The following is a 129,374-nucleotide window of genomic DNA, read 5'->3' as shown; positions in this document are numbered from 1 at the left end:
AAGTGGAGACCTGGACTCTTGCAGAGGGCATGAGACTGGGATTTCCCCAGCTATCTTGCAGCTACCCAGAGAGGTAATGGGCAGGAAGTGGATGCCAAAGAGGGTACAGACCCAGTGGCAGAGCCAGGAACCTCTGGTATTGGGAAGCCTGATCTATGTGAAATTCCCCTACAGTAAAACTAAACACTGAGTAAGCACCTTGGCATAGGAAAAGAGCCAGGTTGATTTTTTTTCCCCACTACTTTCAGATCTGGGACAAGGATAGGGGAAAAAGGTAGAAACATGAGGAATCAAGAGAGGTGCTTTCCTCTTTTACAAATTCTCTACTCCACTAAGGAAAAACCCATGTTTCTTTAAATGCTTGTTGTTTATATGGTGGTAAACACAAACTCTGCCCTATGGAGTTTTTTTTAAAGCTTATATTTATTAATTATAAATTTATGTTTTAAAATGTTTATTGTATAAGGTTTAGAAAAGAAAAAACTTAAAATACCTATAATCCCACCCTCCAGAATTTATTTTTAACATTTTGTATATCCTATTTTTCCCATAAATCAATTACTTAAAAAAAAAAACCTGGACTCTTAGTATATATACTGTTTTGTGGCAATCTTTTCTACTTAATTTGTTATTAACATGTCCCAATGTCATTTAATATTTTTCTTCCGTGTATAATTCCATTACGTGAATGTGCATCCAGGTGGTATGTACAAGAGTAGAGAATTGTCCAACCAATTCTCTACTCTTGGGCATTGAACTTGTTTCAGTTTCCTAAAAAGATTCATTGATTTAAATGGGCTGCTGCTTTCTCTAAATGACGGTGCTCCGGGAATGTCTACTGAACCAATGGCAATGCCTACTGGCTCCACCCTTTCTTCATGGAGACTGATAAAGTGGCCAGGCATTTTTTTTCTCTATGCTCTGATATTACAGAGCTAAGAAAGGTGAAGATAGTAGCCTGATAGCTACTGAAGGGTTTCCCCTTACCCTCTGTCTCCACAGAGTTTTCTATTCTTTAACCTGAAGAAAAGGTGTTTAGCTGAGGAGCCAGGGTGGGGAGGTGATATGGAGGGGATGGTGGATGGAAATCAGAGTTTGTATTAGTCCATTTTCACACTGCTGATAAAGACATACCCAAGTCTGGGCAATTTACAAAAGAAAGAGGTTTAATTGAATTTTCAGTTCCATGTGGCTGGGGAAGCCTCACAAACATGATGGAAGGCAAGGAGGAGCAAGTCATGTCTTACGTGGATGGCGGCAGGCAAAGAGAGAATGAGAACCAAATGAAAGAGGTTTCTCCTTATAAAACCATTAGATCTCGTGAGACTTATTCACTATCATGAGAATACTATGGGGAAAACCGCTGCCATAATTCAATTATCTCCCACCAGGTCCTTCCTACAACAGTGGGAATTATGGGGGATACAATTCAAGATGAGATTTGGGTAGGGACACAGCCAAACTATCAGGGCTCCATCAGTAAATCCTCACAAAACTCCTGGCATATGTGTCCCCATTTACAGATGAGGAAAGTAAAACTGGGAGAGATAATTTTTCTAAGACTGCACAGCTAGTTACAAAACCAGAGTCTGACTCTTAGCCTTTGTTCTAAGCTCTTCCCACCATGCACTGCTCCTAAAAACTTATTGATATAACTTCATTCTTCTTTTCTTTGGAAAATTTGTTGTCAGTCACCTAAGATGTATTTATCTGCTCCCTAAAAATAAAATTAAAAAACCCCTCCTGACCAGGATTTTCTTCTGCCTATGGGCTTCCCCAGTCAGCTAGCTCTTGAGTAAAAGAACATATCCTCATTCTTTGATGAAGACTCAGATAACATAACTTTTCTCCTACATACATGCGTATTTTCTTAAAGAAGTGACCTCACTGTACAAGTTGGAAGGTCAAACTCATAAAAGGAAGTCTTTATGAACCCTGCATCAACTTAAGAACATTACACACATATTTGTTTCCTTAGCTTTGGGGATTTATGAAATATTTTCTATATAGCAATAAGCCTATTTTTCTGGTATGGTTTATACACTGGTTCTGACGTAAGTTCTGAAAGAAGCTTCTCAGAATTGTTGACACCCATGAAGCATCTTTGAAATGGGTGTGTAACCTCATAATATAACACTTAGAAGGCAGTGACACTTACGTGGAAGTGTAATTTCTAGAATGTCTCATTAAAGCCTCTTTACACAATCTAATCCAAATCAGTATCAATCAAGGTATATGTTTCAAATACTTTCCATCCTCCTCATCCTATTCACAGACACACCACACCCCTAACACACTACCAACACCTTAGCCCAAGCTACCATCACCTCTTGCTGGCATTTTCTCAGTAGCCTCCTAACAAGTCTTTCTGAATCCACTTTTACTCTCTTCTAGGCAGCCAGGGGTGGGTGATATGGTAGAATACCTTAGTGATTGTGTCACAAGTCACCCCCTACCACTCCCTAGCTTAGAACAGTGGCTTCCCATTGCTCCTTATAGTGACCCTTCCTTCTCCCTATGATCATTTGGCCTTCACACATGTGTATTCCCTACCTAGAATGCTACATCCTTCCCCTCCGTCTCTTCTTCCTCCCTTCCCCACTCCCTGCCCCTTAGTCTAATGCTTCCTATTCAACTTTGATATTTATTGAGTGGTCATTCTCCTGGAAAAACTTGATCCTACCTGGGTTATATCTCCTAGGTTAATTACATATTTTCAAGGCACCGTGCACTTCTTCTTTATAGAACTTTACACAAATGTACTTACACTGTATATGATCTGTCTCTCCATTGGTCTTCAAGCTCCCTAAACATATGGGCCCTGTTGCTTTGGTTTACCCCTTGTCCACAATGTCCGGCATTAGGTGCTCAATTAATATATGTTAATAAATGAATGCATCAAAAAAGAAATAGATTAAATTTCCTGTCTTTTTTTTTTTTTGCTAAATAGTACTTTTTGTGTATAGATTCACACAAATAAATAAGTACATGTCTTTTTAAAAACATTTATGCCTTTAGACCCTAGGAGTTTACAATAAAATGTGATATATATAAACTTATAAGAATAATGTTAAATTTTATGTGTGGACTGAAAATGTTAGCTCTGAAAGAAACAGAAATCATGTAGCTCAACTCCCTTATTTTATAGTTGAGAAAATAGAGGCTCAAAGTAGACGAAAGAATTGCTTAAATACAAAAGCAGTTAAAGCACAGAATGAGAATTGAAGTTTCTTATGTATAGGGTAAAATCAACCTTCTTAATTGTTTTCTCTTGTTTTCTTCCAGAGAAAAACAGATGTAACACGCAACTGGGAGGCCTTCCTAGGGCAGTGAAAGGCTGGTCCTAGCAGATAAGGTTCCAGGGGCTGCACTAGGTAGAGAAAGGCATATGATTACTTAGTCAAAACAAGTGCCAGGCCACAGATGCTAGTCAGCTGAGATGACATGAAGCCTAATGGGTCTGAAAAATAGAGAGGGGAAAACTTTTTAAGAAATCTAAAACCGTATAAAAATCACAACGGAGAGTAAAGGCTATCTATTTAAAGATGAAATCATCTTAAACTTCTAAACTAAGCCCTTCTATGTAAAATACTTTTTCTTTGGGTGTAAGCATTTTGGAGGCTACCTGAGATTCTAAGGGGCACCCTTTTTAAAAATGTTCTCTACTGGCTTTGAGAGCTGTTGTTTCTATAGCAAGTTATAGTTGTTATTTTATGTCTAGAGAGATGCTACTTTTTTCCTAAAGAGCTATGATTCCAACATGAGTGAGACAAAGTTCTTTATGTTTCCCATTTAAGTACTCACAGAATCCTTATAAAATAAAATCCTTATAAAATAAATTTAATAAAATTTATTTTTATAATAAAATTTAAAAATATAAAATTTAAAATTAAAATTAAAATATAAAATTTAAAAATAATAAAATGTAAGAAATAGCTTGACTGGCTTCATTTATTAGTAACTTTTGAAATAAGGAATGAAGAGAGTAAATAATTAATTGTTTATATCATCAGTCAGTACCAACCACTAAATTCCAGTCTCTGCCAGGTGAGTGTCCTAACTAGTTTTTGATGTTGTCACTCTGTGAGGTATCAGATAAGAGGAATAGATAAATTGCTGTTTGCAACCAGAAGATGTAAAAATCAGATAGGGAAGAAAAATCACTCTCATATGATGTTCTCTTTACTAAGTTACGACTTATAAAGTGAGTAATGGCAAAGGCTTCAAAGCTTGGTAATTCGAAGTAAGATGATGTTTAGATTGCTAGGATCCTGGATCACTATCACAGCTGAAACAAAGAAAGAACTGCAGTGCCAAATGACATACATGTCTTCACCATCAGAATACCAACAAGTGTATAAAGGCCTGGCATTGATATATTGCTAGAGTTTCCCTTCTGTAGATAATTGTTTTTACACACAGCAGGAAAGGACCTGTGTTCTCAGCTCCAAACCCAGCTATATTCGGTAAAACAAGAATAGACCAACCTCTAACAAAATATTATGGAAAATGCTTTCATTTCTTTTCTTCTGAAAAAAGGTAACTATAGCATATTCTCTTTTCCTAAACTCATCTATTTCCTTATGCTTTGCTGCATCTCTGCCCTCTCTAAAAATGGGAGACAAAGGAGAAAAAAAAAGGATAAAGAAGAAGAATAAGTAAAGTCTTCAGAAGTGTACAGGTTCTGGTCTCAACTAGCAAATCAATAAGTAACGAATTATTCATTGAATTCCTCCTAATGTTCAAGAACTTGTGTTAGGAATTTTGAAGGAAATGAATTAGTATTTTTCGTGCCTACTATAAACAAGTCACTGTGCCAAGTACAAGAGATATATAAATAAATTAAACATCCTCCTTGTCCTCAAGGTCCAGTAGGGGAAAGACTAACTCAAGTGTTTATTACAGTCCAACAAATACAAGTGCAAGTAGAATGAGTAAGGGCTCACAGAGTATTTTGGGGTGGAAAGGGAGTGCGTAAGTGCAGGGTTGTAATAAGTTTAGATATTTGATGGAAGAGGTGAATTCTGAGCAATGTTTAAATATGCACAGAATTTCCAGTCAGAATTGCATAGTAGGTTTCCACTGTAAACATCCAGCAGTATTAAATAACATAAAAAGAAAATGCCCAAAATATATTCTAGGGTTCGAAAACAGTATAAACATTTCCGTGGACCAAAGACAGAATAGAAACACAGAGCCAAAGCCCTGATGTGCTCTGAGACCAAAGGCCGCTGTAGAGGATGCTATTTCCACTCCTCCCAGGTAGCACGGTCTAGCATGTACTACACTAGAAGGTGGTTGCTTAAGGGATGGGGCTTCCTGTTTTGAAAGAGGTTGGGAATCCTGAACTGCTGCCATTGCTGCCTGGGGCAATGGCATATCTCAACCAGCAACAGAAGAAGAACTCAAGGACATTAGACGCAGTCTTTCCACTGGAAACTGGCCTGGAAGAAACAGTGGAGAGACTGAAGATACTGGAGATGAAGTGCTGGAAACCTGGTGGGGTCAGAGGAGCAGGGAAAGCACAGTCTTTGAGCTCATTCTTCTAAAGTGGCCCTTTCTTGGATCACATTTTAAAAGAAATACATTGACATAGGTTTAAAGACTCTGATAATGGAAATTAGAGGGAGCGGTATGAAAGGAACTCTGTGACCATGGAGAATTAGTCAATGTGAAGATTCCTCCCAACTAGCAGTATAGACTTGCCTGGCCCCACCCCCAGACTAAATCCTTGTGTTATACCCTCCATGTGTCATTTACAGAAAGAGGTGGGATTGGAGCACAGTAACTACCCTGCTGATTTCCCAATACTGGCTAATTTTTGAAATTGTCTATCCATTCTTTCTTGGAAGAGAGTCACGTTTTTTTCGGCTCAAATACCCTCATTTGTTGCTTAGAAAATACCATCTATCAGCTGGGTGTGGTGGCTCATTCCTGTAATCCCAGCACTTTGGGAGGCTGAGGTGGATTGATCGCAAGGTCAGGAGTTTAAGACCAGCCTGGCCAACATGGTGAAACCCTGCCTCTATCAAAAATACAAAAAAAAAAAAAAAAAAAAGAAAAGAAAAAAAAAATTAGTCGGGCATGGTGGCATTCACCTATAATCCGAATTATTCAGGAGGCTGAGGCAGGAGAATAGCTTGAACCTGGGAGGTGGAGGTTGCAGTGAGCTGAGATTATGCCACTGCACTTCTGCCTGGGCCACAGAGCGAGACTCCATCTAAAAAAAAAAAAAGAAAAGAAAATACCATCTATCGCTACAGACACAGGTAAGAGAAATGAATGTAGCCTTGAAAAGGAAGTGAAAGAAGGCCTGAATGATAGAAATGTGGTCTGGGCTTTTCTTAATTGTTGTCCAAGGGGGCACCTTCCTAGGACCCAAAGAAGTTTAAAACAAAATGTGGGCAATGAGGCCTGGAAAACCATTGAGGTGACACTAGCTTTGGTAAACTCACTATGTGTAAGGTTTCCCACTCAATTTTGTAGACTCAGAAGCTCAGCCCACCATTTTATAAGCTATAAAAGATAATGATTCTATTGTTTCCAAGGTTTTTATGATGTATCTCCTTGTTTTTTCATGCACCACCAAATATAAACTCACTATTCCAATCACTGTAAATTTTGAAACTATTACTAAAAAGTGGCTTGGTGCCCAGCAATTATCTCCCAGCAATCTCTAATCAACCATTCTTATAAGTTACTGTCATTGAACCAAATGGAAATATTTAATTCAGTTTAATATCTGTACAGATACCCCATTTTATTGCTCTTCACTTTACTTCATGCTGCAGATACTGCATTTTTCACAAATTGAAGGTTTGTAGCAGCCCTTTGTCAAGCAAGTCCATTGGCACCATTTTTTTCCAACAGCATCTGCTCACTTTGTATCTCTTCCACATTTTGATATTCTCAGGACATTTCAAACTTTTTCATTATTATATATGTTATGGCGATCTGTGATGAGTTGTCTTTAATGTTACTATTGTATTGCTTTGGTGTGCAATGAACTACACCCATATACTACATCAAAGTTAATTGATAAATGTGTGTGTTCTGACTGCTTGACTGACCAGCCATTCCCCCAACTCTCCCCATTTCCTCGGGCCTTCTTATTCTCTGAGACACAACAACATTGGAATTAGGACAATTAATAGTCCTACAGTGACCTGTAAGTGTTCCAGTTAAGGGAAATCACATGTCTCTCACTTGAAATCGAAAGCTAGAAATGATTAAGCTTAGTGAGGAAGGCATGTTGAAAGTCAGAGAGGCTGAAAGCTAAGGCTCTTGCACGAAACAGCCAAGCTGTGAATGCAAAGCAAAAGCTCTTGAAGGAAATTAAACTCTAGGGAACACACAAATGATAAGAAAGTGAAACAGTGTTATTGCTGATATGGAGGTTTTAGTGGTCTAGATAGAAGATCAAGCTAGCCACAACATTCCCTTAAGTCCAAGCCTAATCCAGAGCAAGGCTGTAACTCTCTCCAATTTTATAAAGGCTGAGAAAGGTGAGGAAGCTGCAGAAAAAAAGCTTCAAACTAAAGAGAAAAAAGTTGGAAGCTAACAGAGGTTGATTCATGAGGTTTAAGGAAGGAACGTGTCTTTATAGCATTAAAATGCAAAGTGAAGCAGCAAGTGCTCATGTAGAAGCTGCAGCAACTTAGCCAGGAGATCTAGCTAAGATCATTGATGAAGGTGGCTACACTAAACAGATTTTTAATGTAAATGAAACAGCCTTCTATTGGAAGAAGTTGCCAACTCGGACTTTCATAGCTAGAGAGAAGTCAATGCCTGGCCTTTTCTTATCTTTCATGGCCTTGATATTTTTGAAGAATAGACATTATTTTGTCAACTGTCCCTCAATTTTGAGTTTGTCTAATGTGTTCTTGTGATCGAACTCTAGTTATGCACGTTGTGTGAGACTACCATGAAATGATGCTATGTCCTCACTGCATCGTATCGCAGGGCTCATGATGTTGATATCTTATTACTGGTAGTGGTAACCTCGATCACTTGATTAAGTTGCTTTCTGCCAAGTTTCTCCCTGGTAAAATTACTGTCTTTCTCTTTGTCGTCAATATTTTAGGGAAGGTATTTTGAAATGATTTAAACTTTATTTCGACTCAAACTTTCACCCACTAATTTTAGCATCTCTTGATGGAGGATGTCTGCAAGAGTTATTATGGTGGTATTTAGTGAAGACTTTTTGTGTTTTTCCTTCATTTTACATTTATTAATTCAAATTCTATCACAAGGAAGAGCTGTCCCATCTCCCCTATTTATTTATTTATATCAGTATGAATTCATGGAAGCTTATTATATTTTATGGTTTATAATCCAATACTATACAGTTGACTCTTGAATACCATGGGAATTAGGGCCACTGACCCCCATGCAGTAAAAAAATCCACTTATAACTTTTGGCTCCCAAAAAATTTAACTACTTCCAGCATCCTGTTGGCCAGAAGCCTTCCAGAAAACGTTATCAATTAACACATATTTTGTATATGTATGATATACTGTATTCTTAAAATAAAGAAAATAAAATGTTATTAAGAAAATTATAAGGAAGAGAAAATATGTTTACTATTGATTAAGTGGAAATGGATCATCATAAAGGTCTTCATCATCGTCGACTTCACACTGAGTAGGCTGAGGAGGACGAGGAAGAGGAGGTGTTAGTCTTGCTGTCTCAGGGTGGCAGAGGTGGAAGGAAATCCATGTGTATATGGACCCTCACAGCTCAAACCCATGTTGTTCTAGGGTACACTGTATTTATTTTGCTGCTCTGATTGTTCCAGGTTTGGCAATTAGGAGCTCCTTAGTGATTGGCTGCTGTGTTTTTGTTTGTTTTTGTTTCGTGGAGCATTTTCTTACTCTCTGGCACTACAAGATATTCCAAGATCATCTTGTTTATTACTCGCCCTAGCCCTGGAATCAGCTATTTCTCCAAGGAAGCTGGTTCCTTTTATTGCAGAATGGTGTTTGAAAACCAAAATCTGAGCATTAGGTGTGAAATTGGCTAAAATTTCTGACAATTTCATGTTGGTGAGAATGCAAAGTAATAAGCTCATAGGAATTGGTAAAACTAATTTGGAAAACAATTCGGCATTAGCTGTAAAGTTGTAGGTAAGTACACTTCATGAACCAGTAATTTCATTCCTAGGTGAATACCTTGGAGAAAGTTTTGCATATGTACAGCAAGAGTCATATACAGCTTTGTTTATGATAGCACAAAACTGAAAATCACCCAAAAGCCCAGTAGTAAGAGAACAGATGAATAAAATGGAGTACTGTAAGCTGTGAAAATGAATGAACCACAGCTACACACATCAACACGGATAAATCTCAGATACATAATTTTGAGCAAAAAAAAAAAGAGAGAGAATGATTTCATTTACATAAAGTCCAACAATATGCAAATAAATAATGTATATATTTGTAGGGATGCATAAGTGATAAGATGATACAACTAGAATGAAAAGGAAAATTATTACAAAATCCAGGTTACAGGTTGGGTATGGCGTGCAGTTGGGCTTCAGAGATACTGGTAATATTACTTAGCTGAATGGTGGGTTAATCACATTCATTTTATTTAGATCATATATATGTGTGGAATATTGCATAATGAAGAAGGAAGTGAAGAAAAAGTAGGGGGGAGCTAGGGGAAAGGAAAGAAAATATAAAGAGGGAAGCAAGAAAAGAAGGGCAGGAAGGACACAGGAAGGGAGAGAAGGAGGGAAAGAGAACCAAAAGAGCACTCCTGTATGTGCTGTGGTCTTCGGATCCGGTGAAGTTCAGATTGTGACACCAAATATATGTGTGTCTTTAGATGAGCCACTAAACTCTAATAAGCCTTAGTTTTCACACCAGTTAAATTAGAACAACGTGCTCTGGCCTGTGTAGTTTACACTGTTATTGTGAAGATAAAATGGAATATTTACATCTATTATATTTATACCTATTATATCTATATAATAGCACTTCAAAAAGTGTCCTACAATGTAAAGCAAAAAGAAAAGTAATACATCAAGTTACCATCTTGATTCCTAATGCCAGATATGGTGTATCTCGATATTTACATGTAATTTCATATTCAGTGACTATTTAACTTACATCCCAGTCCTTTCTCAACTAAAATATAAAGAAGAAAGCAGACATTTTGCTATGCCTTTCACAAAGGTTAGTTTGCTCTTCTGACAAAATTTATAGAAGAGCAGCTTACCGAAAACATTCTGAACTCTCAGGCTGTGGAACCTGAGGTATTTGCTCGTTCTGGAAGGGTAATGTTGGTCTGCTCTCTGGTGGTCAGAGAAGAAAGCACATATGAAGGGGTTGTCAATCCGGTCTCAGTTTAAAAAAATACATTAATAATCAAGATAGCAGCTACCATAATTTATTATGTGCCAGGTTCTGTGCTAACTACTTAGTTCTCATTATCTCGTTTAGACCTCACAACAACCCTGAAAGATATACTACATCACATTAGCCTCATATTTTTAGGTGAGAATTTAGGGTCACAGAGATTTGAATTAAATGGCCCATGGTCACCAAGTGAGTGATGGACAGATTGCCTCCTCAGAGGTGTCTGTGGCCAAAAGCCCACACTCAGCATCCACCTCAAATGTCTATTGGACAACTGAGATCTCCTTAGAGATCTTAACATCTTGTGGTACTTTAATTGTCTCATTGTCCCTCTTCTTTACTTGGAATAATCATCTTCCCTGTATTTTGACCAGACCCCAAACTGGCTACTTCTAGCCTCCAACTTCTCTAATTACTGACTCTTTATCTTTTGCTTGCTTTATCTTCTATTCTATTAATTAAATTCATTAATTGATTCTTTTATATTATGTAAATAAATAGTATTTACACCATATAGTATTTACACTATAGAATATTTAATATTTAGCTATTCTTTAATTTCTGAAATAAAAACCTACTTGGGCACAGTATATTTTCTAAATATACTGTTAGATTCAATTGTTACATGTTTTATTCAGGATTTCTTATCTATTTTTATTTGAGAGCCTGGTCTGTAATTTTCAATGACCGTTAGATTGTAATTCTAGGTTATTCTAACCTTGTGAGATGAATTGCAAAAGTTCTTGGTTTTGATGCTTTGACATAATTTGGATATCATGGAAATGATCTACACTCTGAATGTCTGATAGGGTTTTTTTTTTGCATAGTCATTCAAGCTTAGAGATGTTTTATAGGGTAGATCTTTTCATATGCTTTTCACCACCTCACCTTTTCCCTGACCTCTGCTGCTAGCTGGTCTATTCCTGTTTCTTATCTCTTCTTGAATCAATTTTGTTAATTTGTGTTTTCTGTATAATCAGCCATTTCATCTAGATTTTCAAGTTTATGGCACCAAAATTTTATGTTGTATTTTCTTACAATTTTAAAATATCTGTTTTCATTGTACTTATAACCCTTTTGCTATTCAGGTTGCCATCCTTTCTTATTGACTGCAGTAACCTCCTGACTGGTCTCCCCACATCCACTACTTTTCTCTGTGTATCTACCTCATCTTTTATCATTCCTTGCTGAATCCATCTATAGTCAAATAGAGCTATAAGATCTTAACTGCAAACCCACACATCAGAGAAAGCTATTGAAGTAGCAAGGTGGTTGTAGTCTCTTGCTAGCAGATCTGTACTACAAATCACAGCTGGGAGCTGTGGGACAGAGTCCTGTGCCCATTCTTGGGTATCCAGAGTTGTCATTATGTCACTTTCATCTCTAGCTCTTCACACACACACACACACACACAGACACATATGTACACTTGCCCTTCACTGCTCCCTGCTGTACCCAGCCTAGCTGCATCTATCCAATATACCCTGCCTCCATAGCTCACCTCTGTTACTGGAGGAAGTGAGGAGGTGCTGTATAGGTTATCTTGGAAAAAACAAGTACAACACCTGATGACCAAATGGGAGTCCACAGTGCTACAAGCAAACCTTCAACCATGTGACAACCTTCACTAAACAAACCACTAAAGAAACTCCAATCCAGTTCTACTCAGGCCCACTCTGAAGGGAGGTGGATAAATCCAGAGATAGTATGCATGGCCTCTTGACTGCTTTAAAACTACCCCCAAATCAGCAAAACATATCCACCTTTTAGAATTTCAGACCCCAGCCTGACTCACCTCATGCATGTACACCTCTCTTTTTTCTCTTAACCTCTTTCATCACATATTTACCATTTATAGCTCTTAGACACCATGACTTTGATGTACAAATCAGCTCTTTCTTGGCCTCTAGCTAGAGCTGCTTTTCATGTTTAATCCTGAGCAGTATTCATCCTTAGCAACTGAGGAAGTTGAGCTGTATACATACACAATGACTGTGTCCTTACAGTATGAATTATTTTTTTAAACATACAATTGAGGATGTATAGTCATAGAGAATGTGCTTCTTTCAACAAACAGGTTATGTATGAAGTAATCAGTAAAGAAGAAAACAATTGAATCCAAATAGAGTATTTTTTCTCCTTCTTTGTGGTATGCAATGCCATATACTTGAATAATTTATATTGACTCAGTTCAGTGGTGTAGTGTGATATAATACACAAGCATGGCCTGGAGTCAGGAGACTTTAGTCTACTCCTATGATCTGTTACAGTGGCTGTGTGACCTCAGGATAAGTCCACACGACCTTTGGCAATCATTTTAGCATAGTAGTTTTGGATCCCCAAAAGTGCATAGGTGCTTATTCTTTGTTGAATAAGCAATACGAAAGAGATACTGTCCTTATTCTCAAGAACCTTATTATTTTATGAAAATACGACTTATTTTAAGTAATTAACTATAAGGAAACATTTTCTCTCTTTTACCTTTAGGTGTCAAGCTCTTCTAGCCCCTTTTACAGTTAACTTTTCTCCATGTATTTTGCTATCTTTCTAGCCCTCAGAAAAATAAACATGGTATAATCATGGTTTAAGAAACCAAACCAAACCAAACCAAACCCTGTTACCCATGGTTTATTATTCACATCTCACTTCCTTTTTTTTCTTCCAAAGTCAAAACCTTCAGCGGATATAGAGAAAAACATTCTATTCCATTTACTGCTAGGATTATGATGGACTAGATAGAATGACTCTCCCACTATAATATGACTGAAGCCTGGATGAATTTCAAATATAATTTTTAAAACACTGCTACTGAGACATTTATTCCTCCTGATGCCAAATACATGGTGTCTTTTCCAGTATCACTTCTCCAGCTCTCTGGACACCAGCTGAGTGTCCACTCATTCAGTTCAGTTCTAACACTAACAACCCAGAGTTAGTGCAGACGCCACAGGTTTCGAACTCAGTACTACAGGACTACCCCTCAACACAGTCTTCGGATGCCAGCCGTAAGTCCCAGGCCTCCCATCCTTCTGAGTGACCAGCTATAAATCAGAGGTTCTCATGACCACCTCCTCAGGTTTGATGATTTGTGAGAACAGCTCACCAAATTCACTGGTTTATTATCAATGCTACCACTCTGGAATGGTAAAGTGAAGGAGATTCGTAGGGCAAGGTTTGGGATCAGGGGTATGGGGCTCCCCTGCCTTCTCTGGTCATGTCACTCCCCCAGCATCTTGATGTGTTCACCAACCTGGAAGCTCTCCAAATGTCATCATTTAGGGTTTCTTATGGAAGTTTTATCTGTGGGCAATGATTAAATCATTGGCCACGAGCAATCAATTCATTCTCCAGCTTCTTTCCCTGTGCTAGAGATTAGAGGGAGGTGGGTGGAATGTTCCAAGCTTCTAATCAAGGCTGGTTTTTCTGGAACAGCCACCCTCCTGAAGCTACCTAGAAGCCCACAAAAAGTCATGTCACTAGAACAAAAAATACTCCTATCGCCCTTTATCACTCAGGAAATTCTAAGAGTTTTGGGAACCGTGTGCCAGAAACCAGGAACAAAGGCCAAGTATCTTTCTATGATATCACACTGACTGACAAGAAATAAGGAATATCCCCATTTGCCAAAAATAGAAAATGAAAAACAACTAAAACTGGAATGATGAACAGTTTAAACAAATGAAAAGGCTAGGATTACCTTGGGGAAAATGTCAGTGCCAGCACTGGAATTCGAAGACTAAGCTCTGGGCTTTCTGCAAAGAAAACGAGACTCTCTCATTAAGCCAATATCTTTGAAGAGCTCTAGAGTAGTCCCAGATGAGTGCTTCCTCCTGGATCCATAAAGCAAATGCAAATTCCGAATTTAAGGCCTTCTGATTTGGAAATATTAAATTCAATGAAATATAATGTATAATAAGATATTAACAAATATATCATGAACAAAATTAGGAAAAAACAAAAACACACAAGTTCTTGAGAATTTAAGATAATGAAATTATTATAGTAAAAAGCAATTATCAGCAAATGTTTTAAGATATTAAAGATGGAATAAAAACTGAAAAATGATCAAAATATAAATCTAATTTAAAATACCAGGCACATTTGAAAAAAAGAATGAATTAAGATATTTAGAAATAAAAATATCATTATTGAAATCAATAACCCAATAAATTAGCCAGCAGAATATACAAAGGAAGAGAGAATTAAATCTGAAGGAAATACTCATAATACAGAGAGATAGGAGATAAATATTAAAGAAGCTAAATGTTAGGCTACTTGGAGGATAGAATGAGTAAATATATCATATGTAAGTGCAGTTCCAGAAAGAGAGAATAGAGAAAATAGAGGAAAGACAATATTTGAAGATACAAAGCCTGAGAATTTTCCAGAACTGAAGAAAGGTCATGAATCCACAGATAGAAGAAACAAGAGTCCAAGGTAGACTAGATAAAAAGAAAGCCACTCTCAGATATATTTTAGTAAAACCAAAGACTATTTAAAAGCAGGCAGAGAAAAGAGGTAGAAAATTTACAAAGGAGGAAAAATGATGTCAAGTTTCTCAGTAACAGCAATGGAAGCCAGAATACAGTGGTAATAAAGACATTACCAAAAAAACACGTAGAAATTATTACCAAGAAATCTTTTCTGAGCAAACTTTTAAGAAATGTATTTCAGAAAGAGGAAATAGGATTCTAAAAAGTTCAGAGTATTCACATGCAGAAGAATACAGTTGGACTCTAACCTCACACCATATACAAAAATTAACTCAAAATGGATCAAAGACCTAAATTTAAGAGCTAAAATTGTAATATCCTTAGGAAAAAAACATAAGGGTAGACTTAACAATCTTGAATTTGGCAATGATTTCTTAAATATGACACCAAATGCACAAGCAACAAAAGAAGAAGTAAATTGGATTCAAAAGCTTTTATTCATCAAAAGACATTACCAAGGAAGTAAAAAGACAACATAGAATTATTTGCAAATTATATAAATGATAAAGATCTAGTATCCAGAATATACAAAGAACTTTTACAGCTCAACAACAAAAAGACAAACATCTCATTTAAAAATGGGCAAAGGACTTGTATGGACATTTATCCAAAGAAGACGTACAAATGGCCAACAGGCACATGAAAAAATGTTTAGCATTGTTAGTGACTAGGGAAATGCAAATTGAAACCATAATGAGATACCACCTCATACCCACTAGAATGGCTATCATCTTTCTAAAATGAAAAATAATGTGTTGGCAAGGATGTGGAGAAATTGGAGTCTTTGTACACTACTGGTGGGTATTTAAAATGGTACAGCCACTGTGGAAAAGAGTTTGATTTCATAACCTACTAATAGATTGTAACAGTTTGGTGATTCTTCAAAAAATTAAACATAGTATTGCCTTATGAACCAGTAATTCTGCTCCTAGGTATATACCCCTAAAGAACTGAAAGCAGATATTCAAATAAGTATTTGTACACAAATGTTCATAACAGCACTGCTCACTGTAGCCAAAAGGTGGAAGCAGCCTAAATGTCTATCAGTGGATAGATGGTATATTCATACAATGTATATTCATACAATGAAATATTCAGCCACAAAAAGGAATGAATAACTGATACATGCTACAACTTGAATGAATCTCAAAAACATGCTAATTTAAAGAAGCCAGACACAAAATGCCACATATTGTATGATTTCATTTATGTGGAATATCCAGAATCCATAGAGATAGATAGCAGGTTACTGATTTCCAGATGCTGTAGGGGAGGGAGGAATGGAAAGTGATTGCTTAGTGAATAGGGAGTTTCCTTTGTGGCTGATAAAAATGTTCTAGAAATAGATAGCGATGATGGTTGCACATCACTGTACTGAATGCCACTGAGTTGGGGTTAAATGATTAAATGGTGAATGTTGTGTTTTATGAAAGTTACCACATTAAAAAATTTCACAGATGCAAAGAAATTAGCAAACATGTAGGTAAATACAGACATTGTACATTGTATATTATGAGAATAAATGATTATAATAACATCTCATTTGTGTCGACTTAAAAATAAGAATAAAATCGTGCACACCATGAACACACAAGTTGAGGAAGGGGTAATCAGAGTTAAAGCATGTCCAAGTCCCTCTGAGGACCTATGAAAGCCATCTGCTCTCAAGTACTCTTGACTGATCCACAGTAAAAAAATATTTTACATTTCCACACAGTGTACACACATATATTTATGACTGAAACAGGAATTTCATGAAATAACTTGCCCTAACCTTATGAGTGTTGTCCACTGATATTTTCTAATCTAATAAATTTAATTTCAAAAATGCTGATTGTGGCCATTAAGTTGATTGTATAACTCATAAGTGGATTGTAACCCATAGCTTGAAACACAGTGGTATAAAGAGCATGTGGTGGCACCCAAGTAAAGAGCTAGGCAAGAAGAGAAAATAGAGGAAAGGGTTTTGGTAGTTCAATATCCTCTCTAATGCTCTATAAGCAAGCATAGCAAATGGTAAATTGGCTGTTTTCCACAACCTTTTGAAGATATCTGTCTGCTTCAGTATTATAATCTCCATGGGGCAGAAGAATATTTCCACTAGTGCACTAGAAGCCTTTTAAACAATTCTGTATTTGAATAGTGTTCTGTGAATTGCCAAGACAAACTTTTCTTGAGTTATTCAATATGGATGCAGCTCATGGAAAGCATTTTAGATTCATACACATTGTAAACAGTCTACTTCAATTTGAAGAAATCAGATCTGATCTGTGGTCTTACACCTTTTTACCTTGGACAAGTCACTTCATTTCTCTTGGTTTTAGTTCCCTCATTTGTAAAATTAAAGGGAACTTTTAAGTTCTCTTCCTAAAATAGAAATCTGTAATTCACTCTAAGTCTACACAGAGCCCCAACTTCACACACATACACATACACAAACAAGAATGCACTGCATTCAGATGAAGAAAACTTAATGTAGATTTATTATTGAAATACCCACAGCTTTGCAATAATCTGTATTAAAATAAGAAGTGATGAATCAGATGATTTATTGAGCATATTTCCCACATATTTTCAGATACATAATTTTTTTATTTATAAGACATTTATTGTTTTTTAATTAGTTGCTGACTGGGTGTGGTTTAGTTTACTTATTGCAATGTCAGGAGCGTTACCAAGTTATGGAAGGGGATCATACTGGTCTGAGCCTGTACCATTAAACATGTCCATATCCCATGGTAGCTACATGGCTCATATTTAAATTCTTTTTCCAATTGTTGCCAAGTACTTCAAGTAATAATATTTGGTAAGTTATGTTTACACTTGAGATACAAACGTCTGTTTTTTCCACCACAATTATTTGTTTGTGTTAGCTAGTCATTGTAACCATCCTTGCTGTAGAATCAGATGTGACTAAGAGATTTGGTGTTTTCAGTTCACCACTGTCTGGGAAGATTCCTATGAAATGAAAGAGTGGAAAACACACTCTCTGCTCCAGCCATACTGAACTATTTCCAGTTCCCTGAAAGCCTTTTGATCATTTTTCCTTATTGTCTTTTTTAAAACTTTTTTTTTGTGGAAAATTTCAAGCATACATAAACAGAAGAATATAAAGGACATCACTCATCACTCAACTTGTAGTATCAATGTTCTGCCTCGCTTCTTTTATCTAAACCTCCACTCCCAACTCCTCCATCTGATTGTTATTGTTTTTACAGTTTTTAAGGTAAAATATACATACATTGAGATGCACAAGTATTAACTGAACAATTTGAGCTGTGTGTCTATACCCTCACCATATTTCCATCTCGTAAGAAAAAAAGTCCTCCCTTGGGAGCAATGCCCCAAACCCTCAAAGGCACTACTGAATTTTTTCACCTTAGATTAGCTTTACCTGTTCTAGAACTTCATATAAGTGGAAACATACAATATATACTCTGTTGTATGCAGCTTCTTTTCTCAGCATTATGTTTTATTCATGTTATTGGATGTATCAGTACAGTAATTCATTCTTTTTAATGCTAAGTGCTAATATACTACAACTTGTTTACCCATCCTGTTGTTCATGGACATTTGGGTTGTTTTCAATTTTTGACTACAGTGAATAGAGCTGCTATGAACATTCTTCTACAAGTCTTTTTGTGAACATGTATTTTCACTTACCTTGGATAATTACCTACAACTGCAATTGCTGAATCAGAAGATGTGTTTAACTTTAGAAGAAACTGCCAAACTTTTTGTCAAAGTGGTTATATCATTTTATACTTCCATCAGCAATATATGTGAGTTTTAATTGTTCTGCATCCTTACCAATACTTGATACTGTCAGTCTTAGATTTTAGCTATTCTAGTGGGCATGAAGTAGAATAACATTGGGGAAATCACCACTTCAGACTCAATTTTTCCATCTACACAATGGTGCAGTAAGACTTAGAAGTCAAAGGAAATAAGTATTTGAAAGGGCTTTGTAAAGTGTAAAGCGTTGATCAATACAAAATATTCATCTTGACAGAAGCCAAGATACATGATGCTGAATATACCACACAGTCCTCTGGGTATAAATATAGGTTGAAAAAGATTAGACTGGGAAATAAAATGTTTGTTACTTTGTAACCATTTCCTTTTTGTCATATTATTTTCTTCCTGGAAAATTATATATAGGAAGACAAATTCAGGTAGTTAATTAACTGGAACCCCCAATCATTCATTTTAATCACCGATAGGCATCCAATAAATGTTTAGTTAAGCAATGAAGTATTTAGTTACACATTTCTCATAAGTACATGAATGTTGCTTATATTGCCCTTTTAAAGAACTTATTATTTCTTTGAGGAGATATAATCAACACATCTTCAGACATAATCTGCCTTTGGTCTGTTTCTGTTCAAGCAATGCTGCAGAGGCTTTTAGCTAGCCTGCTACTTCCAATAGCTGTGATCTTTCTTGAATTTTCATAATTTAGCTAAATATTTACATATATTGACTATCAACAAAAACATAGCAACCACATCAATATATTTTATTTGAAGCAAAATATTGTACTTGTAGATTTTTTTTCTTTTTGTAATTGGTATTCAATGATGCCTTTTTGTCCTCACTTATCAAAAGGAATCCTTCTTTTAGTGAAGTTAATACATAAGGAAATCAGCTTGAAAACTTCATGAGAACCAGTTTTCTAGAATCAACATCAACCATTATCTCTTTGTAGCCCCCTGGAACCTTCGAATGGAGCGGGGAGGATTCTTTTCCTTTACCCTCCCCCATTTCCCATTTGGGCAATACAAATAGCCCAAGTCTTAGTTATTCATTGAGTTTGATGTTAAGAGGTACAAAAAGCTTATAAGGCTCGCATTCAAGGGGAAACTGGGCCAACTATAAAATCTAAAGAGAAAGAACGATGTGAAAATTGTATCTGAAGGATAAAAAAATGTGTCTCACATATATTTGAATCAGATGAATAGTCAGCTACTTGGTTTCTCTAAGAAAATTAGTATAATATTGTTTTCTAGCATAGTAGGATACTTCTGTGTATAATAAAAGACATCCTCAGTGTATTGGTGTTTTGGTTTTACTCACTCACCTTTGCCCATTTTGGGCAACAGAAATGGAAAGCAAGAGTAATTTTGCTGGAGAAAGAGAGATGGCTGATGCTGGTATGTGGATATGCATGTATGGACATGTAGACCAAGGAGTCTCCTGTGTTCCCCGCCCTCCATACTCTCCTTCAAACACATTAACACGACAATGAAAGTATTCTGGCAAGTTTGGGTTTGTGGATGTGTCATGGGTTGATAAATTTGGTAAGTAGTTTCATATAATATTTTCATAGGTGAAGAATCAGAAGATTATCAAAAAATTGAAAGTGTCAGAGTTCTATAGCTCAGGAATCTCCTGGCATCCATATACCTTTTACTTCCCTATCCATTTAAATATTTCTTCTAAAATCCCAATGTCAAACCCAGAGATTAAGACCAGAAGCTTGATCTGATAGCCCTCCTCAAAATACTTATCTTCCAGGTACTTTAAGGTTAATTTCACTGATGCCGTCTAGTGCTACAGTTTTGTCTCATGATACTTTTAGAGAAATGCTTGAGGTTGATATATGCAATGCAAAGACATCTACTGGCCCAGTCACAGGTCATCTAATTTTCCATCTTTTTGCTACTCAATTCAAAATTGAAGACTTTGTAAACTCTCTGTAACCAATTTCCTTGTAAACGCAACTCATTTCTTGCCCTCCCTTTCCCCATGCCTTCTTTCCTGAGAAAACTGGGGCAAGTATTCATAAACATCTGTTGTGGTTGTTCTTTGATTCGTTGCAGATTTATTCTGTGTTCTGTTATGTTCTTTGTCCTGGGAACCTGACCTCTAGGTACTGTGTTACCGAGGTTCCCTTGCCCTCTGGCCAGTGGGAGGAGAAGATGTTGGAATATTTATTTTCAATATATCTCTCCTCACCATTTATTCCCACTCACCATCTGCTTCACCGTGGTTCTATCAATGGCCTCATCACTCAAACTATAGCTACCGTTGGGCAGCCCATCTTGACTCTAACTCTTAGCCAGTCTCCAAAAATTGTGTTTTCTCCCCCTACTGTTCAGGCCTGGGGATCATCAGAACTCTCTGCTATTCCTAGTGTCTGGGCACCTCAACATCCCTTGCTAGTTCCTCTAACCCGAACCACACCTCTAAATATTTCCTTTATGAAAAAGCCTCTACACAACAAAGCTGAGTGTGCTGTCTCTCTTGCTGAGAGGCTGATAGAGCCACCTGTCTTCAAGTTCTTCACAGTTCATGAGACAGTGTCAGACTTAGGGATCATAGACTCCCCTAAGCCTGAAATTTAAAAAGTACCTGAGCACACAGACTCACATTTCCCTCTGTGCACTCACAGTACTTAGAGGGAAGCATGATGTCAGGAATAAAAACAAACTGAACTAATTAAATAGGAACATTTTTCTGAAACACCCTATGCCGTTTGAGTTAGAAGCCCATAGGAAAATATTATATTTGCATTTTTTTCGGTCAAGAATGATATTTTCTGGGGACAGAAACAGAACTTGGGAAGATATGACCGTTTGTGGAGCTATTGGGATGTGTATCAGCTATTGCCACAAAAATTCTGTGTCACAAACCACCCCAAAACTCGGTATCTTAAAATAGCAATCATTTAATCTCACAGAGCTGCAGGTCAGCTGGGTGGCTCTGCTTCATCTTCTTCATGTGCCTTGGACCAGTGACTAGTCAAGACACACTCTTCTCGTTGCAATGATAGGGGTGCAAGAGGCCAGGCCCAACCACTCAAGCACATTTCAACCCCCTATTTGTGTCACATCTGCCAAGGCAAGCCATGCAGCCAAACCCAAAGACAAGGATTTGGGGAAGGATATTTCCCTTGTAGAGGTAAAAGGGGGAAGGAGTGAATATTTTTGAAAGTACTCTACCACAGTGGGCCAGCTACAGAAAAGTCATTCAAGAGTGGGCTACAGTTTGTTCAATTAAAGGCAGGAGAATTTTTGTTTCAGAGTTTTTCTTCTCATTCTTCGTAAGTGAACAAGAGTGACTTTACAGTGTACACTACTCGGGTGATGGGTGTACAAAAATCTCAGAAATCATCACTAAATAACTTATCCATGTAATCAAATACCACCTGTTTTCCAAAAACCTGTTGAAATAAAAAATAAATAAATAAAATCAAGCAAAATATCTTGGCACCCAGAAACCTTTTTAAAATTTAGAGATAGTATTGCCCTAGAAATAGAGGCATTTTGGGGTTTTAGATATCAATCAAATGTTATTATGAAGATTTCATTATCTGTTCATGGTTAAACTGGCATTTCCAGACTTTGAGACCCTAATCAAGCTTTGTCTATTTTTATTTTCCTGCAAGGTTCAGATCCCAAAAGAATTACTCTCATTCTGAATCCTGTCTGAGACTCAGTACACACCAATGAGTATGCCTATTGGTAATTCTACAATCTGGATATCCAAAAAAGTGGCCAAATGGTCCAAAACTGATACTCCCTTATCTGTACAGGAGTTCCCTAATTAGTAACTAATTTGTGCTTTAACTAAGGTTTATTCAAGCCCCTCAATTTGGAAGGGGTTAAAGTTGAAGATTCCAACAGATTTCACCAAGCTTAGTATCCACCAATTCTTTCCTATCTTAAGAAGGGGAGGAAAATATTTTCCTTATATAGGATTGAAGAGGAACAAAAAGCCCTTAGTTATATTGATCATCTGGAGGAAGGGGAAAAAAACTATTTTAAATGGTTTGAAACAAAGGAACAGCAAAGAAAATAGGGAGCAGAACAACAGGAAATGTCCATTATGCTGCTAGCACAGTGTGTGAACCAAAGAGTGTCCATTAATGATGGTTGACATCAATAGAAACATTAGCTTGCACCTCCAGTTCTTGAAGGACAGTACAGAAATCCAGAGCAGGGAGAAACAGTATGATTTGCAATCATGACAAACCTCACAGATCAGATAATCCTAGCACTGGAATTTAAGAATAAATTGGTTTGAATAGATGAAGAAGAAGGAAACAGCGCTAGAAGACAGAGAAAGTATATGAGAAAGGTTTTGGAGTTAAGAATGAACAAGAATGTTTAGGGAATAGTGAGACCACCTTAGCCCATATAGGAAAGTGGTCAGAAATTAGATGGGATAGAGATCATGGTGCCAGATTATGAGGGTCTTAATAGGCCAATTAATCTAAATTGTTATGCGGTAGATGTTAGAAGCTGTTGGAATTCCTTGGTGGAGATATTTAGTGCAAACAACTTCAGTTGTCACAACAGGCTAGTCTTCATTGTGATTCTTGGCTAGCTTTTGACTTGGAGATAGTCATGATCACAGTGGACAAGAGGGGATGATTCATGTGTGTTTCGACTCCTTTACAAATTTAGTTTTAGCCTGAATCATAGAAAGACTCTATAGCCTTTTCTCATGCATTTGTTGGCAGCAGCTGCTTGTTCCCATGGGAACATACACCACTTACCTACTCAAACCTTCCTTTTGCCCTCAGCTTTTATTCATTGAAATGTTTCATCTTTTCTACAAAGGATATTTACACATAAGCTTAGAGCATCATCTATTTTTTTCTTCCACAACTGAGAATTCATTCTGAATATTTGCAGATACATAAAACTCCAGGTGTAACTCCAAGCAAAACATGATGAAAGAGGGAATTTGGATAAACCATGGAATGATGACATCACATTGAGCACCATCTGGTATAAACATTTTTGCTTTCTGCAGTGACCAGATGAAGGAAATATGGTGCCGTGTGCTTCTTCAGTGATTAATTCAGGAAAGCCTTTGCTGAGCTCAAATCCAAAATAGGAAGAACCCACCTTCCACATGTTCAAGAAGCTTGTGATCCCAGGGATGACACTGCCCTTTTCCTCTGAAGGAAAGAAGTTTCCCCTGACCATAATGCCAAAGCTACAAACACTTACATACCTCCATAATTTTGCACTGAACTCTGCTCACATAGTACAGAATAATTTCTGCACTACTTTGTTCCTGTTCCAAATTCTAGTGGCTTGAAATCCAAAATAGAGGAAGTTAAATCATAGCAGTTGTACACTTTAGAGAAACTTTGAATTTGGCTACTAGAGATTTTCTAAGGTATTGCTTTTCTTAATTTATATGAAAACTATTGAGCTAGGTTCTAGATTAAGTGCTGGTGATTCAGACATGAGTAAGTCATGATGCCACCTCTGGAGTGTTTCAGGGAAGACAGTTACATAAAAACTAAGCTGTAATAGAATTTAATAAGTCCTTTAATAGAGGTGCAGAGTTCTGTGGGAACGTAGAAGGAAGAATAATTGCTTCTTCAGTTTCAAGGAGGACTTCACAGGGCAGAAGGCATTTGGGCAAGTCTTGAAGGATAAGCCAGGACTCCCCAAGTGGGGTGAGGGCACTTGAGGTGGAGAACAGATGAATTAAAGCAGCAAATGAATAAAAGCATCAAAGTGCAGTGTTGGTTGTTACTTCTTTTTATTCCAGATGAGACAAGCCAGGAATCAGGGCATACAGGGATCTGGGAGGCTGCTCTCTGTAAGCACAGCCTTCTCAGCACACATCTGCTGCAAGCCGAGATTTCAGGACTGCAGAATCAGGCTGACTGAATCATAAGGGTATTATGACTTCCTGGGAAACAAAATATTTGCAAACTCTTTCTTTTTTTCTTTCTTTTTTTTTTCCTGGGACACGGTCTCACTCTGTCGCTCAGGCTGGAGTACAGTGGCGTGATCAGAGCTCACTGCAACCATGAACTCCTGGGCACAAGTGATCCTCCCGCCTCAGCCTCCCCAGTAGCTGGGACTACTGCGCGCCACCATGTCCGGCTAACTTTGCAAACACTTCCATGGAAATGGAACAATGGCCTAAAAATAACTACAGATATTTCAGACTATCAGGATATGTGGTTTCTGGAAGAGGAGCCATATTTTTCTAAAGGGAACTTGAAGGAGATTACCCCCAAAGTTTCGGGGACTACAGGTGGTCTTAGTCTCCCTAGCCACATGAATACATCATTGTGTTTTTCCAGACCATTCACTCTTCACACGACTAAAATAGGAGTTCCCACCCTGTATCAGTTTCCTAGGGCTACCTTAACAAAGAACCACAAATTTGTGGCTGAAAACAACAGAAATGTATTCTCTCACAGTTAAGTAGGTCAGAAGTCTGAAATCAAGGTGTCTGCAGGGTTGGTTCCTCCTGGGGGATCTGAGGGAGAATCTGTTCCATGCCTCTCTCCTCGCCTCTGGTTTCCAGCAATCCTTGGCCCTTGTGGACACAGCACTCTAACTTCTGCCTCGTGCTTCATGAAACCTTCATCTGTGCTTCCATGTGTCTCAAAGTTCCCTCTCTTTTGTCTTAAGTATATCAATCAGTGGATTTAGGGCCCACCCTGAATCTAGGATAATCTCATCCCAAGATCCTTAATTATATCTGCAAAGGCCTCCTTTCCAAATAAGCATACATTCACAGGTTCTGGGAATTAGGATTTGAACATATCTTTTTGGGAGGACACCGTTCAACGCACTATGCACCTTCTTTGTTGCACACATCTTGTGGCTTACTGCTAAGGTTGTCTTTTGAGTATCTACAACTGAGCTGTTTGACCTTGTCCAGAAACTAGATAAACTGGATACTAGGACAGAAAGACGCAGTGCCTTAACTCCCATTATCTAGGGGTAAAATAGAGGTCCTGATTATCCAGCTTCAGGTCTCCAAGAGTTTTCTTACTAGAATCTTTGACCAGAGGCTCATGAAGGGATGTGAACTCCGCTGTAAGACACCTAGAGTAAGACATGTTTACCGGAGAAAGGTGGAGCTACTTCACACACACCTTCCTTGCTTTTTATAGTCCCTGTGATTGTAACATACTCAGCCTCTTTTAAACTGGAACAGATAATTTACCACTCTTACAGTTAAAGGACATGTTGGGTTCTGATTACTTAGCTAGTCAGTGGTTACAGGGTCCACCAGAATCAAGAGACTCAGAGAGGAAAGCCAGCTCCCAACATTTATGGAGGGTAAACAAGTTTCTGCTAGCCCTCTATTCAGTTTTGGCAAAGAAACCCCTTCAAAATGGATTGAGTAAAGCAACTTCTGCTTTGCTTTCCCATAAATCTCTTTTATCTCACTTTGCTTTTAACATATTCTCAAAACTCTTGGAATTCAGGATTATTGTCTCAATAAAATTTAATTTCTTAGCCAATAACTACATAATGTCTTCCTGGAGCAAGGTTACATGTTGGAAGTTGGACATAAAGCATACCCAACCTTGGTTAAATCTATTTCTCCTCCACTCTGTGTCTGCACCCAAGCAGTTGAACATGGCTGGAGAAAGACAAAACCCTGCCGACTGCCCTTAGGCCACTCATCTCCCATGACCCTTTGGTGCTGCTTGGCGATCCTTCTCCCTGTTCCTCATCTATTCTCAATCCTGGATGATTACTTCCCACCTTCTCCATTCTCCTCAATACTCCAACATCCCCTCTGCCCCAATCATCAGATATCAGCTGACTTGCTTGTTTCTGTCAAATTTATCAGAGCTCAGAAGAGAATTTCTACACACTTCACCACCTGTCTGCATCTGTGGTGGAGTGTGTAGACCCTTCTGCCTTCTCTCTGTTGCTATTGACAAGTGGTCTCTGCTTCTAAGGAAACTTCCTCTGCTTGTGCACAAGATCCCATTCCCTCTCACTTATGAAGGATAACACTTTCATAACTATCCTTCTTTTCCCTGCATCATCAGTTTTTCCCTCTTGACTGAATCAATCCCATCCACATACAACCATGCTACAACATTTCCCATCTCAAACTCTCTCTCTCTCGACATGCACACCCCCTACAGCCACTGTTTTATTTCTCTACAACCAACTATTTGAAAGAGTTGTCTATACAGGCTGTCTCCAATTTTACTTCTTTGGAACTCACGCCCTATCCTGATCCACCTCCGTAAAACTGCTCCTGTCAAGGTCAACAGTGGCCTCCAAGTATCTAAATCCAATGGTCAATCTTCAATCCTCACCTTATTTGACCTTTCTGCAGCATTTGACATGGTTGATTCTTCCTCCTGCTTGGATTCTTCCTCTCAACTTGGAGTCCAGAACTCTACTCTCTTTTTTTTCACTGGCCTCTCCTCAGTTTCTTTTCCTGGTTCCATCTCATCTTCTTGACCTCCAAATGTTGGAGTGCTACAGCACTTTGGTGGCCAGACCCCACCTTCTTTCTAACTTCACTCACTCCTAGGATGACATCAGATACTCTCATGCTTGGGTGCCCCACTCATAGTCCCTCAAGACTCACCTCTGCACACAGAAGGCTGATTACTGGGGGCACTTCAGATTCTCTGCCTTGGGGCCTTTTCTTGACCCAGGGAGCTCTGGACTCTCTTGCAGAGAAGCTGGAACTGCTGAAGAGTTAAGCCCCCAAAGCAGGCCTTGGCCAAAGATGGTTGAGGTTTGATGGATAATTATCTAGCTTTCTGGTCCCTCAGTTAGGATAACTTTAAGGCCTCTTCTACACTCTCTCCCAGAGTCCCACAATGGAACTAAACATCTGTTATCTGCAAGAGTAACTTACTTCATAATGCACCGTTTATTGACGTCCTTCCTTTTCCTGACTCAATTCCCCATTTCTCCACCAGTATTTCTTGGACTCTCCTCCCAAATAAAGTATTTACACTAACATCCTTGTCAGGGTCTGCTTCTAGGGGAACCCAAGGTAAAACAAATACTACTGATATGCCAAAGACTCCCATGTTTATATCTCTAGCTCAAATATTTTCCAAATTCCAGAATCATATTTTGCTTACTAAAGTACCAGAAATGCTTCTAAATGCTTTATCAATGTGAAGTGATTCAATCCTTATACTAATCCTATGATGTGGGTTCTATCATTGTTCTCATTTTACTGATTAAGAACCTGAAGGACAGATAGCCAAGGCGACATGCCCATGTCAGCACAGCCAGAAGGCAGAGGAGCCAGGATTCAAGCCACACTTTGGATCACAGTGCTGTACTGTCTCTATGAAAAAAGGGGTACATTTGAGGCCAGGTGTGGTGGCTCATGCCAGTAATCACAGCACTTTGGGTGGCCAAGGCAGGCAGATCACTTGAGGTCAGGAGTTTGAGACCAGCCTGGTCAACATGGCGAAACCCCATCTCTACTAAAAATACAAAACTTAGCCGGGTGTGGTGGCACACACCTATAGTCCCAGCTACTCGGGAGGCTGAGGCAAGAGAATTGCTTGAACCTGGGAGGCGGAGGTTGCAGTGGGCTGAGATCACACCATTGCACTCCAGTCTGGGTGACAGAGAGAAACTCTGCCTCAAAAAAAAAAAAGTGGGGCGGCGGGAGGCACATTTTAGAAAATGAGTTTTTTAATGGGTGAGGGCAATGGAGAGGGGTGGTACATTTCAAACATTAATAAACAGTATTCACAAAGAGTAAACCATTCTACAGTAGAATTATTTTCATTTTTGATAGACTTTCTAGACTGGAAGATGAAGTGAGTGCCGCAAAAATTGTAGATGTGACTTGAACAAAGTATTTGGCAAGATATCTCATGATTTGTTTTAGAAAATATGTAATAGGCCGGGCGCTGTGGCTCATGGCTGTAATCCCAGCACTTTGGGAGGCCGAGACGGGTGGATCACAAGGTCAGGAGATCGAGACCATCCTGGCTAACACAGTGAAACCTCATCTCTAGTAAAAATACAAAAAATTAGCTAGGCGTGGTGGCAGGCATCTGTAATCCCAGCTACTTGGGAGGCTGAGGCAGGAGAATCGCTTGAACCCGGGAGGCGGAGGTTGCAGTGAGCCAAGATCAGGCCACTGCACTACAGCCTGGGTGACAGCGAGATTCCATCTAAAAATAAAAGAAAAAAGAAAAAAAGAAAATGTGTAATAATATGAACTGGATTCTAGATCAATTAGGTGAATTCACATCCAGTTGAATGACCATACCAAAAGAGTTCTGTTTAATGAATTCTCTTTCAACCTGTTAAGAGGCTTCTTGTGGCAGGTCACAGGGCTCAGTGTTGTCTCCTGTCCTACTTAGGCTTTTTAGCAATGTCTTCAATAAAGAACATCACTGGAAAATCAATCTAATTTGAAGAAGATATGTGCAGTGGTGATGGAACGGGATAGTTAATGTGCTTAAAGGCTACAATGAAGAAAATGAATCTAACAAGATGGAATTTACTGGGTATGAGAGGTCCTTTACTCAGATCTAGAAAAGCAAACAGCTCTCCAAGATCTGGGTGGGGAAGAGATGGCTCAGCAGCATCACATGGAGGAAAAAGAGGCTCAGGGGTTTCCTTTGGCTAGAAGCTAAATGAGTCAACAGCAACTTGTGGCTGCTATACCAAACCAAACCAAAGAAAAACAAAACCCCGAAGAAATCTTTAGCCCGGAAAAACAGAATTTTTGCATCTAAGCCAAGAGGAAGAAGCCCTTTTGTTTCTCCTTCATTAGTCAGCTCATATCTGAGGAACTGAATGTTGTTTGAGGTATTGCATCATAAACGGACAGAAACAAACCATAGGTGTCCAGAAGAAGAAAACAGGAATGGATAAGGATGACACCATCTCATAGGAAGAATATCTGTAGGAATGGGGAAAGAAATTAATGGGAGGATATACTATGTCTTCTTTTAGCAGGGCAGGGAGGGATAGCCATGGTGAGTGTTTATAAGGACAGATATTACTTACTCTGTGCCACTCTCTTGTGTAGGAAAACAACAGAGAGGGAACTTGATATTGAATATCTACTCTGTGCCAGGAAGTGGTAGTCATTTTAAATGTGTTGTTCTATTGCATCCTTCCACTAACTTTCTCAGACAGCTGATGGATTTCTAACACCTTAGCAACTTTCTAATAACTCTATTCCTTCTGATGATTAAGGAATGGGGAAGCATATGCTTGTTAATGTAAATGCGGTGTTTTGATACTGGACTCCAGCATTCAACTTGAAGGTTAAGTGATCAGCTCCAGAGGTAAAGAACCCTTGGCACACAGGGTCTGACACAGAGGTATACCATTCACTTCCTATACTCAGACCAAGATCAGACTGGGATGGGGTAGTGGGTGGACTTCAGCGAAAGAAAGACTTATTGGAGGATGCCAAATTCAGAAGTGGTGCCTGAGTAACAGGGCCCTGTCTGTTCCCACCTCAACTACTGCTGACTGGCAGATGCAGCAAGAATTTTGGGCTGTCTCTTTCCACTAAGTCCCTCCCATCAGAATGTACTGATAGTTACCCCAGTCACTGCTGTGCTTCCCAGCTCCCTTCCCACTGTCCCTTAGTGGAGTCTTACTCCCAATTCCTCTATCTTGAGGTTCAGTTTATAAATAAGAATTTAAATAAATTATTTTTAAAACACCAAGGGAAATATTAGAGTTTCAATCAATCTTTCTTATGCTGCCTGATATGGTTTGGCTGTGTCCCCACCCTAATCTCATCTTGAATTGTAGCTCCCATAATTCCCACATGTTGTGGAAGGGGCCCAGTGGGAGATAATTGAATCATGGGGACAGTTTCCCCCATACTGTTCTCATGGTAGTGAATAAGTCTAATGAGATCTGATGGTTTTATAAGAGGAAACCCTTTTCGCATGATTCTCATTTTTCTCTTGTCTGCCACCTTGTAAAATGTGCTTTTCGCCTTCTGCCATGATTGTGAGGCCTCTCTCAGCCACGCGGAACTGTAAGTCTATTAAACCTCTTTTTCTTTATAAACTACCCAGCCTTGGGTATGTCTTTATCAGCAGCTTGAAAATGGACTAATATACTGCCTTAGTCTGTTCCTGCTGCTATAACAAAATGTCTTAGATGGGGGAATTTATAAGCAATAGAAATGTATTTCTTACAGTGCTAGAGGCTGAGAAGTCTGAGATCATGGTGCTAGCAGCTTCAGTAATTGGTGAGGGTGCCTTCTTGCAGCATCCTCACATGGCAGAAAAGGCAGAAGAAGCTAACAGGTTCCTTCAAGTCCTTTAATAAGGGCACTAATTTCATTGATGAGGATGGAGCCCTCGCTACCTCCCAAAGACCCCACCTCTTAATACCATCACCTTGGGTGTTAAGGTGATCACATCCAACATGTGAACTATGTATGCAAACCATAGCATACGCCTACCTATAATGTATAAATCCTGCCACCTTGTGTCCAAGACTTCAGATATTGGCCAAGTATGTTTTTCAGGCTTTGTTTTCCATTATATCTCTTCATAGATTCTTTGTTTCGTCTAAATTGGATTACTCATTTTTAGTATACTGCCATACCTTTTCCTATTGTTCTCTATACTCAGAAATAATTTTTTCTGTATATCTTTCAAAACCACACTCAGCATGTCAACTTCTGTTTAAGTATAACCTGTTTCATTAAGCTCTCTTTGAACAGCAGCCCCCCATGGCCATGGATGAGACATTTATTTCCTTCCTTGAGCGCCATAGTGAATGGCTAAAGCTCCTGTATGGCATTTATGTTACTACTCCCCAGTCTCCAAAACCAGTTCACATATTACGGTATGCAGAATTAATGTATTTGTGTTTATAAAGGACAGAATGTCTAGTAATTTCATATTCCGCAATAGCTTATTTTAACCCATTTCCTAAATGGAAAAAAAAAGAACGAAGAGGCAGCAACTCCATTTTGCACTGCAATACTTGTACAGCTTGTTATTTGAACTGTCTGTAATTGGTAGTGAACAATGAGGAAACAGCTATTTTTCTTGCACCACTGCCTTCAAAAATACCACTGGGGCCAGGCATAGTGGCTCATGCTTGTAATTCCAGCACTATGGAAGGCCAAGATGGGAGGATCACTTGAGCCCAGAAACACAAGACTGGCCTGGGCAACATAGACATTGTGTCTACAAAAATGAAAAAATTAGCCAGGCATGGTAGTGTGCCCCTGTAGTCCCAGCTACTCAGGAGGCTGCAATGGGAAGATTGGCTGAGCCAGGGAGGTTGAGGCTGTAGTGAGTTGAGATCACACCACTTCACTGCAGAGCAACATCTTGTCCCCCAACCCCAAAATACCATTGGTTCTCCTCTCTTCCCTGTTCCTTGGAGATATCATAGGCAATCACTTTCCAGCCACTATTGTGTGTTAAAACAATCTGACTTTTCAGGTACTAAAATGTACTATCTGGCTAAAAACTTCAAACTGTAATACGTTTCAACATGTTTCCCCTCCCACAGTTCAGAACTGATTTTTGGTTGATGGATTTAACAGAGGGAAGAAGGTGTGTGGTCTGTTCTTTCATTCTCCTTGCTCTTTGCTTTCTCCTCCCCCAGCTTGTCCTGGTATGGATAGCTGGAGCCACTGCTAATAAACTGCTAAAATAGCTCCTTGCAGCTTGGAAACAATTATGTCTGCAGTAAATGAGGTAGAGATGCTGGAAATTCCTTGGCAGAGGAAGGGATCTAAAAGTTCAGAAAGGCAGGCATGTTAGAACTGATGTATTGTGAGACACCAAAGAACCACTAGATGATTATGTTTCCCATGAGGACCCAGAGGATGCTCTCTTTACTAAAGCTATAAGGAATAAAGCATTCATAAAGGAGGCACTAGTACCTTGAGAAACTCAATGTTGTGTGTCCTCTGTAGGTCAAGATTGATAGTAGGAGACACTCTCAGAAACTGGGCTCCCTGGTGTCAATAAGAATGATAGGATCTAGAATAGCCAGATGACAGCATAAAACTGTCGAAAGGTAGGATTGTTGAAATTAGCTGCTGTGTTAATTTCCACAACAACCTTGCAGGAAGACAGGTATACTCAATTACCCTAATGGGTAACAAGGCCAGAGTAACAACTAGGGAGCCTAAGAGCCTAAGACTAATAAACTATGGTATCCTAGCAGCTACATACATTAAGGTATTGTTTGATTAATAATCTGAAAAAGACCTTGGGTTGGTCAGCACATGATAGGGAATCATGATCTCTTGTCCCGTTTTAAGAACTAAGGCCATTTTAAGACTTAGAATACACTGATTAAAGGGCCATGTCCCCTTGGGGAAGTGCCAGCAATGCCATAGCAAGTAGTTAAAGTAGCTATTCACAATCTTTCCTCAAGTAGCTACTTGCTGCATCCTGAAGTGATTTGTGTCTTCCTCAAACACTTAAAGGATGCAGGAGTGATTCTCCCCATGAAAACCCATTCAATTTACCAGTTTGGTCCTTGCTTGAACTAGACAGATGATGGACCTTGATCACCTGGACATTCTGGTCATTGTTCCACTATTTTGATGAGATCATGCCAAGCAGACCTGGTAGCAAAAAGTGACTAGATTTCTGAATGCCTAAGTAAGGCATCTGCACCTCAGGTGATAGAAGATAAGCCCTACAAATATTCAAGGGCATAACACATCTGTGAAATTTTTAGAGGTGCCTTGGTCTAGACCAGGGATTGCCAAACTATGGCCCATGTATCACATCCAGCCTTTGGTATGGTTTTTACTTTTTTTTTTTTTGGAAAAGGAGTCTCACTCTGTCACCCAAGCTGGAGCGCAGTGGTGCCATCCTAGTTCACTGCAACCTCTGCCTCCTGAGTTCAAGCGATTCTCCTGCCTCAGCAGTAGAATCCTGAGTAGGTGGGATTACAGGTGTGCACCACCATGCCCAGCTAATTTTTTTTTTTTTTTTGAGACTGAGTCTCGCTCTACCGCCCAGGCTGGGGTGCAGTGGTGTGATCTCGGCTCACTGCAACCTCCGCCTCCTGGGTTCAAGCGATTCTCCTGCCTCAGCCTCCTGAGTAGCTGGGACTACAGGTGCAATGTCACCACGCCTGGCTAGTAGTAGAGATGTGGTTTCACCGTGTTAGCCAGGATGGTCTTGATCTCCTGACCTCGTGATCAGCCCACCTCCGCCTCCCAAAGTGCTGGGATTACAGTCGTGAGCCACTGTTCCTGGCCTAATTTTTGTATTTTTAGTAGAGATAGAATTTCACCATGTTGGCCAGGCTTGTCTCGAACTCCTGACCTCAAGTGATCCGCCCACCTTGACCTCACAAAGTTCTGGGATTATAGGCGTTAGCCACCGCGCCCGGCCAGTTTTTACGTTTTTTAATAATTGAAAAAAAAAAATCTAAAGAACAATAATATTTTATGACATGAAAATTATTTTAAATTAAAGCTGAATATTATAAATGAAGTTTTACTATAGCATAGCACACTTTTCATTTCCATATTGTCTATGGCTGCATTTGAGTTTCAACAGCAAAGTTGAAGAGTTGCAACAGGGACCATTTGTGAAATCTTCATCACTTCTTACTGCTGCTTAGTGAGTCGACTTGACAGTGTTTCAAGTGCCAAGCATACTTGTTTTACTTTTATTTTATTTTATCAGTGCATATCTTTCATGTCAAAACAAGAAAAGTCAACTTCAAATGTTGCGCTTTTAAGTTACTGTGGCATCTGGCTTTTTTTTTAATTGAATTAGATCGGAAAGCATGTGTTTAGTATGCACTGACACTATAACTATGCTAAAACAACAGAATATATGTCAACATTGCCAGACTAAGCACTCATCACAATATGTCCAATTCACAGGAAAGCAACAGGCAGAACAATTAGGAAATTTAAAATAGAATATCTTATTATAGTGGAATTTCTTCACAAGAATTACAAATGTAAATAAGGCTGCAACCAAACTTAGTTTCCAAGTGGTTCATTTGTTAGCAAGCAAGGAAACCCATTTATCAATGGTAAGCTAATTAAACTGTGTTTTTATTAGCTGAAGAAATGTGTCCGCAGAAAATAAACTTGTTCAAGACTGTGAGTCTTTTGGTAACAAAAGTTGATTGAAAAGTTGAGGACATTGGGAGCAACATCAATAGTTAAAGTTAATTGTTCTGAGTATCTTTCCTTGTCTCTTGATGAATAGACAGATGCTACTGATACTGCTCAGCTGTTGTTTTTTACTTGAGGTATCAATGCTAAGTTTGAAGTAACTAAAGAATTAGGTTCTATGAATAGTCTGTATGGAATAACTACAAGTGAGAATAATATTTTCAAAGAAGTTGGTAAAATTTCTAATTCAGTATAATCTGAAGTAGAATCTGCTAAGATGTGCTACATGGTGGTAAAAATTTGTGTGAAGCAGACAAAGGGTTACAAGGACTCATTTAAAAGCTTGTGAAAAAGTAAGATGTTAAAACCTGTAATCATTCATCAGTAGGTACTTTGCATAACATGTTTGATTCTATCATATGTTATTGAACAGGTCATGTCCAAAATGGACCTTATTCACTTTTGTGGTGTAAACATCTGCAGTTCTATGATTTTTTTGTCAAAAATAGAAGCTGAATATCCTGAATTGCCCTATCAACAAGAATGTAATGGCTTAGCAGTGGTAAAGCTTAATTGTGATTTTTTTGGTTTTTGCTCAGGCTGAAACTAAAATTTTTCTAAACAAGAAGAGCTACTCTCAACCACTATTATTCTAGTCTGAATGACTTTGGAAATTTGTTTGCTAAATTTTGCTAATTTTTAGGTGTGACACAATAAGTGTTCTTATTTTTTAAAGCTATGCACTGTCATTGACAGATAAAAGGATATGATGTTTAGGATTTGTTTCAAAATAATCAGGGAAGTAAAAAAGTACAGATGAAATAATATTGTCCATAAATGATACTAAAGCTGAGTGATATGTACACTACATTCAATACACTATTCCCTCTAACTTTCTATATGTTCAAAATTCCTATAATGAAAAATTAGGAAAAAATCAATATCCATTATTATAGCTGACAAAGAAGGAAGTCATCTTATAGATAGGTTGGCCTACAAAGATGTCCTAAGAATCAAGAGACAACCAGAATAGTCATCAAAGTGTCCATTATGGCAGCCAATCCTTCAGGCAGCTGAGAGCCTGGGAGTCGCTGCAAACTGGCTTGGAGCTAATGAGCCACATGGGAGTTAAATCAGAGTGGGGCAGGGGTGAGGCAAGCAGATGATTTAGGGTGAGAAGAAATAAAGAGTCCACAGAATAAGGAATGAAAAAAAATCTCTAGAAATCCTCTAGCTTGTGGGAATTAACAAAGGAATACTCTGGGTTGGCCAAAGACCCAGCTGACTGAAAACAGTGCAATCAAGAGCCAACTTACCCAGGAAGCAGATGTGCAGGAATTCCAAATTTCCTGAAGTAGTATGGGAAAGTAGAGTAACTGACTCCCAAAATTTTTTACAAACTCAGAAAGGAGTGAAAAGAAGGTAGGCTTTGGAGAACTCCTGGATGAACATCTTGCTTACAGAAAGTTCACATGGAGAATCAATGGCAGGAAAGGTAAGAAGGGCATTGCTACATGTGGCGTGCTCATTTCAGACAATGAGCACACAGCAACATCCAGGATATTCTCCTGCCTTAGAAGGAATCACAACAAACTGTAAAATACCAGGAATGAGGAGATTCGTCCAGTAGAGATACGTTGGGGCAGTCACTGAAAGAGTGAAAATAGCTGCCTGGCTTGAGAAAGCCGCCTATTTGAAGCCATTCTCATCTAAAAGTATAGATCAGCAAGTCCAAAGTTATAATCATCACTCCATCCCCTACAATCATCGTGAGTGATTTTTTTCTTCAACACTCAAGTCAATTCCACCAACATTTTGCTGACACTGTATTGGGAAGTGTGGAAGATAAAAAATACGTATTACCGAAACGTGGACCCTAACACAGGGACACTCACCTCTAAGTGGAGAATGTAAATGGCCCGTGCAACAAACTGACCCTGAACTCCTTGACCTTCAACTTTAATGTTCTTCTTCAGTCTTTTTCAGCCACACAAAACCATAGCCACTTCTTTGGTATTATCCTCCCTAGTACTCCTCCATCATCAAGATCTCAAACTCTGAAATTCTTCTAGACTACAAACTATTATTCTTCTGTCTTCCTGGTACCTCATCATTTTTTCTGTTTACCCTCGTCGTGAACTCCAGACCCCTTGAATGCTTCTATTCAAGCTATGTCTTGGTTTCACTTGCCCCCTTCGTAGCCTAGACACCATAGACATGCGAAGCGACTAAAGACCACTAGGTGGCAGCAGAGCCCCAACTAGACTGTCCCCCAACTTGGGCACCAAGTCAGATTATTAATATTTATAATGAAAGCCTGAAGTTTGAAGGGGTAAGACAATAGTGGAATTAAACAAAAAATAGCAAATAATACAGGGAGGTCAGTCAGCTGGGGCCAAGAAGATCTTAAGCCCCATGCAAGTGTAAACCAGAGAAATGGTGAGACCTCAGCCATTGGGGAGATGACAGGTTACTCTCAGGTTAATTGTCTATAATCATCTCCTATCTGTCTACATGGGTAGCCTTTCCCCTGCTTTGAAACATTTCCTGCTAAACAACCCTTAACGATTTTCTATTTAAAGATCAGTTAATGTCACTAGGCCTCCTGGAATCCTTTGTACTTAGGCAATTCCCAACACTAGATAAAATCAAACTTCTTGGCCAGGCATGGTGGCTCACGCCTGTAATCCCAGCTCTCAGGGAGACAAGAGGCGGGAGGATAGCTTAAGCCCAGGAGTTCGAGACCTGCCTGGGCAATATAGTGAGACCCTGTTCTCCACAAAAAGGAAACAAGAAAAAAGACAAAAAAAAAAAATCAACCTTCTTATCTCTCTTTCTCTGGGCAGCCAGGTGCTTGGCAGAAAATTACAAAAGTCTGCACAGTGACTTAATTCTAAATATGTGATATGTAACCTCAGTGGTGACTTCAATGTTCAACTTTCATTCTTCATGAACTTCTTAGGGGATTCCTCATGGAAGTATTCTAAGCCTTCCCCACTCCCTGAAATCCCTTACCACATTTCAGCTTCCCCAACTGCAGCAGTTGAGCTCACATCCTCCTTTATCTGGGGGGCTGAGGTCATCCATCCTGTCCTCTCTGAAGCCCTTCTCTCCTGTAGAAAGAGCATAGGAGCTACAGAGTCTTTCCGGGTAGGTGTACCCAGTCGGATGGAGAAGATAGAAATTCCACCCTCTTCAATAGAAAGTAATAAAAATGGATATCCTGTAACTCATCTCTGAATCAACTTACTCCCCCAAAAGATGTTACAAACATTACTAACTGGAGTGTTTTCTAAACCATACGAAGGAGCCTGAGGTGACGCCTTTTACAAATTTTATCTGGAAAGGCGATGCTTTCAAACTATACTCCAGCAAAATATGCTCCCATCATTAAACTTCAACTGACTTTATCCTATCCCGATGACATGTGGTTTGTGTATTCAGTCCTTCATTTGATAAAGACTTACTCTAGAGACAAGCCTCATAGCTGATACACATACTGCCAAATACAGAGATGATGGAAGACTCGTATGTCTGATAATGAATATTGAAAGGGAAGAATCATTCATCCAGAATTTATGAGAATCTCCCTCCACAACTATCAAAAGAGGATCTACCCACTGGGCTGCAGGCATATGGCAGTGTGCTCTGTCCTTAGGATCAATCAAGATGGTAAGTGCCTCAGGCTTAAGTTATTTATTATAATCACTCTTCTGATATGCAAATCATTTTCAAAGGCTTTCTGGCTACTGAAAAGATCATATATGACCAGCAGGCAGGTGCACATATGTTTCAGTCGGCTTAATGGATATATCTCTCTGAATAGTTATGTAAGATTCTACTATATTTATCAGTTTTTTAATGACTAGATTATTATGGATCATCCCCGATATTATTCCTGAGTGGACTAACAAAAATACATTTTTAGAAATAATTTTTTAAATTTCAAAAACTGTAGACTGGACCTTGGTCTCAAAATGACCCTACTAAGGTACTGACAGCCTAAAAGATTCAGCTGGAGCCTCCTGTCTTTCTCTTGTTATTCTTTTTTTTTTTAAAGACGGAGTCTAGCTCTGTCGCCCAGGCTGGAGTGCAGTGGTGCGATCTCAGCTCACTGCAACCTCTGCCCCCTGGTTCAAGCAATTCTCCTGCCTCAGCCTCCTGAGTAGCTGGGATTACAGGTGCCTGCCACTGCGCCCAGCTAATTTTTGTATTTTTAGTAGACACGGAGTTTCACCATCTTGGCGAGGCTGGTCTTGAACTCCTGACCTCGTGATCCACCCTCCCCAGCCACCCAAAGTGCTTGGATGACAGGCGTGAGCCACCGTGCCCGGCCTTCTCTCTCTCTCTTAAAGCCAAGGGTATTAAACACACATCCATTTGGAACTGTATTAATTGAGGTTATGTAATTTAATTGATGTATCAATATTAGTAAACTAATAAATCAATTTTTAATAAATTGAATTTAAAAATGAATTTAATTTGTGGAATTTGAACTGTATCCATTAATTGGGGGTATTCATCAAAAACAATTGGGTGTAACATAGGAATATAAGACCTATATCAAATATTTGGAGGGCTTTCATTAGGAATAGGAAAAGACCCGTTCCGTGCCGTCACTGCATGCAGAATTGAGATCTACAAATGGAGGATAAAGGAAGATGGCATTTTAGCTGCACGTTAAGAAAGACTTGCTAAACACAAGATTTTCTCCTAAATATTCGTTGGGAAGTGAATTCCTGATCCCTAGAGGTGTTTAAACATTAGCCAGACTGTGTGTAATATTGAAGATCTAGAAGACCTCCAGTGCCTCTGGGCCCTACCAACCTCGAGTCTATGATTCTGTAACTAGGCAACTTAACTTCAAAATGCATTTTAAACATTTTTTTTCCTTTCTCTTGGATTTCAACATATAACCTTGAAGCAAACTGCAGAAGCCTTTTTCCTTAGCCTTAAAATGGACTCCACGTCCCTCTTTCTCACCGAATATAGTCCCTTCACATTTATCTAACTGCATGCTAGTGTCTAAAGCCACATAATTATTATGGGGCTAATTTTTAGGCAGACCAAGTCTGGAGACCCAGCTACAGAATTCCAGAGATGACTTCAAGGTGACTAGTCAACAACCCAGCCATTGTTAAGATGATGCCAGCCTGAGATCCAGGTGGCCTGGGACCCAAGACAGCCACCAGAGCAAGACACACAAGCATTGGAATCAGCACAATTCCTGCACGCCTTCCTTACCAAGTTTTCCCATTTTGAACTCTTGCTTTCCCCGCTAGATACAAAGCAGTTCCTTTGGATAGGAGGAATCCAGCAGCTTCCCCTTTTCTAGTGTTGGTTAATAAAGTCACTTTCTTTCTACCAGACCTCGCTCTTGTTAATTAGACTCCGCAAGCAGCGAGCATGCGTTTGGTTCCACTTCTAGACTGGCAGGCACATGCTAAACCTCCTAAATCAGCCACATCCCTTTTCCTGCAGCCTGAAGCCTACGGCTGCATGCTAGCCTTGGAGTTACCTTTTCTACCAGCCCTAGCTCACTTCTTGCACAGAAAAAGGGCAGGGCTCCAGTGAGACAGAGCTGTTACTTTATCGGCCTGTAGAGCTTGCCGCTATGAGTGTGCTGCTTTGTACCTAGTGAATGCATAATGGGTGAAATTGCAGCTGATAATATGACGATGAAGCAAGTGTTTAAAGTCCTTGTCTGGATGCTTGGTTTCCGGCTTGTGGGTAGAACGGAACTAAGTTACAAAACATTAGGACACACCAATTGCAGCAGGATTTTCTGCTTTAGAATATTAACTGTTTGTTTATAAATAAATCAAGTGAAGCTAACCGGACAGAAGCTGCCCCTTTAGTGTTGGAATCAGAGGAGACAAAAGGAGCCGAAAGTTGTATTTTCCCGAGATCACTTTTTCCCTCTGAGAGCTGAAGCAGAAATTAAGGAAGCAGATTCAAGAGTTCCAGTGCCTTTAGGGCTAGCTCCAAATTGTTGCCAAGGAAAAGTATAGGGTTCAGAAAAAGCCTCTTCTGACGTTAAATTATCTGAGAGGCAAGCAGAAGAGAGGGAACTTTATTTTTGGCAGATGTGGGGATATTAATACTTTAGGAAGGGTTGTAGTTTCCAACTTTACCAATTTACTAATTTTCTGGGATTGTGTACTTTTAAGAAAATACTTGGCATGTGGTTTCTTCTGAAGAGTATACATAGGAGATGTGGGACTTTTTTAAAATAACTTTTTTGGGACTTTTTTTTTTTTTTTTTTTTTTTTTTTTTTTTTTTTACAATAACTAGCGCCAGGAAAAGAGGTTCTCAAGAGAAAGAATGAGCTGGGGACATGTGGCTGTTTCTGATTCTCACAAGCCTGCTCTCCTCCAAGAGTCCACAGCCCTGGCCTTGGTGGGAGAGAGTGACAACGATGTATCTTGTACAAACAAAAGTCAAAATCCCAAATCTAAAGACAGAGTGAGCAAGGTGTATCTGCAAAGTCATGGTGCCGGGAACTCAGCCAGCAAACTTAACATTTGATCAGACCATATCTGGACGTGGAAATCCAAACTGCACAGAACCAACCTGTGGAAGTCATTACAGTTTATTTAAAAAAAAGTAGAACCTTAAATGTGTGTCTCAGGTGATGATTAGAGTTTGATAATGTTACTAAGACAATTAAAAAACCTAAGCTTGGGTGATTTTTGTTTTTACAGAAACCAAAAGCTAGACCCTGTGTGTTGATTAAGTGTTGAATTCCAGGAGAAACATGAATGATCAGTAAATATTCACTGCTTATGAAATGTTTTTAAAAACTGTTATAAACCCCTGTTATTGCCACATAAAGGAAGGTCATTGTCTTTCTGTAACCCTGGGACCATGACAAAACTCTTGACGTTTCTGTATACTTTTAAAAACATTTATCACCTTCTTAATATACTGTAGAAACAAATACTGTTTTTCTGTCCTTCTGAAATTCTGCTTTGCCATTTTGATACACTGATTGTCTGAGAACTACTCAGACAAGTTTGTTTTTGTTTCTGTTTTGAGACAGGGTCTTGCTCTGTGGCTCAGGCTGGAGTGCATGGTTATGCCTCACTGCAATCTCCACCTCCCGGGCTCAAGAGACCCTCCCACCTCAGCCCCCTGGGGTAGCTGGGACTACAGGCTGACACCACCATGCCCAGCTCATTTTTGTCTTTTTTGTAGATACAGGGTTTTGCCATGTTGCCCAGGCTGCTCTTAAACTCCTGGGCTCAAGAGATCCTCCCTCCTCGGCCTCCCAAAGTGCTGAGATTATAGGCGTGAGCCACCATGCCCAGCAAAACCAGTTTTATTACTCACATTGATTTAGTGACGTTGCTTCCCAGTTAACAATTTTTCCATTTTTGCAAACTGATTTGGTAAAGGGGACAGACCCTTATGTTTGGTGTTTTTTTTTAATGTTCAACATAAAATAAAATGGATTTTAAAAAGAATATGTAAGATTCTTCCCCAAATCATTTCTTTTCAATTCTGCTTTGTATCTAGTTTGTCTTTTTTATTTTCTTTATTAAGTAACTAATGATTCTTTTTTTCTCTTTTGGATAATTTCAGAAAAAAATTTCAGGAAAAATTGCAGAAATTGTACAAAGAACTTTTTTTCCTTAGTAATTTGAGAGTATTTTACCAACATGATACCCCATCACCCTTAAATGCATTAGTGTGCAATTCTTACGAAGACTTACACCTCTTACTATATTTAAACCATTGAAATGAGGAAATTAATTCTAATACATTACTATCATTTTGTTTCAGACATCATTAAATTTTTTTCAGTTGCCCCAGTAATATCCATTTTAGCCAAATGATCCATTTTAAAATTACATATTTCATTTATCATGTCTTTTTAATACTATTTGATTTGGAACCATTTCTCAGTTTTTCTGATTTCATAATTTTGACTATTTTAAACACTACAGACCACTAATTTTGTGGGATTTATTTCATTGTGGGTTTGTCTGATGTTTCCTAGTGTTTAGATTCAAATTATACACCTTTAGCAGAGATATCACAGATTTGAAGCCCGATTCTTCACACTGCATACTATCAAGTGGTACACAATTTCAATTTGCCCTATTACTAGTAATATTAAATTGATCACTTGATTAAGATTGTATGGTAGGCAGAATTTTAAGATGGCCCTATGACCTTGGCTCATGATATTACTCCCATGATGGTGTTATATTGCAAACGGACAATTACCGAAGTAGGCCTAATCTAAATAAATCCAGCCTTTAAAAGCAGAGAGTTTTTGAGAGCTGATGGCAGAAGTCAAAAATATTCGAGATGTGGCAGAGATTCACCTCCAGAGAAGCTCTACCTTGTTGAGATGGAGAAGACCCACAGCACAGAACGGTGATTGGCCTCCGGGAATGGAACACAACCACCATCTGACAGCCAACAAGGAAATAGAGACTTTGGTCTAATTGCAGCAAGGAACTGAATTCTGGGAGAGGGATTCTTCCCCAAAACCTCCAGAGAAGAGCCCAGCCTGGCCAACACCTTGATTGCAGCCTTGGGAGCCCCTAGGCAAAGAACTCAGGGGTACTGCCTGGACTTCTAACTTACAGAACTATAAGACCATAAATGGGTTGTTTCAAGCTGTTATGTTTGTGGTAATTTGTCATGCAGCAATAGAAAACTAATACAAGTGGGATCTGCCAGTCTCTCAGTTGTAAAGTACCTGCTTTTAGTAATTAATAAGCATTTTGTAAAGAGGTACTTTGAGATGAGACAGATATCCTATTCCTCATCAAATGTTTACCCACTGGTTTCAGCATCCATTGATGTTTCTTGAATGGATATTAATTATTTATATGGGGGAGGCAGAGCAAGATGGCTAAATAGAAGCCTACACCATTCGTCCCCACAGCAGGAACACCACGTTTTAACAACTAACTGCATGCACAAATACTTTCACAAGACAAGTACCCTAAAACTTAAAGTATAATAATAATAATAATAATAATAATAATAATAATACTCTCACAAGAACCAAAAATCAGTGAGCAATCACATTACCTCATTTGAAATTCGTATCACTGAAAGAGACAGTGACGTGAGCAGGAAAGACAGACTTGAAGCATTGATGCCACCCCTCCCCCACCCCACGGCAGCAGCTGTGTACAAAGAATCTGGTCTCTTGGGAGAGAGAGAGTGCAGCAATTGTGAGGCTTTGCATTGAACTCAGAGCTGCCCTCTCATAGTGGAAATTAGATCCAGGCTGTATTCAGGTGATGTCTGCCCACAGACGGAGCATTTGGATTGGCCCTAGCCAAAGCAAAGTCACCCAGCCCAGCAATCAGAGCTTGAGTTCCAGCAAGCCTCGCCACTGTGGGCTGGAGTGCTCTGGGACCCTAAGTGAACTTGTGGGGCAGTCTGGGCCACAAGGACTGCAATTCTTAGGCAAATCCTAGTGCTGAGCTGGGTGCAGATCCAGTGGACTAGGGGGGCATGTGACCTACTGAGACTGAAAACCATACATTACATGGAAATTGAATAATCTGCTTCTGAATGACTTTTGGGTAAATGATGAAATTAAGGCAGAAATCAAGAAGTTCTTTGAAACTAGGGAGAACAAAGATACAACATACCAGAATATCTGGGACACAGCTAAACCAGTGTTAAGAGGGAAATTCATAGCACTAAATGCCCACATCAAAGAGTTAGAAAAGATCTCAGTGTAATAACCTAACATCACAACTAAAAAAACTAGAGAACTGAGAGCAAACCAAACCCAAAGCTAGCAGAAGACAAGAAATAACCAAAATCAGAGCTGAACTGAAGGAGATTAAGACACACACAAAAAAATCAAAAGATTAACAAATCCAGGAGTTGATTTTTTGAAAAAATTAAGAAAATAGACCACTGCTAGACTAATAAAGAAGAAAAGAGAGAAGATTTAAATAAACACAATTAGAAATGACAAGGGGGATGTTACCACTGACCCCACAAAAATGCAAATAACCTCAGAGAATATTATGAACACCTCTATGCACATAAGCTAGAAAATATAGAAGAAATGGAAAAACATCTGGACACATACACCCTCCCAAGACTGAATCAGGAAGAAACTGAATTCCTCAGTGGCCCAATAATGAGCTCCAAAAGTTTCCTACTGAAACTTTTCCAAAAAAATGAGGAGGAAGGACTCTTCCCTAACTCATTCTATGAGGCCAGCATCATCCTGATACCAAAACCTGGCAGAGACACAACGAAAAAAGAAAACATGAGGCCAATATCCTTGGTGAACATTGATGCAAAAATCTTGAACAAAATACTGGCAAACCAAACCCAGCGACACATCAAAAAGCTTATCCACAAGGAGCAAGTAGGCTTTATCCCTGAAATGTAAGTTGGTTCAACATACACAAATCAAAAAATGTGATTCATCACATAAACAGAACTAAGGATAAAACCCCTTGATTATCTCAATAGATGCAGAAAAGGCTTTCAATAAAATTCAACCCAAATTCATACCCAAAGGAATATAAATTGTTCTGTCATAAAGACACATGCACACGTATATTTATTGCAGGACTGTTCACAATAGTACAGACATGGAATCAACTCCTTTATATTAAAAACTCTCAATAAACTAGGTATTGAAAGAACATAGCTTAAAATAATAAGAACCATCTATGATAAACACACAGCCAACATCATACTGAATGGGCAAAAGCTAGAAGCATTCCCCTTGAAAACCAGCACAAAACAAGGATGCCCTCTGTCACCACTCCTATACAATATAGTATTGGAAGTACTGGCCAGAGCTATCAGGCAAGAGAAAGAAATAAAGGGCACCTAAATAGGAAGAGAGGAAGTCCAACCATCCTTATTTGCATATAACATGATCCTATACTTAGAAAACCCCATAGTCTCGGCCCAAAAGCTGCTTAAGCTGATTAAAAAAAAAAAAACTTTAGCAAAGTTTCTGGATACAAAATCAACAGTCAAGCTGACAGCCAAATCAGGAAAGCAATCCCATTCACAATTGCCACAAAAAGAATAAAATACCTAGAAATACAGCTAACCAAGGAAGTGAAAGTTCTCTACAAAAAAAACTACAAAACACTGCTCAGAGAAATCAGAAATGACATAAACAAATGGAAAAACATTCCATGCTCATGGATAGGAGGAATCAATTTCATTAAAATGGCCATACTGCCCAAAGCAATTTATAGATTCAATGCTACTCCTATCAAACTAACAATGACATTCTTCACAGAACTAGAAAAAACTATTTTAAAATTCATCTGGAATCAAAAAAGAGCCTGAATAACCAAGACAATCCTAAACAAAAAGAACAAAGCTGGAGGCATCATGCTACCCAACTTCAAACTATACCACAGGGCTACAGTAACCAAAACAGCATAGTACTGGTACAAAAACAAACACATAGACCAATGGAACAGAATAGAGAGCCCAGAAATAAGTCTGCACACCTACAACTATCTGATCTTTGAAAAAGATGACAAAAACAATGAATGGGGAAAGGAATCCCTATTCAATAAAGGGTGCTGGGATAACTGGCTAGCCAAACACAGCAGACTGAAATTTGACCCCTTCTTTACACTATGTACAAAAATCAACTTAAGATGGATTAAAGACTTAAAAGTGGCCAGGAGCGGTGGCTCATGCCTGGTAATCCTAGCACTTTGGAAGGTTGAGGCAGGCGGATTGCCTGAGCCCAAGAGTTTGAGACCAGCCTGGGCAACACGGTGAAACCCCGTCTCTACTAAAATACAAAAAATTAGCCAGATGTGGTGGTGTACACCTGTAGTCCCAGCTGCTTAGGAGGCTGAGGCAGGAGAATTGCTTGAGCCTGGGAAGCGGAGGTTGCAGTGAGCCAAGATCATGCCACTGCACTCCAGCCTGGGCGACAGAGCGAGACTCAGTCTCAAAAAAAAAAAAAAAAAAAAAAAAAAACTTAAAAGGCAAAACTATAAAAACCCTGGAAGATGACCACGGCAATATGATTCTAGACATAGGAATGGGCAAAGATTTCATGACAAAGACGACAAAAGCAATTGCAACAAGAGCAAACATTGACAAATAGGATCTAATTAAACTAAAGAGCTTCCGCACAGCAAAAGAAACTACCAACAGTGTAAATAGACAACCTACAAAATGGGTCAGTCGCGGTGGCTGTCACCTGTAATCCCAACACTTTGGGAGGCTGAGGCAAGCGGATCACTTGAGGCCAGGAGTTTGAGACCAGCCTGGCCAACATGGCAAAACGCTGTATCCACTAAAAATACAAAAAATTAACTGGGCACGGTGGCACATGCCTGTAATCTCAGCTACTCAGTAGGCTGAGGCAGGAGAATCGCTTGAACCGGGGAGGCAGAGATTGCAGTGAGCTGAGATTGCACCACTGCAGTTCAGCCTGGGCGACAGAACGAGATTCTGTCCCCCAACCACAGAGTCACAAAAAAAGAATGGGAGAAAGTATTTGCAAACTATGAGTCTGATAAATGTCTAATATCCAGCATCTATAAGGAACTTAAACAAATGTAGAAGGAAAAAGCAAATAACTCTGTTAAAAAGTAGGCAAAGGACATGAACAGACACTTTTCAAAAGAAGGCATACATTAGCTGGGCATGGTGGCATGTATCTATAGTCCCGGCTACTCAGGAGGCTGAGGCAGGAGAATCACTTGAACCCAGGGGGCAGAGGTTGCAGTGAGCTGAGATCGCGCCACTGCATTCCAGCCTGGGCAACAGAGTGAGAATCCATCTCAAAAAAAAAAAAAGGCACATTACAAAATATAGCATTCGTGTAAAGAAGGCATATCTCAGGATAGACCGAGAATGAAGGAAACATACCAATATATTAAAAATAGTGATTTTTGAGTGCTGGGATTACTGATTATTTTAATTTCTTTTTTTGAGCTTTTCTGTTTTCCTACATATTCTACAGTGAAGTTTATATTTGGTACTTAGAAAAAAATTTACTTTCAATAACAGTACCTAAAAATCTTGAACTTTCACCTGAGTTCAACTGAGACATGGGGGAAAATGTATTAGCAAGGTGATGCAGTTTGGCTCTGTGTCCCCACCCAAATCTCATCTCTAACTGTAATCCCCATGTGTCGAGGGAGGGACCTGGTTGGAGGTGATTGGATCATGGAGGCGGTTTCCCCCATGCTGTTCTCGTGCTAGTCAGGAAGTTCTTGAAAATCTGATGGTTTAAAAGTGGCAAGTTTCCCCGGTGCTGTTTCGCTCTCCTGCTGTCTTGTGAAAAAGGTGCGTGCTTCCCCTTTACCTTCCGCCATGATTGTAAGTTTCCTGAGGCCTCCCCGACCATGGAGAACTGAGTCAATTAAACCTCTTTCTTTTATAAATTACCCAGTCTCAGGAAGTATCTTCATAGCAAAGTGAGAACAGACTAATACACAAGGGTTGCTTGTATTATCGTACATTACAGTTTTTAAAACATTTTACTGGATCAAATCATATCATTTTTCACTGGAGAAAAAAGTGCTAAAATATAAATCTTTTTCCTTTTTCCCACAGTTTCTTTCTCAAGTTGTCTTAGTGGCTTTTTTTGTTATTTAATGCATTTTAAGTATAGAAAAATTAAAATGTTAAGTTTTTAAGTTTTTAGCATGAGTTATACTGTTTGTCTTTATATTGTGCAATACCAGTTTTTACAGAGTCACCAACTTTATACAACTCATATTTTGGAGCTCATATATGTGTATATATGTTGTTCTTAGAAGAGTGGAAACACTGTACAAAACTAATTCAAATTCTTTTTTTTGATTTTTTTTTTTGGTTTGTTTGTTTGTTCTTTGAGATGGCATCTCACTCTGTTGCCCTGGCTGGAGTGCAGTGGCACGATCTCCACTCACCACGACCTCTGCCTTCCGAGTTCAAGTGATTCTCCTGCCTCAGCCTCCCAAGTAGATGTTATTACAGGCATGTACCACCACACCCGGCTCATTTTGTATTTTTAGTAGAGACGGGGTTTCTCTATGTTGGTCAGGCTGGTCTTGAACTCCTGACCTCAGGTTATCTGCCCACCTTGGCCTCCCAAAGTGCTGGGATTACAGGCATGAGCCACTGTGCCTGGCCCAAATGTTTTTATTTCATTTCCTGATGTGCACACAGTCTACTAATATACTTTATTTTTGGCTTACTGGTTGGTAAGGATGTACTGAAAGGAAAATAAACTATGGTTTCCCCTATCTTTTCATTTCTTCGATGTCATTTTCAGAATATGGGGTGTCCAATAAACAGAGGTAACATAACGAAGGGCTCATGTGATTAAGTCAGGCCCACCCCAATGATCTCCCCATCTTAACATCAATTGATCTGAAACATTAATTACATTTAAAAAAATTTCTTTTACCATACAACGTAATAATCACGCCAGTGTGATCATGTTCATCACAGGTTCCGCCTATTCTTCAAGGAAGGAGGTTACATAGAGCAAGATTACGCAAGGGTCATTGGAGGTTGTCTTAGAACTCTGCCTACATTTTCTTTGTAATAGAGAATGGCTGGCTATCACTATCAGGGCCTCCACTCAGCCTGGCTTTAACGAGCAAAATGCCCCTAGGCCAGATAGATAAAGGCCCAGTTAATCCCTCCAGTCAGATCAGGCAATTTGTTTCTTCCACAAGGTCAGTAAATGTCAATTGTGGGACTAAACTGCTTGAGTCCAAATTTCCATGTCAGAGAGCACAAATGCAAAGTCATGGTGCTGGGGAAGCTGCCAACACTCTCAGACACAACTGAGAATGCTTTGCTTTGGATAAAACAATGAGAATCCAGGGAGACTGGAGAATGAATATGTACAGAAACAAACAGGCTACTGAGAAGAGCAGTGGCTAAATATGAATCAGATTATACCAAGAGATGCTGTTTTAGCTACTTGGGTAATGAATGAATGAGAAAGTAAGTTCTGATAAAAAATGTTGGCTGAGTACAGTGGCTCACGCCTATAAGCCCAGCATTTTGGTAGGCTAAGGTGGGCAGATCACTGGAGGTCAGGAGTGGGGCACAAGTGCCACAAGCCCTGGGGCACAAGCACCAGCCTGGCCAACATGACAAAACCCAATCTCTACTAAAAATACAAAAATTAGCTGGGCATGGTGGCACACACCTGTAATCACAGCTACTCAGGAGGCTGAGGCAGGAGAATGGCTTGAACTCAGAAGGCTGACGTTGCAGTGAGCCGAGATCATGCCACTGCACTCCAGCCTGGGCAATAGAGTGAGATTTTGTCTCAACAAACAAACAAATAAACAAAAGTCCCTAAGTATATACTCATAAATATTGAGCATTCAGCTACAAGCAGGACAATGTGTCAGACCCTATATTGGGTGGAATCATGTCCCCCCAAAGTCCATGTCCACTCAGAACCTCAGATTGTGACCTTATTTGAATATAGAGTCTTTGCAGATGGAGTTAGTTAAATTAAGATGAGGGCATTCTGAATTAAGGTGGATCATAAATCCAATGACTTGTGTCCTCATAAGAAGGTCATGTGAAGGCAGAGGCAGAAATCAGAGGGAGGCAGCTACAAGCCAAGGAACCCCAAGAATTGCCAGCAACCACCAGATGCTAGGAAGAGGCGAGAAGGATTCGTTCCTGGACCCTTCAGAGGGAGTATAGCCCTGATGACATGTAAATTTTGGATTACTGGCCTCCAGAATTATGCAGGAATAAATTTCTGGTGTTTTAAGATTGTGGTAATTTGCTACAGCCATGCTAGTGTTATGGGGTGGGTCTTTGTTCCTAGAGCTCCCAAGATGGTGGTGGGCTGCTCCCAAGATGGTGGCAGCCATGCCCAAGATGGCAGCAAGCCTTTTGTTCTCTGACCTGGGGTTCTTGGTCTCACAGATTCCAAGGAATGGAACTTTGGGCCATGTGGTGAGTGTTATAGCTCTATTAGAAGCCGTGGGTCATGGAAGAGAACCGTGGAACCCAGTGACTAGTATTCGGCTTGATTAGGATGAACCCAGACACTTAGCCACACAGGAACAATGGCGAGCCTCTAGCCCGAATGGGAGCGGCAATGGGTGCCTCATTGGATCAGAAATGCAGCAGACCCCCTGCTGGACCCAGAGAGGTGGAAGTCAATGGAGGGTCTGCGACAGTGGCATTCAGCAGTGGTGGACAGTGAGCAAAAGCTCAGATTGAGCCAGAACAAACATGGACCAGAAGAGTGTGCAGTTGCAAGATTTAATAGAGTGAAAACAGAGCTCCCATACAATGGGAGGGGACCCAAAGCGGGTTGCCACTCCCTGCTCGAATGCCTGGGTTTATACCCCGATCATTGTCCCTCCCACTGTGGTCTCAGGTGATATATGATTTGACTATTTCTTTATCTCCTGCTTTTAGCCTAATTTGTATTTTAGTGAGCCCTTTTTACTACTTGATTTGTTGGGTGTGAGCTGAGTTACAAGCCCCATGTTTAAAGGTGGGTGCAATCACCTTCCCCAGCTAGGCTTAGGAATTCTTAGTCAGCCTAGGAAATCCAGCTAGTTCTGTCTCTCAGTCCCCACTCTCAACAGGAAAACCCAAGTGCTGTTGGGGAGGCTGGCTGACGACTGCTCTAACTGCTTCCTGCTGAATTGGGGTGTAGCAGGGGTTGTGCAGTTGAGATTTCCTCGGGAGGGGTGCCTTCAATGTCATTAACATCGGAGCATGGGCTAGCTCGCCAGTCCAGGGGTCCACGGTAGATCTTAGTCATGCACTGCATCTGGTGCTCCATTTGAAGAACCATTTGTAGTTTTACAGCTTTGATTCTGGAAGAGACAAACTTAACAAGGAAGTTAAAGGTACAGGGATTGAAATGTAGGCCTGAAGTGCAGGGACATATGGGTGTCGGCAGTGAAAGTGGGGTTTCCTTTAGAAAAACTCCTATATGATGGGGCATTGATATTTCCAGGAAGCCGCATTCTCCACAGAAGCTCTTGGTAAGGGGAGCTACTGGTAGTACAGTGGCATAGAGGAGGTGCAGTGAGAGTAAAAGGGGATAAGAGAACAGTAAAGAGAAAAATATGAAAAGGGAGGGCCATGGGGATCTATGATTCAGTTACTTTCCTCACAGTTGTCACTTGAAGAGCAGGCACAGATCCTCTAGAGGTTCACAGGAATAGCTAGTGTTGTCTCCTGGATTTTCGGGTTCCTTTGGCACTATCCAGGGTTTGACTCAAGTGTGATGTATCCAAGACTCCACTCCAGCCACTTTAACCATGGTTGAGGTACATAAAATGACTGGGTAGGGTCCTTCCCAGGATGTGTCTAGGGACAGGGAATAAGCGAGAAGGGACTTGACTAATACCATGTCACCAGGGTGGAATAGTTCCTTTCCCTCCTCTCAGGGACAGGCTCCTTGTAATGTTTTAAGAACTTGTTGATATTTGTCTAAGGAGGTGATGCCTGCAACTAAGTTGGCCATCTCTCAGTCGAGCACAAGGTCATTGGTTAGGAAGGTCCATACAGCATCTCATATGGCTAAGTCCCACTTTTTGGGGAGAGTTTAGGATTCTTAGTAAGGCTATAGGCAACAGAGCAGGCCATGCAAGGTGGGTTTCTTGGGTTAGCTTTTTTAGATGTTGTTTGAGTGTTTCGTTCATTTTCTTGACTTTTCCTGAGAATTGTGACCTCCAGGGGCAGTGTAAGTGATATTGTATGCCTAACACCTGGGATAGTCCCTGGGTTACTGCAGCCTTGAAAGCAGGGCCATTGTCACTCTGTAAGCCTCGGGGAAGTCCAAATCTAGGAATTATTTCATGAATTAGTGCCTTTATTACCTCTTGGGACTTTTCTGTCCTACAAGGGAAGGCCTCCGCCCAACCAGTGAAAGAATCTACCCAGACTAGTAGATACTGAAATCTCTGAGATTTGGGCGTGTGGGTAAAACCTAGCTGCCAGTCTTCTCCTGGGTAATGGCCTGTCCTTTGTTCTCCTGAAGGAGCTTGGCGATAAGGCAGGGGATTGTTTCTTTGGCACATTTCACAGGCCCTGACTATCTGCTTCATAGTTTTGAAAAGGCCTGGTCCAGTAAATAATGATATGGCCATCTGATGGGTGCTATCAATGCCTAAGTGAAAGGTCTGGTGAAGGGTTTTAAGTAATTCACATTGGTTAGCTGCAGGCAAAAGTATTTTTCCTTCTTCAGTGGCTAGACATCCTGAGGGGAGGAAACTATGTCCTTGTGAGGTTCCCCCTTCTATTTATTCTGCTGAGTACTGGGGCTTGGTTTCCTGGAGAGGATTACCCCATACTAGGGGTCCTTCTATAAGCATTTCTAATGGAGGGTCCCACCTTGCAGCTCTTTTGGCTTCAATATCCACTTGGCAGTTCCCTTCTATTTCCCTTTCCTTTCCTTTCTGATGACCCCAGCAGTGTAAGACTGCCACCTCTTTAGGTTTCTGTACAGCCAATAATAATCTCCTAATGGCTTCCTGATGTTTGATAGGTGTTCCCTTGGAAGTTGGGAATTCCCTTTCTCTCCATATTAGTGCGTGGGCATGGAGGACTAGGTAAGCATACTCAGAGTCTGTATATATGTTCACCCTTTTTCCTTCTCCTAATTCTAGTGTATAATGGCACCTACTTTTGCTAGGATGTCTCTCCCTAACAAAGGAATGGGGCTTTCAGGCATAATTAGAAAGCCATGTGAAAAGAGTAAAGTTCCCCAGTCACAGCCTAGTGGCTGGGAGAAGTATCTAGTGACTGCCTGTCTTAGGACCCCTCGGACAGTGACAGAACTGGAGGACAGTTGTCCAGGACAGAAGAGTATGACTGAGAAGGCTGTGCCAGTGTCCAGGGGACAGTTAACCTCCTGGCCTTCAATGATCAAGCATACCCGGGTCTCTATGAGAGTGATGTCATGGGCTGGCACTTGCCCCAGGCACCCTCAGTCCTGCTGCTGGATCATCTGGTTAGTGGCTTCTGACTCAGAGGACCTTCATCCCCTGGGGCAGTGGGCCTTCCAGTGATTCCCTTGATATAAGGGGCATGGACAAGGGGGTGGCTTATTTCTATTCAGACAATCTTATTTAAAGTGTAATTGTAAGCCTCACTGGAAGCAAGCCCTATTAAGCATTCAATTTGCCCAGCCTTTCCCTGTTCCAGAGCCTCCAAGGTCTGCTTGCCTGAGGGCCATGACTAAAGTGGTGGCCTTTTTCTTATCCTGTTTGTCCAGTTCTGCCTGCTCCTCCTGATCTCTATTATAAAAAACCGAGGTTGCCAAGTTCAATAGGGTTTCTTAGTTTTGCTCTGGGCCTAAGGCAGGCTTTTGAAGTCTTTTCTAATGTCTGCAGCTGAATAAGTGATAAACTTATCCTTTAAGATTAGTTGGCCTTCAATAGAGTCAGGTGACAGAGAGGTATGCTTCCTCAATGCCTCCCATAGTCTCTCCAGAAAGGCAGTAGGATTTTCTTCCTTTTCCTGTGTTATAGTGGACATCATTGAATAATTCACAGGCCTCTTCCTAGTTTTCCTTAGTCCTTCTAGCACGCAAGTTAGCAAATGTCTGTGGCAACATTCTCCATGTTCTTATTCTGCGTCCCAGTGAGGGTCTACACTGGGAACTGCCTGGTGGCCTGTGGGGAATTGTTCTCTTTCCTCTGTTGTCATCCTATCATTGACCTGGCTGAGAAACCAGAGATTGCCAAACTCTTGCGCTGCAGTTATGGTGGCACTTCTCTTGTTTGGGGTTAGTGTCTGATCTAGCAGTAACATTATATCTCTCCATGTCAGATCAAAGGATTGTCCTAACCCTTGTAAAACATCAATATAGCCGTCAGGGTTATCTGAGAATTTACCTAGGTCTATTTTAATTTGCTTCAAGTCTGAGAGGGAAAAAAGTACATACACTCTGACTAGGTCAAATTATCCAGAATACATCTTAGGGGCATTTTTGCCTTGGGGGGAACATTTCTGAAAAAAGAATGTAGGGATGCCAGCACCCCTAGTCATTTTCCAATGAGCATTAGTCCTAGAGCATCCTCTATGGTCCTAATGCTTATTCCTTTCTGTTGGGAAGAGGCCCCCAAATCTGGCTATAAACTGGCCCCAAAACTGGCCATAAACAAAATCTCTGCAGTACTGTGACATGTTTATGATGGCCATGGTGCCCACACTGAAGGCTGTGGGTTTACCGGAATGAGGGTAAAGAACACCTGGCCTGCCCGGGGCAGAAAACCAAGTAAGGTGTTCTTAAACCACAAACAATAGCATGAGCGATCTGTGCCTTAGGACATGTTCCTGCTGCAGATAACTAGCCAGAGCCCATCCCTTTATTTTGGCCCATCCCTTTGTTTCCCGTAAGGAATACTTTTAGTTATTCTATAAACTATAGAAACAATGCTTATCTCTGGCTGGCTGTCAATAAATATGTGGGTAAATCTCTGTTTGAGGCTCTCAGCTCTGAAGGCTGTGAGACCCCTGATTTCCCACTCCACACTCTATATTTCTGTGTGTGTGTCTTTAATTCCTCTAGTGCTGCTGGGTTAGGGTCTCCATGACTGAGCTGGTCTCAGCACCTTTCCAGGGTGCATAACCACCCATGGACCTCTGCTTATTGGATTAATTATGCTCACCGATGAGGCAGTCCTGCACCTGTTTTCCCACCTTTCTTGACCTTACAAAGAAAGGGGTCCAGGCTGCTGGATTCTAGTGGTCCTTTACCAGCGTGCCCAATATTGCCTTTGTGCTCAGGGGTGAGTCCTAGAGCTGGGCTGGGTTCCTGAGTATTTCATAACAACCCAGCTGCCCCATCAGATGCATTCCCATAAACAACTGTTCTTATGCAAATTCATTTCAGAGAGGGTGTAGTAACCTTTTGAGTCAGGATTGAGATAGAGTTTTGATTCTTTAAGTACTTTAAGGCTTGGCTGAATGCAAAGAGCTTGCACGGCTGAGCAGACCAGTTATTGGGCAATTATCCCAACTCTGCTTCCACAAGAGTCTCCCTATAGTTTACTGAATACCCATTGTGATTTTTTTCTCAATCACCCAGGAGGAACCATCTATCATCCTATCCTGAAGGGAGTTCCTCCTAGGTCTTGTTGGACCTTTGTATGGTAATTAAAATTTAAATCCCCTGTTAGGAAACCTACTGGGTTAAGGGAATTCTCAGTGGTTAATATTAAATCACCTTCTTCTAACAGAATAGCCCCATACTTTAAGATTTTTGAGTTAGTAAGCTACCTTTTTGCTTTTTTTGACTTAGGATAGCTCTGAACTGGTGAGGTGTGCTCACCATGAGGTTTCCTCTAAAGGTTATTTTTCTACTTTTAGCAAAGCAGTTGCTGCTACCAACTGAATGCATTTGGGCCATCCACGGGTTACTGGGTTAAGGATTTTTGATAGGAACATTATGGGTTGTCAGTGGTCTCAGTGTTTTCAGGCTATGCCCTTGTTTGCACTGAAAATTAGGTAGTATTGGAGTGTGTTATAGGGTCACGGAGAAGACCTTCAATTATCAATTATACATTTTAAATTTACCCTGGCTTTTAAAGGAATAGGGTACACTGTTTTTTTCTTTACTACTTCTATTGTTCTCTTTCTTTCTCTCTTTGACTCCCTCTTTGTCTGTCTGCTTCTTTCCCCCTCTCTCTCTTCTTCTTCCCCCCCCCCACTCTGTCTCTCTCTCTCTCTCTCTCTCTCTCTCTCTCTCTCCTCTCTGTCTCTCTCTTCTCTGTCTTTGTAGATGGATTTTGGAAACACAGTGGAAGGATGTTCGCTCTTTGCCCGCATTTGCCACTATAGGAATATGCGCCTCCCTTTCGTTTACTCAATTTGTTTTCATTCTGGTCTATTATGTTGTTGTAGACCCAGTTCCAGTTGTTAAAGTACTGGGTTATGAGTTCTAAGGCCCCAGCAAGGGTGGTGGGGAATGGGTCACACATAACTGCCCATGTCAAGAGCTGTATGCCTAAATTGGGAGGGACACCAGGGATAAGACTCCCTGGATTCATAGCCTAGATGCCTAAGGTTGCAGCGTAGAACTTCCTTAGATCCCTTTGGAGATACAACTTGCTCTAATACTTGGGAGAGGAAGTGAAAGTCTGAAGCATTAGTACCTAGGAGGCAGGGATCGGAGGAAGTAGATTCAGAGGTAAGGAGAATTTTGGCGCTACGCTTTCAAGAAAGTAATGGTTGGGACCCGGGAGGTATGGGTCAGAAGGAGAGGTAGGGGCACACGCATGGATGACTTTTGAGTAGAGACTTTTGACTGTGCCATGATCTTGACCGGCCAATGCCGGGAGTTCAGGACGACAGCTTTCTGCCTCTAGTCGACCCTCGGCTTCCCCAGGAAAATTGTGAAAGCGGTAGCTGGTTCCAGGCAGACCAACGCTCCCAACCCAGAAGGGTTGGGAGCTGTTAGCAAGCCTTTTCCCAGGAAGCCTCACACCTGAGTCTTTAGTCCAGCAGCCATGCTAATCATTTTTAACCGACCGACAGGTTCCAGGTATTTTCCTCCAATTCTAAGGAAGGATAGGACAGAACAGCAAGCAAAAGTGGCCCGATATTAGTCACTGCTTTAGAGAATCCCTGTACAGGCCACCAAATGTTACGGGTGGGTCTTTGTTCTTAGAACTCCCAAGATGGTGGCAGCCACTCCCAAGATGGTGGCAGCCACTCCCAAGATGGCAGCAAGCCTTTTGTTCTCTGACCTGGGATTCTTGGCCTCACAGATTCCAAGGAGTGGAACCTTTGGCCATGTGGTGAGTGTTATAGCTCTATTAGAAGCCGTGGGTCATGGAAGAGAGCTGTGGAACCCAGCAACTGGTGTTCAGCTCGATTAGGACAAACCTGGGCACTTAGCCACGCAGGAAGAATGGTGAGCTCTAGCCCAAATGGGAGTGGCAATGGGCGCCTCGCTGGATCAGAAATGCAGCAGACGCCCTGCCTGATCCAGAGAGGTGGAATTCAATGGCGGGTCTGCGACTGTGGCGTTCAGCAGTGGATGGTGAGTGAAAGCTCAGCTTGAGCCAGAACAAACACGGACCAGAAGAGTGTGCAGTTGCAAGATTTAATAGAGTGAAAACAGAGCTCCCATACAATGGGAGGGGACCCAAAGTGGGTTGCCACTCCCTGCTCGAATGCCTGGGTTTATACCCCGATCATTGTCCCTCCCACTGTGGTCTCAGGTGATATATGATTTGACTATTTCTTTACCTCCTGCTTTTAGCCTAATTTGTATTTTAGTGAGCCCTCTTTACTACCTGATTTGTTGGGTGTGAGCTGAGTTACAAGCCCCATGTTTAAAGGTGGGTGCAATCACCTTCCCCAGCTAGGCTTAGGAATTCTTAGTCGGCCTAGGAAATCCAGCTAGTCCTGTCTCTCACCAGGAAAACTAATATAGACACTAATGGAGAAATAAAAACTAGAATAATGAGAATATTGCTATTCATAGGAAGAAAGCAAGGTTGTGAATTCTGCTTATCAGTAAATATAGAGGAACCATTATTTTTTTTAGTCTTCAGGATTATCCCAAGGTTGAAGCACTAGGGTATAGTTTTTTTCCAATCAAGACAGCCTTTAACTATACCCCAGGAGTCTGACATATAGGCTGCCTTTACCCCTGCTTTTCACTTGAGCTGTCAGCATCCCTTGGTTCATGGATAGCAGTACCATGGCTGTTCTCTGCTCACTGCTTCTCAGGACTTCTGAATGCTGTGTCCTAGTAGAAAGCAGATCCTGGGACTATATGCAAGCCATATTCAACCCACACTTAGGAAGGAATTGCTAATAAGAGCAATGCACCATTTTCTACCATGGAGTAGAACAAACAGAATTGAAAGGAGAGAATATTAGTGGTGCCTCAATTCCTATTTTACCTCTCACTATTAGACTTCAATGAGAACAGAAGTAAAACTTCAATCATGAATTAAAGATTGACATTCTCCACATATCATCCCTGACTCCAAAATGATTATCTCAGTTCCAGTTCAAGGATGTTATATAGTCTTTGCAATTTATGACTAGCAGTAGAGTTCATGAAATTACTTCAGATTATGTGAGTAGGCATTATGGGTTGTAACAATTAAGAAATCTAGCTTCAGTTTTTTTTAAAATCTGAAATTGGAGTTAGAAAGTAAAATTGGAGTAAAAACACTTCCCATCCATCTATCCTTCCAACTATCCTTCCATCCATCCATCCTTCCATCCATCCATCCATCCATCCATCCATCCATCCTTCCCTGCTTCCATCCATTTATCCATGCCTCCCTCCCTCCATCTATCCATCCTTCCAACCACCCTTCTATCCATCCATCATTTCATCCATCCATCCCCAATCCCTCTATCCTTCTACCCATCCTTCCTTCCATTCATCCTTCCATCCATCCTTCTTTCCTTTCATCCATCCTTCCATCCTTCCTTCATGTTTCCATCCATCCATCCATGCCACCCTCCCTCCATCCATCCATTCATCCATCCATTGTTCCATCCATTCCATCTGTCCATTTATTCAACAGATATTATTGAGAATCCCTTCTCCCATAGAGCTTACATTCCAGTGGGTAGAAACAGGGTAAGCAAGCAAACAGTAAATATTTAAAATACATAACATATTGATAAATGCTAAGGAGAAGAAGAAAACACAGAAGGGCAAGAGGAAGTATCAGAGGAGATGGGTTAATTTTAAATAGGGTGATGAAGAAAGGCCTCCCTTAGAAGATGATAAATCAGCAAAGAAATTAAAAATACAAGTCAGAGAATTATTCTAATATCGGAGGGCAGAAGATCCCAGGCAATGAGAATAGCAAGGGCAAAAGCCCTGGGGCACAAGCACCTCTCTTGTGTAATTTTTTTAGTAATGTTCAAGGTTCTCGTGGTCCCCACCAACTCTCCCTAACTTATCTGGGGGTTGATATTTTTCAACCAACAAAAGTGCTGGAAGGCAACACTATAAGATTTTAAGGGTGCAAAACTTTCATGAAATTTCTGGGAAAACACTGACAACAAATGAGGAAAAACAAATGAACTAGGTAGAGTTTAAAATTAAATGTAATCAAATTCCACTGCATTGTACATTCAGAATATGTATTTTCTAAAATTGAAAGGCTTGTTAAATGAGAATAGTTTCAAGTAAAAGTGTCTCTTCCATTTGGTTTTCCCAGTGGATGTATAAAATAACTAATTGAGCTAAATCTCTGCTATTTTCTAAATCCTTAATGCCTGTCTTGATTGTAAAAGTGCATTTCGTATTGTGGAAATTTTGAAAATTATGTAAAAGAATAACAAAAAAACCTGTTGCCATACAATATAGAAAAAAACCCTGTTAATATTCATATCTTTCTAGATATATTTTCCTTTTATTTCTAAGTTTTGTTGGTTTGATAGTGAAAAAAACTTATTTTAATTTGCATTCTTATTACTAGTCAGTACAATTTTTCATGTCATGTACTGGTCAATTTTTATGTACCAATTTTCTTTTTGGCATCTTAGAATTTTCTTATTGATATGAATAAGCTCTTTTGATTATATGAAAATTGCCAAATGGTTTTGTTCAAGTTTGTTTATCTCCTATTAGTTTGTTTGTTTTTGTTTTTGTTTTGAGACGGAGTCCCACTCTGTCGCCCAGGCAGGAGTGCAATGGCACAATCCCGGCTCCCTGCAACCTCTGCCTCCTGAGATAAAGCGATTTTCGTGCCTCAGCCTCCTGAGGCATGTGCCACCACACCCAGCTAATTTTTGTATTTTTATTAGAGGCAGGGTTTCACCATGTTGGCCAGGCTGGTCTCAAACTCCTGACCTCAAGTGATCCACCCTCCTTGGCCTCCCAAAGTGCTGGGATTATAGACGTGAGCCACCACTGCTGGTTAATTTTTGCATATTTTTATGTTCAGAATTTACATGTCTATAGTCATGCACACACATTAAAGCAAAAAAAAAAAAAAAAAAAAAAGGTTATTTCCAACAATCTTCACTCTTCAGGGTCTTTCAAATTTTACTGAAAACTATTTTCTACAGAAGCCTCTCTCATCTGTACATTTTTAACTCTAATGTACAGTTAAATCTCACAATAATGCAATAAGTAGTTAAATCTCACAATAATGCAAATTTGTTAATTTAATATTTCATATAGCAACAGTCTCACTATGTTGCCCAGGCTGGTCTCGAATTCCTGGCCTCAAGCGATCCTCCTGCCTCGGCCTCCCAAAGTGCTGGGATTACAGGTGTGAACCACCAGGACTGGCTGGGTCCAAATTTGTAATCACGTAAAGTGCAGAGTTGTTGCAAGGTTGTTGAAATGACTGGAGCAGCCCTGGACAGTCAGGCATTAAGGGATCTGGCTGGGAGATCCAAATCCCTTTAGGTCCCAGTTATAGTTTGGCATCATCTGCCCAGCATTTGCCAGATCTCACTTAAATACAAAAGGGCAAGTCTAGCCCTCTGAACTACCTGGGCCCGGCAGGATGGTCACAGTGATTCCAGAATCTCCATGCTAGTTGCAACCCATTTTTCCAGCCCTCTCTTAGACAATGAGTAGAGAGAATACTTGAAACACAAGAGCTTCACTCCTTGCCTCCCTACTTCCCAGGACAAACTCCCTTCCTTTTCCACACTGACCTTACTTACCATCTTCCCTTCTGTGGTTATTCCCCTTCTTTTCTCTTCATAAGGCAAGTTCCCTACATTATCATAAGAGTTATTTAACACACACCTGTAGTATATATCTTAGATTCTCTCCCCTTAATGGCAGCTTTGGTTTAGTTGATGATGATGGTGGCTTTATTTCTGAACAATTGAGACAAAATTGTGAACAAATTTTAGGATGGATTCATTGTATTTCTTACAGTTGTGACATTGAGGACCCCAAGGCCTGCAAGGTTCTCATTACTTGAGATATAAATGCTGAAAATATAATCAGATAACTGGCTGTGTGAGGTGGCCCATGCTTGTGATTCCAGCACTTTGAAAGGCAGAGGTGGGAGGATCATTGAGACCAGGAGTTCGAGACCAGCCTGGACAACATAGCAACATTACAAGATCCTGTCTCTACAAAAAATAATTAGCAGGACATAATTAGTAGTCCCAGATACTCAGGAGGCTGTGGCAGGAGGATCATTTGAGCATCAGTAGTTAAAGTTTGCAGTGAACTACACTCATGCCACTGCACTCCACTCCAGCCTGGGAAACAGAGCAAGACTCCTCTACAAAGATAAAAAACAGAATAACTAAGAAGCTGCTTTTTAAAACACAGAATTTCTCCACATTAATTTTTTAAATTTACCTCTGTTTGGTTAAATACAAGTGAAACAAAGCAAGAAAAAGCCACATAATAGAAACCCAACCATTTTATCCCCAAACCTAAGCTTTTTATGAAGCAAATCATAATCACAGTCACGTGAAGAAGAAAACTTTCACAAAGTGCTCACTAAAGAGATATCACTGGGATCTGGGTTGAAATTGCTTCCTGTGTATCAATTGTATACATTTTATATACATTTTAAAAGCACCCAGTCTATGACATTGTGTATGGATGTGTACACATATACTAAAAATACAAAAATGTGGTTGGGAAGTATACCAGTGAAAGGTCCAGCCAGGAGAAAAGAAACTACACTAAGATTTTTAAATACTGGATATTTGATTCAAATACTTGGTTATAATAGGTGATCAGTTACATGTGATGGAAGAGCTGGGCTATTGAAAGGAGAAGATGAGGCAACTAGTTTAGCAGCAGCAGGAAGAGATCCCTTCTCCTAAGGAAGAAGGACAAAGAAAGAGTGCTGCTTCCTCATCCCAGAAGCTTTGTCTGGTAGGAGATAGAATCAAGGTGGAGGCTGCCTGGGAAAAAGCTGAGCCCACAGAGGAATGTGGCTTCTACTGGAGATGCCACTCAAGGTCAAGAGACAGGGAGAGAGGGAGAGAGAAATGCCTGGCTCTTCCCTTCTCCAGCCCTTCAAGCTCCTAACTGTACCTCTCACTGAGCAAACCCAGGGGAAGTCATAACATAGCAAGGAAGCTTGGGAATTAGATGTACCCCCAGCCCCAATCAGAGGATGCGGGGACTCACCAATTTAGGATAGGCATTTGCCTCTTGAGAGGGAGTCAGGGGAATGGGGATGGGGAGAGGCACAAAGTGGTCCTCGACTACATTGGTAACCCCTAATTTCCTAATTTTTTTTAAAGATTTGGAGCCAATATGGCAAAAGGTTAGCATTTTTTTTTTTTCCAGACAGTCACTCTCTGTCACCCAGGCTGGTGTGCAGTGGTGCAATCTTGGCTCACTGCAACCTCCACCTCCCAGGTTCAAGTGTCCCTCCCACCTCAGCCTCCAGAGTAGCTGGGACTACAGCACAATACCCGGCTAGCAATTGTTAACATTATAATGTTGGCGGCCAGATGCTCATTAGTTTATTTCCTGTATATTTCTATATAGTTGGAATATTTCATAAGAAGCAATTATTATAGGACAAACAGAAATGTTCCAGATTAATGGCAATAGTAAGTATCTTTATTGTTTTTCCACCCTACTTCCCAAGGAAATGCTGCACCTCTCTCAATGAACACTAGCATCTTTGTGGAGTTTGCAGGTTCTGCCATTGACTCTTTGGCACGATGGTGTATTGAAGGCAAGGTGGGAGAGCATGATAGGGAATGAGTGGAGAAAGGCAAGGAGGAGAGGTGGCAGGAAAAGACTCAGGAGGAAGGGATGACCATCGATTGCTGTGAGCTGGATCCCAGAGCCTGCCTGCCTTTGAAACTTGGTTCAGTCACTTACTACCTGGGTGGCCTTGAGCAAGGTCCTCCTCCCTCCCTGCATCTCTATTTCCTCTTCCAGGAAATGTGAATAAGAAGATGTTAAAAGTACCTACCCCAAAGGGGTTATTTTGAGGATTCAGTGAATTCACCCACAGGAAAACACTTCAAATTGTGTTGGCGCATAGTACACTCTCAATACATGTTGGTTACAGTCATTATTTTTTATTATTTATCTTTACATCCTCAGTGTTGGCAGAGTTTCTGGTGCTTAACAAACATTTGATCAGATCAGATAAGTGGAAAAAATTGTCATTCGCTTATTCAGGCCATGCTTTTCTGTGATATTCTGATCCTAGTTGAACACACAGAAATACATGTCTAAAACAGCACCTCCATTCTGGTCTACAACAGGACAAAGTTCACTGTGATCTCAGATAAGCTTGGCTAAAATAGTTCTTGAGTGGAGACAGTGACACTTCAGCGAAGAAAGAGAATCCCCTGTGTAATCTCACCAGGAGATTCAACCTCAATATTCTGCATCGAAGGGAAAGTCCTCCAAATGAGAGAATCTAAAGAGAGAGAGAAAAAAAAAAAGAAACTGTGTTCCATCAAAGCAACAACTCTCGCTGAGAAGGTATTCTTCTCTGGTGGACTCTGTGGTATTTGTGGTCTCTCAGCCTCCTCCCTGCACGAACACAAAAAGGGTGCTTACACCTTGACCTTCCCTCAAATCGATATGAGGGTTTTGCTAGGAAGGAGGGCAGACAGTGAGCAGGGCAGCAGAATAAACTCGTAATGACAACTCACAGTAAGCCTGGTGTCAGGCGAGGCGACTGACAAGTCTTGTCCCAATCCACTCTCACAACATCATGAGGTAGGAAACAACAGCAGAATTGACAGCTTGGGGATTGTTATGAGTATTAAATGACATAATACCACCGGAAAAGGGCTCAGGACCCTGGCACATTCTAAGCTAAGGTTCAATGGATGTTAGCTGCGATTAGTATTATCATCCTACTTTATAGGTAAAGAAACCAACTTAGAAAAACTAAGAAATTTGCCCAATGTCACACAGCGAAGAAATCAGTGTTAGAGTTGGATTTGAGGCCAGGTGGATTTACTTCTGAGTCCACCAACCCATTGCCTACACCGGAAATGATGCTCATAGGAAAGTAAGTGTTTTAGTTTGGGGGAGAGTCACATTTTATGTTCACCCTTCCTTTTTACTCTAAATAGCTGCTACTTTGTTAAGCATGGATGAAACTAAGCCGTTGTAAGATGAGGAAAGGCTGCTATGATACTGAGGGTGGGCAGGATAGATATGGAATATCATGACATGCAAGCAACGCTTGAGATACTGAAATCATTTTTAAAAGCTGAAAAATCATTTTTGGCTACACAAATATTGGAAGAAATTCAAATTGCCATTGAATTGCAGACCTCGCAGTAATAAATGCCAGACAACTCTATTTGATATATGTAATTAGACACATTAATCAGAAAGTATTGATTCTAAAGAGATGATTTAGAATTCCCGCCTAGCCAGAGTGAAAGATTTTTTTTCAACAACTTATCTGAGATTTAAAGTAAAGTTAGCACCACCTCCTTTAAGAGGCATTTGGAGATGATTTAATCCAGCCTCACTGGCCTTCTTGCTTGAATGTTCTAAACACAATCCCACCTCAGGGACTTTGCACCTGCTGTTATCACTGCCAAGAATGCTCTTCCCCCAAATATACATATGGCATATCCCTCACAGCAAAGCTTCCCTTGACCCAACCCGTATAAAGGATCAGTCCCACTACCACCTACCACTTCCTGTCCACTTTGCCCTACTTTACTTTTCTGTCTAGCATTTGTTGCTGTCTGACATCAATATTTTGAGTTGATTTATTTCTGTTGTCTCTTCTTCCCTCCCTCCCTAAGCCTGTGGAGGCAGCAGCTTTGTACAGTATGATAACCCAAGCACCTAGAAAATGCCTGGCACACAGATGACCACTAGATATTGACTGAATGAATGAATAAATAAATGTTCTGCCTCCTGCCTATTGATAACACACCTTCTCTTACAATTCTAGCTCTACATCCAGAAGTTCAGACAATAAGCAGCAATTAGAGATGTGTCCCTTACAGTGATTCCCAGGTACCCAAATTTTAACTTTCAAAACTGCCCCAAAATAGTATTTGAAGACACAAGTAGTCCCAACAACCTTCTAATTCTTCCAACTAACCCTCTACCAGTTTAGAAAAACTCCTGGCAATTCTTCTAGTTAACTCCATGCCACTTACTCCTTGAAGTCAAAGGCCCTCCAGTTTCTGTTGAAGCTGAGTATGGTTGCCATCTCCTCATCACTCAATTTAAAGTCAAAGACCTAGAAAGGAAAGAGTTCCAATACATTATCGGTAAGGCTGTTACTGCTGTGGCTGGAGACTACCGGCCATTCTAGCAGGGAGGGAGCTCACATTCACAGCACAAACTGGCCATAGGAGTTTTTCCCATTCTGTCCAAGGGATACAAATTTTTCTCTAAATTAGGTCCTACACAAAGACCACAGTATTTGTAGTGCTCAGTGTTCTGGGGGGAGGGAGACCAGGCTCACAGGCACTAAACCCCAGGCGTGCACAGGCCCTGTGCTCCATGACAGGTGCTTCTAGAGGACACTTCTCCAAGGACAGTTCACACCTCCTCTGCTGCTGGGAGGTGAGCAGGGAGGCCAGGACAGTCTGCTCTTGTGTATGGCCCAGGGCCTAGCTGCTCAGGGGCAACTGAGGGTCTTCTCAGTGGTGTGAGGCACAACTGTGCTCAGACCTGATAGGGCTTCACCAGGCACTGCCCCCAGGATGTCCTTAGCCCATGGGTCATTCACCTCAGCTCTACCGAGCCTAGCTCCCTGGGCTGGAAAATGATAGGGTGGTGGGAAGGGAGGGGGCCAAAGACAGTGCAGGGATGAGGTGAGAAGCCTAGTGAGAAGGTCTGCCTGTCCCCCACTCCACTGAGGAATACCAGGCCTGACCAGCCGGAATCTTACCTGAATGTTCTCAACAATGTGTGCTGGTGTCATAGACTTGGGGATCACTGTCACATTCCTCTGGATATGGAAACGGATCAGAACCTGTGCAGAAAGGGGACATCATGTTTCCACTCAGCTACAAGGACCCCTCCTTTTATGGAAAGGAAGAATGAAACATCTCTGCAGCTCACTGTGGCTTCAGGTACAATCGCTAATAATTACTGAGCCCTTCACAGCTATTAGACTTGTGCCAGACCCCCACCTCTTTCTCTCCCTTCACCTTAGAGACAACCCTGTGATCTTCCTTTTTTAGGAATAAAGAAAGTAGCTTGGGGGTCATAAGGCTGATCAGAGGTAGAGTTGGCATCTGCATCCATATCCCTAGACTCCAAAGCCATGCTTTGCCACTGGGCTGTAGGGCTTGACAGGAAGCTGTGAGACAGAAGCTATCTTTGCTTCAGTGACAGCTCTTGTGTTTCCTAGAGGTTCCAACAGACTTCAAAGGAAATACTTTAGAGGGCTTCAGCTCCTGTGTTCTTCCCCTTTAAGGAGTCAGTTGAGGACAACACGAGAAATGAAACATGAGACTGGAAGCATGCGTGGTTGGATAACAAGAAAAATAAAAATATGGTACCTGGGCTGTGGTTTTTTTGTGCTTTGCAGCAATCTCCTTAATCTTGGGATCCTCCAGCAGGGAAGGGTCCTCTGGTTTGGCCCTACGGGCAGAAAGATGCTGATGTGAATAATCACCATGGCTACCATGTACAGATGGATACCACTCCAATGAGGGTCTCAAGACTGATCATCAGAGCCTCTCCATTTGGGAGACAGGCAGGAGGACCTGGAAACTTGGGTCCTTTCCCCGGGCTCTGAAGCCTCAGCATTTTGCAAGCCTGGTTCACCCTTGGGTGGCTGAACTGGAAATATTCCCAGAGGATCAAGCATGTCGCCCTTGTTGTTGCTGTTGTTTAATTCCCATTTTTTCCCACTGTCATCCCATTTGGGTGTACCAAACGTGTTACCTTACACACATTTTTCTTTCCAGTAACTTATGGACCCATACCAACATTTACCAATTATAAAATGATGTTTTTAAGATTATCAAGAGAAAGACCCACCACTTCGAAGCCTCACCAAGGTCTATCCGGAGAGCCCAGGGGGCTGTAGGCCGTAACGGTGATGCCCTTGGAGTGGCAGTACTGGATCAGTTTCTCCTGCGTGAGGTATGGGTGACACTCAACCTGCAACAGCAAACAATCCTCATCACAGGGAAAGCCGGCTCTGTTTTGCGTTGTTCCTAGGGAGTTCTACACACAAAAAAAGTCCGCCAAGCAAAGGCCAAACAAGTGCGCACTGAGATTCTTGCTAAATCACCCATGAGATCAGCCTCACACCTCCCCAAAGTGTCCTGATCACTGACCCCTGAGATAAGACTCAGGGCATAGCATTGAACATTCCCCCCGCAATGTTTAAGAAGTAATAGGGCAGGACCCTTACCCTTAAACTGAATAGAATTTACCTGGTTAGTCACTGGTTTATATTTCAGTCCACGTTTGTTCAAGAGCCTCTCGATCTGGGAGTGGTTGAAATTGGAGACCCCAAGGGCTTTCACCAGCCCCTCATCCACCAGCTCCTCCATGGCCTATCATAGAAAGGAATACCTTATGGGCAGCTCCAGAGGGACTACAGGGACCCTGGCTTCCCTTAGTCCTCCCTGGGGCAGAAATTGCTAAACGATCCACTGCAACAGAGTTAGCCAAAGCATTCACAGGAAATTTCAGTCCAGGGCCTGGGTGCCCATCAGTGATTGGTTCCAGCCCTACTGCCCCTCCCCAGTCCAAGAAAATCTAAGACTAACAGGTACAGATTTTATGTTCTTGCCACTCTCACCTTACACGTAAAGAAACACATAAACAATTATAGTTCCATACACCATGGAAATATGAAAGTTTTATCATGAAAAAAATAAATAAAAATCAACATTTGTAAGCTTATGAGATGATTTAATTTTTAATGAATCCAAATGATAGCAGGGAGCTACTGTTGAGTGTGTACATTGTACACCCAAACCTGGGCAAGCTGTGTTAGTCAGGAAGAGGCTGCAGCATACGGAGAAGCCTCACATGTGGGTCCTGAGTCACTGTCTCCCACACCAACCATGGCTTGGTTTGCAAGAAGGTCATGCATATAAATTACGCCCTAGCAGGGGCACCCGGCCACGGAGTTGTGTGGGGCTAAAACCTGACCCACTGTTTGCATATCCAGCCATGCTTCCTGGTACAGAAACTGCATGGACCCCCAAGGAAGGGAAGCTTTGTATAATTTTTAGCCTATATTGGGCATTTTCCAAACTTGCCCAAAGATATCATATATGTTAGCAGCAGCCTCCAATGCAACATGTATTTAGTAGCCATCTATTACATGTTCTAGATCCTGCCCAGAAGTTGTCAGGATGTAAAAGTATACAATGTGCTTCCTTCTTCTGGGATTCTTACAGTCCAATTAAAGTGCTAGAGTTCCCTTCTATGGAGCCATCAATCATGACACTGAGGCTGCCTCAGATAACATGACAGTGGCATAGACAGAGTCAGAAAGGGCAGAGAAGGAAGAGATTCACACAGCCCGCAGTTGTCAGGGGAGTCCTTTCAGGTAGAGTATAAGCTGGGCCTCAAAAAACAAACAAACAAACAAACAAAAACCCCGAGAGAGAGAAAAGAGGGGAAAAACATGAGCATATGACACAGGAAGGCAGGAAGGCAGGAGCAAAGCTCAGAGGCAGGGATGAGCATGACATGTTCAGGGAACACTTTATGCAGCCCTTCTCAATTTTGGCTGCAATTTGGAATCACTAGTGAGCTTTGAAAAGTACTGACGGGATGCAGTGCCTCATAACTAATCTCAGCACTTTGGGAGGCTGAGACAGGAGGATTGCTTAAGGCCAGATGTTCGAGTCCATCCTCGGCAACATAGCAAGACTCTGTCTCTACTAAAAAAAATTTTGTTTTAATTAGCTGGATGCGGTGACGTGTGCCTCTGATCCCAGCTACTTCGGAGGTTTACTTGAGCCCCGGAGTCCAAGGCTGCACTGAGCTATGATCATGCCATTGTACTCTACTCTGGGCAACAGAGCAAGACTCTCTCTAAATTAAAAAAGAAAAATGACTGATTCCTGGATTTCATCCCCCAGAGTCTCTTACTGATTTTGTCTGAGTTGTAGCCTAGACATTGGGGTTTTTAAATTCCTCAGGTGATTCTAATGCCCAGCCAACGTTGAGAACCACTAGCATAGATTACGTTATTCAAATTGGGAAGTAGAGTTTGGAAGCTATGAAATCATAAGTTTCCCGAAAACTTCTGATTGAGCAATTAGATAATTTAAAAGCTTTTGTGCATCATAGGTCAGGTTAGTTTTCCCGTATTAAAACTTAACTTCTTTATACTTTTTTCCTCCCCTCTGCTTCAGGGTAGTCAATGAGGTTTCTACTGAACTGGTTGTGGGTCTACATAAACATCCAATGCTTACGTATTCGAGCATGCTCGTTTCAAATCAGAGCCTCTGAACTTGATCAATGATATCTTTTCATGCCTTTCAAATGTTTTCTTTAGCAGTCATCCTCATGTTCATTAAGAAAACATAGCACTGTGAGAAGCAGGGTACATTGACATACTTGCCATACTTAATATCATCATAGGAGCTAAGGCAAAAACACAGATCAAATGTAATGCAAACAGCCTGGTGCTATAGCTCACGCCTGTAATCTGAACACTTTGGGAGGCTGAGACGGGTGGATCCCTTGAGGTCAGGAGTTTGAGACCAGCCTGGCCAACATGGTGAAACCTCATCTCTACTAAAAATATAAAAATTATCCATGTGTGGTGGCATGCACATGTAGTCCCAGCTACTTGGAAGGCCAAGGCAGGAGACTGGTTTTTACTTGGTAGAGGGAGGTTGTAGTGAGCCAAGATGGTGTCACTGCACTCTAGCTTGTGTGACAGAGTGAGAATCTGTATCAAAAAAAGAATGCTGTGCTTGTGGATTAATGCTTTTGAACAAACAATACACAGAAAAAACTACATTTAATTGAATCATGTCAATTGTAAGCATTTCAGAAAGGTGAGGCTTAATATATTTTCCCCTGTAAAACACAATACAAACTCGCAACTACATGCACCCCTACACAGACAGCTGCCAAGATAACATGATTAACTCTTGGAGTCATATGCCACTGTTCATTTATATCTTATTTCTCCAATTTGTTCTCTATTAGCATTCGCAAAAGGACATAATGGTATAATAAAAAATGGCCAGAGAAAACATTCATCCCTTAATTCATTTTCAGTATGAAATGATGTGAAACAGGTCATGGTTTGATCTGAGAAGCAGGGCACTCAGGCTCCCTGATTTCTTTTTTCTTTTTTTTTTTTCTTCAAGACGGTGTCTTGCACTGACGCCTGGGCTGGAGTGCAATGGTGCAATCTTGGCTCAATGCAACCTCCACCTCCCAAGTTCACACAATTCTCCTGCCTCAGCCTTCCAAGTAGCTTACATTCCAGGCACACACCACCACACCCGGCTAATTTTTTGTATTTTTAGTAGAGACAGCGTTTTACTCTTCTAGCCAGACTGGTCTCGAACTTCTGACCTCATGATCCTCCCACCTCGGCTTCCCAAAGTGCTAGGATTACAAGGTTCCCTGATTTCCGGATGTGTGTTCACTGCTTACCAAGCACCATGCTGATGGTTTTGGTGGTTGGACTTGCGATTCAGATGAGTCTGGGTCTAATCCCAGCTCTGCCACACACATTGTGACGTGACCTGGGCAAGTCACCTACCAATCTAGGTTTCAAATGTCATTATTTATAAATGGGGATGTTAACCCTGTCTCCTAGGGTTAGATGATTAAATGGGCTTTATGACTGATGTTCCTGGCACGTAAACCATCTTAAGTTTTATCACACCCCGAAAGATATATATTAGTAGTATGTATTATAAGACCTTTTTTTTTTTTAAAGAGAAAACTGAGCCCTACAAGAGTTACAAAACTGACCCTAGGTTACTCAGCTGCTATAAGCAAACCCAGGCCCAAACCCCCTGTTCCAAATGCCTCGCCCTGGTTTGAGAACAGCATGTGTAACCCCCAAAGTGGGGTACATTGTATTTCCAGTCTTATTTGAAGACTCAGTAGTAGCCTTGAAATATAAATAGTATCAGATGCACCCAAAAGCCAAAGGTGATGAGGAAGATATTAGAAGAGCTAGAGAATCACAATGATGAAATTAGAAAGCATCAGGCACACGGCCTCTTTCATATCAATGGGAATCTCATGGATAACTGAGGATTTCTCTCCCAGCACACTTAGACAAAGCTGGAACCTACCTCCCAGGCATCCAAGAACGTTCCTTTTCCACTGATCATATTACCTTTATCATCTTTGGGGAAAAAGTCATCCCCAGTCTGTAAATACAGAATGAAAAGTTTACTGGAATCTGCATCAGGACACTTGGTTCTGTTCAACAAGGTTTCAGGATCCTGACTCTTGCTAAATACCACATCTGCATACTACTTTTTCAAGCTCTGGAGTACGTACTACAAGAATGTGAGTTTAAATAAAATCTCTATATCTACTGTAGCATATTAATCCCTATATTTTTAGAAACTACTGGATTGACTTTAAGATCCTCTGTTAGTACATTCCAGAAGCCACCATTATCACCATGGACATTAACCTCACACACCTACATCCTATACACACCCAAGGGCAAACTTTCATTTCAATATCACTGGATAAGGATTAGATATCCAAGCTGTGGTTTTCTGGAGAAGATATTGGCCAACTTCTATACTTGCAGCCTCTAGAAGAGGCGTGGAATTAGGGGTGGCAGGCCATCATCACTCCAGTTGGTCAGGAGGGGAGAGAGCTGGAAATTTGTCTCTCCCACCCCTCAGGAGCAGGTAAGAGCAGAGCCCCAGGCAATGGGTGCTGGGATCACTACTGGCTTCCTTCCAGCATCACCATACTTGGGCTTTTCTCCAAGATGCCACTCCCGGGAGTGCTTTGCTTAATAAAATAATTAAGCCCTGGAATACAGTTATGGAAGAATAACCCAAGAGGTTTCCTGGGAGGGCAACCCCAGGGCGTGGAATCTAGACAAAGGTGATATGGCAGTTACAACTTGTCTGGGCTGCCAGAAATCATGGCTTCTCTCAGACATAACTGCAAGATAACCCAGGCATGTGAGCACCTCAGCAGCGCAGATGGCCTTAGCCTCCCTTCCAGCCAGCATCTTTCTGCTCCAAGATCTCTTCCTGACCACCTGCCATTCCCAATTATGAAGTGCAAGCTCTCCTGCTCCAGTCCACACCACTCTGCAGCCCTGGTGCAGCTACTACTTTCTGGCACCTGCTCAGTATTGGGTGAATCCACCCCTGATAATTCATCATTATTTCATGTAGGTTCTTTTCTATTTCCCTAAGTGTTGGCTGGTCTGAGAAATAAAGGGAAAGATTACAAAGAGAGAAATTTTTAAAGCTGGGTGTCCAGGGGAGACATCACATGTCGGCAGGTTCCATGATGCCCTCAAGCTACAAAACCAGCAAGTTTTTATTAGTGATTTTCAAAAGGGGAGGGAGTATACAAATAGGGTGTGGATCACAGAGATGACCTACTTTACAAGGTAATAAAATATCACAAGGCAAATGGAGGCAGGGCGAGATCACAGGACCGGGGCAAAATTAAAATTGCTAATGAAGTTTCGGGCATGCATGGTCATTGATAACATCTTATCAGGAGACAGGGTTTGAGAGCACACAATCAGTCTGACCAAAATTTATTAGGTGGGAATTTCGTCATCCTAATAAGCCTGGGAGCACAACAGGAGTCCGGGGCTTATTTCATCCCTTATCTACAACTGTAAAAGACAGCCGTCCCCAGAGCAGCCATTTTAGAGGCCTACCCCTAGGAACGCATTCTCTTTCTCAGGGTTGTTCCTTGCCGAGAAAAAGAATTCAGCGATATTTCTCCTATTTGCTTTTGAAAGAAGAGAAATATGGCTCTGTGCTGCCTGGCCCACAGGCAGCCAGACTTTAAGGTTATCTCCCTTGTTCCCTGAACATTGCTGTTATCCTGTTCTTAAGGTGCCCAGATTTGATATTGTTCAAACACACATGCTCTACAAACAATTTGTGCAGTTAACGCAATCATCACAGGGTCCTGAGGCGACATTCGTCCTCAGCTTACGAAGATGATGGGATTAAGAGATTTAAGTAAAGACAGGCATAGGAAATCACAAAAGTACTGATTGGGGAAGTGATAAATGTTCATGAAATCTTCACAATTTATGTTCAGAGATTGCAGTAAAGACAGGCATAAGAAATTATAAAAATATTAATGTGGGGAATTAAGAAATGTCCATGAATTCTTCACAATTTATGTTCTTCTGCCATGACTTCAGCCAGTCCCTCTGTTGGGGGTCCCTGAATTCCTGCAACAGCTCAGAAACTAGAGGCTGAGAAAGGGAGTCACTCAAACCTTGAATCCCTGTGGCCAGTGAATAAGATAGACGTCCAGATAGCTCAGCTTCAGGTCCTTGAGGGTCTTCTCAAAGGCTTTCCTCACAAGGGGTCTCTCAAAGAAAGTGGGCCACACCTGCAAAGAGTGTAGCAATGAGCTATTAATACTGGGAAAAGGAAGGGCCACATTATACTCATTGTCCCTGCTTTTTGATTTGCATCCTGATCTAACCTGGCTCAGGCCATCTATAACAAAGCTGATTAAGATCCATGATGCAGTGTGGAAGATCGCCAGGGCTCAGCACCTCAATGACATGTCTTAAGTTTTAAAAGCAATTGACTTTTTCAACTCTCCTAGTACTCTATATGTGTCTCAGATCATTTAAGTAAATGTGGCCACAGATTTGAAATTTGTTTACCTGTCTCAGTCTCTTCCTCAGCTGTGGGCTCTCTGAGAGCAGGAATTGCATGTAGCTTTTAAATGTCAAGCATTCTTAGGCCTTTGGGAATAGATGGCCCTTTATCTGACCCATCTGATAGGTCCCTTATCAAGCCTATCAGGACCCAAGTGATAACTTTAAAAGGGCTTTATCCAGACTTGGCTGCTACACAGTGGGGTCTATTTGTCCCACCAGATGTAAGCATTTTCCAAGTATGCAGAACTAGTGTTTTTTTTTTTTTCAGCAACTTGCATATAATATAGATCCAGTGATTCTCAACCCCCTCACACCCAACATCCTTTTCTTTTTTTATAACATTGTATACCTCAACTTTTACTAGACTGAATAAAGAAAATCACATGTGATAATAGAAAAGTGCTCCTACTGTTTTCCAAAATACCCCCTGGCTGAGAACCTCAGGGGCACAGTCGCTGAGACCACAGTGCTGAGAGGGAGGCTGCATATCAAGCCCTGCCTGCACCCTTGGCCTGTGACTGCCTCTGGGCAGATGGTAGATCCCTCTGATGGGGAACAGGGAGGCCCAGAGGGAGCCAAGCCCACTATGGGAAATCCAACCCGCAGGCATGTGGGGCAGCCACGACATGTTCAAATATCAATAACGGCTTGGAGTATGGATAGTATTGTATCCACAGATGTTATCAAGGCAGAGATGAAAAGGGGTACCCGTAGAAAAGGCTGACAGAGTTCTTGCTGCCAACCCGATCCAGATACTTCTGCATGCCTTGAAGTGAAGGCCTCCCACCAAATGCACCATTGCACCTTGCTGACGATGAACAGGTCCTCCCGCTTCACAGTCTTCTCTTGGATCTTCTCTTGGATGGCTTCTCCCACCTCATGTTGATTCTCATAGAAATAGGCACAGTCAATGTGGCGATATTCTGCATCAATGGCCACCTTCACTGCTTCTTTCACTTTGCCGAAAAGAGACTGAAAAGCAAAAGAAAAGCCCATCACACATGTATTTTTTTTTTAAGAGATGAGACCTTGCCATGTTGCCCAGGCTGGCCTCACACTCCCAGGTTCAAACAATCCTCCCAACTCCTGAGTAGCTGGAATTACACCACACTCAGCAACCATCATATTCTCTTATCCCCAGACCACCTTCACCTGCCCCACACGGTCCAGTTTCTCCAAACCAAGGCTTTGCTGGGGTCTTCTTTGCCAGGGAATATCTGGGAGGATACACAGTTTAGAAAAGTTTTCAAAAGAAAGGAAGGAAAGTGAATTAATTTTATGATTATGCCCTTTTGTCCTATCCTAGCTAAAAGTCAGTTCCCTTTTCATCCAGGTTAGTCCTGAAATGTCTTCAGGTGTGTCGTGGTGCAGATGGCTCCACTACAACTTTCTGAAGACCCAGATGAAAGCTTGACTCTAAATAACCCAGAGGGATTTTCAGACAATTTCCCCAAACGGTGATAAGGATCTGGATAATGGTCATTACAGCATCAATCCGGATTCCAACACTTACTGGGTGTGTGGGTCTAAGCAGGTGATTCAATCTCTCTAAACCTTGTCTGCAAAATGGAAAAAAAAATAGCACCAGCCGCATGAGGCCTTTGTGGTGATGACATGCTGTAATGAATGTTAAGTTAACCACATTACCTGACACACAGGCTCAGTACAGGCCGTCCATTATACAATGATCATTTTGGAAAAAAAGGAGAAATAGAGAAGCTTATAGGAATAGAGTTTGTTTTCCATTCCTATAAAAAGAAAGAGCGAGGGAGGGAGAACGAGAGAGAGAGAGGGAGAGAAAGAAGGGAAGGAAAGAAAAGAAAAAAACGAAATACAATTATCACATTTTGTTCTAACCTAGCCAAGCCAATGATGGGGGCAAAAAGCACTTAAAACTTGATCTCTCACAAAATAGTCTTTTAAACCTCTTCTATTGTGAGATAACAAACATTGAAAAGTACACAAAACAGAGATGCACAACTACCCTACCACCTGGGCAAGAAACGGGCTGCCACCTGGCATCTAGAAGTAGCCCTGTGACCCCAACCGCTACACTACACCCTTCTTCACCTCCACTGCTAAGTTCATAATCCTTTAATCTATCATCCCCACGTGTTGAAGGCAGCTCCCTTCATAATTCTTACATTCAATTCCAAAATTCTGAAACTGTCTAGTAAACTTATGAAGGGTGAGCAGATTCCCTGGAGATCTGGAAGTGATTATTTGTTCCATTTATATAGGATTAAAGCTCTGATTTGGGGCAAATCTTGCTATTCAAGCAAGAGTCACTATGTATGAATCGAGCTGGAAGTGATCTGTTCGCCCAGATAGACCAAGACTTTATCCTGAGAATGACCCAGTGCTGCAGCAGAGGGTCCTACCCTCCAGCTCGGCACAGGAGAGGGAAAAAAGTCAGTGTGCACAGAAGGAAAGAGAGCCAGAGGCAGAAGTCTGAGCAGGGAAATTAGCCATGAGGGACAGGAGAGAAGAGGAACTCCAAAGACTGCTTCTCATCACTAGTTAGGGTAGTGCCATCATGGATGGAAATGGCAAAGAAGGCAGAGGGAGGCGGTGATGGAACAACTTCAAACTTAGCCTAACAGAGGCCCAGGAACCTGCCTCGCTGAGTCCTCAATGTGCCTTAGCGTGTTTTGCCAGCTGTCATAAAAACAGCCGGGTGGAGCTCACGACTCCCAGCCCAGGCTCTCTGCAGTCCCAGCATGTTGCAGATTTCAATGTGTACAGGAACCACCTAGGGAACTTGTTAAAGTGCAGATGCCCGTTAGGTAGCCTGGGTGAAGCCTGAGACTCTGCATTTTTTCTCTTTCTTTCTTTCTTTTACACAGGATCTCACTCTGTTGCCCAGACTGGAGTGCAGTGGCACAATCACTGCTCACTGCAGCCTTGACCTCTCAGGCTCAACACTCAATCTCCACCTCAGCCTCCCAAGTGGCTGGGACTACAGCTGCATGTCACCATGCACAGCTAATTTATTGATTATTTGTAGAAATTGGGTCTTGCTATGTTGCCCAGTCTGGTCTCCAACTCCTGGGCTTAAGCAGTCCTCCCGTCTGGATCTCCCAAAGTGCTGGGATTACAGGCATGAGCCACCACACCCAGCCAGTTCTGCATGTCTAACAAGCTCCCAGGTCATAGGGATGCTGCTAGCCCAAGTCCCACACGGTGATCTGCAAAGGGGTGCCAGGGACTTCTGGCTCTGCATCCTCTCCACAACCACCCAGCCCACAACAAACCCACAGCCAAGACTCTGGGGAAACCTTGTGCCCAATTAAGTGTCCTAGAGCCAGAGAGAGAAACTGCCCTAGAAAACAATTTTAAGTCCAACTCTGCTTGAAATTTGATACTTGCTAGAGGAGTTCTCATCACTGCTGGGAAAGCCAGTCTTGCAGCATTGCAGCTTGAATCAGCTTTGAGAAAAGAAAGCAACCCGAGTCCCAGCTCCAGGACTGAAATTCACCTCTCCAAACCCCTACCCGACCTCCAGGCTTTTCTGGCTGAATGTAGAAAGAGAAAACACCCAAACAGCCCTCCAGAGAAGAAAGGTGTGCAAAGATTTGCATATTTACCCCCCAAGTGCCCAGGCCCACAATGGGCATCTTGGCTTTGGTACTGAGCTCCACAAACGTGGCCATGGTTGGTGCAGAAATGATTCTGAGTGAGCAGGTAGAAGTCTCACGTCCTGCTGTGTCCAGAGTTGGTTCCTTCCAGAGGGTTCGTGGTCTCGCTGGCTTCAAGAACGAAGTCGTGGACCTTCACAGTGTGTGTTACAGCTCTTAAAGATGTTGTGTCTGGAGTTTGTTCCTTCAGATGTGTCTGGAGTTTCTCCCTTCCGGTGGGTTTGTGGTGTCGCTGACTTCAAGAATGAAGCCGCAGACTGTCGTGGTGATCGTTGTAGCTCTTAAAGGTGGTGTGGACCCAAAGAGTGAGCAGCAGCAAGATTTTTCGTCAAGAGGGTAAGAACAAAGTTTCCACGGTGTGGAAGGGTACCTGAGCGGTTCCCTGCTGCTGCTGACTGGGGTGGCCAGCTTTTATTCCATTATTTGCCCACATCCTGCAGATTGTTCCATTTTACAGAGTGCTGATTGGTCCATTTTACAGAGTGCTGATTGGTGCATTTACAACCCTTTAGCTAGTTACAAGAGTGCTGATTGCTGCGTTTTTACAGAGTGCTGATTGGTGCATTTACAATCCTTTAGCTAGACATAGAGCACTGATTGGTGCATTTACAATCCTCTAGCTAGACAGAAAAGTTCTCCAAGTCCCCACTTGACCCAGGAAGTCCAGCTGGCTTCACCTCTCAATCCCGCATCTAAACAGGATACCACAACTGCTGTTGGGAATTGGGTGATGACCTCTCTAGCCACTTACTGCTGGATAGGGGTGAAGAAGGGGCCCTGCAGTTGTAGTGTCCTTCAGAAGGGAACTCTTTAGGCCAGTCAAAGGGCCAACGGGTTGGTCCAGGGGTCCTCGGTGGAAGTTGTTAGTTGAGTTCACTTGGGGTTCCATTTGTAAGACCATCTGTAGCTTGATGGCCTCGATCCTAGAGGAAACAAATTTGACAAGGAGGTTAAAAATACAGGGCCCAAAGGTGAGTAATAGCAAGATGGCTTTCATGGGACCTAGAAAGGGGAGAAGCCATGTCGCCCAACTCCAGAGGTTGGTGTAAGAATTAGAAAGGCATTGCCTGATTTCAGAAGCCTTTTCCTGTAAACGCTGGGCAGCATCTCGTATTATCCCTGACTGGTTAGTGTAAAAACAATACTCTTCCCCTAAAAAGATGCAGAGCCCTCCTTTCTCAGCAGTGAGGAGGCCTAGGCCTCAGTGGTTTTGGAGAGTCACTGCTGTCAAAGAGTCTATTTAGAACTGTAGAGTAAGGATAGATTTTGTTATTTCTTGCAAACTGTCTGAGAAATCCTTTGAGAGTGTGTGATAGTAGGATAATGAAGTAGATAAACTGGCTATTCCAGTTCCCATAGCAGTAGCCATTCCTAACCCTATAAGCAGGGGTATTAGCTGCATGGCTCTGTGCTGACGGACTTGAGTTTTGAGGGGCACTGATAGGGTCTGATTTCCTGGGGCAATGTTAATGTTGGGACATAGGAAGACTAAGGTTGCAGGTGCCTGTCCAGTTGGTCGGGAGGCAGATATAGGTTGACATTCCACAGAAGAAGAATCTGCCTTGGCTAGGTAGTCAGAACTGGTTGTGTATGTTAAAAAGGTGTGTGAGTTTGTTGTTTTCATTTTCCCATACTCCTAGAGTACTTGCCAAGGTAGCTCTGGTAAGCGGCTAGAAACGGGTGTTGGGAGCAAACTGAGTGGCTGTTTTCTGTTTTCCCATTGGAGAAAAAACTGTTTTGTATCTACTAGGAACCATTCGTGAAGTGACTGAAAGATGGGATGAGATGGGATGAAAGATTGGTACATTTTTACAGAGTGCTGATTGGTGCATTAACAATCCTTTAGCCAGACACAGAGCACTGATTGGTGACTTTACAATCTGCTAGCTAAAGAGAAAAGTTCTCCAAGTCCCCACTCAACCCAGGAAGTCCAGGTGGCTTCACCTCTCACTGCTTTTTGTTTGTTTGTTTTTGAGACGGAGTCTTGCTCTGATGCCCAGGCTGGAGTGCAGTGGGGTGATCTTGGCTCACTGCAACCTCTGTCTCCCAGGTTCAAGCAATTCTCCTGCCTCAGCATCCTGAGTAGCTGCGATTACAGGCACCCACCATCACTCCCATCTAACTTTTGTATTTTTAGTAGAGACAGACTGGTTTCAAACTCCTGACCTCAGGTGATCCACCCACCTCGGCCTGCCAAAGTGCTGGGATTACAGGCATGAGCTGTGCCCGGCCACATCCTGCTTTAGAAGGCTTGTGCTAGATGCAGTGGGAAGAGCTGGAGCCTGGCCACAGTAGCTTCCCTGCCCTGTCCAAACAGAAAATCCATTCCAGGCTTTTGTGAGATTGAGGATTCTGTGAATGAATTATTAAACATGACAACCTTTTGCAAAGTTCTCTTGGGTAACAGTATCATTGGAGTTTCTGTTTGTTCATGATGAGTCAACAAATTCAACACAGCCCAAAGTTGGAAAGTAGGGAGGGAGAGAGAAAGGAAGGAAAGAAGAGTTGGGGGAGGGAGGGAAGGAATGAGGGAAGAGTAAGGAATAGAGAAAACAGACAGAAAAAGACAGAAAGAGAGTAAAGGAAGGAAGGGAGCAAGGAAGGAAGGAAAGAAGGAAGGAAGAAAGGAAAGAAAGAAAGAAAGAAAGAGAGAGAAAGAAAGGAAGGAAGGAAAGAAAGAAAAAAGATTAAGAAAGAAGCCTGGCCAACATGGTGATACTCCCTCTCTACTAAAAATACAGAAATTAGGTAGGTGTGGTGGTGAGAGGTGTAGCCAGTTGGACTTCTGGGTTGGGTGGGGACTCGGAGAAATTTTCTATCTTACAAGAGGATTGTAAGATGCACCAATCAGCACTCTGTAGCTAGGATTGTAAAATGCACCAATCAGTGCTCTGTGGCTAGCTAGAGGTTTGTAAAATGGACTAATCAGCACTCTGTAAAATGGACCAATCAGTGCTCCGTATAATGGACCAATCAGCACTCTGTAAAATGGACCAATCAGCGCTCTGTAAAATGGACCAATCAGCACTCTATAAAATGGACCAATCAACAGGAAGTGGGTAGGGACAAATAAGGGAATTAAAGCTGGTCACCCCAGCCCCCAGCAGCAACGCTTAGGCAACCCGCTTAGGTACCCTTACAGGCTGTGGAAGCATTGTTCTTCCGCTGTTCAAAATAAATCTTTCTGCTGCTCACTCTTTGGGTCTGTGCCATCTTTAAGAACTGTAACACTCACTGTGAAGGTCCGCTGCTCCAGTCTTGAAGTTAGCCAGACCACAAAATCACTGGAAGGAATCAACTCCAGACACAGTGGCACATGTCTGTAATCCCAGCTACTTGAGAGGCTGAGACAGGAGAATTGCTTGAACCTAGGAGGTGGAGGTTGCAGTGAGCCAAGATTGTGCCACTGCACTCCAGCCTGGGCGACACAGTGAGACCCTGTGTAAAAGAAACAGAGAAAGCAAAGCAAAGAAGGAAGAAAAAACAAAGGCTTTCTTTCCCTGTGATGGTTTCCCTGTGAAATGGAGTCTAGGGAGGAGAGGTGAGAAGCAGCGTTTCAATTTTAAAAGTTACAATTGCAGGTTCAGTGCAGAGATGGTCAAATCCCGACCTGATTGGAGTCAGCTGTAACTAGTTGGTAGTCAGCAGTCTAGGGAACATGATATAGGCCTGTGCCATGCTGTGACACGCCATGACAGGCCAGGGCCACGTCACAGCATCTGTTTCAGCCTGCCGGTAGTGGGTTTTTCTGTCTTTTACATGTTCTTGTTGATGAGTTGGCTTTGGTTGAATCTTGAAATGGAATTGAATCTCTAGGCTGTGGCTTATGACAGCTCATAGAAGGCAATTGGCATGATATTTTGAACCTATGAGTGAAAAATCTTAACACTTCATTGATGTTTGTTAAATTATCTACTTCAACATTAATAATACATGCATGGTCCGGGCATGGTGTCTCACACCTGTAATCCCAGCATTTTGGGAGGCCAAGGCAGGTGGATCACTTGAGCTCAAGTGTTTGAAACTAGCCTGGCCAACATGGTGAAACCCTGTGTCTGCTAAAAATCCTAAAATTAGCCACATAGGTGGCTCGTATCTGTAGTCCCAGCTGCTTGGGAGGCCTGAGAATCACTTGAACCTGGGAGGTGGAGATTGCCGTGAGCCAAAATTATGCCACTGGAATCCAGCCTGGGTGACAGATAGAGACTCCATCTCAAAAATAAATAAATACATGCATGCCTCATAATCTGGTGGCCACAAAGTCTCCTGGATCTGCACATGGGGCACCTTATTTTCCCAGTGTATACTGGATGATATGCAGTGCTAGTATTGTTGAAATAGTAAATCCTTTGTGACTATAAACCTAAATAAGAGAGAGAGGTCCCTAAAAGAAAAATATTTCTCTGGGAATAGACCACTGCAATGGGAGTATGCATGCCACAGTAAACTATGTGTATATTTGGGAAAATAAAGGAAAACAAAAATTTTTTAAGGAAAAAATGAGGATTATCTAATTTCTTTGAATTAATTAGCCTTGGCTCCAAAGATCAATCACGAAAGTGATGTTAGTCTGAGGTTGGACAGGCAGTTGTTCAGAGGTCCTTGCAGAGTATGTTTTGTGTTCAGTTGCAATGTCCTTTGCTCAAGGTTGTGGTGGTCGCCGTCTTTCGTGGTACTTTTGGTTTTCAGGTGTACAACCATTAGAACCCTCTTTTCATGGTCTTCCCAGCTGTATTTGTCAGAGTCTTTTGTTTGTTTTTTAACATTAGTGACTCCATTTTGATTCTGACCATTTTCATGTGATGCACAGAATAAAGAAATGTGTATTATTCATAAAAATATTCCTTCTAGAACCACTTAGCTATGAATCAGTGAGGAGGGATATCTTTTTTAGATAATTGAGCTTAAGATGGTATATCTATTAGCTGTTTTCGTGTAACAACCCAACTGGTTATTACAGCAACCATTTATTTGCTCCTGATTTTGTGGGTTGGCAATTTGGGCAGGAATCAGCTGATAAGCCGATCTCAGAACCACGTGGTATCAGCTGGGTTTCCTCACCTCTGTGGGCCTCACTGGGGTGGACTGGGTTGTCAGGGAAGACAGGGACCCTCTTTATGTGTTTTCCGTTTTCCATGAGGCTAACTTGGGCTTGTTCATAGGTAGCAGCATTGTAGGAGGCCTACCCTTGGAATGTGTGCAGTGTCACTTCTGTCACCTTCTATTGATCAAAGCAAGTCTCAAGGCCAGGACGGGGCCAAGGAGTAGGGAAATAGATTTCACCTCTTGAGGGGATTTGTTACAAGGAATTTTCGCTAATAGTTTTTTTTTTTTTTCTTAGGTGGAGTCTCGCTCTGTCACCCAGGCTGGAGTGCAGTTGCCCAATCTCAGCTCACTATAACCTCTGCCTCCCGGGTTCAAGCGATTCTCCTGCCTCAGCCTCCCAAGTAGCTAGGATTACAGGTGCACACCACCACACCCAGCTAATTATTGTGTTTTTATTAGAGACGAGGTTACACCATGGTGGCCAGGATGGTCTCAATCTCCTGACCTTGGGATCTGCCTGCCTTGGCCTCCGAAAGTGCTGGGATTACAGGCGTGAGCCACTGCACCTGGCCTAATTTTGGCTACTCTTAATCAACCCCAGAAGGTTTAATAAGAACTTTGATTAGCTACTTTCTAGCTTCATGAATTTACCAAGCTATTCCTGGTTTTGCACCTTTAAGAAACTCTCATTTTTTAAATCTGATGAATATATGTCCATAAGAAGCTTTACTTGGTTAAAATTAAATACATACAAAATTGACAGAAAAATTATTTTGTCAAAGAAAAATGAACGAAGAGTAGTGTCATTTTTCAGTCTCACATTCATTTCTCTAAGAAATGGATCTGTCCTTCAACATCTCCTCCTAGCCCATACTGTTTGAATATAGAAGGCTCTTGGGCCATGGTCCGGGGATTATTTATAATCAGCAACAAGGGGTTACAGTGTCATGGCTTACAATTTGGTGGGGTGGGACCAGGGACTAGTTGGAGTTTTTTGTTTTGGTCGTCATAATTTATTTGAAGCAGGGAGCTTGGCTCTCCACCCTTTGTACTTATTAGTCCACCAAACATCTGCCCAGTCACCACTGGGACTTTTAACACTCCATACTTATACATGCTTGATTTTTTGTGGTATGGACATAGACACTTATCAACATGGGCTAGCTTCTTTTGACCTTGCTCATCTCCACATGGGATGACTGAACAGGCATCAAACTGAAGGGTTAAAAAATGACTAGCCTGAGTTACATTGATGACAAGATGACCTTCTGTTGAAAAGAAAAAAGAGAATAAACAAGTGATTATTAAGCTCTTTTTAGAGTTAATTTGGTGGGGGTGGGCTGTGGAGTGACAGTTCATGATTCTGGAGGTGGCGGCACCTTCTTGACTCGGGTGTGATGAGTCCATCCTCTTTCTGTTGTCCAGACTGCAGTCTCAGTACTTAGGAGCACTAGGTAGGGTCCTTCCCAGGCTGGTTCGAGCTTCCTTTTCTTCTACCCTTGGATGAGAACATGGTCTCAAGGCCAATGCTGATGTTCTGGAAACTCCAGGGGTGATGCCTGTGCTAGGAGACCTTTAGTCCCAAGGGAAAAGAAGGTAGAGGATAGACCAAGTATATAATTTTTGAGGAAATGATCCTTTGTTTCAAACATAGGGATGTCAGCAGTGGAGTGTAAGTAGGGCATTCCATAGAGCATTTCCTCAGGTGACAGGCCAATATCTTTCCAAGGGGCAGTCCAGATTCTTAACCAAGCAATAGGAGTATATTTAGTCCATGGCAATTGAGTTTCTAAAACTAAGTTAAGTGGTTTATTAGAGTCTGATTCATCCACTCTACTCTTCCTGAGGAGGATGGATGCCAAGGGGTATGGTATTCCCAATGTATATCTAGTACCTGTGCTAACTTCTTAATGACATGCACAGTGAAATGGGGTGCATTATCTGAATCAGTATTTTCTATTAGTTCCAATCTGGGTATGATGTTTTCAATTAGTGCTTTAACTACATTACTGGAGGTTGCACGTGAGAATGGGATTGCCTCTACCCAGTGGGTAAAGTGGTCTATTATTACTAATAAGTATATCGACCAATTGGAGGCATTTCAGTGTAATCGATCTGAACACTTTGAAATGGTCTCAGTGCTGGATTTCTTCCACCAAGGTGCAATTTCCTTAGATCCTGCTTATTAGCTTTTTTTACATATTAAGCAACTATCTATAACTTGTTTGGCCAGGGTGTAAATTCTTATACACCCATAAACCCGGAGAACTGCATCGCCCATTGCTTGGGGTCCCCAATGGGTCCCTTGATGTAATTGAGACAAGACTTCCCTCATGAGAGGTTTTGACAACATTTCCCTTTGATCTGATAATATCCATTTCCTATCCGCATTTTCTTTAGCTCCTATTTTTATCAACTTCTTTTGTTCAATGGAAGAGAAAACAGGGGTTACAGTAGGAGAAGGAGGGCATGGAGTTAAATGGAAGAAATGGCAACTTGTTTTGCTATTTTATTGTAACCGACCGAGTTATAGAGAGAATGCCACAGTCTGAGACTAATTCAGTGATCCTTTATTGCCAGCAACCGAGAGACGGCTAGAGCTCAAAATTCTCTCAGCCCTGAAGAAGGGGCTACATATCTTTTTACACCTTGGTCTAAAGAGGGGAGGAGGAGTGTAGCTGAAGCAATTTTTTACAGAAGCAGAACCGGCAAAAAAGTTGAAAGATAAATGGTTACAGAAACAGTAATAAGAAAATAAACAGTTCCAGGTGCAGGGGCTTAAATTATCACAAAGTGATAAACGCAAATGCTTTGGGCACCGTCAACCGAGTGCGTTCCCAGGAGCTGCTGGTACAGCTTGCCTCAGTATCTTATCCGTAAGCGCATTCTTGGATGTGCTTGGAGTCAGCTTGCACCAGTTATGTCCTTAAGGGAGGGGGACAAGGGGCTGCAAGTGAAGAAACCAAAATGGAGTCTGTCCAGCTCTCTCAGCTAAGAGAGAGTCAATCAGGTTAAAAGAAGTTAGGGTATCACATTTCCCACTCGTGTTTGGGGGAATCAGATCATTGATTCCTCGGTTATAACAAGGGTGTTATATTGGGTTCTAAGATACATAAGATTGACAGAAGCTATGCGTTGCTTTACAAAATTAAGAAACCAATTTAATATACAAGGCCTGAAGACTAACCCTAACAAGAGGAGGAGAAGGGGGTCCCGCCAACCCAGTAATTAGAGTAGTTAGCCAGGGATTCCAGTTAAACGTGCTTTGGTACTTTGGTACTCCAGGAATGAGAAAGGTGGTGTTACTTTCTTGTTCCTTCTGGCATCTATCTAGATTTTCTCGAACTCTTTGAAGAGTATTTTTTATGACTCCAGACTGATTGGCATAGAAACAACAACTTTCTTCTAGAGCTGCGCATAAACCTCCTTGGGAGAGAAATAGCAGATCTAAGCCTCGGCGGTTTTGAAGAACTACTTCAGCTAGAGACTCTACCTGGGCATGTAGTATATTTATGGCTGATTGGAGATTGCTTAAATCAGCATCTACCTGTTGAGATAGTGATATTAATCCAGTTTCTCCTTGAATCAGGGCAGTCGTAACAATAGCTGCTGACGTAGCTATGCTAAGGCCAGCCAGAAGGGGTACAAGGAGTAGGGCAGCTCGGCGAAACCTGAAATGCAATTCAGGGGGAGCGATGAGAAGTTGTCCTTCTGGCCCACTGTACATGTAGATCTGGGGGAGTAGATGAATCAACATGCATAGGAGAGGTCCAGGTTCAGTCCCATTGATGCAGCGAGTGAGGCCTGAAATGCAGGCCAACCAGGTATTTTTGGGTGCCTGGTAGGAGACTGAGGGGTTTAAGGAAGTAAGGAGAGACTCACTACAAGTAGCCTGAAAGGGAGAAGCAGGTAAGTTATACCTTGTGCTAATTAGACAGAAGGCATTCCCTGACACATCTCCTAGTGTAAGGGCATGGGGGCACGTATGACAAGAAAGACAGTCCATTTTGAGCATGGCTTCTACTCCTAATCCAACATAATATGGGGGTTTGGCCTTTAGGCACAACCAGCAATCTCAGGCTAGTTTAGGCTGGGTGAGATTAAGGAGGTGATGTACCCCGTCCAAAATGGACATCGGGCTGGGTTGGAGGTATTGTCATTGCAGCTGGGGTCTCAGAACCAGGAATGGCAGTGGGACAGTTAAATCGACTCTCTCTGGGTGTTTTTGGAACATAGGGTCACCTAAATCAGTTAAAGTTCTGATTGGCTTCATGGGACCAGGAATTTTTTCTGGATGGTGAACATAGTTCCAACATCAAATCCTGAAATATAAAGCCTTAATCCCCATGACATGCTGTAATACCATTGAGTTAAACTAGGGTTACGGACAGTTATAGTAAGAGGATTACAATTACCTATAGTACACGGCTTAGGATGGGAAGCACAAGCTATGGAAAGGGTTGAGGATCAGGTTCATCCTCCAGAGTAAGTGGCCAAGGTTACACACATGCAGTAAGGGCAGAAAAACTGGTAAGAATCTCGACAACTAGAGTCAGGGTGATTTCCAGGACAAAGGTAAAAGTCAACGCTCTGGAGCCTTTTTTCTGCACCCTTAGAGCTTCCACATCCAGTTTGGCTTCTGGTGTGTCCGAACCCTGCAGCAAGGTCAGCGTTCCCTGCTCTCATGATCGGCAGATTGCATTGCTCTTCAAGGGTATGGGCAGGGTCTGGGAACAAAGCACATAAACCAACTACAAAAGAGACTTCCTTGGAGGGTCCCACCTTCCAAGTGGTGTTTGCAAACACACGTCCTGTCATGAAGGAAGTGAGGAGAAAAGAGTAGGAAGGGGCAGAGGACATGACAGATGGAAACAGACAGAAAAGGTAAATAAAAAGAATTAATTCGATAGCTTTACTCAACTTAGATGCAGTTTTAAGGGGCCTGGCCTAGGCTTGGGGACCCATTTTTTTTGCTGGGCTTTGTTGGCCTTTTTGATGCGAGAATGATGAATCCAAGCAGGAGTGCCGTCCACCTTCAGAGCCGTTGGTGTGGTGAGGATGACAGTATGAGGTCCTTTCCAGGCAGGAGTCAGTCCTTTTTTCTGGAACTTTTTAACATACGCTAGGTCACCCAGCTGGAAAGAATGGCAGGGCCCAGTCTGGTCAGGAACTGGGCTGGGGTGTGCTCCCCTGACAAGCAGCTGGATGATGTCTTGTACCCTTTGGAGAGACTGCAGGTACTGTATCAAGTTAGCTTGTGAGATTTCTTCTAAATGGGTATCCTTTAGCTTAGGCAAGACAGGCGGAGCCCTTCCATACATGATTTCAAAAGGTGAAAACCCAGCCTGGTAAGGGGTGCATCTTACTCTAAGAAGGGCTAAAGGAAGGAGCTTTACCTAGTTTTCACTGGTTTCTAGGATTAATTTTGCAAGAGTACTTTTTAGGGTGGGGTTCATGCATTCTACTTGTCCAGAGCTCTGGGGTCGATAGGCACAATGGAGTTTCCATTGAATGTTTAATGCCTTGCTGACCGACTGAGCTATGGACGAGGTGAAGGCTGGTCCATTATCAGACCTTATTACAACAGGCAGTCCATGTTGAGGGATGATTTCATTGAGTAAAAGCTTAACTACCGTGGTAGCAGTTTCGTTTTTGGTGGCAAATGCCTCAGTCCATCCAGAAAAGGTGTCTACTAGCACCAGGAGGTATTTATACCCTGCCAAGTGTGGTTTTACCTCTGTAAAGTCAATTTCCCACCTTCCTCCTGGCAAGCCTCCCTGGAGGCGGTGGCCTGGGCTGGGCTTAGGACCTTGCTTGGTGTTTACTTGGGCACAAGCCGTTTACTGGAGAGCTGCTTGGTTAGTTAAGTCCTGAAGGTGGGGGATCTTGAAATGACTCCTTAGAAGCTGGGCCAGTTTTACTCCTCCTAAATGGGTGGTAGAATGTAGATGATTGATAAAAGTTTCCCCAAGGGCTTGGGGCATGAAGATTCTGGAAGCAGGAAGAATCACCAACCTTCCTGATTTTTACTGGCTTGAAGATCCGAAGCTTGTTTTTCTTCCTCTGGGGAGTATTCTGGGTAGTCTGCCCAGTCAGTTGTGGAAAGGACACAGAGGGCAGCAGGGTTAAAGGCACGACCAGGAGCTGAGATGCCTCTCAAGCTGCAGAGTCTGCTCTTTGGTTACCACGAGCAATGGCCATGTCTTCTCTTTGATGTCCTTTGCAGTGAATTGTAGCCACCTGTTGAGGGAGCCAAACAGCTTCAAGCAGGGCTAAAATTTCTTCTTTGTTGTTGATACTCTTTCCTGCTGAGGTGAGTAGCCCTCGCTCTTGATAGATGGCTCTGTGTACATGTACAGTAGCAAAAGCATACCTGCTGTCAGTGTAGATGTTAATACATTTGTCTTTACCCTATTGGAGGGCCTGAGTCAGGGTTACCAACTCAGTCCTCTGTGCCAAGGTACCTGCCGGCAGTGCCTGGGCCTACAGTACATCTGTCTCCATAGTAATGGCCACACCAGCCTTCTGTACTCCCTGTTCAAGGAAGCTGCTACCATCTGTAAACACGGTGGCATCCACCTCCTTTAGAGGCACATCTTGGAGATGAGGTCAGCCAGTTTCCATAGTTTCTAACAGTTCTTGGCAGTCATGGACAGGTGTGGTAAGGTCTGGATCCGGGAGCAAGGTAGCTGGATTTAAACACCTTGTGGGAGAGAAAGTTAAACGCGGCTGATCTAACAGTAAACTCTGATACCGCAAGATGCGAGCATTTGACATCCATTTGCCAGAAGCACTTTGTAGCAAGGTCTCTACAGCATGAGGAGCCGTAAGGGTTAAATTCTGGCCCACAGTCAGTTTATCAGCCTCCTGGACCTGGCTTGCTGTTGCCACTATGGCTCGCAGACAACTTGGCCACCCAGAGGCCACAGGGTCCAGTCTCTTAGACAAATAGGCCACTGGGTGTTGCCATGGCCCTAAAGTCTGAGTAAGTACCCCTTTAGCGACTCCTTGGTTTTCATGAACAAAAAGGTGAAATGGTTTTGAGATATTTGGGAGGGCAAGAGCAGGGGCCTCAGTTAGTGCCTTCTTCAGATTTTGAAAAGCCTGTTCTTCTTTGTCAGTCCAAACTAGCAGGGTATTCCCTCCAGCAGTGGTGTACAGGGGTTTGGCAATTTCCATGAACCCCAATATCTATAGGCGACCATATCCCACGGCGCCCAGGAATTCATGTACCTGTCTCTTAGTGGTGGGAGTGGGGATTTGAAGGATGGCTGCCTTTCGAGCACTGGTGAGTGCCCTTTTTCCTTCATTTGTCTCATACCCTAGGTAGGAAATGCTGGGAAGAAAAAGCTGGGCCTTCTTGGCCGGGACCTGATACCCGAATTCCTGAAGGAGGTAAAGTAGGTCCCTAGTATGTTGCAGGCAGCTGTCAGTAGTTTCAGTAGCCAATAACAGGTCGTCTACATACTGGAGAAGAGTGCGGTTAGGGTGACTGGCTCAGAATGGTATAAGATCCTGTTGGAGGGCTTCCCTAAAAAGGGTGGGGGAATTTTTAAAACCTCGGGGTAACCAAGTCCAGGTTAATTGGGTGGTGTCTACCGAGCCAGGATCTGTCTGTTCAAAAGCAAAGATAGGTTGACTTTTGGGGCCAGAGGAATAGCAAAAAAAAGCATCCTTGAAGTCAAGGACAGTGTACACCATATGTTCTGGCGGGAGCAGGCTGAGTGAAGTATAAGGGTTAGGGACAGTTGGATGGACAGTGACTGTCCGCTTGTTACCTTCCTGCAAGTCCTGTACAGGCTGGTAATCATTTGTTCCGGGTTTCTGGACCGGCAAAAATGGAGTATTCCAGGTGATCTCACATGGTGTGAGTATACCAGCTTGTAATAGTTGCTGAACATGAGGATTAATTCCCTCTCTAGCCCACAGAATCATAGGATATTGTTTGACCTGGACCGGCAGGGCGGTGGCCAGGAGTTCTACAACAGCTGGCAGATGGTGGTTTGCCAGTCCTGGGAGGTATGAGGAAACAGAGTCTGTAAAGCCAGTAGGAGAGGATTACTTTTATTCTCTGGCAGTTGTGAGGGTGAAACTAAGAGATATTCCTCTGACCGAAGGGTGGTTAGCAGGAGCTGAGCAGTAGGGGGCGTTGTGTCCCCTAACATGAGGTGAGTTTGTTGGGCCGAGAAGGAGATGGACGCCTGTAGCTTATGAAGCAGGTCTCATCCGAGGAGGGAGAAGGGGCACTCTGGGACCACGAGGAACAAGTGGGTTACTCTTTTCTGTCCTAAACTCACCTCTCGTGAGTGGGTGACAGGATATTCCTGAATAGCTCCAGTAGCCCTTTACTCAGTAACCTTTTTATTAGACACTGCCTAAGGGTGTCTGGAGTACTGAGTGTTCCACCCCGGTGTCAATTAGGAAGCGTACAGGCTGGCCCCCCACTGTGGTGGTCACCATGGGTTCCCGGGGCCAAGTGACAAAGAGCCCTGGCCCCGTCAATCATCAGATTCCTCTGCTGTGGGGCAGGGTGAGGACCTTTTTCTTTTCTGGTTTCTCCTCTGGCTTTAATGGGCATTCCTTTCTCCAGTGTCCAATCTGCTTGCAAGAAGCACATTGGTTTCTTTATAGGGGAGCCCGCTTACGTTTCTGGCCTTCCTGGTGGGGACTCGGGGTCCCCTGGTCAGTGCTCTGTGATGGGGGCCCTTCCTTTTTGGCTTCTTGGATGGCAGCCACTAAGATTTTTGCCTGTCTTTTTGATGCTTTGTCTGCAGCCCTTTCAGCTGCCTGAGCTACCTGTTTTTGCTTTTCAAATTCTCGATTGTCGAAAACTCTCTGGGCTATCTCTAAAAGCTGGCTGATGTAAGGAAATACTTTCTGGCTTCTCTTCAGATATGGTCCCTCTCTTCAGAGGTGAAAAGGGATAAAAGGAGTTGCTGACACTCATCCCAGGTGGGCCGGTGAGTCTGGAGCACAGACTCCATCAGTGAGGTTAAGACCTGGGGCTTTTCAGAAAAGGGGGGATTATGAGCCTTCCAGTTGTACAGGTCAGAAGTAGAGAAGGGGACATAAACTAAAAATGGAGCACAACGCTCACTGCCCAAAGGGATTTGGGCCTCTGTCAGTGGGAGGAGCGGGGCCACCTCCTCCGGCCGAGGCCATAATTGGGAGGATATAGGCAGAGAGGCCACAGGGGATGTAGTTGAGGAGACAAGGGAAGATTCTGGGGGAGCAGGAGGGTTATAGGGTGGTGGAAATGGGTGAAGAAAACTTTCCTCTTCTTCAGAAGGAGGCAGTACAGGAGGAATCGAGGGAGCTGAGGGTCGAGGCAAAAGTGAGGTCTGGCTAAAAAGGACCTTGGAGGTAGGATCACGAATGGCTACAGAGTTTTATCACGAGTGGAGCCATGAAGGAGAGCTCTGGACTAAATCTAGCCATTGATCAATGTAGGGAAACTGATCGGGGTGACCGGGAGTTCCAACAACGACCCACCACACAGCCTGAACAGCTGTGAAGTTTAGTGACCCTTCTGGGGGCCACCCAGTTCCAAACTTTGGCCATTCTACTTCGCAGAGTGTCCAGAGTTTGCCTTTTTTAAGGCGGACCCCATAATCATCTGAGAAGCCTAGAGAGAAATTCTGCAACATACACTGGAGAGGACTCCAATCTTTATGGGGCCGGGAAGAAGAGTTTACTATTCTGGAGGCAATTAACAAGGTTTGAACAAAAATATTAAACCCAGCATGGACAAAGATATTCACGGCCTGGGAGGCTATGGTATCAGAAGAACAGAAGTATTATAGCTAGAAGAAGTAGGAAAACAACTATAGCCAATATTTCTTGCCACATAAGGTCTGTCTCCTCAAGCTTCGAGATCTATGGAGAGGATAAGAGGTGGGTCCAAGGGATCCTCAGCCAGTGGGACTTAGGTGACCCCCCCTTCTTGACTTATATCCCAAATAACTTTGGTGTCTCCACGACTCGAAAGCAAAATGTTCAAACTCGGTCCTTTCCTTCAAGGGTTTAAGGAGGGAGAACACAGCCAAGTCTTAGAGACGCTGGACTTGCTGCAACACAGGAAAATGAGATGTGCAGGGTAAGGGATGGGGATGAGGAGGAAAGGGGCCACTTGGATTTCCCTAAAGGTTGGAGAGTAGCCAAAAGAGGCAAAATAAGAGTCCAGACAGAGTAGAGCAGTATGGGTGTAGGTTTCTCTGCACAGTGCCTTATTTAAGGGCATGGGAAAAGTTATGGGATGACAGAAAAGGTGAGTAAGGAGGTCAGCAGGGTGGCTATTTTGGATCCACCACTGGTCTAAGGAGAAGGTGGACCAGTCGTTGGGGCGTGGGGTATGGCAATCCAAACGCCAGCAATCTTTATGGTGCCAGAAATCCTAAACGGATGAATGTCTTCCACACCCTTCCCCATAACAACACCTAATTTGTTTCTGACAGAAAAGGCAGGACTGGGATGGCAAGCCCAACTGACTAATGAGGAATTTGACCTCCTGGGATAGAAAATCTGTACTAAGGACCTTGAAGAAGTCCTTGCCCAGTCATCTTGGGCAGTATCGACGATCCGACATATGAAATTTAGACAGACACTAAACAGGACAATAGGCACTGGGGTATATAAACAAGCATGGCAATTTTTATAAACAGACAAGGGGAGGGGGTCCCGTGATGGGATCAGTCAGATGCCCTCCTGGCTGCTCCCCTTTCGGGGACTTAGGCTCCTCTTGGCATTGGCAGGCTGGTATAAACCGCTGGCTTGGATCGAGCTATGCCTGATGCCGCCCTAAGCCTTATGAGGTCACCACGGAACCACAGGTGAGGGCCTTCTCGAATTCCCTAGCTTTCACCCTGGAGCTACAAACTGGAAAGTCAAGCGCAAGCCCTTGAACTCCACATTCACTCACTCACTCACTCACTCAGGGTTTATTACAATTTTTATACCCATTCTAAAACAGAGGTCTCCCGGAGACCTGAATGAGAGAGGGAGAAGAGATAGAGAGAGAGAGAGACTAGACTTAACAGAGAATCCTGACAGAAACCAGGACTCTGTCCTCCAGTGTCCTGGAGCATGGACAGAGTCTGAGGGAGGACCTTCGTCAGGGCCGTTTCCCTCCCAGAGAGACAGAGTCAGATCTGACTTACCTTCCCGGGCCTAGAGACTGAGGACTCAGAAGTTGAATTTGGCTGGGCGCACCGGCAGTCGATCCGTTCCCCTCCAGAAGACAGTGGCCTGTGGAGCCCTGGAACGTCTTCAGGTGGCCCTGTAAGCCAGCTGTCTGTCTGGGGAAGCCCGGAATGAGTCAGGTCTTCACCCGGTGGCGAATCTCTCTGGAGCTTCCAAATGTCGTAACCGAGCAAGTTATAGAGAGAATGCCACACTCTGAGACTAATTCAGGAGTGCTTTATTGCTGGCAACTGAGAGAGAGCTAGAGCTTGAAATTCTCTCAGTCCGGAAGAAGAGGCTAGAGTTCTTTTTATACCTTGGCCTAAAGAGGGGAGGGGGAGTCTAGCTGAAGCAATTTTTTACAGAAGAACAGGAAAAAATTAAAAGATAAATGGTTACAGAAACAGTTACAGGAAAATAAACAGTTCCAGGTGCAGGGGCTTAAAGTATCACAAAGTGATAAAAGCAGGGGCTTTGGATACCACCAACCAAGTGTGCTCCCAGGAGCTGCTGGTACAGCTTGCCTCAGTATCTTATCAATAAGCGCATTCTTGGATGTGCTTGGAGTCAGCTTGCACCAGTTATGTCCTTAAGGGAGGGGGACGAGGGGCTGCAAGCGAAGAAACCAAGCTAAGACTCTCTCAGCTATTGACTCTCTCGATATTGACTCTCAATTGAGTCTCCCAAGCTATTGACTCTCTCAGCTGAAAAAGAGTCAATCAGGATAAAACAAGATAGGGTATCACAATTTGATCTGCAAGATTATTTCCTGGACTTGTGAAAGGCGAGTCCTTTTGGTGCCCTGGGACATGTACAATAGCTATCTCTTCTGGCAATTGGAGATTGTTGAGGACACGAGCATCAGTTCTCTATGAACTAAATCTTGGCCTCTACTATTGATAAGAGCCCTCTCCATCCAAATTTTCCCAAATGTGTGTGCCTCCCCAGAGGGATACTTAGAGTCAGTATAGATAGATTTTCTTGGTTTTGTAAATGTCCTAAAGCTTGGCTGAGTGCAAACAGTTCACACCCTTGGACAGACCAATTATTAGGCCCCCTTCCTGATTTTACTTTTTTAACAGTCTTTCCATTAATCACTGAATACCTATTATGTCTCTTTCTTTTAATCACCTGGGAGGTTCCATCTATGAATAAGTGCCACCCTGTCTTGAAGGGAGTTTTTCCTAAGTCTGGTTGAACTTTCCTATGGTAATTAGTTCGATTTAAACACCCGTGCTCTCTCGTTTTACGTTTGGATCCCCCATTAAAGAGCCTGCTGAATAAAGTGAATTATTAGTACTTAATATTAAATCACCTTTTTCCCAGAAAGATAGCCTCATATTTTAAAATTTTTGAGTTGGTGATCTCCCTCCTTGCGTTTTGATTTAATATAGTTTTAACTTGGTGGGTTGTGGCCTGAAGCGGCTGGGGAGTAACCTGAAACCTCAGCTGAAGGGACAGCACAGGCTGGGGCATGGCCTGAAACAGCTTGGGAGTAACCTGAAACCACAGCCGGAGGGACCTGAGAGGGGAACCAAAGGGGCAGGATTGGGGGCGCTGAAGGAAGGAAGGTGATTTAGAGGATCCCATGTCTTGGTAGGTATGGGTTGTCTAGGCATGGGAACTCTTTCCTTTTTAGAAAGGTTGGTTTCTGATTTTCTCCCTCCAGAGTCTAAAGGGTAAGGGAGAACTGGTCCCTGCCGCCAGCAGAGGGCGTAATCGATTTTTCCTGGGACACAGGGCTCTTACTGTTAACATATTTGATTAACAGGTGACAAATTCGCTCTTCATTAGACTTAAATTTTGGCCAGAAAAGTGAGGGCTTAAGGATGGGTTCTCAAACTTAAATAAAACAACAATATTCTATCATCTGCTGTTTTTGTTTATACTTGGTTCTCTTATTATTTTTTCAATACTTTAGCATAAGCCCCAAGGGGCTATCAGAAGGAAATTCATCACTCTCTAGACTCTTTAGTTTTCCTGTCTTACTTGAAACGTTCCCCATCTTAGGGATTATGGGGAGGGGGCCCAACCCCTCCTGTGAGATTTCTACCCTCCCCCTTCCTGGAGGCTTACTGAGGCTTTGGGGAAAGGCTCCAACCCAACCTGTTTGGATTTCTACCCTCCCCTTCCTCTTTGTCTACTCTGTCTGTTCCTGACTCTAGTTGACAGATGGCAGCATGAGGCCATAGAGAAGACTCACTCACTCCACACAACCACCATACTTAGTCCCATTTATACACTCTCAGCCTCCAGCTTATCCCAACCACCTGGGAAATACTTTGTCACCTTCGCGAAGTCTCCTACCTTATTCCATGCACAAGAATTTCCTGGTCCTCTTGTTGCTGCGGTCTTGCAAGCCTCTCCTCCCCGCTTTGTTGAGAATCCAGACTTATTTGTCAGAAAGCCGGAGGGGGGGGGGCCCTGATCTCCCTCACCCTAGGGGCACGGTAACTAGACAGTAGGATGCGTCCCCTCCGGGTGGGGTGACCGAAGGCCCCCTTCCCAAAGGAGAAGATTCGAGCCCCAAAGTTGGGCTCCAGAACTGTTAGGAATAACGCTCAAAACCTTAAGGAAATTGAACACTTGAACAAAGGATTCTTAGCAAAGCAATTTTACTTCTGCGCAGAGGGGTGCCTCCTTGGCCAGTCGCCATGAGAGCACACCTGAAAAGGGGCACGAGAGCCTTTACTCCTGACACAAGTACTGCCCCTGTACCCTTTCTCCATTGGCCAGGGTCAGGTCGTACAATCTAAAGTAATCCTGGTTGGCTAAACATTGGATTTTTTTAGATAAGGTGGGCATGTAAAAAAGGCAGAGAATAAAGGGGAAGGGGTGTCTGTAATGAGCTAAAAAGTTAGTCCTCTTTCCAAATAAGGAAAGGAATGTGAGCAGGTACTAATAACACCTGGTACTGTGGCATGCCTGGGCATGTAACAAAGGAAAAAAGGGAAAAAAGGAGAAAAAGGAAAAAAGGTGGAAGGATTACTATAAATTAAAGAATAAAAGATTGATCAGGTTATCTGAAGAGAAACCTCATCATATCCCACACATCCATCCATCCATCCATCCATCCATCCTTCATCCATCCCCAATCCATGTATCCTTCCACCCATCCTTCCTTCCATTTGTCTTTCTATCCATCCTTCCTTCTTTCCATGTTTCCAACCATCCATCCATGCTTCCGTCCCTCCACTCATCCATTCGTCCATCCATTGTTCCATCCATTCCATCTATCTATTTATTCACCAGATATTATTGAGGCGGGGAATACAATAATTAACAGAACTCAAAAATCCCTTCTCTCATAGAGCTTACATGCTAGTGGGTAGAAACAGGGTAAGCAAGCAAACAGCAAATATATAAAATATATGACATACTGATAAACAAATGCTATGGAGAAGAAGAAAACACTTAGAAGGGCAAGAAGAAATATCAGAGAAGGTAGGTTAATTTTAAATAGGGTGATGAAGAAAGTCCTCTCTGAAAAGACGATAAATCAGCAAGGAAATTAAAAATACAAGTCAGAGAATTATTCTAATATCTGAGGGCAGAGCATCCCAGGCAGTGAGAATAGCAAGGGCAAAAGCCCTGAGGCACAAGTACCTCTCTTGCGTAATTTTTTAGTAACGGTCAAGGTCCTCTTGGTCCTCACCAACTCTCCCTAACTTATCTGGGGACTGATATTTTTGAACCAACAAAAGTGCTGGAAGGCAACACTATAAGATTTTAAGGGTGCAAAACTTTCATGAAATGTCTGGGAAAATGCTGACAACAAATGAGGAAAAACAAATGAATTAGGTAGAATTTAAAATTAAATGTAATCAAATTCCACTGCATTGTACATTCAGAATACGTATTTTCTAAAATCGAAAGGCTTGTTAAATGAGAATAATTTCAAGTAAAAGTGTCTCTTTCATTTGGTTTTCCCAGTGGATGTATAAAATAACTAATTGAGCTAAATCTGTTATTCTTTAAATCCTTAATGCCTCTCTAGAATGTAAAAGTTCATTTCCTATTGTGGAAATTTTGAAAATTATGTAAAAGAATAACAAAAATAAACTTGTTGCCAAACAACATAGAAAAAAACCCTCTTAATATTCAAATCTTTCTAGATAGATTTTCTTTTATTTCTAAGTTTTGCTGGTTTGATAGTGTATAAAGCTTATTTTAATTTGCATTTTTATTACTAGTCTGTACAATTTTTCATGTCATTTAATGGTCAATTTTATGTAAAAACTTTCTTTGTGGCAGCTGAGATTTTTCTTATTTATATGAATAAACTCTTTTGATTATAAGAAAATTGCCAAATGGTTTTCTCCAAGTTTGTTTATCTCCTATTTTTGTGTGTTTCTTTGCTTGTTTTTGTTTTGAGATGGAGTCTCACTCTGTCACCCAGGCAGGAGTGCAATGGCGCAATCTCAGCTCACTGCAACCTCTGCCTCCCAGGTTCAAGCAATTCTCGTGCCTCAGCCTCCTGAGTGGGATTAGAGGCGTGTGCCACCATGCCTAGATAAGTTTTGTAGTTTTATTAGAGACCGGGTTTCACCATATTGGCTAGGCTGGTCTCAAACTCCTGACCTCAAGTGATCCGCCCTCCTCAGCCTCCCAAAGTGCTGGCATTACAGGCATGAGCCACTGCCACTGGCCTATTTTTGCATAATTATATGTTCGGAGTTTACATTTCTATAGTCATGCACGGTCATTAAAGCAAAAAAAAAACTTATTTCCAACAATCTTCACTCTTCAAAGTTCTTTCAAATTTTACTGAAAACTATTTTCTACAGAAGTCTCTCTCATCTGTACATTGTTAAATATAATGTACAGTTAAATCTCACAATAATGCAATAAGTAGGGTCCAAATTTTTTTATATTTAACAGTTCATATAGCAACAGTCTCACTATGTTGCCCAGGCTGGTCTCAAATTCCTGGCCTCAAGCGATCCTCCTATCTTGACCTCCCAAAGTCCTGGGATTAAAGGTGTGAACCACCAGGCCCCGCTGGGTCCAAATTTTTAATCATGTAAAAGGCAGAGCTGTTGCAAGGTTGTTGAAATGACTGGAGCAGCCCTGGACAGTCAGGCATTAGGGGGTTTGCCTGGGAGATCCAAATCCCTTTAGGTCCCAGTTATAGTTTGGCATCATCTGCCCAGCATTTGCCAGATCTCACTTAAATACAACAGGGTAAGTCTAGCCCTCTGGATTACCTGGGCCAGGCAGGACAGTCACAGTGATTCCAGAATCTCCATGGTAGCTGCTACCCATCTTTCCAGCCCTCTCTTAGACAATGAATGGAGAGAATACTTGAAACATAAGAGCCTCACTCCTTGCCTCCCTACTTCCCATGACAAGCTCCCTTCCTTTTCCACACTGACCTTACTTACCATCTTCCTCTCTGTGGTTACTCCCCTTCCTTTCTCTTCATAATGCAATTTCCTACATTATCATAAGAGTTTTTTAACACACACCTGTAGTGTATACCTTAGATTGTCTCCCCATAAAGGCATCTTTGGTTTAGGTGATGATGATGGTGGCTTTATTTCCAACCAATTGGGATAAAATAGTGAACAAATGTTAGGATGGATGCATTGTATTTGTTACAGTTGTGACATTGAGGACCCTGAGACATGTAAGGTTCTCATTACTCGAGATATAAATGCTGAAAATATAATCAGATAACTGGCTGGTGAGGTGGCGCATGCCTGTGATCCCATCATTTTGGAAGGCAGAGGCGGGAGGATCACTTGAGGCCAGGAGTTTCCAACCAGCCTGGGAAACATAGCAACATCGCAAGATCCTGTCTCTACAAAAAATAATTAGCAGGACATCATGCCTGTTCCTGTAGTCCCAGCTACTCAGGAGGCTGAGGCAGGAGAATCACTTGAGCCCAGGAATTCAAGGTTGCAGTGAGCTATGATCATGCCACTGCACTCCACTCCAGCCTGGGCAACAGAGCAAGACTCCTTCTCCACAAAGACAGAAAACAGAATAAGTAAGAAGTTGCTTTTTAAAACATAACATTTCTCCACATTAGCTTTTTAAATTTACCTCTGTTTGGTTAAGTTCAAGTGAAACAAACAAACAAAAAACCACATAATAGAAACCCAATCATTTTATCCTATAACCAAAGCTTTTTATCAAGCAAGTCATAATCACAGTGACACAAAGAAGAAAATGTTCACAAAATGCTCACTAAGGAGATATCACTGGGCTCTGGGTTGAAATTGCTTCCTGTGCATCAATTGTATACATTTTATATACATTTTAAAAGCACCCAGTCTATGAGATTATGTATGGATGTGTACATATATAATAAAAATACAAAAATGTGGATGGGAAGTATACCAGTCAAAGGACCAGCCAGAAGAAAAGAAACTATGCTAAGATTTTTGAAAATTGGATGTTTGATTCAAATACGTGGTTATGATAGGTGATCAGATACACGTGATGGAAGAGCTGGGCTATCGAAAGGAGAAGATGAGGCAACTAGTTTAGCAGCAGCAGGAAGAGATCCCTTCTCCTAAGGAAGAAGGACAAAGAAAGAGTGCTGCTTCCTCATCCCAGAAGCTTTGTCTGGTAGGAGATAGAATCAAGGTGGAGGCTGCCTGGAAAAAGTTGAGCCCACAGAGAAATGTGCCTTCTACTGGAGATGCTGCTCAAAGTCAATAGACAGGGAGAGAGGGAGAGAGAAACGCCTGGTCTTCCCTTCTCCAGCCCGTCAAGCTCCTAACTGTACCTCTCACTGAGCAAAAACCAGGGGAATTCCTAACATAGCAAGGAAGCTTGGGAATGTAGGTGTACCCCCCAACCCCAAACAGAGGATGAGGGGACTCACCAATTTAGGATAAGCATTTGCCTCTGGAGAGGGGGTCAGTGGAATGGGGATGGGGAGAGGCACGAAGTGGTCCTCGACTATATTGGTAACCCCTAATTTCTTTAATTTTTTTTAAAGGTTTGGAGCCAATATGGCAAAATGTTAGCATTCGCTCTTTGTTTTTTGTTTTGAGACAGAGTCTCTCTCTGTCACCCAGGCTGGTGTGCAGTGGTGCAATCTTGGCTCACTGCAACCTCCACCTCCCAGGTTCAAGCGACCCTCCCACCTCAGCCTTCGGAGTAGCTGGGACTACAGGTGCGCACCACTACACCCGGCTAGCACTTGTTAACATTATAAGGTGGGCGGCCAGATGCTCATTAGTTTATTTTCTGTACATTTCTATATAGTTGGAATATTTCATAAGAAGCAATTATTATAGGACAAACAGAAATGTTCCAGATTAATGGCAATAGTAAGTATCTTTATTGTTTTTCCACCCTACTTCCCAAGGAAATGCCACACCTCTACTTCCCAAGAAAATGCCGCACCTCTCTCAATGAACACTAGCATCTTTGTGGAGTTTGCAGGCTCTGCCATTGACTCTTTGGCACAATGGTGTTGAAGGCAAGCTGTGAGAGCAAGACAGGGAATGAGTGGAGACAGGCAAGAAGGAAAGGTGGCAGGAAAAGGCTCAGGAGAAAGAGGATGACCATCGATCGCTGTGAGCTACCCCAGAGCCTGCCTCCCTTTGAAACTTGGTTCAGTCACTTACTACCTGGGTGGCCTTGAGCAAGTTCCTCCTCCCTCCCCTCTACCTCCGTTTCCTCTTCTAGCAAATGTGAATAATAAGATGTTAAGAATACCTACCCCAAAGGGATTATTCTGAGGATTCAATGACTTCACCCACAGGAAAACACTTCAAATTGTGTTGGCACATAGTACAGTCTCAATACATGTTGGTTATGATTATTATTTTTTATTATTGATCTTTACATCCTCGGTGTTGGCAGAGTTTCTGATGCTTAATAAACATTTGTTCTGATCAGATAAGTGGAAAAAATTGTCATTTGCTTATTCAGGCCATGCTTCTCTGTGATATTCTGATCCTAGTTGAACATAAAGAAATAAATGTCTAAAACAGCACCTCGATTCTCGTCTACAACAGGACTAAGTTCACTGTGATCTTAAATAAGCTTGGCTAAAATGGGACATGAGTGGAGGTAGTCACACTTCAGCGAAGAAAGAGAATCCCCTGTGTAATCTCACCAGGAGATTCAACCTCAATATTCTGCATCGAAGGGATAGTCTTCCAAATGAGAGGATCTGCAGGAAAAAACAAAAAACAAAAAACAAAAACAGAGAAACTGAGTTCCATCAAAACAACACCTCTGGTTGAGAAGGTATTCTTCCCTGGTGGACTCTATCATATTTGTGCTCTCTTAGCCTCCTCCCTGCAAGAACATAAGGAGGGTGCCCACGCTTTGACCTTCCCTCAACTCGATATGAGGGCTTTGCTCGGAAGGAGGGCAGACAGTGAGCAGGGCACTGGAATAAACTCGGAATGACAACTCATAGTAAGCCTGGTGTCAGGCGAGGTGACAGACAAGTCTTGTCCCAATCCACTCTCACAACATCATGAGGTAGGAAACAACAGCAGAATTGACAGCTTGGGATTGTTCTGAGTATTAAATGAGATAATACCACTGGAAAAGGGCGCAGGACCCTGGCACATTCTAAGCTAAGGTTCAGTGGATGTTAGCTGGGATTAGTATTATCATCCTACTTTATAAGTGAAGAAACCAACTTGGAAAAACTAGGAAATTTGCCCAATGTCACACAGCTAATAAACCAGTGTTAAAGTTGGATTTGAGGCCAGGTGGATTTACTTCTGAGTCCACCAACCCATTGCCTCCATTGCTACCCATTGCCAGAAATGACGCTCATAGGAAGGTAAGCAGTTTAGTTTGGGGGTGAGTCCCATTTTATGTTCACCCTTCCTTTTTGCTCTAAGTAGCTACTACTTTGTTAAGCGCCAATAAAAGTAAGCCATTGTAAGATGAGGAAAGGCTCCTATGATACTTAGGGTGGGCAGGATAGATATGGAATATCATGACATGCAAGCAGCGCTTGAGATACTGAAACCTTTTTTTTTTTTTCTGAGACAGAGTCTCGCGCTGTCGCCCAGGATGGAGTGCAGTGGCGCAATCTCAGCTCACTGCAAGCTCTACCTCCCGGGTTCACACCATTCTCCTGCCTCAGCCTCCTAATTAGCTGGGACTACAGGTGCCCACCACCACGCCCAGCTAATTTTTGGTAGAGACGGGGTTTCACCATGTTAGCCAGGATGGTCTTGATCTCCTGACCTCTTGATCTGCCCACCTTGGCCTCCCAAAGTGCTGGGATTACAGCCGTGGGCCACCATGCCCAGCCGCAATCATTTTTAAAAGGTGAAAAATCATTTTTGGCTATAGAAACATTGAAAGAGATTCAAATCATCATTGAATTACAGATCTGGCAGTAACAAACGCCAGACAACTCTCTTTGATACATTTAATTAGATACATTATTCAGAAAGTATTGCTTGTAAAGAGATGATTTAGAATGCCTGCCCAGCCAGAGTGAAAGCTTTTTTTCACCACTTATCTAAGATTTTAAGTAAAGTTAGCACCACCTCCTTTAAGAGGCATTTGGAGATTATTTAATCCAGCCTCACTGGTCTTCTTGCTTGAATGTTCTAAACACAATCCCACCTCAGGGACTTTGCACCTGCTGTTATCACTGCCAAGAATGCTCTTCCCCCAAATATACATATGGTATATCCCTCACAGCAAAGCCTCCCTTTACACACCCTGTATAAAGGATCAGTCCCACTACCACCCACTGCTTCCTATTCACTTTGCCCTACTTTATTTTTCTGTCTAGCATTTGTTGCTGTCTGACATCTATATTTTGAGTTGATTTATTTCTGTTGTCTCTTCTTCCCTCCCCCCCTAAGCCTATGGAGGCAGCAACTTTGTACAGTATGATAACCTAAGCACCTAGAAAATGCCTGGCACATAGATGACCATGAGATATTGATTGAATGAATGAATAAATGAATGTTCTGCCTCCTGCCTATTGACAACACACCTTCTGTTATGATTCTAGCTCTACATCCAGAAGTTCAGACAATGAGCAGCAATTAGAGATGTGTCCCTCACAGTGATTCCCAGGTACCCCAATTTTAACGTTCAAAATTGCCCCAAAATAGTATTTGAAGACACAAGTAGTCCCAGCAGCCTTCTAATCCCTCTAACTAACCGTCTATTAGTTTAGAAAAACTCCTGGCAATGCTTCTAGTTAACTCCATGCCACTTACTGCAACACGTTACAGGCCCTCCAGTTTCTGTTGAAGCTGAGTATGGTTGCCATCTCCTCGTCACTCAATTTAAAGTCAAAGACCTGGAAAGGTAGGAGTTCCAATACATCATTAGTAAGGCCATTCTAGCTGTGGCTGGAGACTGCCGGCCATTCTAGCAGGGAGGGAGCTCACATTCACAGCACAAACTGGCCACAGGAGTTTTTCCCATTCTGTCCACGGGATACAAATTTTTCTCTAAATTAGGTCCTACACAAAGACCACAGTATTTGTAGTGTTCAGTGATCTGGGGGAAGGGAGACCAGGCTCACAGGCACTAACCCCCAGGTGTGCACAGGCCCTGTGCTCCATGAGGGCCCTTCCAGAGGACACTTCTGCAAGGACAGTTCATACCTCCTCTGCTGCCGGGAAGTGACCAGGGAGGCCAGGACAGTCTGTTCTTGTGTGTGGCCCAGGGCCTAGCTGCTCAGGGGCAACTGAGGGTCTTCTCAGTGGTGTGAGGCACAACTGTGCTCAGACCTGATAGGGCTTCACCAGGCACTGCCGCCAGGATGTTCTTAGCCCATGGGTCATTCATCTCAGCTCTACCGAGCCTAGCTCCCTGGGCTGGAAAATGATAGGGTGGTGGGAAGGGAGGGGGCAAAAGACAATGCAGCGATGAGGTGAGAAGCCTAGTGAGAAGGTCTGCCTGTCCCCCACTCCACGGAGGAATACCAGGGCTGACCAGCCGGACACTTACCTGAATGTTCTCAACAATGCGTGCTGGTGTCACAGACTTGGGGATGACAATCACATTCCTCTGGATATGGAAACGGATCAGAACCTATGCGGAAAGGGGACATCAGGCTTCCACTCAGCTCCAAAGACCCCTCCTTTTATGGAAAGGAAGAATAAAACATCTCTGCAGCTCACTGTGGCTTCGGGTACAATCGCTAATAATTACTGATCCCTTCACAGCTATTAGACTTGTGCCAGACCCCCACCTCTTTCTCTCCCTTCACCTTAGAGACAACCCTGTGATCTTCCTTTTTTAGGAATAAAGAAAGTAGCTTGGGGGTCATAAGGCTGATCAGAGGTAGAGTTGGCATCTGCACCCATATCCCTAGACTCCAAAGCCATGCTTTGCCACTGGGCTGTAGGGCTTGACAGGAAGCTGTGAGACAGAAGCTATCTTTGCTTCAGTGACAGCTCTTGTGTTTCCTAGAGGTTCCAACAGACTTCAAAGGAAACAATTTAGAGGGCTTCAGCTCCTGTGTTCTTCCCCTTTAAGGAGTTTGTTGAGGACAACACAGGATATGAAACACGAGACTGGAAGAATGAGTTGTTGGAGAACAAGAAAAATAAAAATATGGCACCTGGGCTGCGGTTTTTTTGTGCTTTGCAGCAATCTCCTTAATCTTGGGATCCTCCAGCAGGGAAGGGTCTTCTGGCTTGGCCCTAGGGGCAGAAAGATGCTGATGTGAACAATCACCATGGCTACCATGTACAGAAGGACACCACTCCAATGAGGACCTCAAGACTGATTATCAGAGCCTCTCCATCTGGGAGACAGGCTGGAGGACCTGGAAACTTGGGTCCTTCCCCCGGGCTCTGAAGCCTCAGCATTTTGCAAAGCCTGGTTCACCCTTGGGTGGCTGAACTGGAAATATTCCCAGAGGGTCAAGCATGTCGCCCTTGTTGTTGTTGTTGTTGTTGTTTAATTCCCATTTTTTCCCACTGTCATCCCATTTGTGTGTACCAAACATGTTACCTTACACACATTTTTCTTTCCAGTAACTTATGGACCCATACCAATATTTACCAATTATAAAATAATGTTTTTAAGATTATCAAGAGAAAGACCCACCACTTCGAAGCCTCACCAAGGTCTATCCGGAGAGCCCAGGGGGCTGTAGGCTGTAACAGTGATGCCCTTGGAGTGGCAGTACTGGATCAGTTTCTCCTGTGTGAGGTATGGGTGACACTCAACCTGCAACAGCAAACAATCCTCATCATGGGGAAAGCTGGCTCTGTTGTGAGTTGTTCACAGGGAGTTCTACACGCAAAAAAAGTCCACCAAGCAAAGGCCAAACACCTGCCCACTGAGATACTTGCTAAATCACCCGTGAGATCAGCCTCACACCTCCCCAAAGTGTCCTGATCACTGACCCCTGAGATGAGACTCAGGGCATAGGACTGAACATTCCTCCCAATGTTTAAGAAGTAACAGGGCAAGACCCTTACCCTTATGCTGAACAGAATTTACCTGGTTAGTCACTGGTTTATATTTCAGTCCAGGTTTGTTCAAGAGCTTCTCAATCTGGAAGTGGCTGAAATTGGAGACCCCAAGGGCTTTCACCAGCCCCTCGTCCACCAGCTCCTCCATGGCCTATCATAGAAAGGAATACCTTATGGGCAGCTCTAGAGGGACTACAGGGACCCTGGCTTCCCTTAGTCCTCCCTGGGGCAGAAATTGCTAAACGATCCACCGCAACAGGGTTAGCCGAAGCATTCACAGGAAATTTCAGTCCAGGGCCTGGGTGCCCGTCAGTGACTGGTTCCAGCCCTATTGCCCCTCCCCAGCCCAAGAAAAACTAGGAGTAACAGGTAAAGATTTTATGTTCTTGCCACTCTCACCTTACACGTGAAGAAACACATAAAAAATTAAACTTCTGTACACAGGGGAAATATGAAAGTTTTGTAATGCAAAAAAATAAAAAGTAAATAAAAATCAACATTTGCAAGCTTATGAGATGATTTAATTTTTAATGAATCCAAATGATAGCAGGGAGCTACTGTTGTGTGTGTGCATTGCACACCCAAACCTGGGCAAGCTGTGTTAGTCAGGAAGAGGCTGCGGCATACGGAGAAGCCTCACTTGTGGGTCCTGAGTCCCTCTCTCCCACACTAAGCATGCTTTGGTTTGCAGGAAGGTCATGCATTCAGATTACACCCTGATAGGGGCACCCGGCCATGGAGTTGTGTGGGACTGAAGCCTGACCCGTTGTTTGCATATCCAGCCATGCTTCCTGGTACAGAAACTGCATGGACACGCAAGGAAGGGAATCTTTGTATAATTTTTAGCCTATATTGGGCATTTTCCAAACTTGCCCAAAGATACCATACATGTTAGTAGCAGCCTCCAGTGCAACATGTATTTAGTAGCCATCTATTACATGTTCCAGATCCTGCCCAGAAGTTGTCAGGATGTAAATGTATACAATGTGCTCCCTTTTTCTGGGATTCTTATAGTCCAATTAAAGTGCTAGAGTTCCCTTCTATGGAGCCATCAATCGTGACACTGAGGCTGCCTCAGATAACATCACAGTGGCATAGACAGAGTCAGAAAGGGCAGAGAAGGAAGAGATTCACACAGCCCACAGTTGTCAGGGGAGTCCTTCAGGTAGAGTATAAGCTGGGCCTCAAAAAAAAAAAAAAAAAAAAGACAGAGAGAAAAGAGGGAAAAAACATGAGCATATGACACAGGAAGGCAGGAGCAAAGCTCAGAGGCAGGGATAAGCATGACATGTTCAGGGAACACTTTATCCAGCCCTTCTCAACTTTGGCTGCAATTTGGAATCACCAGGGAGCTTTAAAAAATACTGGCTGGATGCTGTGGCTCATGACTGTAATCTCAGCACTTTGGGAGGTGACAGGAGGATTGGAACAGGGGTTTTGGGCCTAGGTTTGAGTAACCTAGGGTAAGTTTTATAACTCTTGTAGGCCTTAGCTTTCTCTTCTTAAAAAAAGTCTTGTAATACCTACTAATAATATATATGTTTCTGATATATATTATCAGAGGCTGAGACAGGAGGATTGCTTGAGGCCAGGTGTTGGAGACCAACCTGGGCAACATAGCAAGACCCTGTCTCTACAAAAAGAAATTTTTTTAATTAGCTGGATGTGGCGGCATGTGCCTTTGATTCCAGCTACTTGGGAGGATTGCTTGAGCCCAGGAGACCGAGGCTGCACTAAACTATGATCATGCCATTGTACTCCAGCCTGGGCAACAGAGAGAGACTCTCTCTAAATTAAAAAAAAAAAAATTACCAGTGCCTGGATTTCACCCCCCAGAGTTTCTTACAGATTTTCTCTGATTTGTAGCCTAGACATTGGGATTTTTAAACTCCTCAGGTGATTCTAATGCATAGCCACGTTGAGAACCACTAGGATATATGACGTTATCCAAATTGGGCAGTAGAATTTAGAAGCTGTGAAATCATTAGGTTTCCCAAAATTTCAGATGGGGCAATTAGATAATTTAAAAGTTTTTGTGCACATAGGTCAGGTTAGTTTTCCTGTATTAGAACTTGACTTCTTTATACATTTTTCCTCCTCTCTGCTTCAATGTGGTCAGTGAGGTTTCTACTGAACTGGCTGTAGGTCTACATAAACATCCAACACTTACATATTCAAGCCTGCTCATTTCAAATCAGAGCCTCTGATCTTGATCACTGCTATCTTTTCATGCCTTTCAAATGTTTTATTTAGCAGTCATTCTTGTATTCATTCAAAAAACATAGCACTGCGAGAAGCAGGCTACATTGACATATTTGCCATACTTCATGGCATCATAAGAGTTAAGGCAAAAAAATCTTATCATATGTAATGCAAATAGCCAGGTGTGGTGGCTCACACCTGTAATCTGAGCACTTTGGGAGGCCAAGACAGGTGGATCCCTTGAGGTCAGGAGTTTGAGACCAGACTGGCCAACATGGTGAAACCCCATCTCTACTAAAAATACAAAAATTAGCCAGGCGTGGTGGCATGCACCTGTAGTCCCAGCTACTCAGGAGGCTGAGGCAGGAGAATGGCTTTTACTTGGTAGAGGGACGTTGCAGTGAGCCAAGATTGTGCCACTGCACTCCAGCCTGGGTGACAGAGTGAGAGTGTCTAAAACAATAAAAACAACAACAAAAAGCTGTGCTTGTGGATTAATGCTTTTGAACAAACAATACACAGAAAAAGCTACATTTCATTGAATCATGTCAATTATAAGCATTTCAGAAAGTTGAAACATAATATATTTTTGCTTGTAAAACACAATACAAACTCGCAACTACATGCACACCTACACAGACAGCTACCAAAATAACACGATTAACTCTTGGAGTCATATGCCACTGTTCATTTATAACTTATTCCTCCACTTCATTCTCTACTAGCATTTGCAAAAGGGTATAAATAATAAAAAATGACCAGAGAAAATGTTCATCCCTTCATTCATTTTGAATGTGAATGACGTGAAACAGGTCATGGTTAGATCTGAGAAGCAGAGCACTCAGGCTCCCTGATTTCTGGATGTGTCTTCACTGCCTGCCAAGCACCATGCTGATGGCTTTGGTGGTTGGACTTGTGATTCAGATGAGTCTGGGTCTAATCCCAGCTCTGCCACACACATTGTGACATGACCTGGGCAAGTCATCAAACAATCTAGGTTTCAAATGTCATTATTTATAAATGGGGATGTTAACCCTGTCTCCTAGGGTTAAATGGGCTTTATGACTAATGTTCCTGGCATGTAAACCATCTTAATATTTATCACACACTGAAAGATATATATTGGTAGTATGTATTATACAACTTCTTTTTAAGAAGAGAAAACTGAGCCCTACATGAGTTACAAAACTGACCCTAGGTTACTCAGCTGCTATGAGCACACCCAGGCCCAAACCTCCTGTTCCAAATGCCTCGCCCTGGTTTGAGAACAGCATGTGTATTCCCCAAAGTGGGGTACATTGTATTTCCAGTCTTATTTGAAGACTATTAGCCTCGAAATATAAATAGTATCAGATGTACCCAAAAGCCAAAGGTGATGAGGAAGATATTAGAAGAGCTAGAAAATCACAGTGATGAAATTAGAAAGCATCAGGCCCATGGCCTCATTCATATCAATGGGAATCTCATGGATAACTGAAGATTTCTCTCCCAGTACACTTAGAGGAAGCTGGGAACCTACCTCCCAGGCGTCCAAGAACGTTGCTTTTCCACCGATGGCATTACCTTTATCATCTTTGGGGAAAAGGTCATCCCCAGACTGTGAACACAGAATGAAAAGTTTACTGGAATCTGCATCAGGACACTTGGTTCTGTTCAACTAGGTTTCAGGATCCTGACTCTTACTAAATACCACATCTGCATACCACTTTTTCAAGTTCTGGAGTACATACTTTAAGAATGTGAGTTTAATTAAAATCTCTGTATCTACTGTAGCATACTATTTTAGAAACGACTGGATTGACTTTAAGATTTGCTGCTAGTACATTCCAGAAGTTCATTATCACCATGGACATTAACCTCATACACCTAGATCCCATATACACCCAAGGGCAAACTTTCATTTCAATATTACTGGATAAGGATTAGATATCCAAGCTGTGGTTTTCTGGAGAAGATATTGGCCAACTTCTATCCTTGCAGCCTCTAGAAGAGGCGTGGAATTAGGGGTGGCAGGCCATCATCACTCCAGTTGGTCAGGAGGGGAGAGAGCTGGAAATTTGTCTCTCCCACCCCTCAGGAGCAGGTAAGAGCAGAGCCCCAGGCAACGGGTGCCTGGATCACTACTGGCTTCCTTCCAGCATCACCATACTTGGGCTTTTCTCCAAGATACCACTCCCGGGTGTACTTTGCTTAATAAGATAATTATGCCCTGGAATATAGTTATGCAAGAGTAACCCAAGAGATTTCCTGGGAGGGCAACCCTGGGGCGTGGAATCAAGACAAAGGTGATATGGCAGTTGCAACTTGTCTGGGCTACCAGAAATCATGTCTTCTCTCAGACATAACTGCAAGAAAACCCAGGCATGTGGCCACCTCAGCAGCACACATGGCCTCAACCTCCCTTCCAGGCCAGTGTGTTTCTACTCCAAGGTCTCTTCCTGACCACCTGCCATTCCCAATTATGAAGTGCAAGTCCTCCTGCCCCAGTCCACACCACCCCACATCCCTGGTGCAGCTACTATTTTCTGGCACCTGCTCAGAAACTAGAGGCTGAGAAAGACAGTGTCTTAAACCTTGAATCCCTGTGGCCAGTGAATAAGATAGACGTCCAGATAGCTCAGCTTCAGGTCCTTGAGGGTCTTCTCAAAGGCTTTCCTCACAAGGGGTCTCTCAAAGAAAGTGGGCCACAACTGCAAAGAGTGTAGCAATGAGCTATTAATACTGGGAAAAGGAAGGGCCACATTATACTCATTGTCCCTGCTTTTTGATTTGCATCCTCATCTAACCCACCACAAGCCATTTGTAACAAAGCTGATTAAGATCCACGACACAGTGTGGAACATCACCAGGGCTCAGCACCTCAATGACATGTCTTAAGTGTTAAAAGCAATTGACTTTTTCAACTCTCCTAGTACTCTATATGTGTCTCAGATCATTGAAGTAAATGTGGCCACAGATTTGAAATTTGTTTACCTGTCTCAGTCTCTTCCTCAGCTGTAGGCTCTCTGAGAGCAGGAATTGTGTGTAGCTTTTAAATGTCAAGCATTCTTAGGCCTTTGGGAGCAGATGGTCCTTTATCTGACCTATCTGATAGGTCCCTTATCAAGCCTATAAGGCCCCAAGTGATAATTTTACAAAGGCTTTATCCAGACTTGGCTGCTACACAGTGAGGTCTATTTGTCCTACCAGATGTATGCATTTTCCAGGTACCTAGAACTAGTGTTATTTTTTTTCAGCAAGTTATGTATAATATAGATCCAGTGATTCTCAGCCCTCTCACACCCAACATCCTCTTCTTTTTTATAACATTGTATACCTCACCTTTTACTAGAATGAATAAAGAAATTCATATGTGACAATAGAAAAATGCCCCTACCATTTTCTAAAATTCCCCCTGGCTGAGAGTCTCAGGGGCACAGTCACTGAGATCACAGTGCTGAAAGGGAGGCTGCAGATCAAGACCCGCCTGCACCCTTGGCCTCTGATTGCCTCTGGGCAGATGGTAGATCCCTCTGATGGGGAACAGGGAGGCCCAGGTCAGTGCAGGGTTCCATGGAACCAAGCCCACTATGGGAAAACCAACCTACAGGCAGGTGGGGCAGCCATGACATGTTCAAATATCAATAATGGCTTGGAGTATGGATAGTATTGTATCCACGGATGTTATCAAGGCAGAGATGGAAAGGGGTACATGTAGAAAAGGCTGACAGAGTTCTTGCTGCCAACCCGACCCAGATACTTCTGCCTGCCTTGAAGTGAAGGCCTCCCACCAAATGCACCATCGCACCTTGCTGACGATGAACAGGTCCTCCCGCTTCACAGCCTTCTCTTGGATCTTCTCTTGGATGGCTTCCCCGACTTCATGTTCATTCTGATAGACATAGGCACAGTCAATGTGCCGATATCCTGCATCAATGGCCACCTTCACTGCTTCTTTCACTTTGCCGAGAGGAGACTGAAAGGCAAAAGAAAAGCTCATCACATATATGTATTTTTTTTAAGAGATGGGGCCCTGCCGTGTTGCCCAGGCTGGCCTCACACTCCCAGGTTCAAGCAACCCTCCCACCTCCCGAGTAGCTGGAATTACACCACACTCAGCAACCATCATATTCTCTTATCCCCAGGCCACCTTCAACAGGCTGCCCCACAAGGCCCAGTTTCTCCAAACCAAGGCCTCACTGGGGTCTCCTTTGCCAGGGGATCTCTGGGAGGATACACAATTTACAAAACTTTTCAAAAGAAAAGAAGGAAAGTGAATTATTTCATGATTATGTCCTTATGTCCTATTCTAGCTAAAAGTCAGTTCCCTTTTCATCCAGGTTAGTCCTGAAATGTCTTCAGGTGTGTGGGGGTGCAGACGGCTCCACTACAACTTTCTGAAGACCGAGATGAAAGCTTGACTCTAAATAACCCCAAGGGATTTTCAGACAATTTCCCCAAATGGTGATAAGGATCTGGATAATGGTCATTACACCATCAATCTGGATTCGATCACTTACTGGGTGTGTGGGTCTAAGCAGGTGATTCAATCTCTGTAAACCTTGTATGCAAAATGGAAAAAAAAAATAGCACCAGCCTCATGAGGCCTTTGTGGTGATGAGATGCTGCAATGAATATTAAGCTTTTTGCACATCACCTGACACACAGTAAGGTTCAGTAGAGGCCATCATTATACAATGATCGTTTCAGAAAAAAAGGAGAAATAGAAAACCTTATAGGAATAGAGTTTGTTTTCGATTCCTGTAAAAAGAAAGAGAGAGGGAGGGGAATGACAGAGAGGGAGAGAAAGAAGGGAAGGAAAGAAAAGAAAAGAAAGAAAAAAAGAAAAGAAGGGAAATAGAATTATCACATTTTGTTCTAACCTAGCCAAGCCAATGATGGGGGCAAAAAAGCACTTAAAACTTGATCTCTCACAAAATAGTCTTTTAAACCTCTTCAATTGTGAGATAACAAACATTGAACAGTACACAAAACAGAGATGCACAGCTACCCTACCACCTGGACAAGAAACGAGCTGCTGCCAGGCACCCAGAAGCAGCCCTGTGCCCCCAACCGCTACGCTACACCCTTCTTCACCTCCACTGCTAAGTTCATAATCCTTTAGTCTATCATACCCACGTGTTGAAGACAGCTCCCTTCATAATTCTTTCATTCAATTCCAAAATTATGAAACTGTCTGGTAAACTCACCCAGGGTGAGTAGATTCCCTGGAGATCTGGAAGTGATTATTTATTCTGTTTATATAGGATTGAAGCTCTGATTTTGGGCAAATCTTGCTATTCAAGCAAGAGACGCTCTGCATGAATCAAGCTGGAAGTGATCTGTTCGTCCAGATACACCAAGAATGTATCCTGAGGATGACCCAGTGCTGTAGCAGAGGGTCCTAACCTCTAGCTTGGGACAGAAGAGAAGAAAAATCAGGGTGCACAGAAGGAAAGAGAGCCAGAGGCAGAAGTCTCAGCAGGGACATTAGCCATGAGGGACAGGAGAGAAGAGGAACTCCAAAGACTGCTTCTCATCACTAGTTAGGGTAGTGCTATCATGGATGGAAATGGCAAAGAAGGCAGAGGGAGGTGGTGATGGAACAACTTGAAACTTAGCCTAAGAGAGGCTCGGGAACCTGCCTCACTGAGTCCTGGATGTGCCTTACCACATTTTGCCAGCTGTCGTTAACACAGCCGGGTGGCACTCACGACTCCAAGCCCAGGCTCTCTGCAGCCCCAGCATGTTGCAGATTTCAGTGTGTACAGGAACCACGTAGGGATCTTGTTAAAGTGCAGATGCCCGTTAGGTAGCCGGGTTGGAGCCTGAGACTCTGCATTTTGTTTCTCTCTGTCTCTCTTTCTTTCTCTCTCTCCCTTTCTCTCTTTCTTGCTTTCTTGGATCTCACTCTGCTGCCCAGACTGGAGTGCAGTGGCACAATCACTGCTCACTGCAGCCTTGACCCCTCAGGCTCAACACTCAATCTCCACCTCAGCCTCCCAAGTGGCTGGGACTACATGTGCGTGCCACCGTGCCCAGAAAATTTATTTTTTGTAGAAATGGATTCTTGCCATGTTGCCCAGGCTGGTCTCCAACTCCTGGGCTCAAGCAATCCTCCCGTCTGGATTTCCCAAAGTGCTGGGATTACAGGGATGAGCCACCACACCTGGCCAGTTTGCATTTCTAGCAAGTTTCCAGGTCATAGGGATGCTGCTAGCCCAAGTCTCACACCGTGATCTGCAAAGGGGTGCCAAGGACTTCGGGCTCTGCATCCTCTCCTCAACCACCCAGCCCACAACAAACCCACAGCCAAGACTCGGGGGAAACGTTGAGCCCAATTAAGTGTCCTAGAACCAGAGAGAGAAACTGCCCTGGAAAACAGTTTTAAGTCCAACAGCTGCTTGAAATTTGATACTTGCTAGAGAAGCTCTCATCACTGCTGGGAAAGCCACCCTTGGAGCTTTGCAGCCTGAATCAGCTCTGAGAAAAGAAAGCAACCTAAGTCCTGGCTCCAGGGCTGAATCTTACCTCTCCAACCCCTGCCCGACCTCCAGGCTTTCCTGGCTGAATGCAGAAAGAGAAAACACCCAAACGCCCCTCCAGAGAGGGTGTGCAAAGATTTGCATATTTACCTTCCAAGTGCCCAGGCCCACAATGGGCATCTTGGCTTTGGTACTGAGCTCCACAAACGTGGCCATGGTTGGTGCAGAAATGATTCTGAGTGAGCAGGTAGAAGTCTCACGTCCTGCTTTCTGTTGCTGTTTTTGAGACAGTCTTGCACTGTTGCCAAGGCTAGAGTGCAGTGGTGCAATCTCAGCTCACTACAACCTCTGTCTCCTGGGTTCAAGCAATTCTCCTGCCTCAGCCTCCCGAGTAGCTGGGATTACAGGCGCCCACCGTGACTCCCAGCTAATTTTTATATTGTTAGTAGAGACAGGCTGGTCTCAAACTCCTGAGCTCAGGTGATCTGCCCACCTCGGCCTTCCAAAGTGCTGGGATTATAGGCGTGAGCTACTGTGCCCGGCCACAGGCTGCTTAAGAAGGCTGCTGCTATCTACAGTGGGAGGAGTTGGAGCCTGGCCACAGTAGCTTCCCTGCCATAACCAAACAGGAAATCCATTCCAGGCTTTTGTGAGATTGAGGATTCTGTGAATGAATTATTAAACATGGCAACCTTGTGCAAAGTTCTCTCTTAGGTGACAGTATCATTGGAGTTTCTGCTTGTTCAGGATGAGTCAACAAATTCAACACAGCCAAAAGTTGGAAGGTAGGGAGGGAGACAGCAAGGAAGAAAAGAAGAGTTGGAGGAGGGAGGGAAAGAAGCCTGGCCAACATAGTGAAACCCTGTCTCTACTAAAAATACAAAAATTAGCCGGGCGTGGGGGCACGTGTCTGCAATCCCAGCTACTTGGGAGGCTGAGAAAGGAGAATCACTTGAACCTGGGAGGCGGAGGTTGCAATGAGCCTAGATCGTGCCACTGCACTCCAGCCTGGGCGACAGACAGTGAGACCCTGTCTCAAAAAAAAGAAAGAAAGAAGGGAAGGCAGGGAGGAAGAAAGGAAGGAAGGAAGGAAGGAGGGAGGGAGGGAGGAAGGAAGGAAAGAAAGAAGGAAGGAGAGAAAGAAAGCAAAGCAAAGAAGGAAGAAAAAACAGGGGCTTTCTTTCCCTGTGATGGTTTCCTCTGTGAAATGGAGTCTAGGGAGGAGAGGTGAGAAGCAGTGTTTCAATTTTAAAAGTTGCAATTGCAGGTTCATTGCAGAGATGGTCAAATCCCGACCTGATTGGAGTCAGCTGTAACTAGTTGGTAGTCAGCAGTCTAGGGAACATGATATAGGCCTGTGCCATGCTGTGACACGCCATGACAGGCCAGGGCCACGTCACAGCATCTGTTTCAGCCTGCCGGTAGTGGGTTTTTCTGTCTTTTACATGTTCTTGTTGATGAGTTGGCTTTGGTTGAATCTTGAAATGGAATTGAATCTCTAGGCTGTGGCTTATGACAGCTCATAGAAGGCAATTGGCATGGTATTTTGCACCTATGAGTGAAAAATCTTACACTTCATTGATGTTTGTTAAATTATCTACTTCAACATTAATAATAATGCATGGGCCGGGCATGGTGGCTCACACCTGTAATCCCAGCACTTTGGGAGGCCGAGGCAGGTAGATCACTTGAGCTTAGGGGTTTGAGACCAGCCTGGCCAACATGGTGAAACCCTGTCTCTGCTAAAAATCCAAAAATCAGCGAGGCATGGTGGCACGTACCTATAGTCCCCGCTGCTTGGGAGGCCTGAGAATCCCTTGAACCTGGGAGGTGGAGAATGCAGTGAGCCAAGATCGTGCCACTGCACTACAGCCTGGGCGACAGAGACAGACTCTGTCCCAAAAATAAATAAATAAATAAATACATGCATTCCTCATAATCTGGTGGCCACAAAGTCTCCTGGATATGCACTTGCGGCACTTTATTTTCCCAGTGTATACTGGATGACATGCAGTGCTAGTATTGTTGAAATAGTAAATCCTTAGTGACTGTCAACCTAAATAACAGAGAGAGGGTCCCTACAAGAAAAATATTTCTCTGGGAATAGAGCACTGCAATGGGAATATGCATGCCACAGTAAACTATGTGTATATTTGGGGAAATAAAGGAAGACAAAACTTTTCAAGGAAAAAATGAGGATTATCTAATTGCTTTGAAATAATTAGCCTTGGCTCCAAAGATCAATCATGAAAGTGGTGTTAGTCTGAGGTTGGACACGCAGTTGTTCTGAGGTCCTTGCAGAGTATATTTTGTGTTCAGTTGCAATGGCCTTTGCTCAAGGTTGTGGTTTTCACCGTCTTTCATGGTACTTTTGGTTTTCAGGTGTACAACCATTAGAACCCTCTTTTCATGGTCTTCCCAGCTGTATTTGTCAGAGTCTTCTGTTTGTTTTTTAACATTAGTGACTCCATTTTGATTCTGACCATTTTCATGTGATGCACAGAATAAAGAAATGTGTATTGTTCATAATAACATTCCTTCCAGAACCACTTAGCTATGAATCAGTGAGGAGGGATATCTTTTTTAGATAATTGAGATTAAGAAGGTATATTGATTAGCTGTTTTCGTGTAACAAACAAACTGGTTATTACAGCAACCATTTATTTGCTTGTGATTTTGTGGGTTGGCAATTTGGGCAGGAATCAGCTGATAAGCCGATCTCAGAACCACGTGGTGTCTGTCAGCTGGGTTTTCTCACCTCTGTGGGCTTCACTGGGGTGGACTGGGATGTCAGGGAAGGCAGGGACCCTCTTTATGTGTTTTTCGTTTTCCATGAGGCTAACTTGGGCTTGTTCATAGGTAGCAGCATTGTAGGAGGCCTACTCTTGGAATGTGTGCAGTGTCACTTCTGTCACCTTCTATTGATCAAAGCAAGTCTCAAGGCCAGAACAGGGCCAAGGAGTAGGGAAATAGATTCCACCTCTTGAGGGGATTTGTTACACAGAATTATGGCTATTCTTAATCAACCCCAGAAGTTTTCATAAGAGTTTTGATTAGCTACTTTCTAGCTTCATGAATTTACCAATCTATTCCTGGTTTTGTACCCTTAAGAAACTCTCATTTTTTAAATCTGATGAATATATGTGCATAAGAAGTTTTACTTTGTTAAAATTAAGTACATACAAAATTGAGACAAAATTATTTTTAGAAGGAAAATGAACGAGTAGTGCCGCTTTTCATTCTCATCCGTTTCTCTAAGAAACAGAGGAAGCAGCAACTAATATATCTGAAACAGGGAGGAAAAAGAACAATTCCAAGAATTGTGGGAGTGCAGAGAAGTTTCTGGGCAGAACAGTGTGAGCCAAGGGGTGGAAGCGACTAAGATACACTGGAAGAATGGGAGGAAGCCAGTGTGGGGACGCTCAGAGAGTAGACTTACAGGGTGCCCAGCAGAGTTAAAGCTAGACTGATATGCAGGTACCAGAGGGTCAGAAGCTGCAAAGCTGTGATCATGGAGTTGGATTTACCATGAAGGTAACAAAAGTTGACCTTCAGTTGCCTTCACTTGCATGAGCACCATCTTAGGCTTTGTACCTAACATTGAATTCTTAATTTTGTATTCTTTAAAAGAAAACCCCGATCGTACAACTTCAGGATCACAAAATCTGAATCCCCTGTGCATGTTAACATTTTTTATTTTATTTGAGAGCACCAAAGTTTTGTTTTTTAATTTTTCAAAAATCTTTTTATTATGAAATATTTTGAAAATATGCAAAACTACACGTCCCCGCCTTCTCTCCTTGTGCTGTATTTGTTAGCTGGGTGTGGTGGCTCACACCACCTATAATCCCAGCTCTTTGGGAGGCTGAGGCAGGAGGACTACTTGAGGCCAGAAGCAACATAGCAAGACCCTGTCTCTATGAAAAATACAAGAAACAATTAGCTGGGCATGGTGACACATGCCCATAGTCTCAGCCACTCAGGAGGCTGAGGCCAGATGGTTGCTTGAGCCCGGGAGTCTGGATGACATAGTAAGACACTGTCTCAAAAAAAAAAAAAAAAGAAAGGAAAAAAAAAGCCAAAAAACAAAACAAAACAAACAAACAAAAAATCACTTTCTCTCTATAGTTTCCCGCCCTCTGGATTCTGCTGATTATTGCATTCCCAGAAATGTATTTATCATGTCACTCTATCCCCCAAATATCTTGGCAACACTAATAAGACCTAGAGGCTTGATAAAATTCAGATCCAATTCTTGTTTTGTTTTGTTTTTTGGCTACTTCCTATACGTTGTATTCTTCTATTCCGGTGGAATGACTGGCTGCCTCTTTATTTGTATTTATTTATTTGTATTATTTACAGTAGTCATTGATGATCATTACTTAAATCCATTATTTCATAACATTACAAAACAGTGAAATACTAATTACACCATTCTTTCTTCATGTATTAGCTGGCATACTTCTTTAAGGAGAAATTTCTCCTAATCAATTATTTGGCTACCCTGAGGTATAGTTTGAATAGGAACACTGAATAATGATTGATTCATTCTTTTATTTTAGTTTTTAAAATGAGGTTTCCAAGCACCCTCCAAGGTGACAGATTAGTTGTCATTTAGTGTTCTTTGAATTCATGAATTTAAATATATTCAATGTTATAATCTATTGCTATTCTTATTGATGCCCAAATTATCCTCTTTGCCACTGAGAGCACTTCACATTGGCTTTTGCATTCTTTTCATGTAATCTTTATAGCCTTTGGTAACTTCATTGCTTTCCTGTTCCAGACCTACATTTATCCAAGGAGATTTCCTTTTAGTGGAAATTGATATTTAGAAACCACAATTTGGGAACTAGAATCATTCTTTGCAATTGAATTGAATCTTGCTTCCAGGCCTTTTCAGTAGAAAGAGGTAGGAAATACCTTTTTAAAAACCTACCATGTATTTTTAGTAATACAAGAAACAATTAGCTGGGCGCGGTGGTGCATGCCTGTAATCCCAGCTACTCAGGAGGCTGAGGCAGGAGAATCACTTGAACCTGGGAGGCGGAGGTTGCAGTGAGCGGAGATCGCACCATTGCACTCGCGCCTGGGCAACAAGAGTGAAACTCCATCTCAAAAAAAAACAAAAACAAAAACAAAACAAAAAAAAAACACGACTTCAAATGGACATTTCTGATTCAAGTTAAGAAATTCAAGGCTTAATCTCACCTGTCTTATGTTTCTTCATTCTCTCACACTGAATATCTCACTTCCCAAAGATACAAACGTAATTGCTAATTTGCTTGATTTCACAATGTACATGCAATAGTACTAAAAATACAACACAGCCTACACACTGTAATTACTAAAAACAATTTTAAAGTATTGAAAACAGTTTAAGAGCCATTAGGCTTATTTATTCTGTGAACGCCGAAAATTTGAGACAGGTCTCAGTTAATTTAGAAAGTTTATTTTGCCAAGGTTGAGGACACACGCCTGCGACACAGCCTTAGGAGGTCATGATGACGTGTGCCCAAGATAGTCAGAGCACAGCCTGGTTTTATACATTTTAGGGAGACATGAGACATCAATTAACATATGTAAGATGAACATTGGTTCCATCCAGAAAAGCTGGACAACTCGAAGCAGGGAGGGGGCTTCCAGATCATAGATAAAGAGACAAATGGCTGCATTCTTTTGAGTTTCTGATTAGCCTCTCCAAAAGAGGCAATCACATATGCATTTATCTCAGTGAGCAGAGGGGTGACTTTGTTTGTTTGAGATGAAGTTTCGCTCTTGTTGCTCAAGCTGGAGTGCAATGGTGCAATCTCAGCTTACTGCAACCTCCGCCTCCTGGGTTCAAGCAATTCTCCTGCCTCAGCATCCCAAGTAGCTGGGATTACAGGCATGTGCCACCAAGCCTGGCTAATTTTTTGTATTTAGTAGAGACGGGGTTTCACCCTGTTGGTCAGGCTGGTCTCGAACTCCTGACCTCAGGTAATCCATCCACCTTGGCCTCCCAAAGTGCTGGGATTACAGATGTGAGCCACCGCGCCGGGCCCAGAGGGGTGACTTTGAATAGAATGGGAGGCAGGTTTGTCTTAGCAGTTCCCAGCTTGACATTTCCCTTTAGTTTAGTGATTTCAGGGGCCTAAGGTATGTATTTTTTTACAATTCTATTTTGGTTTTAAATTCCAGGGGTTCTTTTTCAAGTGTTTTGTTTTAGAATTATGTTCCAAAGCCAAATATGCATAGTTTCAAATTCAAATATACAAATCAGGTTATTTTCAGAGCAGTCTGCTTTTTACCCCTGTCAGAATACTGAATGCAAAAAGGCAATGGAGAAATTTTTTCTTAAGTATTGAAGAAAAATAACTTTAAACTCAGAATTTTCTATCCAGCCAAACTGCCATTTAAATGGGAGAATATAATAATATTCATACACATGAAATCCTCAGAAAATGTATCTTACAATGACTCACGGTCATTAAAATGTTTATGCTTTATATCCTGTGATCATAAGTTTCTGGGGGTTAGAAAAATTTTCTTCTGAATCAAGTTATCATTAAAATTAGTATTTATGCAACAATTTTTAAGCATAAATTCTTAAAATTTTGATAAACGATTAAACATCTATTATAAAATTCCACTGGAACTGTATCTCTATGTAACATAAATGGAGATTTTTTAAAAAATTAATTTATATCCACCTGTGCTGTAAGAGTTAATTTCAGCAGGCCTGGATTAGCCTGATACATTTTATTAAAATAAATAAAGGCACCTCCCTGGCATGAGATATGAACCATAATGATTAACAGTGTTTCTTTATGACTTTGGGTCTGAGGAGTTGCGTGGCAGTTTATATCAGTTTTGTTGTTGATAACATTGAAATTGGTGATGTGCACCTCAGTATAAACTCTTACAGGGCTCTGTCCTTCTTTCTGCTTGTGTAGCAAGAAAATTCTGATGTAGCCAGAAAGATTAGATTCCTCTTTTGACCCTTTAGTTCCAATGGATTCTGTACATATATTAGTGGTTCTGATTCAAGAATGTCCTGGTACTACCCTTAAAGAAAGGAAGAAAACTTGGAGCCCAGACCAGCTCCTCCAGACCCTTTGCTGGAGACAGCCTTTGACTATTATGAATAGTCTCACTTCTAGGCTGTTTCTCTATTGTTTTCTTTTCCTATAGTCACCTGTAGATTTGTAAGCCTTGCGATTTTGGATCCTGTGAGCCTTGCTTAGTGTTTGAATCCCATCTAGCTGTGGAACCCAAAGCCTTTTACAAACGTGAAGGCGGCCTGGGATGGAAAGGAAACACTTCTTTTACTTCTTTAAATATATATATATATATATATATATATATATATATATATATACACTTTAAGTTCTGGGATACATGTGCAGAACGTGCAGGTTTGTTACATAGGTATACACATGCCATGGTGGTTTGCTGCACCCATCAACCCGTCATCTACATTAGGTATTTCTCCCAATGCTATCCCTCCCCTAGCTCCCCAGCCCCCAGCAGGCCCTGGTGTGTGATATTCCCCTCCCTGTGTCCATGTGTTCTCATTGTTCAACTTCTTTTACTTCTATTGGATGCAAGAGCACACTGTATATTACTTTCTAACCCTGGTAACGAGCTGTTTGGGGTGATAGAATTCATTTAGGGAGACCTGGGGATGTGACTGTGGAGAGAATGCAAATTAAACTCTGATTAATATCAGAATATATGATAAAATCCATGGAACAGTGGTATTTCTGTTATCTGAAAATGTAACTGGTATGGATATAATCTCTGAAAGGAAATTCCTCCCCCTACTGGGTAAGATTTAAAAAATAACTTGTAGATTTGTTTTTGTTTGGTATTAATTGGACATGGAAACTGGGAGCCTTGAGAGTTGCCTAAGCCAACTCAAATAGTAAATTTGAAACAATATCAACAATCAACAAGAAATGACAGCCCTAACTAGGGAAATATTAGACGCACATGTGTTAGCGTACACAAACACCATGTACAATAGCCTGGCATGGTCAGTAAGGAAGGCTGACAGTTCATGGCATGGCAGTTCACTTCACAATAGAATAGAGGAAAAGCAAAACTGTGTCCCCAACAGGTCCAGACTCTTCTACTGATACAACAAAGTAAAGACAACTGGCAATTGATCTGTAATTAATATGGCTAATTCATCTCTCTTCATATCAGTCATGAAGGTGAGCCAACAATTTTCTCTGATGTAGAATGATCGCCCTCATGCATTTACTGTACTACCTCAAAAATATTTCAACTCTCCCATGTATTTTCTTTCTTTCTTTCTTTCTTTTTTTTTTTTGAGACAGAGTCTCGCTCTGTCACCCAAGCTGGAGTGCAGTGGCACGATCTCGACTCACTGCAACCCCTGCCTCCTGGGTTCAAGCGATTCTCCTATCTCAGCCTCCCTAGTGGCTGGGACTACAGGCACACACCACCACGCCTGGCTAAGTTTTTGTATTTTTAGTAGAGATGGGGTTTCACTATATTGGTCATGCTGGTCTCGAACTCCTGACCTCAGGTGATCAACCCACATCAGCCTCCCAAAGTGCTGAGATTACAGGTGTGAGCCACCATGCCCAGCCTCTCCCATGTATTTTCACTAACTGTTAAGGTGGGTTCCACATCTAATACAACTGGACAATGTACTAATAATAGATTATATTGATGATATGATTATTTCTGAAACTGAAGATCAAGCTAAGAATAAAGTAATTAAGCTTATAAAGCATATCTCTAATTGGAGATGATTGCTAAAATTGAGGGGCCACACACACTGTGGAAGTTTTGGTGAGGTAATATGTGCTGGAATGACCCATAACATACCACAGACCACCAAAAACAAATTACTCCTAACCCTCAGACTAACTAAGAGGCTCAATGCCCAGTGGGTCTATTTGGCTTTTGGAGAAATCATATCCCTGAGTTATGAATACTGCTAGTCCCAATACATAAAATCACTGCGGAAAAGGATGCATTTGATTGGGAACCCAAACAACAGCCTTCTTATGACTGCAAGAGGCAGTGGTTCCACTGGGAACACACAATCATCATGCTAAAATGATATGAGTATTGGCTCCCCATATTCAAGCTGTGTGAACTCTCCAGCAGAAGTCCATGACTGCTGCTCACCAACTTTGGATTGGGGGACTAGAGCATTACCAAATGCTGCTCTCTGCTGTACTCCTTCTGGAAAACAGTTACTTGTTTGTTACTGGGTATTGAGATAACCCAAATAACTGAAGAACATAAAGACTGGAAATACCCATCATTCCATGGGTGATGTCAGAAAAGCACTTTGGCCAGCCAGGTGCGGTGGCTCACGCCTGTAATCCCAGCACTTTGGGAGGCTGAGGCAGGCGGATCACAAGATCAGGAGTTTGAGACCAGCCTGACCAACATAGTGAAACCCCGTTTCTACTAAAAATACAAAAAATTAGCCAGGCGTGGTGGTGGACGCCTGTAATCCCAGCTACACGGGAGGCTGAGGCAGGAGAATCGCTTGAAGCTGGGAGGTGGAAAGGTTGCAGTGAGCCGAGATCACGCCATTGCACTCCAGCCGAGGCAACAGTGTGAGACTCCAACTTGGGGGAAAAAAAGAAGAAAAGAAAAGAAAAGCACTCCAACAGGAGTACAAGGATCAAAGAAGTTCCATCATAAAATGGAAATGTTGCATACAGGAACATGCTATCAGGCAAACCACAGGAGGGGTACATTTTATTCACCAGCAAGTAGCCTCTTTTCCCTTAGGACCTACAATTAAAAAAAAAGAACACTAACAACAACAAAAAAGCATTCTACATCAGTGTTTCCCACCTAGTTATATTTCATCAAATTAAAGCAAACATTTCACTACCCACACAGCACAACAAGGGCCCAAGAAGCATTACATTCAATGAATTTATTATATTTCTTATCACTATCAAGTTAATAGGTTTATAGAAAGTTCGAATGAACAACTAAAGCATCTGCTTTCAAAAGGATTGAAAAGCTGGTCTACTATCTTCAGAGATATGTTTTGCAAGTTGACATGAGAATATTTAAAGGTGAGTTTCCATTAGATAAATTGCTACACTTTTGTAGCGGATTAGGAAATATGAGACAATACAGAAACTTGAAGCCAACTCTTCCTTTCTTCACCACAATTTCCTTGTTGAATGGCAAACCTGCTAGTCCCTGAACCAGAGCTATTCATACAACAAAGGGTCCCATAGGCTGGTAATATTCCAAAACAAGATACTATACCTATAAAATAGAACCTAATTGCAAGAAATCCCTAGGGATTGATACAATTATTCTTGGGTCAATTACCAAAAAGGATTATTCTTTTTCTACACCTCACTAAAGTGGGGCTATTGCAATTATTTTGTTGCCTAATGGACAAGATGGTCCTCTGTTTCTGTACTTATTTAGTCTGACCCTCAATGATTGCAAATGACCGTAAAGGGAAGCCCTGGCATGTCCCATACTGCTACCAACAATAGGAATTGTCCAGTGGCTGAAAAGAGGGACCTCATTTGTAGGAAAAGGTTTAGATGAAAATTAATGATAAATGAAAGAAAGGTAAGATTGTTGTTGGGAGAAAAAAGTCAACAAATGATTGTGATATCTACCTGCAATTCAGTGCCTTGCAGAGGCTGGAGCAAGAGAATAATATTATCTCATAAGTTTTGATCCAGATTTCCCTTGGGAGGGAGAACTCTGTCTGCTGAGAACTCCTCTTCTTTTAAAAAACCAAGACGTGAGCTGCATCAAGGTCAAACTTATGAGCTTTAGGACTTAAGTTAGAAAGCAGCAGAATATTTCCCCTGTCAAATCCAGAGAACACTGATCAATAATCTTTTGAATGAACACTGCATGACCACTAATTGTGATTAGTGAAGGTTTAAGAAAGGTATTGGGATATAAATTATCCATTGAATGCTGCGTCTGTTATAAAATTATGTCTTTAGAAAAGCCGTTGTGAGTAGAAAAAGAAAATCCATGAAGAGGTGAAGGCACAATTAAAATACTTGGATCACTGATAGAGAAAGTAATGATATACAACTTGGTGATCCTGCATTCCTGAGAATGAAAAGCCAGCAATTAGACATGTATGGTTCTGAGACCAGCCTGACCAACATAGTGAAACCCCGTCTGTACTAAAAATACAAAGTTAGCCAAGCGTGGTGCTGGGTGCCTGTAATCCCAGCTACACGGGAGGCTGAGGCGGGAGAATCGCTTGAAGCTGGGAGGCGGAAAGTTGCAGTGAGCCGAGATCACTCCATTGCACTCCAGCCGAGGCAACAGTGCGAGACTCCAACTTGGGGGAAGAAAAGAAAAGAAAAGAAAAGAAAAACACTCCAATAGGAGTGCAAGGCTCAAAGAAGCTCCATTTTAAGTCTGTCTGCTGAGAAGCATTACAATATACACAAACCAAAATTTACCTAGGGATCACTACTACTTATACGTCCTTACCCTGAAGAATTCAACATTTTTGGATCTCCACTTTATTTCCAAATTACACTAAAGCAATGAGTACTCAATGGCAACAATGTGTCTGGTGGCTCAAACAGCATCAGCCCACCCGAAGTAAGAGAGCTTTAGGAAGATTGGAAACTGGGCTAGAAATCGTTGACCAGGCAGAATTCATTTTTAGTAAGGAAAGACATGTTGAAGAAAAAGACCTAACATAAATAGAAAAACTAGAAGCATCCTATTTCAGGATGAGGGACAAAGATGACAAGTTACCTGGCATGACAGTACAGGACTGACAATTATAACAGCTACTAAGATGACATGCCCAAACCTGGAAATGGGAATGAGCCTGCATGCCAGCACAGCTGGGTTATTAGATGTCTTAATTCAAATGGAGTCTGAGATATCCCCAACACAATGACGAGGGCATCTCACAGCAGAATTTCAAGTTACATACTCACGGAAGACTTATAAGCCACCCAGTCAATGAAAATGTTTAATTAGGGAAAGCAACCTACCAACATGTTCTTCCACGGCTTAAGCACCATGACTCAGTGCCGACCATTCTTTTTATAGTGTGACTCATGGTGATTGGACAAATTTGGAAAAGTATTAGAGCGTTTCCCATGGGGAATAGATGGGCCCTGTTGTAGAGCCTCTTTCCTTGGGAAGCAATATTTGTTGAAGCCATATACTCAGAGGAAAGAAGTTTGACTGTGTACTCCAAACATTTTGAATCCTGTGCACTCCAGACATAACAGAGATATAGCCTCAAGTTTATACTCTCATGAGAAATAACACAGGGTGTGGTAGGCAAAATAATGCCCCCCACAAAGATGTTCATGCCCTAATCCCTGGCACCTGTGAATATATTAGGTTACATGGCAAAGGAGAATTAAGGTTGCAGATGGAATTAAGCCTGCCAATCTGCTGACTTTGAGACGAGGGGATTATCCTGGATTATTCTGGTGGGCCCGATGTAATCACATGGGTCCTTATAAAGTGGAGGAGAGAGGCAGAGTTTGACATTGCTGTCAAACTAAGAGTAATTGTTTTGTCGTAAAAAGGCTGACCATGGGTCTCGGGTGGATTGTGCTGTGAGGGTTCATTCTGGCAGGCCTTGAAATCACCTGAACTGTCTAACTGAAATCAGAAATGTAACTCCCAGATGAGATGCATGACTTGCACCTGGCATGGACACGACACATCCCCCCACCCCCCGCCCCGACACACACAGAGAAGTCTGGCACTGGGGCTGATTATATGGCAAGAATATGTCTGTATGACCAGCAGGGTATAAAAGGCACCAGCTCAGACTCCGTGAGCATCTGAGAATAGATGCACCGAACCTATTCTTGCTCTCCCATCCCTTAGAAAGTCCTGGGTAGGACCACGGTCATGCCTCCTTCTGTAACAGGAAGAAACCTTCATTTGAGTATAGAACAGCAGAGGACGGAGGGAGGTGGTGGAATTGACAGTAGGACAACTAGGTGGCACTTGTCTATTTTCACGATGCGTCTGACGTCTTGAAATATGCAAAGTGATCCTCAGCTGAACTTGAAGGGAAGGTGTTGAAGATTTAAAATTGTTTCAGAGGAGGGCAGGCAGTAAAGAAGAGACAGCAGAATTGTCCACTTAGATTTTTCCCCACAAATCTCTCTCTCTCTCTCTCTCTCTCTATCAATCAATCAATCAATCAATCATCTATCTGTCTATCTATCTAATCTATCTATCTATCACTCTCCACCCTCTTTTCCTGGTGGCTACTTTTGGCCACGTTGCTTTTTGCTTTCTTCTTGGCGCTTTTCCCCATAATCAGTCCACACTCCCCCTAGTGGTCTGCTGATGAATTTCTACTAACTGGGTTATGTAAAGAAACCTGCTGTATTCAGATCACAGCTGGAGTCCCTCTCTGTTTTAAGACGGAAACTGGAAGGATATTGTTTTATTATTTACAAAGGGGATGGGGGTGGCACTACCCACCATCTCATTTATCCCTATCTTCCATAGTGATCTCTAAAAGAAGACTCCTGGGGCTTAAATTCCCAGTTCTAGGGTCTCTTGGGGGTCACTACCAACATCATCCTTGTCAAACTAGGGCTGGAAAGAACCACGGTTGGGTCTACTGCTACAGAACTTCTATTAAAAATAATTGGTGTAGTCTTCCCTGCTGTCACCTCTTTCTTCTCCTTCTGACCAAAGAAGCTACTTTTGCCAAGCTGACTTACTGGGCAGGAGAGGGTGGTAAAGCTCTGGAGAGTCACCCATCCTGGTCTTGAAGGAGGGTCATCACCATCTCACACAGAGTGAGGCAGCATTGGACATGACCTGGGAATCCCAGGGAGGCAGCATGTGCCAGGACTTAGGTCCTAATGCCAGCTTTTCTGCTATCAGTGTGACCTATTCATTAGCCACTTTGAGCCTCCGTTTCTTCATGTGTAAAAATGATACTGAGGTGGTTCTCAGTAGAGAAAAGGGGTGGCATACTAGAATAATGTGAAATGCTTTTTCCGCCTACATATTATTTCTTTTCTCTTTGGCAAAAAAAAACCTTCGAAGTATTTCTGAAACACCCAATACTAGATGATTGCAAGTGCCCTAACAGTTCTAACACATTGTTTAAAGATGTGTTAGATCTTTGCGTTAGATCCA

At 42.2% G+C, this 129,374-nt stretch overlaps 2 protein-coding genes across 4 annotated transcripts; both read right to left on the bottom strand.

Moving 5' to 3' along the window:
• Nucleotides 1-63,602: 63,602 nt before the first annotated feature.
• On the bottom strand, nucleotides 63,603-94,313 carry LOC100967410 (aldo-keto reductase family 1 member B15). Of its 3 annotated transcripts, XM_055115252.3 has the most exons (11): nucleotides 80,156-81,134; nucleotides 77,921-78,894; nucleotides 75,138-75,305; nucleotides 73,937-74,053; nucleotides 71,785-71,862; nucleotides 67,927-68,049; nucleotides 67,542-67,648; nucleotides 67,042-67,123; nucleotides 66,426-66,509; nucleotides 65,686-65,768; nucleotides 63,603-63,965 (listed from the first exon to the last, which is right to left on the bottom strand). In XM_055115252.3, exons 2-11 carry the CDS (start codon nucleotides 77,984-77,986, stop codon nucleotides 63,923-63,925), a joined length of 951 nt encoding a protein of 316 aa, XP_054971227.1. In that variant the 5' UTR covers nucleotides 77,987-78,894; nucleotides 80,156-81,134; the 3' UTR covers nucleotides 63,603-63,922. The 3 variants fall into 3 exon arrangements, with proteins under 3 accessions (XP_054971227.1, XP_034820918.2, XP_057158748.1); XM_034965027.3 differs by lacking the exon at nucleotides 80,156-81,134 and having other exon boundaries at nucleotides 78,723-78,887; XM_057302765.2 differs by lacking the exons at nucleotides 63,603-63,965; nucleotides 65,686-65,768; nucleotides 66,426-66,509; ... (3 more) ...; nucleotides 71,785-71,862; nucleotides 80,156-81,134 and adding an exon at nucleotides 94,174-94,313 and having other exon boundaries at nucleotides 72,868-74,053; nucleotides 78,723-78,894.
• Nucleotides 94,314-101,965: 7,652 nt separating this feature from the next.
• On the bottom strand, nucleotides 101,966-115,887 carry AKR1B10 (aldo-keto reductase family 1 member B10). The gene is made up of 10 exons (XM_014345810.6): nucleotides 115,401-115,887; nucleotides 112,574-112,741; nucleotides 111,360-111,476; nucleotides 110,306-110,383; nucleotides 106,613-106,735; nucleotides 106,230-106,336; nucleotides 105,723-105,804; nucleotides 105,107-105,190; nucleotides 104,368-104,450; nucleotides 101,966-102,332 (listed from the first exon to the last, which is right to left on the bottom strand). Exons 1-10 carry the CDS (start codon nucleotides 115,464-115,466, stop codon nucleotides 102,290-102,292), a joined length of 951 nt encoding a protein of 316 aa, XP_014201296.2. The 5' UTR covers nucleotides 115,467-115,887; the 3' UTR covers nucleotides 101,966-102,289.
• Between the last annotated feature and the right edge of the window lie 13,487 nt (nucleotides 115,888-129,374).

Source organism: Pan paniscus, chromosome 6, assembly GCF_029289425.2.
Source record: "Pan paniscus chromosome 6, NHGRI_mPanPan1-v2.0_pri, whole genome shotgun sequence".
Lineage (NCBI taxonomy): Eukaryota > Metazoa > Chordata > Mammalia > Primates > Hominidae > Pan > Pan paniscus.
This window is presented reverse-complemented; position numbering and strand designations above follow the sequence as displayed.

Coding starts and splice junctions, on each gene's coding strand:
- LOC100967410 (XM_034965027.3), bottom strand. CDS start 78,872: ATGGTCTTACAAATGGAACCCCAAGTGAACTCAACTAACAACTTCCAC. Junction 74,054..75,137: donor ACCTGTTCATCGTCAGCAAG/GTGCAATGGTGC, acceptor CACTCTTTGCAG/GTGTGGCCCACTTTCTTTGA. Junction 66,510..67,041: donor ACAAAAAAACCACAGCCCAG/GTACCATATTTT, acceptor CTTTCTGCACAG/GTTCTGATCCGTTTCCATAT.
- AKR1B10 (XM_014345810.6), bottom strand. CDS start 115,466: ATGGCCACGTTTGTGGAGCTCAGTACCAAAGCCAAGATGCCCATTGTG. Junction 105,805..106,229: donor GGCTCTCCGGATAGACCTTG/GTGAGGCTTCGA, acceptor TTCTGCCCCTAG/GGCCAAGCCAGAAGACCCTT. Junction 102,333..104,367: donor AGGGCCTGTAACGTGTTGCA/GTAAGTGGCATG, acceptor TTTTTCCTGCAG/ATCCTCTCATTTGGAAGACT.